Source organism: Pristiophorus japonicus, chromosome 11 (assembly GCF_044704955.1).
Source record: "Pristiophorus japonicus isolate sPriJap1 chromosome 11, sPriJap1.hap1, whole genome shotgun sequence".
Classification (NCBI taxonomy): domain Eukaryota; kingdom Metazoa; phylum Chordata; class Chondrichthyes; family Pristiophoridae; genus Pristiophorus; species Pristiophorus japonicus.
The window spans coordinates 162,806,974-162,951,152 of record NC_091987.1 but is presented as its reverse complement, the minus strand read 5'-3'; the positions used below and the strand labels follow the sequence as shown (position 1 = coordinate 162,951,152).

Sequence of the window (144,179 nt, the reverse complement as noted above, 5' to 3'; positions counted from 1 at the left end):
GACTGTCGGCTGCTGCATCCCTCAGCAATTCTTTCATAATGAAGCTTTGCTGAAGCCTCTCGACAAAATCGTCCCAGTCTTCCCCGACACAGTACCGTTCCTCTGTACCACCGGTGGCCATTCTCGTGTATCATGAATTCCTGTTTCTCGTCGCCAATGTAAAGTCATTACTCTACAGTGTGAAACCACACGAGGCACATTCTGGAGACAAGGTCAGACTGTGACCTTAAATCTTTATTCACAGGACTCCAAAGACGATGACCCTGCGTGGGACCTCCCTTTTTATACCTGGGAGGTCAGGTAAGAATTGTCTCCCACAAGTTCACCCCTTGTGATGAAGGTGTGGATCTAGATTGAGTGTATACAGTAATACAGTGGTGTTACATACATGGCAGAATGAACAGTTTGTGAAGCTGATTTGTGACTCATTTGCATGAGGTTAAAACACATGAAACATAATAGGCACGGCCAGTGACAATTATACTGTCAATAGTGGTTTCTAAGTTAATCACTATCTCCTAAGCCTAATATCCTATTGACTACCCAAACCACTAACCCCAATCCTAACAAATAACCACCAACCACAAACACTAACCCCTGAATCGATTAATTATATCAACAACATAATCAAAATCGGCAAAGACAATTACAAAGATCAGAACATTTCAAAGGCTATCACATGCAGTATGTGTGGTGGATTTGTATGAACCACATCCAAAAAGCGTTAAACCATACAAAAAATAACAGATGTCCAGTCTTTAGCAAGATAGTTCTTTCAAGGGTTGGTTGAAAGATACGTCAGATGAATGTGAAGTGAGACACTCGGATTCAGTCCATGACACCCACAAACTGTATACTCAAATTGAACAAGCTTGGGATTTAATGTGGTAGGAGATGAACCAGGTGAGAAGTGAAATATAATCTAGAGTTAGAAAAGGCCCAAAATGGAATAGTCGATACTAGAACAGAGAAAATAGGTACAGGAGTAGGCCATTCGGCCCTTCGAGCCTGCACCACCATTCAATAAGGTCATGGCTGATCATTCACCTCAGTACTCCTTTCCTGCTTTCTCTCCATACCCCTTGATCCCTTTAGACTTAAGTGCCATATCTAACTCCCTCTTGAATATATCCAACGAACTGGCATCAACAACTCTCTGCGGTAGGGAATTCCACAGGTTAATAACTCTCTGAGTGAAGAGGTTTCTCCTCATCTCAGTCCTAAATGGCTTACCCCTTATCCTTAGACTGTGTCCCCTGGTTCTGGACTTGTCCAACATCGGAACATTCTTCCTGCATCTAACCTGGCCAGCCCCGTCAGAATTTTATATGTTTCTATGAGATCCCCTCTCATCCTTCTAAACTCCAGTGAATACAGACCCAGTCGATCCAGTCTCTCCTCATATGTCAGTCCTGCCATCCAGAGAATCAGTCAGGTGAAACTTCGCTGCACTCGCTCAGAAGCAAGAATGTTTTCCCTCAGATTAGGAGACCAAAATAGAATATTGTGTTAATTAGTCTCCTCTTATCATGGAGAAAAGAAATATTTAACAAACTGTGTTTGAAACAAGGCAGATTTATCCAATATGTATACAGAATAGTAATCTCCAGCCCAGATAAAGGTGTTATTCAGATCAGCAAAAACAAACTCCAGATGCCAGAATGAACATGGTTTAGTGCTCAATGTAGTCACAGTAAATCCTTTTCTAATCGCCAATGTGGCTGTTCAATGGCAGGGTGACCCAATTCATGTCCGGACCGAGGTCAAGCAGGGCTGCGTCATCACCCCAACCCTCTTCTCAATCTCCCGCGCTGCCATGCTCCACCTCACAGTTGATAAGCTCCTCGCTGGAGTGGAACTAAACTACAGAAACAGTTGGAAGCTGTTCAACCTTCGCCATCTCCAGGCCAGGTCCAAGACCACTCCAACCTATGTCGTCGAGTTACAGTAAACAGATGATGCCTGTGTCTGTGCACGCACAGAGGGTTAACTCCATGACATAGTCGATCTATTTACCGAGGCATATGAAAGCATGGGCCTCACGCTAAACATTAGTAAAACAAATGTCCTCCACCTGCATCTCCTCGCCACACAGCACTGCCCCCAAACGTCAAGATCTACGGCGTGGCCCTGGGCAACATGGACCACTTCCCCATTCTCGGGAGCCTCCTGTCAACAAGAACAGGCATTGATGATGAGATCCAAAACTGCCTCCAGCGCGCCAGTGCAGCCTTGGGCTGCCTGAGGAAAAGAGTGTTTGACAATCAGTCCCTCAAAACTGTCACCAAGCTCATGGTCTAGAGGGCCGTAGTAATACCCGTCCTCCTTTATGGCTCAGAGACGTGGACCGTGTACAGTAGACTCCTCAAGTCACGAGAAATACCACCAGCGATGGCTCCGCAAGATCCGTAATTCCCCTGGGAGGACAGATGCACAAACATTAACCTACTCACCCAGTCCAACATCCCCAGCATTGAAGAACTGACCACACTTGATCAGCTACGCTAGGCAGGCCACATAGTTCCGGGGTTAGAATGCCCCCACCTGCGTCTGCCAACATTCTGAGGCTGAACTCCAGGATATAATCACTGTATTCAGTGAGGCATATGAAAGCATGGGGCTTATGCTTAACATCCGTAAGACAGAGATCGTCCACCAGCCTGTCCTCGCAGCACAGCACTACCCTCCAATCATCAAGAGTCATGGCGCGGCCTTGCACAACGTGGACAATTTCCCATATCTCGAAAGTCTCCTATAAATAAAGGCAGTCATTGATGTGGAGATTCAACATCACCTCCAGTGCGCCAGTGCAGCCATCGGCTGCCTGAGGAAAAGAGTGTTTGAAGATCTGGTCCTCAAACCTACCACCAAGCTTATGGTCTACAGCGCTGTAGCAATACCCGCCCTCGTGTATGGATCAGAGGCATGAAAGGCAGGTCAAGTCGCTGGAGAAATACCAGCAACAATGTCTCTGCAAGATCCGACAAATCCCTTGGGAAGATAGATGCACCAACATCTGTGTCCTCGACCGGGCTAACATCCCCAGTATTGAAGCACTGACCACACTCGATCAACTTCGCTGGGCAGGCCACATAGTTTGCATGCCAGACACGAGACTCCCTAAGCAATTGCTCTATGCGGAGCTCCTTCACGGCAAACGAGCCAAAAGTGAGCAGCGGAAGCATTACAAGGAAAGCCTCAAAGCCTCCCTGGTAACTGGGAGTCCCTGGCCGAAGACGACATGAGGTGGAGAAAGTGCATCCGGGAGGGCTTTGTCTTCTTCGAGTCTCAACGCCGAGAGCATGGAGAAATCAAGCACAGGCAGTGGAAGGAGCGCACGACAAACCTGTCCCACCCACCCCTTCCCTCGCCGAATGTCTGTCCCACCTGAACAGGGTCTGTTGCTCTCGTATTCGACTATTCAGCCTCCAAAGAACTCACTTAAGGAATGGAAGCAAGTTCTCCTCGATCCCGAGGGACTGGCATTGATGATGCTGATGATTTGTTGGATCACTGAGGGGTGAAACAGGAATTGGGGTGAGGGGGGATTGGAGGGGTGAAAGAGGAGTTGGGGTGAGGGGGGATTGGAAGGGCGAAAGAAGAGTTGGGGTGAGGGGATGTGGGGGGAAGAGGAGTTGGGGTGAGGGGATTGGAGCGATGAAAGAGGAGCTGGGGTGAGGGGGGATTGGAGGGGTGAATGAGGAGTTGCGGTGAGGGGATTGGAGGGTTGAAAGAGGAGTTGGGTTGAGAGGATTGCAGAGGTGCAAGAGGAGTTGGAGTGAGGGGGAATAAGAGGGGTGGAAGAGTAGTTGGGATGAGATGATTAGAGGGCTGAAAGAGGAGTTGGGGTGAGGGGGATTGGAGGGGTGAATGAGGAGTTGCGGTGAGGGGATTGGAGGGTTGAAAGAGGAGTTGGGTTGATAGGATTGCAGAGGTGAAAGAGGAGTTGGAGTGAGGGGTAATAAGAGGTGTACAAGAGTAGTTGGGGTGAGGGGATTGGAGGGACAAAAGAGGAGTTGGTGTGAGGGGGAATTGAAGGGGCGAATGAGAAGTTGGAGTGAGTGGATTGGAGGGGTGAAAGAGGAGATGCGATGAGGGGATTGGAGGGGTGAAAGAGGAGTTGGTAGTGAGGGGATTGGAGGGGTGAAAGAGGAGTTGGGGTGAGGGGATTGGAGAGGTGAATGAGGAGTTGGTGTGAGTGGGGATTGGAGAGGAGATAATGTAGGAAATGCATCGTGGGCCAGGATACCGGGGAGAACTCCACCTGTTCTTTCTCAGAATTATGGCCAAGGGATGTTTTACGTGTAAATTAGAAGCTAGACGGGGCATGGGTTTAATGTCTCATCTGAAAGTTGACACCTCTGACAGTGCAGCACTCCCTCTGCACTGACACCTGGTGTCTCGGCCTAGAGTATGTGGTCGGGTTGCTGGATTGGGAATTGAAACCCTTGATCCCCTAACTCGGGCGAGAGTGCTACCACTGAGCCAAGACTGACATAATCTGTTTCCTGTTCACCATGCCTGTGTTATCGCACTAACCCACCTACCCGTAATGTGTGGGCCTTCACCGTGTTATCGCACTAACCCACCCACCCATACTTCTGGTCCTTCACTGTGTTATCGCACTAACCCACCCACCCGTACTGTATGGGCCTTCATTGTGCTATCGCACAAACCCACCCAGCCGAACTGTGTGGGCCTTCACTATGTTATAGCACTAACCCACCCACGCACATTTTGTGGGCCTTCACTGTTATCGGACTAACCCATCCAACCATACTGTGCCGCCCGTCACCATGTTATCGCACTAACCCACCCACCCATACTGTGTGGGACTTCACAGTGTTAGCGCACTAACCCACCAAACCATACTGTGTGGGCCTTCACTGTTTTATTGCACTAACCCACCCACCCGTACTGTGTGGGCCTTCACTGTGTTATCGCCCTAACACCCCCACCCATAATGTATGGGCCTTTACTGTGTAATGGCACTAACCCACCTACCCATATTTTGTGTGCCTTCACCGTGTTATCGCACTAACCCACCCAACTATACTGTGTGGGCCTTCACTGTGTTATCGCACTAACCCACCCACCCGTATTGTATGGGCCTTCACTTTGTTATCGCACAAACCCTCCCAGCCTAACTGTGTGGGCCTTCACCATGTTATCGCATTAACCAACCCACTTGCATTGTGTGCGCCTTCACCGTGATACTGCACTAACCCAACCACCCGTACTGTATGGGCCTTCACTGTGTTATCATCGCACTAACCCACCCACCCCAGCCGAACTCTGTGGACCTTCACTGTGTTATTAGACATTCGGCAACGATTTGCTGCAAGAACAAAAAAACAAGAACTTACATTAAAATTCAACTCAGTGAAATGTGTTACGGCACTCACCAAGATCGATACCAATAAAAAATACGTTTTTGACACTGAGCCACAGATAAAGATATCAGGATGGATTTCCAGAGTATTGATCAAAGAGGTAGCTTTTAAAGTTAATCTTGGAAGAGAAAAGGTGGCGGTTTAGGGGGTAATTTCAGAGCTTAGGGCCTCAGCAGCTGAAGGCACGGCCGCCAATAGCCGAACGATTAAAATTGGGGATGCACAAATCCCAGAATTGGAAGAGTGCAGAGATCTCAGAAGGTTGTGGGACTGGAGGAGATTACAGAGATAGGGAGGGGTGCAGGTGCTGGAGGAGATTACAGAGAGAGGGAGGTTTGTGGGGCTGGAGGAGATTACAGAGATCATAGAAACATAGAAAATAGGTGCAAGAGCAGGCCATTCGGCTCTTCGAGCCTGCACCGCCATTCAATTGAATCATGGCTGATCATTCACCTCATTACCACTTTCCTGCTTTATCTCCATATCTCTTGATCCCTTCAGCCGTTAGGGCCATATCTCACACCCGCTTGAATATGTCCAATGAACTGGCATCAACATTCTGCGGTGGGGAATTACACAGATTAACAACTCTCTGAGTGAAGAGGTTTGTCCTCAACCCTGTCCTAAATGGCTTACCCCTTATCCTTAGACTGTGAACCCTGGTTCTGGAACTCCCCAGCAACGGGAACATTTTTCCTGCCTTTAACCTGTCCAATCCCGTCAGCATTTTATCTGTTTCTATGAGATCCCCTCTCATTCTTCTGAACTCCAGTGGATACAAGCCCAGTTGATCCAGTCTCTCCTCATATATCAGTCCTTCCATCCCGGGAATCAATCTGGTGGAACCTTCGCTGTACTCACTCAATAACAAGATTGTCCTTCCTCAGATTTGGAGACCAAAACTGAACACAATATTCCAGGTGTGGCCTCACCAAGGCTCTGTACAACTGCAGTAAGACCTCCCTGCTCCTATACTCAAATCCTCTAGCTATGAAGGTCATCATCCAATTTGGCTTCTTCAACCGCCTGCTCTACCTGCATGCCAAACTTCAATGACTGACGAACCATGACAACCAGGTACCGTTGCTCCTCTCCTTCTCCAAATCTGTCACCATTCAGATAATATTCTGTCTTCCTGTTTTTGCCACCAGAGTGGTTAACGTCAAATTTATCCACATTATACTGCAGCTGCCATGCATTTGCCCACTCACCTACCTGTCCAATCACCCTGCAGCCTCTTAGCAGCCTCCTCAGAGCTCACACTGCCACCCAGCTTAGTGTCATTGTGAATGTTTAAAAATGTATAGAGACTTTGAAGTTGAGAAAGTGGGAATTGTATAGGGACAGTATAAGCTAACAAAGAATTCGTGGAGGAATAGCCATGACATCTCAGACTCGAGACTGCGAAATGTTACAACACTAACACATATTGAAACAAAACCCACAGCTTGCAGAAAAACCTCAAGTCTTATTAAATCATGTTATTAACCTGAAACATTAACAGAAGGTCTTTGTTTAAAATCAGACCATACTTAGGTCGGCTTATGGGTGGACAAAGGGAAAGAGGGATCAAAAGGGATAGGCTGGATTAGGATGTCACTCTCGCCCTATCTTGTTATCTTTTGCCGAAAATGTATAACCGTCGTCCCTTTACAATGTAACGTCATTTTGTCCGTAGGAAGTGGGTGTGTTCTATCAGAGTTGCATTCCTTCTGTCTGATAAGGTCCCCGATCGGGATTTGCATTTTAAATAAAAGCTTTCTTTGTTTAAAGCACAAACGGTATTCGTTTCAGTAATTTTGCTGAACCAGATTGAGGTAAAAGAATCCAGAAATCAACATCATCTGCAAACTTGGAGATATTGCATTCAATTTCCTCATCTAAATCATTGATTTATATTGTAAATGGCTGGGCTCCCAGCACTGAACGCTGCACACCCCACTGGTCGCTGCCTGCCATTCTGAAAAGGACCCATTTATTCCGACCCTCTACTTCCTGTCTACCAAACAGTTCTCTATCCAGGTCAATACAACACATTACCCCCAATATCATGTGCTTTAATTTTTCACAATGATCTCTCGTGTGGGACCTTGTCAAAAGACTTTTGAAAGTCCAAATACACTAGATCCACTGGTTCTCCCTTGTTCACTCTACTAGTTCCATCCTCAAAAAATTCTGGGAGATTTGTCATTTCCCTTTCAAAAATCCGTGCTGACTAGGACCGATCCTGTCACTGATTTCCAAATGAGCTGCTATTTCACCTTTAATTATTGATTCCAATATTTTCCCCACCACCGATGTCAGGCTAACCGGTCTTTCATTCCCTGTTTTCTCTCTCCCTCCTTTTTTAAAAAGTGGTGTTACATTAGCTACCCTCCAGTCCATAGAAGCTGATCTAGATTCAATAGAATGTTGGAAAATGATCACCAATGCATCCACTATTTCAAGTATCACTTCCTTTAGTACTCTGGGATGCAGCCTATCAGGCCCTGGGCACTTATCGGCCTTCAGTCCAATCAATTTCCCTAATACAATTTCCTGATTAATAAGGATTTCCTTCAGTTCCTCCTTTTCGCTAGACCCTCTAACCCCTAGTATTTCCGGAAGGTTATTTGTGTCTTCGTTCGTGAAGACAGATCCAACGTATTTGTTCAATTGGTCGGCCATTTCTTTGCTCCCCATTATAAATTCACGCGATTCTGACTGCAAAGGACCTACGTTTTCCTTCACTAATCTTTTTCTCTTTGCATATCTCTCGAAGCTTTTGCAGTCAGTTTTTATGTTCCCTGCAAGCTTACTCTCATGCTCTATTTTCCCCATCCTAATTAACCCCTCTGTTCTCCTCTGCTGAATTCTAAATTTCTCCCAGTCCTCAGGTTTGCTGCTTTTTCTGGCCAATTTATATGCCTCTACCTTGGATTCAACACTATCCCTAATTTCCGTTGTTAGCCACGGTTGAGCTACCTTCCCCGTTTTATTTTTACTCCAGACAGGGATGTACAATTGTTGAAGTTCATCCATGTGATCTTTAAATGTCTGCCATTGCCTATTGCGAGGGTTGTGGGGCTGGAGGAGATTACAGAGATAGGGAGGGTTGTGGGGTGGGAGAAGATTGAACACATAGGGAAGGTTGTGGGACTGGAGGAAATTATAGAGATAGGGAGGGATGAGGCCATGTAGAGTTTTGAAACCATTGATGAGAATGTTAAAATCGATGCACTGCTTAACCGGAGCCAATGTAGGTCAGCGAGCACAGGGGTGGTGCATGAATGATTTATCGCAATGGGCGCCAACTTGCACACACTATTAGATGACACCCAATCTTTGTTTTGTTGCACTCGATACTGCCTGTCTTTTTACTCTCACAGTGGGCCATGCATTTGCTTTTATTATTCTGGACCCGATCTGCATTCTTATTGTATGAGACCCTGTCTCTGGAATTGTTACTCGCCTGCCGGCCTCTGCTGTTATTAGATAATAACCTGCCCCTGTTATTCCAGTTCTAGTGCACGCCTGTATTATTATAACTCGAGACCTTGTCTCTGCACTATTCAATAGAATCATTTTCTGGTATTGTCAAAGCAGACCTGGCTTCTTTTAGTGTTACACTGTCACCTTCTTCACCATCTTCAGTTATTATTGCAAAAATTATTAAAGACTTGTTTCTATTGTAAAACTAGGCCCCGTCTCAGTTATCACAGCATAATAGCCCTGTCCCCGTTTATGTTATGCCATGCCCCGTCCCTGTTCATGTTACGCTGGGCCCTGTCCCCTTTTACGTTACGCTGGACCCCGTCGCCGTGCCTATTATGCCGGGCCCCATCCCTGATTACCTTCGGACGGGCCTCGTCCCCATTTATATTACGCCGGGCCCTGTCTCCGTTTAAACTACGCCGGGCCCTGTCCCCAATTACATTATGCCGTGCCCTGTCGAATTTTACGTTACGACGGGCGGTGTCCCCGTTTATGTAACACCGGGCTATGTCCCTGTTTAAGTTACGCTGGGACATGTCCCCATTTACGTTATGCCGGGCCATGTCCCCGTTTACATTACGCTGGGCCCTGTCCCCGTTTATGTTATGCCGGGCCCTGTCCCCATTTACGTTATGCCGGGCCATGTCCCCAGTTGATCCAATCTCTCCTCATATGTCAGTCCTGCCATCCGGGAATCAATCTGGTGAACCTTCGCTGTACTCCCTCAATAGCAAGAAAGTCCTTCCTTCGATTAAGAGACCTAAATGGAACACAATATTGCAGGGATGGCCTCACCAAGGCTCTGCACAACTGCAGTAAGACCTCCTTGCTCCTATACTCAAATCCTATAGCTATGAAGGTCAACATCCAATTTGCCTTCTTCACCATCTGCTGTACATGCATGCCAAACTTCAATGACTGATGTACCATGACACCCAGGTCTCGATGCACTTCCCCTTTTCCTAATCTGTCACCATTCAGATAATATTCTGTCTTCCTGTTTTTGCCACGAAAGTGGATAACCTCACATGTATCCACATTATACTGCATCTGCCATGCATTTGCCCACTCACCTAACCTGTCCAATCACCCTGCAACCTCTTAGCATCATCCTGACAGCTCACACCGCCACTCAGCTTAGTGTCATCTGCAAACTTGGTGATATTGCATTCAATTTCTTCATCAAAATCATTGATGTATCTTGTAAATAACTGGGGTCCCAGCACTGAATCCTGCGGCACTGGCTGCCATTCTGAAATGCATCCGTTTATTCCTACTCTCTGCTTCCTGTCTGCCAATCAGTTCTCTATCCACGTCAATACATTACCCGCAATACCATATGCTTTAATTTTGCACAATAATCTCTCGTGTGGGACCTTGTCAAAAGCCTTTTGAAAGTCCAAATACACCACATCCACTGGTTCTCCCTTGTCCACTCTACTAGTTACATCCTCAAAAAATTCTTGGAGATTTGCCAAGCATGATTTCCCTTTCATAAATCCATGCTAACTTGGACCGATCCTGTCACTCGTTTCCAAATGCGCTGCTATTTCATCTTTAACAATTAATTCCAACATTTTCCCCACCACCAATGTCAGGCTAACCGGTCTATAATTCTGTGTTTTTTCTCTCCCTCCTTTTTTAAAAAGTGGTGTTACATTAGCTACCCTCCAGTCCAGAGGAACTGATCCAGAGTCAATCGAAAATTATTACCAATGCCTCCACTATTTCTAGGGCCACTTCCTTAGGTACTCTGGGATGCAGCCTATCAGGCCCTGGGGATTTATCGGCCTTCAATCCCATCAATTTCACGAACACAATTTCCTGAAAAATAAGGATTTCCTTCAGTTCCTCCTTTTCACTAGACCCTCTAACCCCTAGTATTTCCGGATGGCTATTTGTGTCTTCCTTAGTGAAGACAGAAGCAAAGTATTTTTTCAATTGGTCTGCCATTTCTTTGTTCCCCGTTATAAATTCACCTGATTCTGTCTCCAAAGGACCTACGTTGGTCTTCACTAATCATTTTCTCTCCACATATCTAAAGAAGCTTTTGCAGTCAGTTTCTATGTTACCTGCAAGCTTACTCTCATACTCTATTTTCCCTCTCCTAATTAAGCCCTTTGTCCTCCTCTGCTGAATTCTAAATTTCTCCCAGTTCTCAGGTTTGCTGCTTTTTCTGGCCAATTTATATGCCTCTTCATTGGATTCAACACTATACCTAATTTGCCTTGTTCGCCACGGTTGAGCTACCTTTACCTTTTTATTTTTACTCTCGACAGGGATGTACAATTGTTGAAGTTCATACATGTGATCTTTAAATGTCTGCCGTTGCCTATCGGGAGGGTTGTGGGTCTGGAGGAGATTACAGAGTTAGGGAGGGATGAAGCTATGGAGAGTTTTGAAACCATTGATGAGAATGTTAAAATCGAGGCATTGCTTAACCGGAGCCAATGTTGGTCAGCGAGCACAGGGGTGGTGCATGAATGAGATTATAGCAATCGGCGCCAACGTGCACACACTATTAGATGAGACCCAATCTTTGTTTTGTTGCACTCGATACTGCCTGTGTGATCACCACGCAAGATCCAGCATTGTGATCAGTATAACACTACAGTCTTCTTGTTATTATTGGATCAAGCACTGTCTTTGTTACTCTCACAGTGGGCCATGTATTTGCTATTAATACTCTGGACCCTGTCTGCATTCTTATTGTATGAGACCGTGTCTCTGGAATTGTTACTCTCGACTCAGCCTCTGCTGTTATTAGATAATAACCTGCCCCTGTTATTCCAGTTCGAGTGCACGCCTGTACTATTATAGTTCGAGACCTTGTCTCTATTGTATTCAATACAATGTGATTCTCATATTTTCAAAGCAGACCTGTCTTCTGTTAGTGTTACAATATCATCTACTTCACCGTCTTCAGTTATTATTGCAAAAATTATTAAAGACTTGTTTCTAGTGTAAAACTAGACCCCCTCTCAATTATCACAGCACCAGGCACTGTCCCCATTTATTTTCGCCGGGCCCTGTGCCCGTTTACTTCCCGCCGGGCCCTATCCGCATTTACGTTATGCCAGACCCTGTCCCCGTTTACGTTACGTGTCCCTGCCCCTGTTTACGTTATGCCGGACCCTGTCCCCGTTTACGTTACGCGGGCCCTGTCCCTGTTTATTTGAAACACGACCCAGACTAAGTTATTATTGCACTCGATGATGCCCTCAAATATTGGATGTGGTTGGGTAGGAAACACTGAATATAACAGTCATAAAAAAGAAAACTCGTAACAGAAATAGTGTAAATTTCGCTGGAAAGTTGCATTCCTTATCAAACGAAGGACATAAGAAGTCAGAGAATGACAGATTTATTAACCTGACGGTCGGTAGAGGTACAGTTTCTTTTTTACCATCACTTGCACCAATCATCACACACTGGAGGTAAATATTTCGAAAAATTTAGGACATTTAGAAAATACAGTCAAGCAGAGTCGGGATGGTTTTATGAAAGGGAAATCGTGTTTGACAAATTTGATGGAGTTCTTAAGGAGGTAACAAGCAGAATGAATAAAGGGGAACCAGTGGATGTGGTGTTTTTGGATTTCCAGAAGACGTTCGATAAATTCCACATAAAAGTTTACTGCACAAGATAAAAGTTCATGGGGTTGGGGGTAACATATTAGCATGGATAGAGGATTGGCTAACTAACAGAAAACAGAGAGTCGGGATACAAGGTTCATTCTCTGGTTGGCAATCAGTAACTAGTGGGGCGTCACAGAGACCATTGCTGGGGCCTCAACTATTTACAATTTATATTAATGACTTGGATGAAGGGACAGATTGCAATGTAGCCAAATTTGCTGATGATACAGAGATGGGTGGGAAAGCAAATTGCGAGGAGGACACAAAGAAGCTGCAAAGGGATATAGACAGGCTAAGTGAGTGGGCAAAAATTTGGCAGATGGAATATAAAGTGAGAAAATGTGAATTTATCCACTTTGGTAAGAAAAATAAAAACAAATTATTATTTAAATGGGAGAGATTACAAAATACTGCAGTACAGAAGGATCTGGGCGTCCTCGTAATTGAAACTCAAAGTTAGCATGCAAGTAAAGCAGGTAATTAGAAAAGCAAATACAATGTTGGTGTTTATTGGGGGATTGCAATGGGAAATGGCTGAGACCTTAAATAATTATTTTGCTTCGGTCTTCACAGTGGAAGACACAAAAAACCATGCCAAAAATTGCTGGTCACGGGAATGTGGGAAGGGAGCACCTTGAGACAATCACTATCACTAGGAGGGTAGTGCTGGACAGGCTAATGGGACTCAAGGTGGATAAGTCGCCTGGTCCTGATGAAATGCATCCTAGGGAATTAAAAGAGATGGCGAAAGTTAGAGCAGATGCAAAATTCTCTGGACTCTGGGAAGGTACCATCGCATTGGAATGCAGCCAATGTAACGCCTCTATGTAGAAAATGGGGCAGACAAAAGGCAGGTAAGTATAGGACGGTTAGTTACACTTCTGTAGTGGGGAAAATGCTTGAAGCTATCATTAAGGAAGAAATAGCGGGACTTCTAGATAGGAATAGAGCAATCAAGCAGACACAACATGGATTCATGAAGGGGAAATCATGTTTAACTAATTTACTGGAATTTTTTGTGTATATAATGAGCATGGTGGATAGAGGTGTATCGATGGATGTGGTGTATTTAGATTTCCAAAAGGCATTCGATAAGGTGCCACACAAAAGGTTACTGCAAAAGATAAAGGTACGCGGGGTCAGAGGAAATGTATTAGCATGGATCGAGAATAGGCTGGCTGACAGAAATCAGAGAGTCGGGATACATGGATCCTTTCCAGGTTGGAAATCGGTGGTTAGTGGTGTGCCACAGGGATCGGTGCTGGGACCACAACTGTTTACAATTTACATAGATGACCTGGAAGAGGGGACAGATTGTAGTGTCACAAAATTTGCAGATGACACAAAGATTAGTGGGAAAGCGGCTTGTGTAGAGTACACAGAGAGGCTGCAAAGTGATTTAGATAGGTTAAGCAAATGGGCTAAGGTTTGGCAGATGAAATACAATGTCAGAAAATGTGAGGTTATCCACCTTGGAAAAACAATAAAAGGGAATATTATTTGAATGGGGATAAATTACAACATGCTGCGATGCAGAGGGACCTGGGTGTCCTTGTGCATGAATCCCAAAAAGTTAGTTTGCAGGTGCAGCAGGTAATCAGGAAGGCGAATGGAATGTTGGCCTTCATCGCGAGAGGGATGGAGTAAAATCCAGGCGGGTCCTGCTGCAACTGAACAGGGCATTGGTGAGGCCGCACCTGGGGTACTGCGTGCAATTTTGGTCACCTTACTTAAGGAAGGATATACTAGCTTTGGAGGGAGTACAGAGACGATTCACTAGGCTGATTTCAGAGATGAGGGGGTTACCTTATGATGATAGATTGAGTAGACTCGGTCTTTGCTCGTTTGAGTTAAGAAGGATCAAGGGTGATCTTGCAGAAACATTTAAAATAATGAATGGGATAGACAAGATAGAGGCAGAGAGATTGTTTCCACTGGTCGGGTTGACTATAACTCGGGGACACAGCCTCAAAATACGGGGGAGCCAATTTAAAACCAGTTTGAGAAGGAATTTCTTCTCCCAGAGGGTTGTGAATCTGTCGAATTCTCAGCCCAAGGAAGCAGTTGAGGCTAGCTCACTGAATGCATTCAAATCACAGATAGATATTTAACCAGTAAAGGAATTAAAGGTTATGGGGAGTGGGCGGGTAAGTGGAGCTGAGTCCATGGCCAGACCAGCCATGATCTTGTTGAATGGCGGAGCAGGCTCGAGTGGCTAGATGGGCTTTCCTGTTCCTAATTCTTATGTTCTTATAAAAGTAGAGAAGTCCAGCTACAACTGTACAGGGCATTGGTGAGGCCACACCTGGAGTACTGCATACAATATTGATCTCTTTATTTAAGGAAGGTTATACTTGCATTGGAGGCAGTTCAGAGAAGGTTCATGAGGTTGATTCCTGAGATGAAGGGTTTGTTATATGAAGATTGGTTGAGCAGGTTGGGCCTGTACTTATTGGAGTTTAGGAGATTGAGAGGTTTTCTGATTGAAGCATATAAGATTCTGAGGGGGCTCGACAAGGTAGATGCAGAGAGCATGTTTCCACTCATGGGGGAATATAGAACTAGGGACATGGTCTGAGAATAGGGGCTCGCACATTTAAAATTGAAAAGATGAGGAATTTCTTTTCTCAAAGGGTCGTGAATCTTTGGCATTCTCTCCTCCAGAGAGGTGTGGAGGCTGGGTCTTTGAATATAATTAAGGTGGAGATAGATGAATTTTGGAGCGATAAGTGAGTAAAGGGTTATGGGAAGCTTTCAGGGAAGTGGAGTTGCGGCCAAGATCTGATCAGCCATGACCTTATTAAATGGCGAAGCAGGCTCAGGGGCCAGATGGCCTAAACCTGCTCATATTCCTTATTTTCTTCAATCTCAGGAGTTTGTGTGTGATGGTGAGTTGATCACAGGACAATAAAGCTCAGAGACTGGTGGATAACTGCTCATTATCCTCAGTGTGATTTAATCCCCTTTCTCACGGAATACTGCGGACAGACATGGTCACCTTGGTGAAGGAATGGTCAGTGTGACATCGCTTTCTAAACAAGACGCTGGGTTATCAAGAACAAGACGCTGGGTTATCAAGAAATGTTGAGGGTATTTAACGACCTGCAACTATATTTCAAATAAAAATAAATCTCTGTGGAATTTACTAGCAAACATTAAGAATGATGTGTTTTGTTTAAACATACACACACACACATAATATATATATATATATAGATATAAAGCAAACACTGTGTGTGTGCGCTTGCTGATCTGCTTAATGTGACGAGCATTACTTTCTGTGAATTTTAGGGCCCTGTAGCAGCCCCTCCGGCGGTGTTTTCTGAGTCAGGATTTAAAGAGACCGCGCGCTGTTGCTCCTCCCACTGCTTGGGGAATGGGGCAGATATTTAAAAGGGACAGGGATTCCCCTTTCTCTGATTCCTTATAGTTAAACGGTGGTCTTCTTAGGCAGTCTTCCGGAGTCGAGGATAATTTCAGAGTTTTGTTTGCCTTCCAGTATCGGAGGTCTTCTGTAACCGAGCTCCCATTAACAGTCGCTCCCTTCTGCACTGTGCAGGGATTGTAAAGCTGTATATTTCAGAGACTTGAGCCATTCTAAAATGTCTCACTGTCTTTGATGATCCATTTGACTTGCTATTTTAACTTGGAGAAACTTAAGAATTTTGCAGTGTGACGAAAGTTTTGTTTAAAGGTGGAATAACATGTGTTTCAAAATATTCTACCCTGCCCCAACCCGTCAAATTTTAGAACGTTCTGCAGTACTGACTGGAAAGGTCCTCTGTTCGATCCTTGATCTGGGCTGTTAGTTATTCTCAGCCAAGGTAGCAGTTCAGGGGCTATAATTGGCCTCAGTACCACTGGGCTAAGGAGTAAAAATCAGCCAGTATCGCTGCTCTTGATAGAATCCAGTGACCTCAACTGGGAAATACATGATGTCAATTGAGGGCAGGATTGGACTGGGCTGTGATGCGTACCAGAGTGAAAATCCTGCTGGCACTCACTCTGTAGGCTGATGGCGAGGCACGACATTTCTGCAGAAGTCACTGTTCATGATGGAAATGCAGCAGCCAATTTGCACATGGTCATCTACCACAAACAGCAGTGTGATAATGACCAGATAATCTGTTTTAGAGAAGTTGATTGAGGGATAAATATTGGCCAGGACACTAGTATGAACGACTTGCTCTTCTTCAGAAAAGTGGCATGTCATATTTTACATCTACCTCAGAGGGCAGACGGGGCCTCGGTTTAATGTCTCATCTGAAAGATGTCACCTCTGACAGTGAAGCAATCCCTCAGTACTGTACTAGAGTGTGAGCCTAGACTTTTGTGCTCAGGTCCCTGGAGTGGGACTTGAAACCACAATCTTCTGACTCAAACGAGGGTGAGGATTCAGGAAAGGGTAGATTCAAAAGCAGTAAGAGAAATGTCAGGGCTAGAGAGCAGAGTAGTGATCTGGGTAAAGTTAAGCAGAGGGGGTCAGGAAGGGACAGAAATATTAATAAAAGTAATATTGCATTAGTGACAAAAGTGACATCAGGGAAAAATAGAAAATAGTTAAAGCTGAAGGTGCTATATCTTAATGCATGAAGCATTCACAACCAAATAGATGAATTAATTAATAGTGCAGATAGAAATACATGGGTTTAATTGAACAGCCATTACAGAGACATGGTTGCAGAGTGACCAAGGTCGGAAACTAAATATTACAGGATATTTGACTTTTAGAAGAGATGGGCAAAATGGAAAAGGAGAAGGGGTTGCTCTGATAATAAAGGATGGGATAAAGGCAGTAGAGAGAAAGTATCTTAGCTTGGAAAAACAAAATTTCGTATCAATTTGCGTGGAGCTAAAAAAACAACATGGGGCAGAACACAAATCTGGAATTTGGAGATGCATGTAACAAGGTAATACAGTAATCATGGGGGTCTTTAACTTACATATAGACTGGGTAAAAGATCCCATGGCACTATTTCGAAGAAGAGCAGGGGAGTTTTCCCCGATGTCCTGGGGCCAATATTTATCCCTCAATCAACTTAACAAAAACAGTTCATCTGGTTATTATCCCATTGCTGTTTGTAGGTGTTAATTGTGCGCAAATTATGTGCTGCATTTCCTACGTTGCAACAATGACTACATTGTACATTCATTAATACAAAAGCAAAATATTGCGGATGCTGGAATCTGGAATAAAACGTGAAAATGCTGGAAATCTTAGCAGGTCAGACAGCATCTGTGGAGAGAAAGCAGAGTTAACGTTTCGGATCGATGATCCTTCATCAGAACCTGAAACGTTAATTGTGCTTCCTCTGCACAGATGCTGCCTCACCTGCTAAGATTTCCAGCATTTTCTGTTTTTATTGAACAATAGCTGTAAAGCAAAGGCGCTATATAAATGCAAGTCTTTCTGTTCACACTGCAGGAGCTCTGCGGGAGGTGCAGTGCTGGGCGGTATTGGAGCATGCACAGTATAACGGATCAGAGATGTACGGGGTCTGGGAGCAGATTGAAGCTGGAGACACACTTTTGCATCGACAGTCAATAAGCGGGGCACCGGCGGGTAAGTTTCATAAGTACCTGTTGTAGACTGCAATCCCGGACTGAGATCCTGCAGGTCCGGCGATTGCAGCTTGCGGCTTTTTCCTGGTAACAGGCCCACGTTGACGGCCACCATCTTTGCAAAGGAGCACTGAAACGCAGGACTTCACAGTCCCAGTGACCAGGAGAATGACTAATTGATTTAATTCTCAATTTGTACACAGGGGATTTCTCAGCATCTCTCATCAAGGTGCAGGTAAGAATTGTAACAGAATGCCCCAGGACAGGATGGGATGCATGCTAGGAAGTGAAGGTCGAAATTGCAAATTTCTGTCCATTATCTTCCTTCGATACTGGGGTGGTACCGGAGGGCTGGAGATGTGCAAATGTTACGTAAGCATAATTCCAGCAACTACAGAGCACAAACTATAGTCTGGAACAAAATAAACAGTTACATGGACAAGTTTGGATAACTTAAGTAAAGCTAGTATGGATTTGTGAAAGGCAAATCGTGTTTAACTAACTTGATTGAGTTTTATGACGAGCGATCAGCGATGGTTGATGAGGGAAATGTGGTTGGCGAGGTGTACATGGATTTCCAAAAGGAGTTCGACAAAGTGCCACATAGAAACATAGAAAATAGGTGTAGGAGCAGGCCATTCGGCCCTTCGAGCCTGCACCACCATTCAATGAGTTCATGGCTCAACATGTAACTTCAGTACCCCATTCCTGCTTTCTCTCCATACAACGTTATCACCCTAGTCGTCAGGACTACATCTAACTCCTTTTTGAATATATTTAGTGAATTGGCCTCAGCAACTTTCTGTGGTAGAGAATTCCACAGGTTCACCACTCAGTGGGTGAAGAAGTTTCTCCTCATTTCGGTCCTAAATGGCTTACCCCTTATACTTAGACTGTGATCCCTGGTTCTGGACTTCCCCAACATTGGAAACATTCTTCCTGCATCTAACCTGTCTAAACCCGTCAGAATTTTAAACGTTTCCATGTGGTCCCCTCTCATTCTTCTGAACTCGAGTGAATACAAGCCCAGTTGATCTAATCCTTCATAAGAACATAAGAACATAAGAATTAGGAACAGGAGTAGGCCATCTAGCCCCTCGAGTCTGCTTCACCATTCAACAAGATCATGGCTGATCTGGCCATGGACTCAGCTCCACTTACACGCCAGCTCCGCATTACCCTTAATTCCCTTATTGGTTAAAAATCTATCTAACTGTGATTTGAATATATTTAATGAGCTAGCCTCAACTGCTTCCTTGGGCAGAGAATTCCACAGATTCACAATGCTCTGGGAGAAGAAATTCCTTCTCAACTCGGTTTTAAATTGACTCCCCCGTACTTTGAGGCTGTGACCCCTAAACATAATAGGCTTGCCAGCAAAGTTGAAGGCCATGGAATAAAAGGAACAGTGGCAGCCTGGACATGGAATTGGCTCAGTGACAGGAAACAGAGGGTAGTGGTGAATGCTTGTTTTTCGGACTGGAGGAAGGTTGTTCCCTAGGAGTCGGTACTAGGACCACTGCTTTTCTAGATACATATTAATGACTTGGGCTTGGATGTACAGGGCACACTTTCAAAATTTGCATATGAAAAAACTTGGAACTATAGTGAACAGTGAGGAGGATAGTGATAGACTTCAAGATGACTAGTCAGGCTGGTGGAATGGGCCAACACGTGGCAGATTAAATCTAATGTAATAACTGCAAAATGATACATTTTGTTTTGAAGAAAGAGGAGAAGCAATATTATCTAAAAGGTACAATTGTAAAGGGGGTGCATGAACAGAGAGACCTGTGGGTACATGCGCACACATCATTGAACGGCAGGTTGAGAAAGTGGTTAAGAAAGCATATGGGATCCTGGGCTTCATAATTATAGGCATAGAATATAAATGCAAGGAAGGATGAACTTATATAAAATGCTACTCCCACCTCAACTGTAGTGCTGTGTCCAATTCTGGGCAGCGCACTTTAGGAAGGGTGTGAAGGCCTTAGAGAGGGTCAAAAATGATTTACAAGAATGGTTCCAGGGATGAGAGACTTCAGTAACGTGGATAGACTGGAGGAGCTTCTGTTGTTCTTCGAGTAGAAAAGGTTAAGAGGAGATTTGATAGGTGTTCAAAATATGAAGGATCTACTCAAGAGTAGATAGAGATCTGTTCCCATTGTGGAAGCGTCGAGAACCAGAGGACACAGAATTAAAGTGATCGGCAGATGAACCAAAAGCCACACGAGAAAAAACATTTTTACGCAACGAGTGGTTAGAATCTGGAATGCTCTGTCTGAAAGGGTGCTAGAGGCAGACTCAATGGTGGCTTTCAAAAGGAAATTGGACAGATTTTACAGGGCTAAGGGATAGGGGCGGGGGAGTGGGATTAGCTGAGGTGCTCTTGCATAGAGCCGGTACGGGCTTGATCGGCCGAATAGCCACCTTCTGTACTGTTACCATTCCATGATTCACCTTTGTTCCCTCTACCTCCCATCTCTCTCTCGCCTCCCATAAAGGCCAGCGTCTCGTGTAGGCCTTGATCAGGTGGCAGATTCCCTTCCCTGAAGAACACTGGTGAACGAGTTGGTTAATTTGACCATCTAGCAGCTTTCATGGTCACTTTTCGCTCGTGCCAGCCGCACAACTTACCAGATTCATTAATCTCAATTTCAAAACCTGCCTTTGAGTTTTTGTGGGTCCTCGCTCACCCTCCCTTTTTCATGTATGAAATTCATTTTACAGGCTATTAGAACGGGAATATTTGTAGAGTAGAAGCTCAAACCAAACATCACATCAAGATCTGACAGAGTTACTCGATTCACCGGAACCGGAATATCATCTGCCTTTGAGCATGGAAGCAAAAAGCACTGTTCATAGCGGGGAGAAACGGTACACAAGCTGTGTGGTGGGACAAGGCTTCAAGCAATCTTCTGGCTTGTCGAGACACAAGCGCAGTCACACTGGGGAGAAAGTGTGTAAATATGGAGACTGTAGGAAGCGATTCAAGTAACCATTTGAGCTAGAAGTTAATCGACGAGTTCACAACGGGGAGAGGCCGTTCACTTGCACCGTGTGTGGGAAGGGATTCACTCAGTCATCCACCCTGCTGAAACATCAGCAAGTTCACACTGATGAGAGACCTTTTAAATGTCCCGACTGCATTAGATGCTATGAAAAGCCCAGAGGGTTGAGGCACCATCAACGTGTTCACACTGGGGAGAGGCCGCTCACCTGCTCCGAGTGTGGGAAGTGATTCACTGTGTCTTCCGACCTGCTGACACACCAGCGAGTTCACACTGGGGAGAGGCCGTTCACCAGCTCAGAGTGTGGGAAGGGATTCACTATGTCATCCGACCTGCTGACACACCAGCAAGTTCACACTGGGCAGAGGCCGTTCGCCTGCTCAGAGTGTGGGAAGGGATTCTATGGGCTAGGCTTTCCACTTTCCGGCTAAGGCCGAAAAAAATGGGCATTGTTCCAGCGATGTGGGACCTATCGCCCGTGCTGATCGCCGGCCCAAGGCACAAATAATTTTTTTGCGATTTTCCACTCGGTCTTAGCCCAGAGATGTCAAATGGGCAATGTAATTTCTCGGCGATCTCCTGATCGCTCAAAGAAAACGAAAGTGAATGAAAAAAAAGCTTCCCTAGCAAAGCATTACTGCGCATGTTCAGGTTCATGTTTCTTCCCACGTTTTGAGAGGTCAAGGGTCTTCACACATGATCAGAAGCTCTGAGTCGGTCTGGGAGAGAGAGAGAGAGGGAAGAAAGGAAGCAGGTTAGAAAGTCTTGTCCAAATTAAAGGTAAATTTAAAGAATGGAGGGAGGTGCAAGAAAGAGAAGGGCCAAACCCTTCAGCGAAGAGGCAAATGAGGCCCTCTTAAATGCTGTCAGCTCCAGGTGGGAGGATCTGACACGGGATGGGCAGGGGAAACCTCCACCCCGTGCATATGGCAGGAATTGGTCCGAAATAGCCGACGTAGTCACATCGGGCTCCAATGAAATGCGCACACCGGACCAGTGCCGCAAACAGTTCAATAGCCTACCGGCAGCAGCGAGAGTAGTTGAAAGTTATATTTATGTATTATTTAATGATCTGAATAGTAACTAGAATCTGCAATGTTATTGTGTTACATTTAAACATAACTAAATTTTATGCAACCCAGCATAAAGTTAAATGTTCACTTGTTATCAATGACTTAAATTTTCCCTTTCAATTCTTTCAGATATGGTCACTTGTTAGCATGACTGAAATGGTCACTTGTTATCATCACTGAAATGGTCATTTGTTGTCATAACTAAAATGCTCACTTGTTATCATGACTGAAATTGTCACTTGTTATTATCACTGAAATGGTCACTTGTTATCATCACTGAAATGGTCACTTGTTATCATCACTGAAATGGTCACTTGTTATCATCACTGAAATGGTCACTTGTTGCCATAACTGAAATAGTCACTTGTTACATCACTGAGATGGTCACTTGTTGTCATCACTGAGATGGTCACTTGTTGTCATGAATGAAATGGTCACTTGTTGTTATGACTGAAATGGTCATTGTTATCTTAACTGAAATGGTCACTTGTTAGCGTGACTGAAATAGTCACTTGTTATCATTACTTAAATGTTAATTTCTTCTTCTTGTATCGTTTTGGGGATTTTGATTGAAGGGTGGGTTGATGCGTGGGGTGGGATTTTGGAGGGAGGGTGTTGTTCATTAGTTCTTCGCTTGTTAATAAAAAAACATTTTTGAACCTTCTCTCTTACTTACATAAGTTTTACAACGTACAGTTCTTCATGCAGATTTGTTTGTTTATTCTGTTTCCCCATGGGTTATTATTAATTAACTTCACTACGTAAAAGCTATTTAATATGTAATTCCAATATATGCATAAATAATGTTATAAAACCTATTTATATTCCCTGTCCCGAGATTCTGAGTACAATTTGCATCAATTTTACTCTCTAAATAACTCAGAACAATTCTCACCCTTCCTCAGAGGCTAAACATGGCGTCCGTAGTGCCTAGTTCCCTCTCCAATGCCCTGAAAAATCAACTATTTTTGAGCACTCTTTTGGGCCTTGCATCGGCCCAGCGAAGTGCATGCTAAGTGCTGAAACTTGCGATGAATCTTTTGTGGGCGATCATTTGGGCGATCATCTCAGCGATCAAAGTGGAAATTTGGGGGCCTATTTTTCCGGCGATATTTTGGGCCTAGTTTCCACTTGTTGCTCAAAATAGGCGATAGGCGTCCATTTTGGGCATAGATGGGCCTTAGATGGGCGATCTGAAGTGGAACGTCTAGTCCACTGTGTCATCTGACCTGCTGACACCCCAGCGAGTTCACTCTCGTGAGAGGCTGTTCACCTGCTCTGAGTGTGGGACGGGATTCACAGTGTCATCCGACCTGCTGAGACACCAGCGAGTTGACACTGGGGAGAGGCTGTGAATAAATTCCTCCTCATCTCAGTCTTAAAATGCTTATAATGGGAATAAAGGTGGTCTGGTCCGCTGGATCTGATGACATACATCCAAGGTTGTTAAAAGAAGTGGCTGCAGAGATAGTGGATGCATTGGTTGTAATCTACCAAAATTCCCTGGATTCCGAAGCGGTCCCAGCAGATTGGAAAACCGCAAATGTAACGCCACTATTATAAAAAGGTAGACAAAAAGCAGGAAAGTATAGACCAGTTAGCCTAATATCTGCCGTAGGGAAAATGCTGGAATCCATTAGAAAGGAAGCAGTAGTGGGACATTTGGAAAAGCATAATTCAATCAAGCAGCGTCAGATGGTTTTATTAAAGGGAAATCATGTTTACCAAATTTGCTGGAGTTCTTTGAGGATGTAACGAGCAAGGTGGATAAATGGGAACTAGGGGATGTGGTCTATTTGGATTTCCTGAAGGCATTCGATAAGGTGCCACATAAAAGGTTACTGCATAAGATAAAAAGTTCATGGGGTTGGGGGTAAAAATTAGCATGGGTAGAAGATTGGCTAACAACAGAAAACAGAGAGTTGTGATAAATGGCTCATTTTCTGGTTGGCAAACAGTGACTAGTGGGGTGCCGCAGGGATCAGTGCTGGCTCCTGAACTATTTACAATCCATAATAATTACTTCGATGAAGGGACAGAGTGTAATGTAGCCAAGTTTGCTGATGATACAAAGATGGCTGACAAAGCAAATTCTGAGGAGGACACAGAAAATGTGGAAAGGGATTTAGACAGACGAAGTGAGTGGGGAAAAATTTGGCAGATGCAAAATAATGTGGGCAAATGTGAGGTTATCCACTTTGGCAGAAAAAATAATAAATAAAATTATAATTTAAATGGAGGAAAATTGCAAAGTGCTGCAGTACAGAAGGACCTGGGGATCCTTGTGCATGACATACAAAAAGTTAGTATGCAGGTACAGCAATTAATCAGGAAGGCAAATGGAATGTTGGCCTTTATTGCAAGAGGGATAGAGTATAAGAGTAAGGATATCCTGCTGCAACTGTACAAGGCATTGGTGAGGCTATACCTGGAGTAGTGTGGGCAGTTTTGGTTTCCATATTTAAGGAAGGATATATTTGCATTGGAGGCTGTTCAGAGAAGGTTCACTCGGTTGATACCGGAGATGAGAGAGTTGACTTATGAAGATAGGTTGAGTAGGTTGGGCCTATACACATAGTTAGAAACTTAGAAATTTACAGCGCAGAAGGAATCCATTTCGACCCATCGTGTATGCGCCGGCCGACAACTCCCCTCAAACTTCTGCCAACCACCTTAAAAATATGCCCCTTCGTAATAGACCCCTCCACCAATGGAAATAGACCCGTGCTATCCACTATATCCAGGCCCCTCAATATTTTGTACTTCTCAATGATGTCTCCTCTCAACGACCTCTGTTACAATGAGAACAAACGCCACCTATCCAATCTGACCTCATTACAAAGATTCTCGATTCCAGGCAGCATCCGAGTAAATCTCCTCTGCACCCTCTCTCGTGCAATCACGTCCTGCCTAAAATATGGCGACCAGAACTTCACACTGTTTTCCAACTGTGGCCTAACCAAAGTTTTATGCAATTTAAGCATAACCTCCCTACTCTTATATTCTATGCCTCGGCCAATAAAGGGAAGCATTCCGTAAGCCTTCTTAACCTTATCCACCTGGCCTGCAACGTTCAGGGGATCTGTGGATCAATGGTGGAGCTTTGGAGGCGGGGCCTGATCATTTGGAGCCTGGAGCAGTGAGAGAAGGAGCTACCTGCTGTTGCTCCTGCCTGAAAGCCTTTGTGAGCCCTGTGAAACAGCCCAGGAAGAGGAGGAAGGGGCTTACTACAATTCCATTTCTTCCAGAGGGAGAGGAGGAGAGCAGAAAATTCAACAAACTTTAATACTGCTACAAAGAGTTGGAGAGAGGGGAAAAAAGAACAACAACTATCCAGTGTGGAAGGAGGGAAAGACTTCATCATCAAGAGGTGGGTGTATTTTGGTGCATTCCCCGAAAGACATTGTTGTATCGGTGGGGGGAGGAAAGAAGACCATTTCGAGGGCCGGAACATCGCGGGGGGTGTGTGTGTGTGGAAGTGTGTGTGGGGTTCTGGCCCACAACTAGGCCCCTCACACCACTGAAGCACCCCTCCCCCATTGCCTAGCCTGGGATAGCTGGAGCTACCTGGCTGAAGAACTATTAAGTACCCTATTTAACATCGTTGGGAGTGTGTGCCTGGGTGGCTCCAGTTGCCCCAGGTCAAGACATCTTCTCCTCCCACACGAAGACCATCTACAAGGACTGTGTTTTTTGCCTTTCCATGATCTGGGGAGTACACCCAAGAAACACCCACCCATCGCTGTGAGGGGAGACCTGCCCTCGCAGCTTCCCTCTTTGCCACCCCCCTCTCTCTTTCTCTGTCACTATCTGCCTCTCCCCTCTCTCTCTGAGAGCACCTTTCTCCTAATTGAAAAAACAATTAAGACAACTGAGCAGAGGGAGCAAGGCCCCTCCCCAATTGTCAACCAGGGAAGAGGTATGCCTCATTGAGAGCTCCTCTGCTCACACACTTAAACGAGGCCAATTAAGAACATTAAGGCCTGTGACTTTGGGATGGGTGTAGCCCTTAAAGGGACCCCGTGATGGCGACCCCATCCACGCCGGGGGCGGAGCCAGCAAAGACATATGCGCAGACGGCGTCCACATCCATGGCGCCTCCTGCTGACCTGCCACCTTTCAGACCAAAAACAAAGAAACACGGGGTCAAGAGCTACACTCACCCGACAATGAGCATTGAGGAGGGCGTGCGGGCGCTGGCTGAGGTAATCGGCCCCTGGGCCATTGTCGCAGCCTCCAAGACGTCTGGGAAGGCAGTGTTCTTCCTGGGGTCGGAGCGGGCGGTGTCCCTGGCCCTTGAAATGGGGCTCACGGTGGGCGGGACATTCCTGCCGGTGGACCCTCTCGAGGCCGCCGCGCAGAGGGTCATCCTTTCAAACGTCCCACCCTTTGTTCCCGCTGAGCTCCTCCTCCCTCACCTACATCAACTAGGGGAGGTAAGGTCAGGGATAAACTGCTCGGCCTCAGGGAAACAGCCTGCGCCATGTGTTCTCCTTCTGCCGCCAGCTTTTTGTCCGGCTGGCGCGGGAGGAGACGACAGAGGGTAATTTTAATGTGGTGCACGAGTGGACTGCCTACCGCATCTCTTGGACGTCGGACGGTGTGCGGTGCCATGCCTGTAGGGAAGTGGTGCACGTTCGCAAAAACTGACCCACCTCCAAGGCCGCCAAACCACCGAAGGTGGCCAAGGCTGGCGCCGCCGCCACCCCTCCCCCAGTTGCGTCCGCGTGCCGGGAGCCGTAGGTGCGCGGGCATCGTCGGGGGCCATTGTTTTCACGGCCTCCGGCGGGGGGGAGGGAGAGCGTCCGATCGGAAAGAAGGCGTGGAGGAAGGCGAAACATCTCGAGCCGGGTACCCTCAGTGCGCCAGACAATTTGATCACCGCGCTCAGCCCAACCCTGTCACCGGCGAGCGCGGGGTGCCCTGAGTCCGTGCCCGAGCCCTTGACCAATATCATAGAGGGGCTCGGGCGCGGGCAAGATAAGAAAAAGGTGGGAGTGGAACGGGAGGCCTCGGCAGACATGGAGGTCTCCCTGCCTCCGCGCCAACCAGGCACAAAAGAAGGCGACGCTCCAATGAGGCGGAGGGGGAACAACATCCCTCCGTGGAGGAGTCGGTGCCCGCCGCATGTCCCGCGTCCCCCACCAGCGCCCCCAAACTGCGCCGTAGGCGAGAGGAGTCTGTCCCCGGGGAGGGTGAGACAGTCGAGGCTGCCCAGCCTCTGCCTCCCGGGGATGGCGTGGAAGATCTGCCTGTCGTCGGGGGCGTGGGGCCAGCGGAGGAATGCGTAGCCGCCGGGTCGAGCGTCCCGGGGACTGAGGCGGGCGGGGCCGAAAAAGCCAAACCTGAGCCCGCCCAGCTATTAACCAACTTCCCCCGGATTCGCTCGACCCGGAAGAAACAAAAAATTTTAACAATTTTAATGATTCTGTGCACGCTGGGCCGGGGGGTGGCGGCGGGGAGGGGGAAGAACAACAACCCTCGCCCCCTACCTTGGAGCTGGGGTGCTTGGAGGACCTGGAGAATTTCTTTGGCCAGGTCTCTCCGTGTTCCCCGGCTCCGAGGGCGGAGGAGGAACCCCTTCCACTGGCGCTTCCTGACCCAGCACCGCTTTTAAAAGAGCCCAGTGGGGACTCCTCTGCCGACGATCCTGGGGGTGGGATCGGAGCAGAGCCAGGGCCGAATGGTGTTACCGGGCCATTTGCCGTACCTCGTGCGGTCGACAGGCCGGCTGCTGGCGGCAACCTCCCGGAGTGGGACGGGGACTCGGTGGGGGACGAGGGAGAAGATCTCGAGTCCATCGCCAGTGAGGTGGTGGATCTCCTCGTGCCCGCTGCTGAGTCCTCCCTCATTCCTGCAAAGGAACTTGGGACATTTTGGTCCAGAGCCAGGGTCGCCGCAACCGAGCCCTTCTGGCCCTGGAAAGATGGTCCAACCCGGGGCTGCTCATCGCGTCCGTCCATGCCACCACTAAAAACATGGCCGCGGGCGGGCCCTTATCAAAGGCGCAAGGCCTTGAGCTGCGCCGGCTCAAAAGATTCCTCGCTGGGCTGCTGAAGGAGTGGAGGTCAACAAACGGCTCCACTCCCCCCCACAATAGGTTAGGTAGAGGTTGCACTATGCTTTTGTCATGAAGATAACCATAGCCAGCCTCAACATCAACGGCGGCAGAGAGGCACGCCGCAGATTTAACAATTTTTCGCTCCTGCGGGAGGGGAAATATGCGGTGTGCTTACTGCAAGAAACCCACACCGTTCCGGGAGACGAAGCCACGTGGCTCCTGGAATGGCAAGGAGAGGTCCACATGAGTCACCTCACTACTACTTCTCATGGGTTGGCCATCTTGTTGGCACCGCATTTTCAGCCGGAGATCTTAGGGGTGAGGAGCCCGTGCCAGGCCGCTTGCTGCACGTCACGGTTCGCCTGGGGGACGTGCCACTCCATCTCGTGAACAGGTACGCCCCTCAGCCCGGCCTGCAGCAAACGCGCTTCTTCGAAGAGGTGTCCTCTCTTCTTGGCTCCGTTGACGTCGGCGACTGCATTGTCCTCAAGGGGGATTTTAACTGCACCCTCGAGGCGAGGGACCGCTCCGGTGCCCCGCCGAGCATGACGACGATGGAGAAGTTGAGGGACCTGGTCGGGTCCTTCGACTTGGTGGACGTCTGGCGAAATCTCCATCCCAACTCCAGCGCCTTTACTTGGGTGACGCCTGGAGTAGGATGGTCCAGAGTCGACCGCCTTTACGTATCTCGGGCGTACCTTTCCTGCCTGCGGCGGCCTCCATGCGGCTGGTGCCGTGTTCGGAACACCACCTGGTGTGGGCGGAGCTCGCTTCACTCCGCGTGAGGACGGGGTCCGCGTACTGGCATTTTAACAACCAGCTGCTGGAGGACGTGCGGTTCCCGGAATCGTTCCATCGTATCTGGGCCGATCGGAGAAGGAAGCAGAGCGGCTTCCCCTGCTTGAGGCTATGGTGGGACGTGGGTAAAGCTGACGTCCGCGTCTTCATCAAGAGTACGCGAGGGGGTCGCCCAAGAGGCGGGCAGCCAGGGTCGGGTGCCTAGAAAAAGAGGTGCTCGACCTGGTGTCCAGTCTCGGTCAAGTTGTTGAGGAATCGGCCCTGCGGATGGTGTACGAAGTGAAGAAGGCCGTGCTGAAGGGCCTGCTATTCGTCGGGTCCCGAGGCGCATTCGTGAGGTTGCGGATCCGGTTCCTGCGGGATCTGGACCGCGGCTCCCCCTTCTTCTACTCGCTGGAAAAAAGACACAGTGTCCGTAAGCAACTCTTTATGCTGCTGGCCGAATACGACTCTCTCGTCTCGGATCCGAAGGTCGCCAACAACACGGCCCATGAATATTACGGGGCTCTGTTCTCTCAGGGGCCGTCCAGCAAGGAAGCATGTAGAGTTTTGTGGGAGGACCTGCTGAAGGCTGGCCCGGAGGGCGGCGAAAATCTGGAAGCTCCGCTTAGCCTGGCGGAGCTGACCAGCGCCCTCGACTGGATCTCGAGGGGAAAAGCCCCGGGGCTGGAAGGGCAGATCGTGGAGTTCTACAGGGCGTTCTGGGACGTCCTGGGGGGTGACTACGCGCGGGTCCTGTGGGAAAGTATGGCGGCCGGGGAGATGCCCCTCTCTTGGCGCAGGGCAGTCATCGTCCTGCTGCCTAAGAAGGGTGATCTACGCCTCCTTAAGAACTGGCGCCAGGTCTCCCTCCTCAGCACGGACTACAAAATCTTCGCCAGGACGATGTCTGCTCGCCTTGGCGCCGTGCTGGACCACATGATCCACCCCGACCAGTCCTACACGGTCCCGGGCCGGACAATCCACGATAACATCCATCTGGTCTGGGACCTCATCCATCATTCCCAGGAGGCTGGTTTGTCGGTCGCCTTCCTATCTCTTGACCAAGAGAAGGCGCTCGACATGGTGGATCACGACTATCTGTTCGGAACTCTGCGTGCTTTCGGGTTCAGGACGCATTTCGTAGCCCGGATCCGACTTTTGTACGCCACCGCGGAGTGTCTGATAAAGGTTAACGGGTCCTTGACGGCGCCCTTTCGCTTTGGGATAGGTGTGTGCCAGGGATGCCCCATGTCCGGCCAGTTATATGCCATCTGCGTGGAGCCTTTCCTGCGCCTCCTGCGGGCGAGGTTGAAGAGACTTGCTCTGCCGATGACATGCTCTTCGCGGTAGAGGATCCCGCTGACCTGCGGAGGATGCTTGAGTGCCAGGAGATTTACTTGGCCGCATCCTCTGCCAGATCAACTGGGAGAAATGTTCCGGACTCCTGGTGGGTCAGTGGCGGGTGGACTCCCTGCTGCAGGAGCTCAGGCCTTTTGCCTGGAGCATGACCCATCTCCTCTATCTGGGAGTCTGCCTTAGCCCCGACGAGGTAGCCTGGCCGGCGAACTGGCAAGAGCTGGAGGCCAAGGTCGCCGCTCGCATAGGGCGCTAGACAGGACAGCTCCCAGTGCTGTCCTACAGGGGTCGAGCGCTAGTCATAATCCAGCTCGTGGCCGCCATGTTGTGGTACTGGCTGGTCACTTTGAACCCTGCCCCTGCGTTTTTCACCAAGATACAGAAGAAGCTGGTGGACTTCTTCTGGAACAACAGGAAGCACTGGGTCTCTGCCGCGGTCTTGAGTCTCCCGTTTGGGGAGGGCGGTCAGTCGTTGGTGTGGATCAGCACCCAGCTCACGACATTCCTTCTTCAGACCCTGCAGAGATACCTTTACGTCAAGCCCCCTCCTAGGTGGCGTGCTCTGGCGACGTATTTCTTCCGCCAGCAGCATGGCCTTAACTACGACACGCAGCTCCTGTTTGTGAGCTTGGGGGGCGTCAGGACCGCGTTCCAGGAGCTGCCTGTCTTTTACAAGGAACTCACCAGGGTCTGGAACAAAGTCTCCTCCAAGCGCAGCTCTCCACCGGCTGGAGTGGCGGCTGTCCTGCAGGAGCCGCTGCTCGGGAATCATTAGCTCCACGACCGAGGTTTTAGGTTGCGGTCGGACGAGAGGGCTGTGGCTGGTGAGGTGACCAGGGTCAGGGACATGCTCGATGGCGGAGGAGTGGGCTGGATAACGCAAGACACGCTGGCGCGGCTCCTAAATTCCGCCAACGTCCGCTGCACGGCCAATGCCATCGAGTCGCTAAAAACAGCTCTGGGCCCTGACTCCATTAGGTGTGTCGAGGAGGCTCAAGCACGTGGGGAAATCCTGTCCGAACTGACCCCCTTCCAGACGGAATTCCTCATCAGCGCCAAACCCCGGAACCTCCCTTGGGAGCCGGTGCCTCACAACTTGAGCCGCCTCGATGAAATCCTCTCCGTGCTTTTCAGTTCCATGCGGAGGGGTTTCCTGTACGGGCTGCTCCTGCACACTCTCAATTTTGCCATCTTCTCCTGCCGTCCGGACACGCCATGGCATACCATCTTGCCGTCCGGAGGAGGCGGGGGTCCCCGATGGAGGGCACTCTACGCGGGAGTCCTCCCACTAATTATCGGGGACTTCGCCTGGAGGGTGGTGCACGGAGCAGTGCCATGAAATAAATTTTTAAGCTGGTTCACACACTCCCAGTCCGCCTGCAAGTTCTAAGGTCTGGAAGAGTCCGTGTTCCATGTTTTTATTGAATGCACGAGGTTGCAGCCCCTGTTTTATTATTTAAAGGGGCTGCTCCTGAAATTCTGGCTGCAGTTCAGTCCCACACTTCTGATCTTTGGGAACCCTGTGCGGAGGGGAGCGGGTAGGTCCGAGGGCCTCCTCGTAGGACTGCTCCTGGGCATGGCCAAGGGTGCCATCAGCCGGTCCAGGCAGCGGGCTGTCGAGGGGGTCGTTCAGCCCGACTGACTGCCTCTCTTCCATGCGTACATCCGCGCCAGGGTGTCCTTGGAGATGGAGCACGCGTCCTTCCGCGAGAGGTGGGCAACGGAGGGACTGGAGTGCATCATCACGCCCGGCAACCAAATTTTAACTTGATTTTATGTTTTAAAGTTTAAATTGATTTAATTGCCAGTGTTTTATTGACCCCCTCCCCTTTTATAGGGGGCACTTGGAGAAAAAAAATGATTTTAGTGCCCAAAAAAACGTTAAACTAAAACAAAAAACACAAACCCCCCCCCCAAAAAAAACACACAAAAAAGGGCCTTGAAAATGTTTGGTGTACCCCCCAGATCGGGGGTACACGATTTAATGATTTAATGTTTTAGTTTCCTCCCAAAAGAGTTCTGTGGACAAGTACTCCAAGGTCCCTGTGTTCATCTACACTATTAAGTGGCCTAACGCTTCATGTGTATACCCTTTCCTTATTAGCCCTCCCAAAGTGCATCACCTTACACTTGTCTGAATTAAATTCCATTTGCCACTGCTTTACCCAGTTAACCAGTAGATTGATATCCTCCTGCAATCCTTGACTTTCCTCTACATTATCAACAACACAGCGAATTTTTGTTTTGTCTGCAAATTCTTAATCATACTCCCTATATTCAAATCTAAATCGTTGATGTATACCACAAAAAGCAAGGGTCCCAGTACTGAGTCCTGCGGAATCCCACTGGAAACATCCATCCAGTTATAAAAATATCCATCAATCATTTCCCTTTGCTTCCTTCCTCCAAGCCAATTTTGGATCCAACTTGACACTTTGTCCTGTATCACATGGGCTTTAAACTTCATGACCAGTCTACCATGTGGGACCTTATCAAAAGCTTTGCTGAAGTCCATATATATTACATCATATGCACTACCCTCATCGACCCTCTTGGTTACCTCCTCAAGAAATTAAATTCAGGTTAGTCAGACACGATCTTCCCTTAACAAATCCGCGCTGACTGCCCCTAATTAAAACTTGCCTTTCCAAATGCAGATTTATCCTGTCTTTCAGGGTTTTTTCCAAGAATTTTCTCACCACTAAGGTTAGGGGGACAGGCATGTAATTACTCGGCCTATCCCTTTCTCCCTTCTTAAACAAGGGCACTACATTAGCAATCCTCCGCGACCATGCCCAGATCCAAAGAGGACTGGAAAATGATGGTCAAGGCCTCTACTATTTCCTCTTTTACTTCGCTCAACAGCCTGGGATGCATTTCATCCGGGCCTGGGGACTTATCAGCTTTCAAAGCTGCTAAACCCCTTAATACTTCCACTCTCACTATATTTACTTCATCCACAATATCACACTCCTCTGAGATAGCAGTATCTGCAATGCCTCTTTCCTTTGTGAAGACAGATGAAAGTTCGTTAAGAACACTCCGCAACATCTTCCACCTCCACCCAAAGATTACCCTCATGGTCTCTAATAGGCTCTCCCCTTTCTTTTGTTACCCTCTTATTCTTAATATTTTTCTAGAACATCTTATGTTTTTCCTTAATTTTACTGCCCAAGAATTTCTCGTGCTCTCTCTTAGCATTCCTAATATCCTTTTTAATTTTGCCTCTTAACTTTCTATATTCATCTAAAGATTCTAAAGTATTTAGCCGCTGATATATGACACAAGCGTGCCTTTTTTTCTGCATCCTCCCTCGACATCCAGGAGGCTCTAGAATTATTTTTCCCAGTCTTTTTCTTTAGGGGCCCGAGCCTTCCGGATTTCCTCCTTAAATGCCTCCCACTGTTCCGACAAGCATTTACCCACAAGTAGCTGTTTCCTGTCCACCATGGCCAAATCACTCCTTAACTTTGTAAAATTAGCTTTTCTCCAATTTGGAACTTTTGTTCCAGGCTTATTCTTGTCCTTATATATATCCAACTTGAATCTGACTGAATTATTGTCACTGGCACCCAAGTGCTCTCCCACTAAAACCCCTTCACCTGCCCAGCTTCATTCGCCAAAACAAAATCCAAGACCATCCCCTCTCGTTTTGAGCTTGCTGCAAACTGACTAAACACGTTCTCTTGAATGAATTTCACGAATTCCGCAGCCTCTATACCCTTCACACTAAATTTGTCCCAATGAACATTTGGATTGTTAAAATCCCCTACAATTACTACCCTATGGTTTTTGGACTTCACAGCAATTTGCCTATATTTGGCTCTTGTATCTCCCTCCCACTGTTTGGGGGTCTATAATACATGCCAAGCAGTGTGATCGCCCCTTTTTTATTTTTAAATTCTATCCATAAGGCCTGATTTGATGATCCCTCTAACATATCATCCCTCCTCACGTGTAATATTTTCTTTAATCAGTACCGCAACCATCCCTCCATCCCCCATTTTGCTCCCCTCCCTACCGTGTCTAAAAGTCCTGTAGCCAGGTATATTGATCTGCCAAACCTGCGCATTTTTCAACCATGTTTCTGTAACAACTATAATGTCATATTCCCAAGTGTCGACCTGTGCTCTTACCTCATCGGCCTTATTCGCTATACTCCTTGCATTGAAGTATATACCATTCAGCACAGGAAGACCTCCGTGTTTACTACATACTAAGCTCCGTTAACTTTGTCTTATAGATTCGCTTTCGAGATTATTGCTATCCAATTTCTGCTTAACTCCTTCCCTTTTGAATTCATTCTCAGGTTCACATCCCCCTGCCAAGCTAGTTTAAAATCTTCCAACAACACTAGCAAAACTCCTCGCGAGGATATTGGTCCCAGCGCTGTTGATATGCAACCCGTTCGGTTTGTACAGGTCCCATCTCCCCCAAAAGCAGTCCCAATGCCTCAAGAATTTAAAGCCCTCCCTCCCACACCAGCTTTCCAGCTGCGTGTTCATCTTCTCTATCCTTCTATTCTTATACTCATTAACATGTGGCACCGGTAGCAACCCGGAGATTACTACCTTTGAGGTCCTACTCCTCAATTTCCTTCCTAGCTCCCTGAATTCTTCCTATAGGACTTCATCCCTTATTTTACCTATGCCGTTGGTCCGATATGGAACACATCCTCGATCTGTTTACCCTCCCCCGACCCCCAAGGATGCCCTGCATCCGCTCTGTGACATCCTTAATCCTGACACCATTCGGGACTCACGTCGACGGCCGCAGAAACGCCTGTCTGTTCCCCTAACTATAGAATCCCCCATCACTAGGGCTCTTTTGTTCTTTGTCCCTCCCTCCTGTGCAGCTGAGCCACCCGTGGTGCGTAGGAATTGGCTCTGGCTGCACTCCCCAGAGGCACCATCGTCCTTACCGATATTCAGAAGTGAACATTGGTTTGAAAGTGAGATGGACTCACGGGGGTACTCTTGCGCTACCTGCATAGCACACTTACTACGTCGGGTGGTTACCCACTTCCTCTATACCTGCACATCTTTAAGCTGCGGGGTGAACACCTCCTGAAACGTGCGATGCACGTAGTTCTCAGCTTCGCGGATGCACCTTATTGATTCCACATGCTGCTCCAGCTCCAAAATGCGGAGCTCAAGGTGATGAAGCTGTAGACATCTCCTGCATACATGGTTGTCTAGACTGCGCAAAGCATCCAGGACTTCCAACATGACACGGGATGTGCACTCCACGGGTCTGAGCTGCACTGCCATCCCTCTAGTTAGCCTAATCTAGTTTAAAATCTATGTAAAAAAAAGAGAGGAGAGAGCTACTTACCAACTCATCCTACCGACCTCTGTGGCTTCCCGAACTCACTGACCTCTGTGGCCTCCCGACCTCCGAACTCCCAACCTAAAAGAAAGAAAGAGAGAATAGAGAGCTACTTACCAACTCAGCTCACCGACCTCAGCGGCCTCCAAACCCACGGTCCCCGAGCTCCCAACTCGCTGACATCACCAGGGCCTACCGACTCCCCGAGCTCACCAGGGCGTATCGACTTGCCGACCTTACCACGGCCGACCTATTCGCCAAGCTCACCAGGGCCGACCGACTCGCCGACCTCACCAGGGCCGACCGACTCGCCGACCTCACCAGGGCCTTGTATTGGTCAGGTGGGCAGAACAGTGGCAAATGGAATTCACACCATGGACATGTGAGGTAATGCATTTGGGTAGGGCTAACAAGGAAAGGGAATAGATAATAAATGGTAGGACATGGAGAAGTGTAGAGGAACAAAGGGAACTTGGAGTGCAAATCCACTGTTCCCTGAAGGTAGCACGGCAGGTAGATAAGGTGGTTAAGAAAGCATCTGGAATACTTGCCATTATTAGTCTAGGCATAGAATACAAGAGCAGGGAGAATATGCTTGATCTGTATAAAACACTAATTGGACGATAGCTAGAGGATTGCAGGCAGTTCTGGTCACCGCATTACAGGAAAGATGTGATTGCACTACAGCGGGTACAGAGGAGATTTACGAGAATATTGCCTAGACTGAAGAATTTTGGCTGTGAGGAAAGATTGGATAAGCAGGGGTTGTTTTCTTTTTAACAGAGGAGGCTGAGGGGAGACCTGATTGAGGTGTATGAAATTATGAGGGGCCTGTATAGATTGGATAGCAAGTACATGTTCCCTTAGCAGAGGAGTAAACAACCAGGAGGCATAGAATTAAAAGTAATTGTTAGGAAGTCTATAGGGGTAGTGGGGGTCTTGAACTCACTGCTTGAATGGGTGGCAGAGGCAGAAACACTCACCACATTTAAAAGTACTTGGATGTGCAGTTGAAGTGCCATAATCTGCAAGGATACGGACCAAGAGCTGAAAAGTGGGATTAGACTGGATAGGTCTTGGTCGGTCAGCACGGACACGGCGGGCCGAATGGTCTCCTTTCGTGTTGTAAATTTTTATGATTCTATGATATGATTAAGTACATTAGCGACCTCCTAATCTACCTTTCTGCTAACCGAGCCCAGGACCCAAGCTCGGGCTGAACTGATGAGTTCAACATCTTTGCAGAACTGTTCATTCAATCTTCACCCCGATTGATAGGTTGGAGGAGTGTTCTATTAACTTGTAAGAAACAGTGGGGAGAGAGACAGAGAAAAAGAAAGATAGGAGAATAAAGCAAGAAAGGGCAAGAAATAATGAGGGGGCGAAAGAAAGAACAAAAATAAAGAAAAGAATCAAAGGAGGAAATGCAAGGATGAAAGGAGGCAATAAAAGACGAGAAGGAAAGAGGTGAAGAAAAAAAAGGGGCAGCAAATCACCAGTGAGCAAATTCAGACAAGATGCTTATCAATAAATACCACAAAAACCACGTCGAAAACATCTGGGCACAAGATACGTTTAGTTGTCCAGTTTTCAAAGCCTTTCTGGCAAAGAAGGATGTGCTTTGGAACTGCACAGGCCGAGGGGTTTTCAAAGCAGCTAGTTTAACTGGAGCAAGTGTTTGTGCTCAGTGAGGTGTGGAGTTGTGAGCCCTGTTAATGGTTTCAGATTATTTCAATATATCAGAATTTTGTTTGCACCATTTTGACTCACAGTAACCATTCTATTGATTGGGGACAGTTTTTCTTTCTGAAGCAGCACCATCTTCCTTGGGCTTTGTGATAATATGTTCTAGAGTAGCATTTTGTTTATTCGCTAGAAAATATATCCTGTTGCATTCAGGCTGCCAGCCTTAATCTTGTAAATAAACTCTGGGCCATTCAGGAATGCATGCCTATTTGTTTCGTTTTAAATTTTTAATTGTTACGCACAATTTAAAAAGTGTATCAAATTTATTTTTCTTTTTTAATAGTGAATATGATCAGTTTAAGCTTCGAACGCAGGAAGTAACTGATCACATTGCTCAAATAAATAGTGAACGTCGACAAGTTCTGACAAAAACCCAGATGTTGTCAGAAAACTGTGAGAAAGAAGTGTGTGAATATCAGGTATGTAAGAGCAATAAGAAAAGGCTATAATTTGTAATAGGTAACTACACGATAACTTTTTAATTGAAGCTTACATTAGCAATCTGAAGACCAGCAGTAATTTGTATTAACTGACCAGCTGAGTACCTCCCTAATCAAAAATTGCAACACGCCATTTGAGAGAAATATTGTAGAGTGCAGGAGGGAATTGAAGCCAATGGTATTGCCCAAAATATATGTTACTGGTGTAGAGATTGGAGTTCTGTTTTCCTTTCTTGCTTTGATAGACTGTCAAAAAAATGTGGAATATATTTTAATTTGAAAAATTATCCTTTCTCTGTCTTCCATGTCCTAGATCGAGCTGTTTAAGAGCATTTTGGTAAATGCAACTTATTAGTTAGCTTTTCAGCACTGCAAAAGGTTAACTTTCTCAAAACTCTTTTTGCCCCAGTATTTAGCTTTTTAATTGTAGCTGGGATACTCTAGTATCACAGTGGTTTAACAATTAGCTTCAATATTAATATTGAAGCCTTTCCTATTACTAAGCTAATAAATTTGCTACTGCGATCATCACTTTTAACGGAAATGAGATGTTCCTATTTAATGTTTTAATTTGAAACCCGAGTTCTAAAATTAAGGATTCATTTCAATTTTATTCATGTAGATGAGAGAGTGTAGTCATTGCAGACCAGCAGACAGACTGTAGTGCCATACAGAGTCTTTGCTGGCCTCATAAAAATGACCTTTCTCCTAATAGCCACTTGGAATATACTGATAGTATTTGTTTTTTAATGCGTTATGGGATATGGGCTTCGCTGGCAAGGCCAGCATTTATTGGTCATCACTAGTTGCCCTTGAGTAGGTGGAGGTGAGCCACCTTCTTGAACCACTGCAGTCTTTGTGGTGAAGGTATTCCCATAGTGCTGTTAAGGAGGGAGTTCTAGGATTTTGACCCAGCGACGATGAAGGAATGGCAATATATTGCCAAGTCAGAATGGTATGTAACTTGGAGGGGATGTTGCAGGTGATGGTGCTGCCATGCGCCTGCTGCCCTTGTCCTTCTAGGTTTTAGAGGTCATGGGTTTGTGAGGTGCTACCGAGGAAGCTTTGGTGAGTTACCGCAATGAATCTTGTAGATGGTACACACTGCAGCCACGATGCACTTGTCTGAGAACTACTTCATTCTCATTCACTTTCATACTCCTGCAGTAATATTATAGAGGATTGAATTCAAAAACAGACACATGTGGCTCCCTGGTGCATGCTTTGCAAATAAATCTGGAGAGGAGGGAGATGCAACATAAATCAGTTTTTGAACCAGCCTCTCCATGGGGCTTCTATCTAGAATCTGCAGCACAGAAACCGACTATTCTGCCCAACTGGTATATGCCAGTGTTTATAACCCACGCGAGCCTCCGCCCATTCCAATTACTTCTTCTCATCCTGAACTTGTATCCCTCTATTCCGTTCTCCCTTATGCATCAAGCTCCTTTTAAATGCATCAATGCTATCCATTCAACTATCTCATGTGGCAGCGAGTTCCATATTCTTGCACCATGCAGAAATAAATTACTACTAAGCTTTTTTTGACATATCAATGGTTAACTTTATTTATGCCGCCTTATTCTAGACTCGCCTAGTGGAAACCGTTTCTCCACATCAAACTCTTCATAATTTTAAAGACCTCTTTAAGGGTCCTCTTGGTGTTCTCTTTTCATTAGAAAATAGCCACCGCCTGTGCAAACTTTCCTGATAGTTGCAGCCTCTCAATTCTGATAACATCCTTGTAATTTATTCTGCACCTTCTCCCATGCTTCAATATCTTTTTTGTAGCATGGGGACCAGGACTACACTTTTCTGACTAAACATTCGACTGCAGTGTACAGGTTGTACCCTCAGTCCGGCACACACTGGTTCTTATCTGAACGCAGCACTTTAAACTGCTCGGCCATCCAAACACTTGGATCAAGTCGTCCACGTGTCTGAATTTCCCACAGGGGCCCAAAGAAGGTTTCCACTCATTCTTGTCCCCGTAATCGATGAGCGAAGGCTTAGTGGCCAAGATAAATTTCGGTTTTGTTTACTTGAGCATATGTTGCGTGTATGTAGAAGAGACTCTTCAGCCCATAGTGAGGCGTGGGTACGCATCCCACTTTTATACAGAGCTTCCAGGTATTCATAATGAATGTCCTACCCTTTATTATGAAAAAGTACAACTGAGAGTGGACAAGTTCCATCCTTGTTGGAGCAATCTGAAGCTTTAAGTCACTGATACCCTGGTTTAAAATGTTTTGCAACATGTGCTTGCATCACTCGCTATGCTACAATCGGTTCGTGCATTAAATGAAAGGTTGATGGTTAGAGGCCAGCCAGGGATGAAGACTTCAACAGTTATTCCCCTCCCCACCCGCCCCGAGAAATCAGTACCCCACAGTTTCCGGTATATATCTATTTTACACATATATATGCATCTCTTTTATAAAAGATAATCATTGAATTGAACAACATCAATTAATCCATAAAATTATTTTGTAAATCTTCAGCCATTTATTTTGCCTTGAGCATGAGAGCCACTTTTATCCCGATCTCATTGGGTTTAAGTTTTGTACAAATGAAGAACCATGGTGGGGGGTTAAGCAGAGGTTTCTGTAGTGCAGCGGTTAAAAAGTTCGCCACACACGCGAAAGGTCCCCAGTTCGAACTCTGGCAATGACATTATTTTAGAGAATATTTTTGCAGTGAAATAAATTGAACAAAAGTAGCCCCACGTTCCATGTCTTATGAGCAAGGAACATTTTAAACTAATCTCCTAAAATACAGAGTGTGTAAAGTCAGATAGGGGATAATATTTCTTCAATGATTTAAGCTCCTTAAATGATTAAAGTTCAATTATTGAAGTTTCGACAGTTCCTCAGTAACCATTCTGTAAAACAACGGTGTCGGTTAATGAATGGTGAGTCAAGCATTTAATCATGCTGCTTCCTGCATAGTTTAAGTAGTTGTATGTATTTATTTGAAAAGATTTTGAATTAAAAAGTTACTTTCCGAACTCAGGCTGCCTCTGTGAGCGCCGAACCACTAAGCAAACAGGAAACACATTAAATACTTTAATTCCAGACTTAATATTTTGTTTGCTGTTTCACAATAACCAGATCACTACTCCAAAATCTGTCTCACTGTTTGCCGGTGTCAGGCAGGGAAGCACAAGAGACCGAATCAGTGACTTTTCCTTTGAGAACTGTCTTCTGAAGCACCGCACGGTCCCACTCTGACAGTCAATGAGCTGTTGGTCCGTGAGTGTATACAGGCTGCGGGTGGCCACCCCAAGCATAGCAGAGGAGTTTCTGCATTAGTTCTGGGTGGAAACAGTAATTTCCCCTTCGCTCTTCCTCTTGTCGATATCTCTCTGCTTTGATTTCTCTGCTTATTCCCCCTGCCTCATTTTGTGATGAAAAGGGAACAAAAGATGAAGTGGGCATCACTCTGGAACAATTGCTCTCAATCAAATATATCTATATACCATTGTTTATCATTGTTTGCTAGTTTTTAAATGCTTCCAATCTTCTGTCCTCTCACTAGTTTTGGCAACTTTGTATGCCTTTGTTTTAATTGGATATCGTCCTTTATTTCTTCAGTTAGCCACGGGTTGCTATCTTTTCTTAAACTCTACCCAACAGAACGCTTCTCGCGGGGTGGAGCGGGGCGGGGGTTGCTAGTGCTGTTGGGGAGTGTTTAATCCAGCTTGGCAGGGTGAAGGGAACCTTAAAATAGAATCTGTAGGGTGGGGAGTAAAGCTGGAATTAGAATGCGAAAGTAAAGAAAGTGAGTTTGAAGGGGAGAGGAAACAAGCAGGAAAAAAGGGTAAAGCACAAATTTAAAGGCACTTTGTCTAAATGCACGTAGCATTCGTTACAAAATAGATGAGTTGACGGCGTAAATGGGTATGATCTGAGAGCCATTACAGAGACTGGTGGCAAGTTGAACAGGACTGGGAATTAAACATTCAGGGGTATTTGACAATCCAGAAGGACAGACAAAAATGAAAGGGAGGTAGGGTAACTCTATTGATAAAGGATGGACCCACTGCAATAGTGAGAAACGATATTGGCTCAAATGATCAGAATGGTGAAACAGTTTGGGTGGAGATAAGGAATAAAAAGTGTAAAAGTCACTGTGGGTGTAGTCTATAGCCCCCCCTAACAGTAGCAACTCTGTTGTTCGGAATATAAACAAGGAAATAGTGGGGGCTTGTAAAAAGGGAACAACAATAATCTAAGGTGATTTTAACCTCCATATTGACTTGAAAAATCAAACTGGTCAGGGGAGCCTTGAGGAAGAGTTTATAGAGTGCATAAGAGACAGGTTCTTTGAGCAATATGTAACAGAAGCAACCAGGTGGCAGGCTACCTTGGATCTGATCCTGTGTAATAAGACAGTATTAATAAACAATCTCCAAGTAAAGGATCCCATTGGAAAGAGTGTTAATAGCATTGTTGAATTTCAAATTCAGATGGAGGTTCAGGAAGTTGGATCTCAAACCAGCGTACAAAGCTTAAATAAAGGAAACTATGAAGCTATGAGAGCAGAGTTGGCTAACGTGGAAAAGAGAAGACCAAGAGGACACTTAAAGAGGTCTTTAAAATTATGAAGAGATTGATGTGGAGAAACGGTTCCACTTGGCGAGTCCAGAATAAAGATAACCATTGATATATCAAAAAAACTTAGTAGTAATTTATTTCTGCATAGTGCAAGAATATGGAACTCGCTGCCACATGAGATAGTTGAATGGATAGCATTGATGCATTTAAAAGGAGCTTGATGCATAAGGGAGAAAGGAATAGAGGGATACAAGTTCAGGATCGGAAGAGGTAATTGGAATGGGCGGAGGCTCGCGTGGGTTATAAACACTGGCATATACCAGTTGGGCAGAATATTCGGTTTCTGTGCTGCAGATTCTAGATAGAAGCCCCATGGAGAGGCTGGTTCAAAAACTGATTTATGTTGCATCTCCCTCCTCTCCAGATTTACTTGCAAAGCATCCACCAGTGAGCCACATGTGTCTGTTTTTGAATTCAATCCTCTATAACATTACTGCAGGAGTATGAAAGTGAATGAGAATGAAATAGTTCTCAGACAAGTGCATCGTGGCTGCAGTGTGTACCATCTACAAGATTCCCTGCGGTAACTCACCAAGGCTTCCTCGGTAGCACCTCACAAACCCATGACCTCTAAAACCTAGAAGGACAAGGGCAGCAGGCGCATGGCAGCACCATCACCTGCAACATCCCCTCCAAGTTACATACCATTCCGACTTGGAAATATATTGTTATTCCTTCATCGTCGCTGGGTCAAAATCCTAGAAATCCCTCCCTAACAGCAGTATGGGAGTAACCTCACCACAAAGAATGCAGCGGTTCAAGAAGGTGGCTCACATCCACCTTCTCAAGGGCAACTAGGGCTGACCAATAAATGCTGGCCTTGCCAGCGAAGCCCACATCCCATAAAGCATTAAAAAACAAATACTATCAGTCTGTTCCAAGTGGCTATTAGGAGAAAGGTCATTTTTATGAGGCCAGCAAAGACTCTGTATGGCACTACAGTCTGTCTGCTGGTCTGCAATGACTACACTCTCTCATCTACATGAATAAAATTGAAATGAAGCCTCAATTTTAGAACTCGGGTTTCAAATTAAAACATTAAATAGGAACATCTCATTTCCGTTAAAAGTGATGATCGCAGTAGCAAATTTATTAGCTTAGTAATAGGAAAGGCTTCAATATTAATATTGAAGCTAATTGTTAAACCACTGTGATACTAGAGTATCCCAGCTACAATTAAAAAGCTAAATCCTGGGGCCAACGGAGTTTTGAGAATGTTTACCTTTTGCAGTGCTGAAAGGCTAACTAATAAGTTGCATTTACCAAAAAGCTGTTAAACAGCTCGATCTCGAACATGGAAGACATAGAAAGGATAAGTTTTCAAATTAAAATATATTCCACATTTTTTCGACAGTCTACCAAAGCAAGAAAGAAAACACAACTCCAATCTCTACACCAGTAACATATATTTTGGGCAATACCATTGGCTTCAATTTCCTCCTGCACTGTACACTATTTCTATCAAATGGCTGGCAGCAATTTTTGATTAGGGAGGTACTCAGCTGGTCAGTTAATACAAATTACTGCTGGTCTTCAGATTGCTAATGTAAGCTTGAAAAAAAACTTACCGTGTAGTTACCTATTAGAAATTATAGCCTTTTCTTATTGCTCTTACATACCTGATATTCACACACTTCTTTCTCACAGTTTTCTGACAACATCTGGGTTTTTGTCAGAACTTGTTGACGTTCACTACTTATTTGAGCAATCTGATCAATTACTTCCTGCTTTCGAAGCTTAAACTGATCATATTCACTATTAAAAAAGAAAAATAAATTTGATACAATTTATAAAATTGTGCATAACAATATCAATTTAAAACAAAATAAATGGCATGCATTCCTGAGTGGCCCAGAGTTTATTTACAAGATTAAGGCTGGCAGCCTGAATGCAACAGGTTATTTTTTCTTGCGAATAAACAAAATGCTACTCTGGAACATTTTACCAAAAAGCCCAAGGGTGATGGTGCTGCTTCAGAAAGTCCCCAATCAATAGAATGGTTACTGTGAGTCAAAATGGTGCAAACAAAATTCTGATACATTGAAATGATCTGAAACCATTAACAGGTCTCACAACTCATCACAAGTGAAATAACTTTTCATTCAACAACTTTGGGCATATTTTGGCTTTCTGTATGGACTTGTTTTGAAAAGAGATCCCAAGATATATCCATAGTACAATTAGTTTTATTAAAACTTGTTTTATATTAAACTGCTGATAGAGATCATCTGAATTACACATTCCACTTGTGCCTCGACCCAAGAATTCTTCCATCTGTATGTTGACAAGAAATGATAAAAACATATACAGACATGAAGAATACTCGTGTAAAGTAGGCAAGCAATAGAGGTCAACACCAAGTTGTGATTCGTTTTTGGGGGGCGGGACGGGGGGGGAGCTGTCTCGAAATTGGGTAAAAAAAAACTGATAGACAAACACAAGACGACGAATAAAAAGGCAAAAAATGGAATCCATAACTGTTTTCAGTTCTGATAACTTCTACACAGATTAACAGAGCATGGTGAGAATTCTGAGCATTGTGCTTCGACCATTCTTCAACCAGTTGCAATTATGGATTCTGAAAGATGTATTATCTCTTGTTCCAAAGTAAAAACTGAAAGTCAGTAGTTAAGCTTACATACGTGGTTACTGAATCAAGATAATGCTCCCTGGTTCCTTGCTGCTTATGGCTCTGCATCAGTAGCTTATCGCGTTTTTCAAGCTTTGAGCAGAGAATACTTTTCAGCCGAGTCTCTTCTGCCTGCGTGTTCTCCAGTTTCATTTTTTTGCTGTCTAGCTCATTTTTTTCTTTCCAAATCTGTACAATGGTCATGGAAAAATCTATACCTGCATGTGTCATATGGTATCATTTGAGAGAGATAAATACACAATATCCAACAGCTATTGGATGGAAGTGGACACGATAGTTGATTGTAACAAGTTCTTAAAGAATATTAAACAAATACAATAGGAGTCATCCTCTTTCTCCATATACCAGGAACATTTTTCTTTCTAACAGCAGAGCAATCAAATTCTTGCCTGGCCCTTACATTCTCCCTGCAACCTACAAGAGTGCAGCTCTAGTTCAACTATATAAAAGCTTAGGAAGATATGAGTATTGTGGCCAATATTGGGTTTCACAGTATCGGAAGGATATTGAGACTTTAGAGCAGGTACAACGCAGATTCACGAGGACGCTGTCTGGTATGAGGAAACACAAGTAATAAGACCAGAACAATTGGGGCTTTTTTCAATTAGAATGCAGATAATGGGGCAATACGATAGAAATGTTTAAAACTATGAAATGATGGGACAGGATCGATAAAAGCCGACAGTTTCAAGTCAGATTAAGATCGAGAGGCCCTCAATACATGGGTAAATGTAAAATTTAGAACAGAGGGCGGGAGAAATGTCTTCATAGAGTTGAGGCAGAAATTGTCAGTAGGTACATGAAATGGCACATGTGCTTGGTGAGGTCTGTTGTTCCACACCGCAAAGTGCGTGTTAGAATCCAGTCCAAATAGGTAGACCAGGTGTAATGACAGTTCCACACCGCATAGTGCGTGTTGGAATGTCGTCCAGATAGGTACACCAGGTGTAAATAAAGACTACTGTGTGCTCTGCTCCGGCAGGGTTAGAGAGGGCCATTGCAGCTCCCTTTACTGTGAACAGGCCATAAAGCTGTACCTCAGACAGATCATCGCATTACATAGGATATGATGCATGCACACAGGACATTCAGCTCAACCAGGCCATGCCAGTGTTTGTGTTCCACTTGAGGTTCCTGCCGTCTTTCCTCATCTAAATCTATCAGTATGACCCTCTATTCCCTTCTCCCACATAGGCTTTTCTTGGTTCCCCTTCAATGCATCGATAATATTCGCCTCAACCCCTCCCTGTGGTCGCGCATTCCACATTCTCACCCCTCTCTGGGTAAAGATTTTACTTCTGAATTCCCTATTAGATTTCTTAGTGACTATTCTTTATTGATGGCCTCCAATTTAGAAATTGTGATTTTGATTCCAAAATCTAAATCGTTAATATCAATTATACAAGATCATCTCATTTCCCACATGCCTTGTCTTAATTTGGGATACTGCCTCCATTAAAAGGAGCGGGTCAGAACCGCCCGAGTGTTGAACCTTGTTACACTAACATTGCAAGAGGAGACCTTACTCCACCCATTTCATTTCCACTCTGCCATATTTAGCCATCAATGTGTTAATGTATGTGTGTGAAATTCCCTCATCTAATGATTTAACCCAATAATTGTGAACATTATTCAAACTGAACAGAAAAATCTGATACCAATAGACTGCCAATTAATAATTCCATTGCTGTTATTGCCAAGGAACGATTTCGACTGCACAGAAACCCTTCGATTTTTCAACCCTTGAACATGGGTTCAGTTCAAGCTGAGGTTTCAGATACGAGAGGTGAACTAAACACCAAATTGAGAGCACGCACAAGACAGTTAAACGGCTACTGTCCAGGCACAATAAGACCATGAAAAATAGGAGCAGGAGTCGGCTATTCGGCCCCCCAAATTCTGCTCCGCCATTCAATAAGATCATGGCTGATCTGATCATGGACTCAGCTCCACTTCCCCGCCCGTTCCCTTAACCCTTTACTCCCTTATTGCGCAAAAATCTATCTTCTTCCACCTTAAATATGTGCAATGATCCAGCTCTCTGGGGCGGAGAATTCCACAAATTCACGACCCTCAGCGAAGAAATTCCTCCTCATCTCAGTTTTAAATGCGAGGCCCCGTAATCTGAAACTATGCCTCCTAGTTTTAGATTCTCCCGCGAGTGGAAATATCCTCTCTGAATCTACCCTGTCGTGCCTCCTCAGAATCATATAGGTTTCAATAAGATCATCTCTCATTCTTCTGAACTCCAATGAGTATAGGCCCAACTTACTCAACCTTTCTTCATAAGACAATACTTTCATCTCAGGAATCAACCTAGTGAACCTTCCCTGAACTGCCTCGACAATACAATATCATCAGGAGACAATCTTCTTACACATGCAGCCGTTTGATATCGGTCCAGACAGCTCGCTGGTTAATGCTGAAAGCTTGTTGCGGTGGGACATATTTGATAAACACAATCACTGTTTCTCATTCTGTGCAAACTATTTGCCCTCCATCAGCACTGAAATATCCAGTGAAACGTGGCACTTATTCTTTTTTTACATCTATAAGCTGTTGCTTCAACGATGTTAACTGTAACCTTAAACAACAGCCTGTGACTCCAAATGTCAAATCACGACACAATTGGATAATGTGTTTTCACTCGGATTATAACACACCCTTAAAGCGCCTGCAACGTCCTGCCGTCTAAATGACCAAAACTCCACCCACAGAGCAACTGTCCCGAAAACTAGAATGCGGATCCCGCAGCACAGACTGAACAAATCCTAGAAGTCCAAGTAACCTCCTCATTTATTAGTTTCAGAGAATCAATTCTGTGGCGTTAAATCTTAACCCTTTACACTCCATCCAGTTAGCAGATTTCAGCAAATATTACTGGGTGTATTCTTGACTCTAAAGAATGGAGTCAGTCTCGGAGAGAGTAGATTAATTATTCTGAATAGCTCATAATTTCAGGTGAATCACACATTCGTATCTTATTGAATTCGTTAAATAACGTAAATTAAGAACATCAATATCAGACCATGAAGGAATCGAGAAGTTTGTCTTACCTGACGTCATTGTAGGCCAGGTTCCTGTGCCCCAGTAAGCAAGATAGTCTCCTCATCCCAGCAATGCAGGAACTTCACCTGCACAAATATCTCAATCTCAGGATGGGGTGAAAATAAAGCTGGTTTTATCCTAGGAACAGCAGCCTCCTGTATTTGGATCTCATAGTCCATCCTAAACCTGTTCCATGTATTCATCAATCAGGTATTTTTCCACTTTTCCCCGTCAGCGGATCGTAGCTCCTGCACATCACCGAGAAACACACTCGCGTCCTTATCACCTTTTATTTCCCCTGAAATCCATATTTTCCTCCAACAGTCCAAGTCGGCGTTGATCTATGCGAGTGTGAGAGACAGCAATGCGGAATTCGTGGGCACGGGTTGTTATGTAATCATGTGTGTATCGTCGCAGTACCTTAAATATAATGTAAGCACTATGCCACACCACAGAGGGCGCTGTGGTGGGAAACCCTGGAAGTACCTGCAACAGGCACTATATAAGGCTGACCACCACACCAGAGAGGCACTCTGGAGCTGAACAATAAAGGACGAAGGTCACAGCAGTTAGATTTACACCAGACCGTGTGGAGTCAGTGATTTGCGTGCTACATACACTACATTGGCAACGAGGAAGTGGACGAACTCCACACAACCATGGCTACTCTGGGCTCGTGAAAGGATTTTACCGTGGGCAATGATTGAGAGGCCTTTACGGAAAGGCTCAAGTAATACTTCACAGCAAATGACCTCACGGAGGACACATACGCAATGAGAGAGAAGCGTAAGGCGATATTTCTCTCCAGTGGTGGAGATGAGGTTTACTGTCTCGTCAGGGATTTGCTTGCACCTGGGAGCGCCAGGGACTAGTCATACGTCGAGCTGACTGAACTCATTCATGACCAGTTGAAACCGAAGGAGAGCATCCTCACGGCCAGATGCAAATTAATCCATCACTGCAGACCCGAGTACCAGGATGTCACCAAATATGCTGCGGACCTCAGGAGACTCGCGGCGCCATGTGATTTTGGTGCACATCTTGACGAGGCTTTGCGGGGCGTTTTCGTTATGGGGATTGGCCACGAGGGCCTCCTTCACAACCTGCTGGCCACGGAACCCACAGTCACTCTGACAAAGGCCATCACCATCAGCAGGGCATATATGACCGCGACTTGCAGCACCAAGCAAATAATCCACACAGTCTCAAACCCGGCAGGCACTGTTCCACAGGATAGCGCCCACCACGGACAAAACTGCAGAACGTGGCTCTGCCCGGGGCAGAGAGCACGGACCTCGGGATCCTGGAACTCAGAGTCCGCTGAGGGAGGCCAATCAAGCAGCACCATGCTGGCGTTGTGGCGGAAGCCACGGGGCTCACCGGTGCAGGTTTGTGGAATATACGTGCAATAACTGCCACGTTAAAGGCCACCTTCAGCGTATGTGTAAAAGAAATCAGACTCACCATGTGGCTGAGGAGAAGGGGGATGATCTACTGTTCAGCGAGGAGCAGGTAGAAGAAGATGAGGTGTTTGGACTGCACACGTGCACCGACGACTCGCCCCCAGTGATGAGGGAAGTAAAAATCAACGGAGACCCAGTGAGTAGGGAATTGGTTACGGGCTCGGGTCTGTCGTTGATGAGTCGGAGAACTTTTGATAAACTGTGGATTAGCCCAGCTCCACGACCCAAGCTGGTCCCGGTCACGGCGAAGCTGCATACCTACACCAGGGAATACCTGTTCTTGGCAGAGCGAGGGTGCAGGTATCCGACGGGGATGAGACGCATGGTTTACCTTTGTGGGTCGTTGCAGGTGATGGGCTGACACTCCTTGGCCGGAGTTGGATGGGGACGGTCCGTGGGAGCTGGGAAGACTTCATCACCCCACAGGCTGCTGCTCCCCGGGGTGCTGCCATGCCCCGGGTCCCCAGTGAGCAGCGCCGACCGAGCTGGAGCTGCAGCCTCAATCCCCCCACAGGCAAGCCCCAGGCCCGGACCTCAAGCCACAGAGATCCTGCAGCCTCAGTCCCGACAGGCAAGCAACTCTGCAGAGAGGGGCCTAGTGGAGGGGAAGGGGTGAGCCGGCGGGGTGCGAGGGATCCAGGATGGCCGGCAGATCGGAAGAGCCCCGCTGAGGAAGTTGCCGTTGGTCGGGCCCCGTCGAGGAATCTGCTGTCGGGCGGGTCCCTCCGAGGAGCTGTTAGGGTCGGGCGGCTGCAGCAGCTGGAGGTCGGCGGCCGCATGGGAGGCCGCTACGGAGGCCGCGGGGGACGCAGCAAGTGCGGCCGCAGGAGAGACCACGACGGCCGCTGAAGAGGCGGCAAGTCAGGTGGCAGCAGAGGGGAGCGGAGGCTGCGACGTCGGATGGCATCCGGAGCGGTGGAAAAGAAGGCGGCGGCGGAATCGTGCTCAGAGCAGCAGAGCATCAAAGATGGCGGCACCCAAGGAGAAGCCTCGTGGAATCCTCCTGCATCAAAGATGGCGCCTTAAACAGTAAATGCACCCGGGAGTCTTAAAAGGGCCTTATCAAGAGGTGGTCCCCATAAAGGACTTCTGTAAGACAGAGCGAGTCTAAAATGAGCTATGTTACTGTGAGATATTGAATTTTCAATAAGGATTACGTTTTTAATGCTGAATGGCCATTGTATTTGTGTAAAATAATGATGAAGTACAATTAATGATAACGGCTAAGAAGCGCGTTACCAGTCAATAACTAGTTAATGTACCAGATAATATGTACCATACTAACGCACTGTCTATGCCCACCTGCCTTCCGCTGGACAAGTGTAATGTTATGTAATGATATGTGTACCGTTGTCCTGCGTCCTGGTGGGGGGGAATGTGATGTTATGTAATGATGTGTGTATCGTCCCAGTACCTTAAATGTAATGTAAGCACTATGCCACACCACAGAGAGCGCTGTGGTGGGAAACCCTGGAAGTACCTGCAACAGGCACTATACAAGGCTGACCACCACACACGAGAGGCACCTTGGAGCTGAACAATAAAGGACGAAGGTCACAGAAGTTATTTTACACCAGGCCTTGTGAAGTCAGTGTATTGTTTGCTACATACACTACACTGACTGTGAATCAGCCGGTTATTTGTGGCCGGGAGTTTTTGTCAAGCTCTGTACTGCTGTGGGCCATATATAGTCCACAGTGCTACACGCTAGCTCAGAAACCGCCGCCATAAGTTCCAGCCCCAAACACTATGCTGGGAGAATTCCCTGGTCTAGTGGTTATCACGCTTGCCTCACATGTCTAAAGTCCCCGGTTTGAGCCTGAGCGGCGACGTTATTTTAAAGAATATTTTGGCTTTGGCATAAATTGAACAAAAGTAGCTCCTGTTTCCTTGTCTTATGAGCAATGGGCATTTTAAACCATTATTAAAGCTCCTTAAATTATTAAAGTTCAGACGTTGAAGTTTTCAATGATTTTGAATTAAAATGTCACTTTCTGAGCCCAGGCTCCCTCTGTGAGTGCCGAACCACTAATCGACCAGGTAACACTTTAACGAGTTGAATATCTTTTGTATCATTCCAGAATGACTATTTTTTTGCAGTTTGGCACTAAGCAGACCCTTGCTCAGAGCAATGTCACACTGTTTCCCCTGTGTCAGGCAGAGAAACGCCTGATGGCCTCATTTATTTCACGTGACAAGACACACAAGTTCAAAATCAACCTGCAGGTGGCGACAAGCAGCGCTAAATAGTCTGGTTGGCCGAGCGGTACAAGGCGCTGTTTTCAGGTCGTAGTTTCATCTATAGGCGTGGCTTGCAATTCCATTTCTGACAGCTCTTATTATTAAGCGGAACTCATGTGTTTTATCACCATGATGAACTCCTTCATTCAGCAGTTCACCTGCTCACTTAACATTTCCGTTTTACCAGGTGCTGAAAGTGGACACGTTTTTGCACTTCACAGCACATGTGGAAATTCCCTGGATGGAAATATTTTGGTGGAACCTTCTCCTCAGGGGCTAGTTTGTTCTCGTGAGAAGGTCATAAAAATATGAGGATGTAAGAACTGGGAGTAGGAGAAGGCCATACGACCCCTCGAGCCTGCTCCGCCATTCAATAAGATCATGGCTGATATTCGACATCAACTCTACTTTCCAGCCCCGATTCCCCATGTGTCCAAAAATCTATCGATCTCAGCATGAATATATTCAGCGACTGAGCATCCACAGCTCTTTGGGGTCAATAATTCCAAAGTAAGAGGCGGCAAACCTTTTAGATCTAACGAAGGTCAATGTCACAGGCACCGACTATTTTCAAGCAAACTCCTCAAATACAGTGTGTAAAATGAGATGAGATAAATATCAAAACAGGGAAAGTGCTGTAGTTGAACAATAAAGCTCAATACAAAATCAAAACACTGCGAATGCTGGAATCTGGAATTCCGCCCATCATGTGCATTCTGGGTGGAGAGGGTGAACAGCCAGAGATATTGTTCCATATCGGGACCAATGACGTAGGTGGAAAGAGGGATGAGGTCCTGCAGGAAGAGTTTAGGGAGCAAGGAGAGAGAAGAGAGATTAACAAGCATGACTTCAAAAGGTAGTAATCTCCAGATTACTCCTGGTGCCACGAGCTAGTGAGTACAGAAGTAGGAGGATAGAGCAGATGAATACGTGGCTGGCGAAATGGTGGAGGCAGGAGTGCTTTAATTTCCTGAGGCATTGGGACCGCTTCTGGGGGAGGTGGGACCTGTGCAAGCCGGACAGGTTGCACTTCAACAGAGCCGGGACCAATATCCTCGTGGGTGGGGTGGGGCGGGGTTGCTAGAGCTGTTGGGGAGAGTTTAACCTAGCTTGGCAGGGTGATGGGAACTTTAAAATATACTCAGTTGGGACGGGAGTAAAGCTGGAATTGGAATGCAAAAATAAAGAAAGTGAGTTTGAAGGAGAGAGGGAAAAAGCAGGAAAAAGTGTGTAAAAAAACAAATTTAATAGCACTTTGTCTAAATACACGTAGCATTCATGACAAAACAGATGAGTCGACGGCGTAAATCGGTATGATCTGTTAGCGATTGCAGAGACATGGTAGCAAGGTGACCAGCACTGGGAATTAAACATTAAAGTGTATTTGACAATCCAGAAGGACAGACAAAAAAGAAAGGGAGGTGGGGTAGCTCTATTTATAAAGGCTGGACCCACTGCAATAGTGAGAAACGATATTGGCTCAAATGTTCAGAATGGTGAAACAGTTTGGGTGGAGATAAGGAATAAAAAGTGGAAAAGTCACTGGTGGGCGTAGCCTATAGGCCCCCTAACAATAGCAACTCTGTTGTTCGGAGTATAAACCAGGAAATAGTGGAGGCTTGTAAAAAGGCAACAACAATAATCGAGGGTGATTTTAACCTCCATATTAACTTGAAAAATCAAACTGGTCAGGGAACCTCGAGGAAGAGTTTATAGAGTGCATAAGGGACAGGTTCTTTGAGCAATATGTAACAGAACCAACCAGGTGGCAGGCTACCTTGGATCTGGTCCTGTGTAATGAGACAGTATCCATCAACAATCTCCGAGTAAAGGATTCCCTTGGAATGAGTGATAATAGTATGGTTGAATTTCAAATTCAGATGGAGGGTGAGAAAGTTGGATCTCACACCAGAGAACTAAGTTTACATAAAGGAGACGATGAAGCTATGAGGGCAGAGTTGGCTAAAGTGGACTGGGAAAATAGATTAAAGTGTACGACGGTTGATGAACAGTGGCATACATTTAAGGAGATATTTCACAATTCTCAAGAAAAATATATTCCCGTGAGGACGAAATGGTATAAAGGAAAATATAGCAATCCGTGGCGAACTAAAGAAATAAAGGACGGTATCCAATTAAAACAAGGGCATACAAATTTGCCACAACTAGTGAGAAGACAGAAGATTGGAAGCATTTAAAAACGAGCAAACAATGACTAAAACAAATGATTAAGAATGGTATATAGATATATTTGAGTGAGAGAAATAGTTCCAGAGTGATGCCCACTTCATCTATTGTTCCCTTTTCAACACAAAATGAAGCAGGGGAAATAAGTAGAGAAATCAAAGCAGAGGGATATCGACAAGACGAAGAGAGAAGGGGAAAGTACTGTTTCCACCCAGAACTAATGCAGAAAATCCTCTGCTGTGCTTGAGGTGGCCACCCGCAGCCTGTATACACTCACGGCCCAGCAGCTCATTGACTGTCGGAGTGGGACCGTGCAGCGCTTCAGAAGACAGGTCGAAAAGGCAAAGTCACTGATTCTGTCTTTTGTGCTTCCCTGCCTGACACCGGCAAACAGTGAGACAGATTTTGGAGTAGTGTTCTGGTTATTGTGAAACAGCAAACAAAATATTAAGTCTGGAATTAAAATATTTAATGTGTTTCCTGCTCGCTTAGTGGTTCGGTGCTCACAGAGGCAGCCCGACTTCAGAAAGTGACTTTTTATTTGAAAATCTTTTCAAATAAATACATGTAACTAATTAAACTCTGCAGGAGGCGGCATGATTAAATGCTTTACTCACCATTTATTAACCGACACCGTTGTTTTACAGAATGGTTACTGAGGGACTGTCGAAACTTCAATAACTGAACTTTAATCATTTAAGGAGCTTTAATCATTAAATAAATTTTATTCCCTATCTTACTTTACACACTCTGTATTTTAGGAGGTTAGCTAAAAGACATGGAACGTGGGGCTACTTTTGTTCAATTTTTTTCACGACAAAAATATTCTCTAAAATGATGTCTTTGCCAGAGTTCGAACTGGAGATCTTTCGCGTGTGTGGCGAGCTTTTTAACCACTGCACTACGGAAACCTCTGCTGAACCCCCCACCATGGTTCTTAATTTGTACAAAACTTAAACCCAATGAGATCGGGATAAAAGTGGCTCACATGCTCAAGACATAATAAATGACTGAAGTTTTACAAGATAATTTTATGGATTAATTAATGATGTTCAAATCAATTATTATTTTTTAGAAAAGAGATGCATATAGATGTGTAAAATAGATATAAACCTGGAACTGTGGGGTACTGAATTCTCGGGGCGGGGGGGGGGGGCGGTGCGGAAATAACTGTTGAAGTCTTCGTCCCTGGGTGGCCTGTAACCATCAGCCTTTCATTCAATGCACGAACCGATTGTAGCACAGAGAGTGATGCAAGTACATGTTGCAAAACATCTTAAACCAGTGTATCAGCGACTTAAAGCTTCAGATTGCTCCAACAAGGATGGAACTTGTCCACACTCAGTTGTACTTTTCCAGAATAAAGGGTGGGACATTCATTATGGATAACAGGAAGCTCTGTATAAAAGTGGGATGCGTACCCACGCCTCAAGAAGGGCCGTTAGAGGCACCATGGGCTGAAGAGTCTCGTCTACATACACGCAACTTATGCTCAAGTAAACAAAACCGCATTTTATCTTGGTAACTAAGCCTTCGCTCATCAGTTACGGGGACAAGAATGAGTGAAACCTTCTTTGGGCCCCTGTGGGAAATTCACGCACGTGGAAGACTTAATCCAAGAGTTAGGATGGCCGAGCAGTTTAAGAACCAGTGTGTGCCGGACTGAAGGTATAACCTGTAATCTGCAGTCAAATGTTCAGTCAGAAAAGTGTTGTTCTGTTCGCAGAAACATAGAAAATAGGTGCAGGAATAGGTCATTCGGCCCTTCGAGCCTGCACCGCCATTCAATGAGTTCATGGCTGAACATGCAACTTCAGTACACCATTCCTGCTTTCTCGCCATGCCCTTTGATCCCCCAAGTAGTAAGGTCTACATGCAACTCCTTTTTGAAAATATTTAGTGAATTGGCCTCAACAACTTTCCACCGTTAGAAAATTCCACAGCTTCACCACTCTCTGAGTGAAGAAGTTTCTCCTCATCTCGGTCCTAAATGGCTTACCCCTTATACTTAGACTGTGACCCCTGGTTCTGGACTTCCACAACATTGCGAACATTCTTCCTGCAGCTAACCTGTCTAAACCCATCAGAATTTTAACCGTTTCTATGAGATCCCCTCTCATTCTTTTGAACTCCAGTGAATACAAGCACAGTTGATCCAATCTTGCTTGATATATCAGTCCCGCCATCCCGGGAATCAATCTGGTGAACCTTCGCTGCACTCCCTCAATAACATGAATGTCCTTCTTCAAGTTAGGAGACCAAAACTGTACACAGTACTCCAGGTGTGGCGTCACCAAGGCCCTGTCCAACTGTAGGAACACCTCCCTGCCCCTGTACTCAAATCCATCGCTATGAAGGCCATCATGCCATTTGCGCTCTTAACCGCCTGCTGTAACTGCATGCCAACCTTCAATGACTGATGTAACATGACACCCAGGTCACGCTGCACCTCCCTTTTTCCTAATCTGTCACCAATCAGATAATAGTCTGACTCTCTGTTTTTACCACCAAAGTGGATAACCTAACATTTATCCACATTATACTTCATCTGCCATGCATTTGCCCACTCACCTAACCTATCCAAGTCACTCTGCAGCCTCATAGCATCCTCCTCGCAGCTCACACTGCCACCCAACTTAGTGTCATCCGCAAATTTGGAGAGACTACACTTAACCCCCTCATCTAAATCATTAATGTACAACGTAAACAGTTGGGGCCACAGCATAGAACCTTGCGGTACGCCACTCGTCACTGCCTGCCATTTTGAAAAGTATCCATTTACTTCTACTCTTTGCTTCCCGTCTGCCAACCAGTTCTCAATCCATGTCAGCACACTACCCCCAATCCCATGTGCTTTAACTTTGCGCATTAATCTCTTGTGTGGGACCACGTCGAAAGCCTTCTGAAAGTCCAAATATACCACATCAACTGGTTCTCCCTTGTCCACTCCACTGGAAGCATCCTCAAAAAACTCTAGAAGATTTGTCAAGCATGCTTACCCTTTCGCAAATCCATGCTGACTTGTAACTATTATGTCACCACTTTCAAAATGCGCTGCTATGACATTCTTAATAATTGATTCCATCATTTTGCCCACTACCGATGTCAGGCTGACCGGTCTATAATTACCTGTTTTCTCTCTCCCTCCTTTTTTAAAAGATGGGGTTACATTGTGATGTGTGAAAATGTGCGCACCCTGTGATATGTGACAATGTGCGTGGTGTGATGTGTAACAATGTGCGTGATGTGATGTGTAACAATGTGCACGATGTGATGTGTGACAGTGTGCGCACTGAGTGATGGGTGACAGTGCGCGCGGTCTGATGAGTGACAATGTGTGCACAGTGTGACGTGTGACAATGTGTGCGGTGCAATGTCTGACAATGTGCGCGGTGTGTAATGTATGACAATGTGCGCGGTGTGTGATGTGTGAGAATGTACACGCATGTGATGTGTTACAATATGCACGTGTGATGTGTTACAATATACACAGATGTGTGATGTGCTACAATATACATGTATGTGATGTATTGCAATATACACACACGTGTGGTGTTACAATAAACATGCCGTCTAATATGTTATAGCATACACATGTGTGCTGTGTTACAATATACATGCTGTGTGATGTGTTACAATATACACACGTGCGGTGTTGTAATATACATGCTATGTGATGTGTTACAGTATACACACACATGCTGCGTTACAATATGCACGTCGTGTGATGTGTTACGATATTCACATGTGATGTGTTACAATATACACGCGTGTGATGTTTTACAATACACATACATGTGATGTGTTACAATATACCTACGCATGTGATGTGTTACAATATACACAGGTCTCCATGCTGCAAAAAAGATATTGAAGCATGGGAGAACGTGCAGAAAAAATTACAGGGATGTTATCAGATTTGAGAGGATGCAACTGTCAGGAAAGATTGCACAGGCGGTGGTTATCTTTTATGGAAAATAGAAGACCAAGAGGACCCTCAAAGAGGTCTTTAAAATTATGAAGAGGTTGATAGTGGAGAAACGGTTTCCACTTGGCGAGTCCAGAATAAGGCGGCATAAATGAAGATAACCATTGATATATCAAAAACAATTAGTAATAATTTATTTCTGAATAGTGCAAGAATATGGAACTCGCTGCCACCTGAGATAGTTGAAGTGGATAGCATTGATGCATTTAAAAGGAGCTTGATGCATAAGGGAGAAAGGAATAGAGGGATACAATTTCAGGATGGGAAGAGGTAATTAGAATGGGCGGAGGCTCGCGTGGGTTAGAAACACTGGCATATACCAGTTGTGCACAATAGTCGGTTTCTGTGCTGTAGATTCGAGGTAGAAGCCCCATGGAGAGGCTCGTTAAAAACTGATTTATGATGCATCTCCCTCCTCTCCACATTTATTTGCATGGCATGTAATCAACCAGTGAGCCATATGTGTCTGTTTTTGAAATCAAACCTCTATAACGTTACTGTAGGAGTATGAAAGTGAATGAGACTGAAATAGTTCTCAGACAACTGCATCGTGGCTGCAGTGTGTACAATCTACAAGATTCACTGCGGTAACTCACCAAGACTTCCTCGGTAGCACCTCACAAACCCGCGACCTCTGCCACCTAGAAGGACAAGGGCAGCAGGCGCATGGGAGCACCTTCACCTGCAACATCCCCTCCAAGTTACACACCATTCCGACTTGGAAATATATTGCCATTCCTTCATCGTTGCTGGGTCAAAATCCTGTTATTCCTCCCTAACAGCACTATGGAAGTACCTTCACCACAAAGACTGCAGCGGTTGAAGAACGTGGCACACCTCCACCTTCTCAAGGGGAAGTAGGGATGGCCAATACATGCTGGCCTTGCCATTGAAGCCATCATCCCATCACGAATTAAAAAACAAATACTATCAGTATGTTCCAAGTGGCCAGTCGGAGGAAGGTCATTTCGATGAGGCCAGTAAAGACTCTGTATGGCACTACAGTCTGTCTGCTGGTCTGCAATGACTACACTGTCTCATCTACATGAATAAAATTGAAATTAAGCCTGAATTTTAGAACTCGGGTTTCAAAATAAAAACATTAATTCGGACCATCTCATTTCCGTTAAAAGTGATGATCGCAGCAGCAAGTTTATTAGCTTAGTAATAGGAAAGGCTTCAATTTTAATATTGAAGTTAATTGTTAAACCACTGTGATACTAGAGCATCCAGCTACAATTAAACAGCTAAATCCTGGGGCAAATGGAGTTTTGAGAAAGTTTACCTTTTGCAGTGCTGAAAGGCTTACCAAAATTTAATTTACCAAAATGCTCTTAAATAGCTCGATCTCGGTCATGGAAGATATAGAAAGGATCATTCTTCAAAAAAAACTATATTCCACATATTTTTGACAGTCTATCAAAGCAAGAAAGAAAAGCACAACTCCAATCTCGACACGTGCAACAGATATATGGGCAATACCATTGGCTTCCAATTCCCTCCTGCACTGTATAATATTTCTCTCAAATGGCCGGTTGCAGTTTTTGATTAGGGAGGTACTCAGCAGGTCAGTTAATACAAATTACTGCTGGTCTTCAGATTGTTAATGTAAGCTTAAAAAAAAAACTTACCGTGTAGTTACCTATTACAAATTACAACATTTTTTTATTGCTCTTACATACCTGATATTCACACACTTCTTTCTCACAGTTTTCTGACAACATCTTTGTTTTTGTCAGAACTTATTGACGTTCACTATTTATTTGAGCAATCTGATCAGTTACTTCCTGCGTTCAAAGCTTAAAATGATCATATTCACTATTAAAAAAGAAAAATAAATTTGATACACTTTTTAAATTGTGCGTAACAATTTAAATTTAAAACAAAACAAATAGGCATTTATTCCTGAATGGCCCAGAGTTTATTTACCAGATTAAGGCTGGCAGCCTGAATGCAACAGGATATTTTTTCTTGCGAATAAACAAAATGCTACTCTTGAACATTACCACAAAGCCCAATGAAGATGTTGCTGCTTCAGAAAGAAAAACTGTCCCCAATCAATAGAATGGTCACTGTGAGTCAAAATGGTGCAAATAAATTCTGATACATTGAAATGATCTGAAACCATTAACAGGGCTCACAACTCAGCACAAGTGAAAAAACATTTCATTCAACAACTCTGGGCAAGTTTTGGCTTCCTGTATGGGCTTGTTTTGAAAAGAGATCCCAAGATATATCTATAGTACATTTATTTTTTTAAAACTTGATTTATATTAAACTACTGATAGAGGAGATCTGAGTTACACATTCCACTTGTGCCTCGACTGAAGAATTCTTCCATCTATATGTTGACAGGAAAGTAGAAAAACATAAAGACATGAAGAATACTCGTGTAACGTTGGCAAGCAATAGAGGTCAACATCAAGTCGTGATACTATTTTGGGGACGGGGCGGGGGGGGTGAATTGGGTTAAAAACTGATAGACAAACACAAGACGACGAATAAAAAGGCAAAAAATGGAATCCATAGCAGTTTTCAGTTCTGATAACTTCTATAAAAGAGATGGCGGAAGTTATGGCAGATACATTCGTTATAATCTGCCAAAATTCTCTGCACTCTGGGGAGGTACCAGCGGATTGGAAAACAGCTAATGTAACGCCTCTGATTAAAAAAGGGGGCAGACAAAAGGCAGGTTACTGTAGGCTGGTTAGTTTTACATCTGTAGTGGGGAAAATGCTTGAAACTATCATTAAGGAAGAAATTGCGGGTCATCTAGATAAGAATAGTGCAATCAAGCAGACGCAGCATGGATTCATGACGGGAAATCATGTTTAACTAATTTACTGGAATTCTTTGAGGACATAACGAGCATGGTGGATAGAGGTGGACCGATGGATGTGGTGTATTTAGATTTTCAAAAGGCATTCGATAAGGTGCCACACAAAAGGTTACTGCAGAAGATAAAGGTATGTGGGGTCAGTGGAAATGTATTAGCATGGATAAAGAATTGGCTGGCTAACAGAAAGCAGAGAGTCGGGATAAATTTGTCCTTTTCGGGTTGGAAATCGGTGGTTAGTGGTGTGCCACAGGGATCGGTGCTGGGACCACAACTGTTTCCAATATACATAGATGACCTGGAAGAGGGGACAGAGTGTTGTGCAACAAAATTAGCAGATGACACAAAGATTAGTGGGAAAGCAGGTTGTGTAGAGGACACAGAGAGGCTGCAAAGAGATTTAGATAGGTTAAGCGAATGGGCTAAGGTTTGGCAGATGGAATACAATGTCGGAAAGTGTGAGGTCATCCAACTTGGGAAAAAAAAAGGGAATACTATTTGAATGGGGAGAAATTACAACATGCTGCGGTGCCAAGGGACCTGGGCGTCCTTGTGCATGAATCCCAAAAAGTTAGTTTGCAGGTGCAGCAGGTAATCAGGAAGGCGAATGGAATGTTAGCCTTCATTGTGAGAGGGATGGAGTAGAATAGCAGGGAGGTCCTTCTGCAACTGTATAGGGTATTGTTGAGGCCGCACCAGGAGTACTGCGTGCAGTTTTGGTCGCCTTACATAAGGAAGGATATACAGGCTTTGGAGGGGGTACAGAGGCGATTCACTAGGTTGATTCCGGAGATGAGGGGGTTACCTTATGATGATAGATTGAGTAGACTGGGTCTTTACTCGTTGGAGTTCAGAAGGATGAGGGGTGATCTTATAGAAACATTTAAAATAATGAAAGGGATAGACAAGATAGAGGCAGAGAGGTTGTTTCCACTGGTCAGGGAGACTAGAACAAGCGGGCACAGGCTCAAAATAGAGGGCGGGGAGCCAATTTAAAACCGAGTTGAGAAGGAATTTCTTCTCCCAGAGGGTTGTGAATCTCTGGAATTCTCTGCCCAAGGAAGCAGTTGAGGCTAGCTCATTGAATGTATTGAAGTTACACATAGATAGATTTTTAACTAATATGGGAATTAACGGTGAGGTGAGTGGGCGGGTAAGTGCAGCTGAGTCCACGGCCAGATCAGCCATGATCTTGTTGAATGGCGGAGTCGGCTCGAGGGGCTAGATGGCCTACTCCTGTTCCTAATGCTTATGTTCTTATGTTCTTATACAGATTAACAGAGCATGGTTAGAATTCTGAGCATTGTGCTTAGTAGATTCTTCAACCAGTTGCCATTATAGATTCTGAAAGATGTATCATCTCTTGTCCCAAAGTAAGAACTGAAAGTCAGTAGTTAAGCTTACATACGTGGTTACTGAATCAAGATAATGCTCCCTGGCTTCTTGCTTCTTATGGCTCTGCATCAGTAGCTTATCCTGTTTTTCAAGCTTTGAGCAGAGAATCCTTTTCAACTGAGTCTCTCCTGCCTGCATGTACTCCAGTTTCATTTTTTTGCTATCGAGCTCATTTTTTTCTTTCCAAATCTGTACAATGGTCAGGGAATAATCTATACCTGCATGTATCAGATGGTATCACTTGAGAGAGATAAATACACAATATACAACAACTATTGGATGGAAGTGAACACGATAGTTGATTGTAACAAGTTCTTAAAGTATATTAAACACATACAATAGGAGGCATCCTCTTTCTCCACATACAAGGAACATTTCTTATTCTAACAGCAGAGCAATCAAATCCTTGCCTGGCCCTTACATTCTCCCTGCAACCTACAAGAGTACAGCTCTAGTTCAACTATATAAAAGCTTAGAAAGATCTGAGTACTGTGGCCAATATTGCGCTTCACAGTATATGAAGGATATTGCGACTTTAGAGCAGGTACAACGCAGATTCACTAGGAGGCTGTCTGGTATGAGGCAACACAAATAATTAGACCTGAACAATTGGGGCTTTTTTCATTAGAATGCAGATAATGGGGCAATACGATATAAATGTTTTAAACTATGAAAGGATGGGACAGGATAGATAAAAGCTGACAGTTACAAGTCAGATTAAGGTCGAGAGGCCCTCAATACATGAGTAAATGTAAAATTTAGAGTGCGGGAGAAATGTCATCACAGAGTTGAGGCAGAACTTGTCAGTAGGTACATGAAGGGAAAGGGGTTGAAGGGATGTGGGTACAGGGTGGGTTAATTTGACCAGAACTATTTGCTCACGTGGAGAGTAAACAGCAACACAGACAAGTTGGGCTGAATGGCCACATTCTGTGTTGCAAGATCTATATATTTCTATGTAATTCGAAAACTAATGTGTAAGATTTGAGGTGCAGAGTAAAAGCTCCCAGCAATTGTGCCACAACACATTAGGAATGGAACAATATTAGAGGGTGCAATGAATTCCCTCTAAATGAGAGGAAGTTTTGGAATTGATCATCCAGCAGATATTCTCCTTTACTAGTCAAACTGAAAGCTTTTGTCGTCCTGCAATCTGATAAGAGGAAACAATTATTGTAAAAACTCTTGCACAGTCATCGGTCTGTATAACAAAGTCCTGTATATAGCACAGGTCACACTAAATGCACATGAAATAACACCAAAAATATGAACACTATTTTCTGATTGCCGTATATGGCCATTATTTGTTTAGTTGACCATGCTGATTTGGTCATATAGCTGACAGGTGGGAAAAGCTATCACTACACATCACAATCAACAAACCAACACAAAACCAATCAAACCCCCTTCCCGCAGTGATTGTGGCAACCATATTTTGAAAACAACCATCTTATATACCAACAATAAAATTTAGTACATAGAAATACAGCAGAGAAACAGCCCAATCTGTCCAAATAGTCCATGGCAGTGTTTATGCTCCATTCGAGTCTCCTCCCACCCCTCTTCTAACCCTAACCATTCTATTCCTTCTGCCCGTATGTACTTATCTAGCTATGCTATTCACCTCAACTACTCCTTGTGGTTGCAACTTCCACATTCAAACCATACTCTAAGTAAAGACATTTCTCCTGAATTGCCCTTTGCATTAGTGACAATCTTATATTAACGGCCCCTAGTTTTCAACTCTCCCACACGTAGAAACATCACCTCAACATCTAACCTATTGAACCCCTTTGTAATTTTAAAGACCTCTATTAGATTACTCTTCAGTCTTTTCTAGAGAAATGAGCCCCAGCCTTTTCAGTCTTTCCTGATAGTTCTGGTATCACCCTTGTAAATCTTTTATGTGCCTTCTCCAGTGCCTCTATATCCTTTTTATATTATGGAGACCAGAACTGTGCATATCATGACATAAAATTAAGACTTGTATGTTAGTCTCTCAAACTATCCTTTGCAATTTCACCATCTACCAAGCAGGAGAGGGGTGTCGATCCAGAGGCTCCCCAGCGCGTTGTTCACATACAATTCCAATAGAATAACTTTGAAAACAATTTCTAAAGCGAAAGCTAAAGCTAAAGCTTTGCAAAATGTTACAAAGCATATATTCTTTGCGAAACATAGTGGAATTCACATACCTCAGTCTTCATGCTGTCTAAATGGTCAGAGCCAGCTTGGGCTTGTTGCAATAAACGGCAGTAAGTTCTTTGTCTTGGAAATTGGTAAAACTTGCCAACTTGTCCTGAAGTTCCAATGTTCTCTCATCTGTCTTTTGCTATTAAATATACACAAAACTGAATTACAATGGGCTATGTTGTATGTAAGCTAATTCTATGTGATGTGCATACCAGTTGGCACAGCCCTCGCGAAGTAGTTTGTGGCACTGTTTAGGGACAAGGACTGATGATGTGAAACTGCAGCACTTTCTCTACCCCAACAATCCCCAACCAGAACATTAGGGATACACAGAGTTGGACAACACACAATTTAGATCGGCCTCTTTGCACTTTGTTCCTCCTAAATAATGTGGGATATACATTTAGTTACCTTTTATGTGCACTTTTCAAGAACCTGAAGCAAATATGGCAGAAAAGCAGTTTTATGCATCAACTGTGCCCATCAGTGATCATGACAGGGCTATTACAGTGTGCACAATATTTAAAATAATTAGCAGAAGTTGGTGCTAACATAGCTTAGGAACTGTAGAGGCACTCAGTAATAACACTGCAGTGGTCGCTGCTGATTGGTGAATCAAACAACAGTCCTGCTCAGGATAAACACTCTATTTATTATATTTCAATTAGGTGCCTCAGACCCTATGCTAATATTTTTTCAATGAACACCAAGAATATTGGTTTATCAGTGATGTTACCATGCAGTCTAGGAAGCCATAGTTTCAAGCCGAGTCTGTAACCAGACTAGTTGTAATTCAATGTTACTTTTCGTTGCTAATAAAGGACAGTGCAGGTTGAACCTCCCTTATCCGGAATTAAGGGATTTTTCCAGACAAGTGATGGTCACATTAAATTGGATGGTACAGGTACCGAGCAAGGGGATATTGAGGCTGGCTGACTTGGTAGTGCGGCAGAGTGATCAGGAGGGCTGCGGGGGGGTGGATCGTGGACTCAGGCCAGCGATTGCGGAAATCGGCAGTGAGGAAGGACTTCAATTTGTTTATGTCGGAGTTCTGTACACTTACCACCTGGTGGCCGGGGTAGTTCCGGATAAGGGAGGTTCAATCTATATGATATGTGTTGCTGTTCATTCTAGGAAATTGCTAGCTAATCACTGCCAATGCCCTGATTCTATGATTTTAAAAAATGAGAAAACACAAACAGGCCTAATTCAAGACAAAATACACTTGCAATCTGTAGATACGCTAGTGATTATCTCATGTAACCGAGGGGCCGTATGAACTACTCATGTTCCTATTTCTTATATTCTTATGTAAGCTAATCCTTTACGCTTTGGCCCAATTCAACGGCAAAACTGCGACATGAAGAATAAGGAAACAAATCTTTTAGCCGGAGCAAAACAAACTGGCATCAAGGCACAGTTCCTGTGGGTTTAATAGATTGTGCCACTGTTTACCTACATCATAACATTTCCATACATATCCTAAGGATATATCATCCTCGATCCAAGGACCACTAAACATCCATAGTGAAAAGGAGATGGTTAGGCCCAGGTAACTGGTAACAGTTAAAGTGGATGTAGGTTGGAAGAGACTGGGCAAATGGAAGAAAAAAATAAGTCGAGATAGGAAGAAATAAGTTCTATGGGGCAAGAACACACAAACGATGGGTGTACCAGGGCAGTCCGTTTTGTGGAACTTGGGAAGGAAGTAGACGCACACTGTGCAAGGTGGAAGGTCATGGCAGGATGAGGGTGAGAAAGAGAAGATCTCCTGAGGAATGAGATCAGTGATAGTCTGGGAAACGATGGCTTGATGTTTGATGGTGGGGTCATGGTCCAGGGAGAGGTAGAATGAGGTGTCAGAGAGTTGGTGTTCAGCCTGTGCACGGTAGAGGTCTGCTCTCCCAGCAACAATAGTGCTGCCCTGGTCAACAGCATTAATGACAATATCAGGGATGCACCTGTGAGAACAGAGTGTTTCAAGTTCAGAGGGAGGTAGGTTGGTGCGAGTGAGAGGAGTAGAGAAATGGAGATGGCCGATGTCACACCGACAGTTCCTTGAAATAAAAAAAGGTCAAGAGAGGGCTAGAGGGCAGAGGGAGGAGTCCAGGTGGAATGAGAATGCTGAAGATGGGAGAGAGGCTCCATACCTGTCCAAATAAGTGAGCACTGCGGAATGCCGTGCTCTAAGAATGCTGATGCTTACAAACCAAATTCAATGTGTAAGCCAGAAGCAGAGATAGCAGGGAAGCATTTGATCCTTATCAATATTATTAGTGAGATTGCACAGAATACTACAATCAGTTCTAATGATCATATTTAGAAAAAGTTCAAAAGAAGAGTAGTGAATAAATGGTACAAAGGGCAATTAGAATAATTTGGTACTCGATCAGCTGCAATGACTGGTTCAGAAAACTGTGCTCAATACTTTGAACAAAATTTGCAATTTGTATGATACTGGCCTTTTGCACAAAAGCAATTCACTTCTTGATACAATTTTTTTTAAACATAAAATGCGACTGGTAAAACATCCTCAATGCTAATCTGTCTGAAATCTATCTCCAGGGTGAATAAATGTTTCATCAGCATGGAACCCTGTCTGACTCTTAACCAGCAACCCCTACACTGAAACGTTGCACGCATGAATGTTAGGCAAGGATAGAATTTGCGTAAAATGAAATGCCTCAAATAGCTCACCAAAATCCACTGTCTAAATTTATATCTTAAGTTCAAGTTACAAAACAGCTGCCAGCACCAGGAGGGCATATGCGAGCATGAGTTAACAACTTTAAGTGAAAGGAGGGTATGAGCAGGATCTTACCATCTCTTCTTTCTTCTTTTCTATTGCCTCCCTCATTCCCTATATTTCACTCTTCAGTTGTTGTGGGCATTCCACAATTAGAGATTTGAGGTTTGCTTGCCTTTCTTTTGCATTGGCCAAGGTCCAATTTTCACTGGCTCTATTATTAAATAAAACTCGATTAGGAAAAACATACATTTAGATCTGCAAACCATTTCAAACTGTCAACCAATACTCTGCTAATGCTACAAAAATTCGGATTATGGAACGGATTTTTTTACAGAAGCATCTCACTGCCATACTCCGCTTATCCATCGGCTCCCTCAGCTGGCTGTGTAATGCAATGGCACAAGACATTTTAAACAAAAGGAACCAGTTTTCGCCTCGCATTTTTAAAAAAAGTTCAAATTGCATGAAGGTCTGTTACACAAAGCTATAATGACCTCCAACTGCTTATTTACAGTCTAATTTCAGTCGTACAGTCAAATCTACTCATTTGTCTATCTGTATTGCATAGCAGTCATTCCAACCAAACTACAAACAAAACCACACCTCTGCACATCACTGTAAACTGGCAGACGATGTTACCATGGCCCGGAATTTGCAGTCAGCAGCGAAGCTAAGGCATTGAATGCTGGTCCCGAAGCAAGCTTTTCACAAGGATCTCGCGATTCCAGTGTCGAGAACTATGGGTTTTCCTACCTTCAAGTAAAATCAGCGATCTGTAGAGGGGATCGCCTTGTGCAAAAAGCTGTGAGATCAACAGGTTGTCTTAACAACCAGTCCAAATGCAGAATTCTTTCAGACAGTGAATGCTTTTACATTATTCTTTTTAAAGTATTTTTAAATAATTAGAAAGAGCAAAACAAAGATTGGGCCCCTCACATGAGAAAAAGTCAAACCTGAAATAAAGATGGACAAACTTAAAAAAAATGAAATGGAGAAGTTTCAGACTGCACAAAATTAAAATGAGTTTTCCAGACCCTTAACATTGGTTTCCCTGTAATAACACGGTCAAAACCACAGTTATACTTAGTCCCGTTGGGTCTAACCTTTAGTGAGGAATTTAACATCATACTTACTGTGGAAGAGGCAAAGTTTTCAGCAGTTTCAATGATTTGCCTGATTACACATATTGCTGGCTCGGTGGTGGTGGTGGGGCGAGTGCACAGTTAGCCTATTTCTGAGATTTCAATGACTGAATAAAACTTTGGGATCTCTGCATGCGTCTGCGCATACACCAAATCCCAAAGTTGCGGTCATTTTCAAAGGCGGAATGTCGGTGAGTGCTGCCAATTCGCCATCTCAACCATAAATTCTGGAACCTTATTCTTTAATGGGATTGTTTAATTTCTCCTACAGGTATTGGGAAAAATTTCCATTTCACTTGAAAAGCATGAAGACGTTCCTCAAGAGAGAGCTGAAACTGAAAGGCAGAATAATATGTACAAAAGGATGAAACTTTGAAGGCAAGTCAATGAGCTAAATTGAAGATTTTATCTAAAAATAACTACAAAGCTGTTAATGACTTGCTGAAAGATTTCTTAATCATATACCACATATCCACTTACAAAATATAGCTATAATTTTGAAAATAATATTACACTATCTGGTCAAAATTAAAATCTAATTAAGATATACTTACCAGCATTTTGTTTTGTTCTGTAATTTCAGCTGTCAGTTGTGTGCTTGCATCTTGAATGGACTTCTGAACAAAAATTAAAAACAGACTCTGTACGGTGTAAGGAATGGGTGTTTCCAAGACACAGTCCACAGGCCAAATGTGGCCTGTTAGCTCCACTGATCCAGCCAGTTAACTGCAGAAATCCAAATGCAACAACTTACAGCTGGGCAGGTTAAGACTGAGGACAAAGAAATGGCTAAGGCATCAAATGGAGTATATGTTTTAACTATTAAAGATGAAGATTGCCAGTGGTTACAGATGCAAGTGCACTCAACACTGAACCCTTGGAAATTAATTCAGCAATGATCTTGGTTAAGGTTAGCTCTTAAAGCTGATTGGGTTGTTAGATCTGATGACATCCCTTATTTTATTTACCACTTTGAGATGTATGTTATGTCAGTTGCTGACTCATATTTAAACAGCTCACAGAGATCTACAGTCATTCCTATGAATTGGAGGGAGTTCCAAATAGTTCCAACATTAAAGGCAATAAATCAGACCCTGGGAATTCTAGGCCAGTTACTTTGATATCAGTTGTAGGGAAGATACTGGAAGTCATAATTAGAGATATTTTCTGTGAGCACTTTTATGACAGAGAAAGTTATTTGTGCATAAAACAGGTATCAAATACGAATTTTCAATAAATACACTTTGGTCAAAGTAGCCAACTCGAGTGATTACTCAAAACACCATAGAAAACCCATTATTGATGCGAAACAGCAGTAACTTTAAAAGGTAACGAATGATTTAGAAATGATAAGTGAATTCCTTTTCAGGATTCAATGCTTTATTTGCTATTATTTTGTGTGTTAATTCGGTCATAATTGCAAGGCATTTGGTACTCCTTTTCGTCCTTCAGAATTATTTACCTTTTTATTTAGCAAAACTGATCAGCATTGGATAGAACATTTCCCAGCGAAATTTTGATCCATTGGCAAATATTAAATGGAAATAACCGCACCAAAACAGGCCATTCGGCACAACTAGACTATGCCAGTATTTATGCTCCACACGAGCCGAAACAGGATAGCACATTCTCGTAGAAGTCCGAAATATGGACAGCAACATGTGGGGGGAGGGGTGAAATTAAGTGCCGGACTGATTAAATGCAGCACATTTTTGGCTCTCTCTGCACATCCACACTCGATCCATTCCCACAGGAGCAGTACCGAATGGTACCCCACTCTTTCCTCAGCAACGTGCTGAGAAAGTCAGGGGATCTGTTGGTCGCAATGGGGGAGAGGAGGTAGAGGTGGGGTGGGGGGGGGGAATACGAGCAAATTTATTTGGTGGAGGGAGAAGGAGGAGAGCGAGAAGAGGTCGGAGGGGGAGAAAGAGAAAGAAGGTCAGGAACTTGCGAGGTGGGGAGGGAGAAGGAGACGTCAGGAACTTGTGAAAGTGAGGGGCGGTGGGGGAGGAGGTGGTCACGAATCTGGTGGATTGGGGCCGGTGGGGAGGTGGGGGAAGAGAGGTCAGGAACTTATTGGGAAGGGAAATGATCAGAAACCTGTTGTGGTGGAGGTGTCGGAGGCGGGGCTGCGGGGGGGGAAGAGAGAGAGAGAAAGAGGTCAAGTACTTGTTGGGTGGGCGCCAGAATTTTTTTGCGCGCATGGGAAGTGGGAAGGAGGTCCTAACCTGCAAGGGTTGCACTGTCTGTTCTCTGAAAACAGTAGTGTGAGCTATGTCTGGAGCCTGGCAGTCAGAATAAATGGATCAATTTACAAATTGCCAAGTAGCTGTACACTCAGATAAGCAGGATCCAATTACACATTCCAGACAAACTGCTGGGAATGTCTCGTCCTCCCAGGGGACCAATCAGAAATCTGATCTAGTCATCCAACGGGACTAATCAGAACTTTGGTATTTCAAATATACACTGCCATGAAGTCCTTCTCAAGTACAAATCAATTCAGCTGTCCATGGAAATAATGATGTTGCATCCATAGGTTTGTCGTAAGTCTGCCAGTCAGCAGACACTGCAAAATGTATTCCTCATTATTCAACTACTTTATATTACAGGTTGAACCTCCCTTACCAGGGACTCCCTTATCCAGAAGACCCCTTGTTCGGAACCATTCCTGGATGCTGGGTGGCGCATGCGCATAACATGGCTGATCAAATTCATCGAAAAATATGAAAAATATATTTACCCAACTTCGGAACCAACACCCCGGGGGCCAGACGACAACACACTGATGGAAATTCCAACAAAAATTGTTCAGAAAATACTTTCAAAATACTTACAATCTTAATATTTTGGACCACACGCATGTGCATGCGCCCACACCTTTAACAAAAATATCATTCATTTGTAACAGGCCAAGTCCCAAGGGTTGCATATAGAAACATAGAAACATAGAAACATAGAAAATAGGTGCAGGAGTAGGCCATTCGGCCCTTCTAGCCTGCACCGCCATTCAATGAGTTCATGGCTGAACATTCAACTTCAGTACCCCATTCCTGCTTTCTCGCCATACCCCTTGATCCCCCTAGAAGTAAGGACCTCATCTAACTCCTTTTTGAATATATTTAGTGAATTGGCCTCAACAACTTTCTGTGGTAGAGAATTCCACAGGTTCACCACTCTCTGGGTGAAGATGTTCCTCCGCATCTCGGTCCTAAATGGCTTACCCCTTATCCTTAGACTGTGACCCCTGGTTCTGGACTTCCCCAACATTGGGAACATTCTTCCTGCATCTAACCTGTCTAACCCCGTCAGAATTTTATATGTTTCTATGAGGTCCCCTCTCATTCTTCTGAACTCCAGTGAATACAAGCCCAGTTGATCCAGTCTTTCTTGATAGGTCAGTCCCACCATCCCGGGAATCAGTCTGGTGAACCTTCGCTGCACTCCCTCAATAGCAAGAATGTCCTTCCTCAGGTTAGGAGACCAAAACTGTACACAATACTCCAGGTGTGGCCTCACCAATGCCTTGTACAACTGTAGCAACACCTCCCTGCCCCTGTACTCAAATCCCCTTGCTATGAAGGCCAACATGCCATTTGCTTTCTTAACCGCCTGCTGCACCTGCATGCCAATCTTCAATGACTGATGTACCATGACACCCAGGTCTCTTTGCACCTCCCCTTTGCCGAATCTGTCACCATTCAGATAATAGTCTGTCTCTCTGTTTTTACCACCAAAGTGGACAACCTCACATTTATCCACATTATACTTCATCTGCCATGCATTTGCCCACTCACCTAACCTATCCAAGTCGCTCTGCAGCCTCACAGCATCCTCCTCGCAGCTCACACTGCCACCCAACTTAGTGTCATCAGCAAATTTGGAGATACTACATTTAATCCCCTCATCTAAATCATTAATGTACAGTGTAAACAGCTGGGGCCCCAGCACAGAACCTTGCGGTACCCCACTAGTCACTGCCTGCCATTCTGAAAAGTACCCATTTACTCCTACTCTTTGCTTCCTGTCTGACAACCAGTTCTCAATCCATGTCAGTACACTACCCCCAATCCCATGTGCTCTAACTTTGCACATCAATCTCTTGTGTGGGACCTTGTCGAACGCCTTCTGAAAGTCCAAATATACCACATCAACTGGTTCTCCCTTATCCACTCTACTGGAAACATCCTCAAAAAATTCCAGAAGATTTGTCAAGCATGATTTCCCTTTCACAAATCCATGCTGACTTGGACCTATCATGTCACCTCTTTCCAAATGCACTGCTATGACATCCTTAATAATTGATTCCATCATTTTACCCACTACCGATGTCAGGCTGACCGGTCTATAATTCCCTGTTTTCTCTCTCCCTCCTTTTTTAAAAAGTGGGGTTACATTGGCTACCCTCCACTCCATAGGAACTGATCCAGAGTCAATGGAATGTTGGAAAATGACTGTCAACGCATCCACTATTTCCAAGGCCACCTCCTTAAGTACTCTGGGATGCAGTCCATCAGGCCCTGGGGATTTATCGGCCTTCAATCCCATCAATTTCCCCAACACAATTTCCCGGCTAATAAGGATTTCCCTCAGTTCCTCCTCCTTACGAGACCCCCCGACCCCTTTTATAACCGGAAGGTTGTTCGTGTCCTCCTTCGTGAATACCGAATCAAAGTACTTGTTCAATTGGTCCGCCATTTCTTTGTTCCCCGTTATGACTTCCCCTGATTCTGACTGCAGGGGACCTACGTTTGTCTTTACTAACCTTTTTCTCTTTACATATCTATAGAAACTTTTGCAATCCGTCTTAATGGTCCCTGCAAGCTTCTTCTCATACTCCATTTTCCCTGCCCTAATCAAACCCTTTGTCCTCCTCTGCTGAGTTCTAAATTTCTCCCAGTCCCCAGGTTCGCTGCTATTTCTGGCCAATTTGTATGCCACTTCCTTGGCTTTAATACTATCCCTGATTTCCCTTGATAGCCACGGTTGAGCCACCTTCCCTTTTTTATTTCTATGCCAGACAGGAATGTACAATTGTTGTAGTTCATCCATGCGGTCTCTAAATGTCTGCCATTGCCCATCCACAGTCAACCCCTTAAGTATCATTCGCCAGTCCATCTCAGCCAATTCACGCCTCATACCTTCAAAGTTAGCCTTCTTTAAGTTCTGGACCATGGTCTCTGAATTAACTGTTTCATTCTCCATCCTAATGCAGAATTCCACCATATTATGGTCACTCTTCCCCAAGGGGCCTCGCACAACGAGATTGCTAATTAATCCTTTCTCATTACATAACACCCAGTCTAAGATGGCCTCCCCCCTAGTTGGTTCCTCGACATATTGGTCTAAAAAACCATCCCTTATGCACTCCAGAAAATCCTCCTCCACCGTATTGCTTCCAGTTTGGTTAGCCCAATCTATGTGCATATTAAAGTCACCCATTATAACTGCTGCACCTTTATTGCACACACCCCTAATTTCCTGTTTGATGCCCTCCCCAACATCACTACTACTGTTTGGAGGTCTGTACACAACTCCCACTAACGTTTTTTGCCCTTTGGTGTTCTGCAGCTCTACCCATATAGATTCCACATCATCCAAGCTAATGTCCTTCCTAACTAGTGCCTTAATCTCCTCCTTAACCAGCAATGCTACCCCACCTCCTTTTCCTTTTATTCTATCCTTCCTGAATGTTGAATACCCCTGGATGTTGAGTTCCCAGCCCTGCTCATCCTGGAGCCACGTCTCCGTAATCCCAATCACATCATATTTGTTAACATCTATTTGCACAGTTAATTCATCTACCTTATTGCGGATACTCCTTGCATTAAGACACAAAGCCTTTAGGCTTGTTTTTTTAACACCCTCTGTCCTTTTAGAATTTTGCTGTACAATGGCCCTTTTTGTTCTTTGCCTTGGGTTTCTCTGCCCTCCACTTTTCCTCATCTCCTTTCTGTCTTTTGTTTTTGCCTCCTTTTTGTTTCCCTCTATCTCCCTGCATTGGTTCCCATCCCCCTGCCATATTAGTTTAACTCCTCCCCAATAGCACAAGCAAACACTCCCCCGAGGACATTGGTTCCGATTCTGCCCAGGTGCAGACCGTCCGGATTGTACTGGTCCCACCTCCCCCAGAACCGGTTCCAATGCCCCAGGAATTTGAATCCCTCCCTGCTGCACCATTGCTCAAGCCACGTATTCATCTGAGCTATCCTGCGATTCCTACTCTGACTAGCACGTGGCACTGGTAGCAATCCCGAGATTACTACTTTTGAGGTCCTACTGTTTAATTTAGCTCCTAGCTCCTTAAATTCATTTCGTAGGAACTCATCCCTTTTTTTACCTATGTCATTGGTACCAACGTGCACCACGACAACTGGCTGTTCTCCCTCCCTTTTTAGAATGTCCTGCACCCGCTCCGAGACTTCCTTGACCCTTGCACCAGGGAGGCAACATACCATCCTGGAGTCTCGGTTGCGGCCGCAGAAACGCCTACCTATTCCCCTTACAATTGAATCCCCTATCACTATCGCTCGCCCACTCTTTTTCCAGCCCTCCTGTGCAACAGAGCCAGCCACGGTGCCATGAACTTGGCTGCTGCTGTCCACTCCTGATGAGTCATCCCCCTCAACAGCACTCAAAGCAGTGTATCTGTTTTGCAGTGGGATGACCACAGGGGACCCCTGCACTACCTTCCTTGCACTACTCTTCCTGCTGGTCTTCCATTCCCTCGCTGGCTGTGGACCCTTCTCCTGCGGTAAGACCAACTCGCTACACGTGATACTCACGTCATTCTCAGCATCGTGGATGCTCCAGAGTGAATCCACCTTCAGCTCCAACTCCGCAACGCGGACCGTCAGTAGCCGGAGGTGGACACACTTCCCGCACATGTAGTCGTCAGGGACACTGGTGTTGTCCCCGTGTTCCCACATGGTACAGGAGGAGCATATCACATGACCGAGCTGTCCTACCATGACTTAACCCTTAGATACACTTAAATTGCCAACAACAATGTTAAAAGTTACTGACTAATAAAGAAAAAGAAAAACTACTCACCAATCAGCAGCCAATCACTTACCACGTTGGCTGTGACGTCACCTTTTGATTTCTTTCTACTTCTTTTTGACTTCTCTCAGCTGGAGCTGCACCGGTACCCGGACTGCTGAGCCTTTTATAGGCCGCTGCCTCTCTCGACTCCCGCCTCTCTCGACGCTCCCCGGACTGCTGAGCCTTTTATAGGCCGCTGCCTCTCTCGACTCCCGCCTCTCTCGACGCTCCCCGGACTGCTGAGCCTTTTATAGGCCGCTGCCTCTCTCGACTCCCGCCTCTCTCGACGCTCCCCGGACTGCTGAGCCTTTTGTAGGCCGCTGCCTCTCTCGACTCCCGCCTCTCTCGACGCTCCCCGGACTGCTGAGCCTTTTATAGGCCGCTGCCTCTCTCGACTCCCGCCTCTCTCGACGCTCCCCGGACTGCTGAGCCTTTTATAGGCCGCTGCCTCTCTCGACTCCCGCCTCTCTCGACGCTCCCCGGACTGCTGAGCCTTTTATAGGCCGCTGCCTCTCTCGACTCCCGCCTCTCTCGACGCTCCCCGGACTGCTGAGTCTTTTATAGGCCGCTGCCTCTCTCGACTATAAGTTTGGTTACCTAGTTATATTAAAGCTCAAATTCTAAAACATAGCTTTGCTAGATCTGGCACATCATTATTGATTTTAAGAGTGCAGTGCACTGATTTCCTGCAATGACACCACCCTCAAAGTTCACACCACACATTTTCACGCCTTCCCTCCTTTTGAAGACACACAGAATTGAGATATTTTCTGCTTGTGGGAGATTGGTGTGTGCAAGCTAGTTGCTGTGTTCCCCGACATAATAACAGTAACCATTCTCTGAAAGTAATTAATTGACTGAAAAGCACTTTGGGATGTCCCAATATGTTAAAGTTCTTATCAGAGCGAGAATAGTAGAGGGAAAAGCTTGCTGCCTTTCATTTGAGGAAAATAGTCCACACATCTTTGTGAACATCAGCACACTTACTTGCTTGAGACGTTATTCCCGGTTTATGAATTGCTGCAATTCTGTAATATCTGTAGGCAGCACCTCAAATTTTGCCTGTTCCTCAGGTAGTATGGTACTGGCAAAGTAAATGGATTCTTATATAAAGTGCTTTTAGATCACTTTCTACAATTTACATATCTTTAAAAGATCATAAAAACAAATAGAGTACACATTTTAGCAGTAATACCAATCTATTCAACAGATGGCTCAACTGGCAGCACTTCAGCCTCCAGTTGAGAACCTGAGCTCATATTAAGCAGGGTTAATACTTGCCAGTACAAATATGATACCACAGAAAGCTTGATGCAGTTTTGTAATGCAGTGTTTGAAGAACCAACAGTTAATACTACATCACAAAGCATATCACAATATAAATTAACTTGCATAATTAGATGACTATAGTCAACAATAGTTATTCTATTAATCAACAATGCAGAGGCAACATTTGTAAATTGACAGATTGTCTCACAAAGGAAAATAAACAGCAGTAGTGTATTGAAATGGTGTGATATTCCAATCAATGAACATTAAAGGAGAGCCATGTTTTCAAGATATAAAAAAAATAACCTACCCCATGATAGTTTTGTAATGTTTCTCCCTAATCATACCGCATCTGTAGTTGCCTTGCTTGTTTAACACTTGGTGAACCTTTTAGAATTTTTAAAAGTAGATACATTTTCATAAAACATAAGAATTAAGGGCAGGAATAGGCCATAAGGCCCCTTGAGCGTGTTCCACCATTCAACAAGATCATGGCTGATCTTCGACCTCAACACTACTTTCCCACGTGATCTCCATATTTCTGGATTCTCCAAGAGTCCAAATATCTCACGATGTCAGCATCACAACCCTTTGGGGTAGGGAATTTCAAAGATTCACAACCCACTGAATGAAGAAATTCCTCCTCAATTCTTCCTTAAATGGCTGCACCCTTATCCTGAGACTATGCCCCCTAGTTCTAGACTCTCTAACCAGGGGAAACAATCGCTCAGCATCTACCCTGTCAATCCCCCTGAGATGATTATATGTTTCAATAGGATCACTTCTCTCTAAACTCCAGAGAGTATAGGCCCAGAGCAAAAGGTGTATTTTTTGTCTCATACATAATGCAGAACAACTGCCACCAGCCACTGGTTGTTCTGATGAGTATTAACCATGGTAATTAGTTCATTATTCTGTATGAAATATCAATATGAGGGTCCTGCAGACTTGCAATCTACCTGGTCTGCAAGCATCATCAAGATTTGGTTGTTAACACATGCCAATATTGGTACAAATGAATCATGCCTGTCGTGCATAACCTGATTATACATAAATTTCCCTTTAACAGGTTAAACCGTATTGAGATCCACATACCGAAGTATTTGGATTTTGTGTTTCATTTCTTCATTTCATGAAAACATCTGATGGATCATCTCCAGCTTTGATTTCTGTGGGGAACAAGTGCATTGGGTCACTTTTCTACTAGCCGCCTACTCCTGCAATTTGCAGTGGATGTTATTTTCCTTAAGGAACAGACTGTACTGCTCTGTTGTTAGAATCGTCATGAATATATTGCAACTGAATATGTAGTAAGATAAAGTTTGAATTGATAACATTCAAACACTATGCATTAGCTTGTTTTCAGATAGAAGACATTAGAATGAACTTGAAAACCAAATTAACAAATGTACTCATTATCATATATAATTAATAGAATCTAAAAATACTTAGAGAGTGCAGAAGTCAGTCGATGGAACATTATTGTTTCCAATCCACATAAATAGCCAAATTTGCAGCCAACACTAGAATAGGGACTGGCTCAAAAATGGCTCTCTATTTCGTTCCCTATTTTAGTGGGAAATTCAAGATTTGCACGCACTTGACAAAATAAATTGAATGCTGCTCTGATAAATGTAAAGTAGTGCATGCCAAGAGAAAAATGTGCAACATAAGTATAGAGTGAAGGGAACAGAATTTGCATTGAAACTAGAAAACAACATGTTACTTTCAATTTCTAAACAAAGGGCAGCACAATTAAAACATTTTCACTGTTACCTAGGATGCTGTTTAAGTGTATTCGTCTGAAAACACTTGGAGCACTACATTCAATTCTGGGCACCATGTTACCAAACAGTAATAGGGATGTTGGGGAGGGCATCAAACAGGAAATTAGGGGTGCATGCAATAAAGGTGTAGCAGTTATAATGGGTGACTTTAATATGCACATAGATTGGGCTAGCCAAACTGGAAGCAATACGGTGGAGGAGGATTTCCTGGAGTGCATAAGGGATGGTTTTCTAGACAAATATGCTGAGGAACCAACTAGGGGGGAGGCCATCTTAGACTGGGTGTTGTGTAATGAGAGGGGATTAATTAGCAATCTCATTGTGCGAGGCTCCTTGGGGAAGAGTGACCATAATATGGTGGAATTCTGCATTAGGATGGAGAATGAAACAGTAAATTCAGAGACCATGGTCCAGAACTTAAAGAAGGGTAACATTGAAGGTATGAGGCGTGAATTGGCAACGATAGATAGGCGAATGATACTTAGGGGGTTGACTGTGGATGGGCAATGGCAGACATTTAGAGACCGCATGGATGAATCACAACAATTGTACTTTCCTGTCTGGCATAAAAATAAAAAAGGGAAGGTGGCTCAACCGTGGCTATCTAGGGAAATCAGGGATAGTATTAAAGCCAAGGAAGTGGCATACAAATTGGCCAGAAATAGCAGCGAACCTGGGGACTGGGAGAAATTTAGAACTCAGCAGAGGAGGACAAAGGGTTTGATTAGGGCTGGGAAAATGGAGTCCGAGAAGACGCTTGCAGGGAACATTAAGGCGGATTGCAAAAGTTTCTATAGGTATGTAAAGAGAAAAAGGTTAGTAAAGACAAACGTAGGTCCCCTGCAGTCAGAATCAGGGGGAGTCATAACGGGGAACAAAGAAATGGCAGACCAATTGAACAAGTATTTTGGGTCGGTATTCACGAAGGAGGATACAAACAAACTTCCGGATATAAAAGGGGTCAGCGGGTCTCGTAAGGAGGGGGAACTGAGGGAAATCTTTATTAGTCGGGAAATTGTGTTGGGGAAATTGATGGGATTGAAGGCCGATAAATCCCCAGGGCCTGATGGAATGCATCCCAGAGTACTTAAGGAGTTGGCCTTGGAAATAGTGGATGCGTTGACAGTCATTTTCCAACATTCCATTGACTCTGGATCAGTTCCTATGGAGTGGAGGGTAGCCAATGTAACCCCACTTTTTAAAAAAGGAGGGAGAGAGAAAACAGGTAATTATAGACCGGTCAGCTTGACCTCATCAGTGGGTAAAATGATGGAATAAATTATTAAGGATGTCAAAGCAGTGCATCTGGAAAATGGTGACATGATAGGTCCAAGTCAGCATGGATTTGTGCAAGGGAAATCATGCTTGACAAATCTTCTGGAATTTTTTGAGGATGTTTACAGTAAAGTGGACAAAGGAGAACCAGTTGATGTGGTATATTTGGACTTTCAGAAGGCTTTCGACAAGGTCCCACACAAGAGATTAATGTGCAAAGTTAAAGCACATGGGATTGGGGGTAGTTAGCTGACGTGGATTGAAACTGGTTGTCAGACAGGAAGCAAAGAGTAGAAGTAAATGGGTACTTTTCAGAATGACAGGCAGTGACTAGTGGGGTACCGCAAGGTTCTGTGCTGGGGCCCCAGCTGTTTACATTGTACATTAATGATTTACACGAGGGGATTAAATGCAGTATCTCCAAATTTGCAGATGACACTAAGTTGGGTGACAGTGTGAGCTGCGAGGAGGATGCTATTAGGCTGCAGAGTGACTTGGATAGGTTAGGTGAGTGGGCAAATGCATGGCAGATGAAGTATAATGTGGATAAATGTGAGGTTATCCACTTTGGTGGTAAAAACAGAGAGACAGACTATTATCTGAATGGTGACAGATTAGGAAAAGGGAAGGTGCAACGAGACCTGGGTGTCATGGTACATCAGTCATTGAAGGTTAGCATGCAGGTACAGCAGGCGGTTAAGAAAGCAAATGGCATGTTGGCCTTCATAGCGAGGGGATTTGAATACAGGGGTAGGGAGCTGTTGCTACAGTTGTACAGGGCCTTGGTGAGGCCACACCTGGAGTATTGTGTACAGTTTGGTCTCCTAACTTGAGGAAGTACATTCTTGCTATTGAGGGAGTGCAGCGAAGATTCACCAGACTGATTCCCGGGATGGCGGGACTGACCTATCAAGAAAGACTGGATCAACTGGATTTGTATTCACTGGAGTTCAGAAGAATGAGAGGGGACCTCATGGAAATGTTTAAAATTCTGACGGGTTTAGAAAGGTTAGATGCAGGAAGAATGTTCCCAATGTTGGGGAAGTCCAGAACCAGGGGTCACAGTCTGAGGATAAGGGGTAATCCATTTAAGACCGAGATGAGGAGAAACGTCTTCACCCAGAGAGTGGTGAACCTGTGGAATTCTCTACCACAGAAAGTAGTTGAGGCCAATTCACTAAATATATTCAAAAGGGAGTTAGATGAAGTCCTTACTACTCGGGGGATCAAGGGTTATGGTGAGAAAGCAGGAAGGGGGTACTGAAGTTTCATGTTCAGCGATGAACTCATTGAATGGCGGTTCAGGCTAGAAGGGCTGAATGGCCTGCTCCTGCACCTATTTTCTATGTTTCTATGTTTCTATGTTACAAAGAGTCAAGACAGAAATAGAAAAGCACATGCGGACATTGGGCAAAGATAGGATATATAATCCCGAGGAGACCGACTGTCCAGGCTCACACAGGAATACTTGGGTAAGATATTAAAGGATGCCCAGCTTTCCATGAACCATTCTCCCTCAAGGATTCAATATCTTCACCGGGAGAGGAGTTCAGGTGTGGGGGTGCTTGGAGAAAATCGTAGAAAAAAGACAAATCGTCAAGAGCTACATGAATACATTCACAAGTTTGCATCTGGGACATTATTCAGTCTGATCTCAAATACTATCGCTGTCAGTGAAAACAAATTTAAGCAAGTCATTTTCACAGAATGAGTCACTAAAATAATGCTGATCAAATATTATGGATAAACAAAAAAAAATGGCAAAAGCCATCGTAATATTGGTTGTCGCATCATGTGATCCTACTTAAATCATTGCTGAACATATTTTTGTTGTCACATAGATAATGGGGAAAGCAAGAGAAAAAACAGTCCAATTAATGTCAGGAGTTTTAGTAAAAAAGTTTTAATATAATGATTGAAATAAAAAAACAGAATAGGAACAGGAGTACCCCATAATGAGGACAAACTGAGTAAACAGCCACAATTGAAAGCAAGCAAACACTTGTGCGTAAATCCCAATCACCAGAAAAACTATTTAAATCCTTAATTCACAAAAAGAAATGGACAGCCATACACCGAGACAAAAAACAGGTACAGAATGGAAACAAAAAATCTCATACACAATAATTACAAGTTAATACAATCCTTCCATACCTTTTGGTACAAGAACAAGCGGGAATCTTGCTACATTCTCTTTGCTATAAGCAGACCAAAGGATTATCTTGGAATTACTATTCAATAATAACAACACTTGTCTGTTGGTTCGAGTAGGTCTCAAACGTCACAATTCTGAACTGAAGAAAGTTGATGATGGCACTCAAGATGCCAATGGTATGTTTTGTTTCTTTGTTTAAAAATAAAGGTGAGTGCATCAGATGAGCGAGTGAGAAAGAGAAAGAAAAACAATGAGTGCTGGTTTTAGCTTCAGCAAGGCATATTACAAGACTATCACAGTAGTATGGAATTTAGATGTGGAAGGTCCTTGGAGAGGAGCTAAGAAAAACGACCATCACACGCAGCAGTCAAATCTAGACAACAATTCTCAGTGAACTTGTATAGAAACATAGAAAATAGTTGCAGGAGTAGGCCATTTGTCCCTTCGAGCCTGCACCGCCATTCAATAAGATCATGGCTGACCATTCCCTCAGTACCCCAGCTCTTTGATATATTAACTTGGAGATATTACACTCAATTCCTTCATCTAAATCATTAATGTATATTGTAAGGAGCTGGGGTCCCAGCATTGAGACTTGTGGCACCCCACTCGTCACTGCCTGCCATGCTGAAAAGGACACATTTATCCCGACACTCTGCTTCCTGTCGGCCAACCAGTTCTCTATCCATGTCAGTACATTACCCCCATAAAATGTGCTTTGATTTTGCACACCAATCTCTTGTGCGGGACCTTGTCAAAAGCCTTTTGAAAGTCCAAATACACTACATCCACTGGTTTTCCCAAGTCCACTCTACAAGTTACACCCTCAAAAAATTCCAGAAGATTCATCAAGCATGATTTCCCTTTCATAACTCCATGCTGACTCGGACCGATCCTCTCACTGCTTTCCAAATGTGCCGCTATTTCACCTTTAATAACTGATTAAATATTTTCCCCACTACTGATGTCAGACTAACCGGTCTTTCATTATCTGTTTTCGCTCTCCCTCCTTTTTGAAAAAGTGGTGTTACATTAGCTACACTCCACCCCATAGGAACTGATGCAGAGTCGATAGACTGTTGGAAAATGATCACCAATGCATCCACTATTTCTATGACCACTTCCTTAGGTACTCTGGGATGCAGACTTTCAGGCCTTCAATCCCATCAATTTCACGAACACAATTTCCCACCTAATAAGGATATCCTTCAGTTCCTCCTTCTCACTAGATCCTCGGTCCCCTCGTACTTCTGGTAGGTTATTTGTTTCTTCAGAATCAGGGGAAGTCATAACGGGGAACAAAGCAATGGCAAACCAATTGAACAAGTACTTTGGTTCGGTATTCACAAAGGAGGACACAAACAACCTTCCGGATATAAAAGGGGTCAGAGGGTCTATAAGGAGGAGGAACTGAGGGAAATCTTTATTAGTCGGGAAATTGTGTTGGGGAAACTGATGGGATTGAAGGCCGATAAATCCCCAGGCCCTTATGGACTGCATCCCAGAGTACTTAAGGAGGTGGCCTTGGAAATATCGGATGCATTGACAGTCATTTTCCAACATTCAATTGATTCTGCATCAGTTCCTATCGAGTGGAGGGTAGCCAATGCAACCCCACTTTTTAAAAAAGGAGGGAGAGAGAAAACAGGGAATTATAGACTGGTCAGCCTGACCTCAGTAGTGGGTAAAATGATGGAATCAATTATTAAGGATGTCATAGCAGCGCATTTGCAAAATGGTGACATGATAGGTCCAAGTCAGCATGGATTTGTGAAAGGAAAATCATGCTTGACAAATCTTCTGGAATTTTTTGAGGATGTTTCCAGTAAAGTGGACAAAGGAGAACCAGTTGATGTGGTATATTTGGACTTTCAGAAGGCTTTCGATAAGGTCCCACACAAGAGATTAATGTGCAAAGATAAAGCACATGAGTTTGGGGGTAGTGTGCTGACGTGGATTGAGAACTGGTTGTCAGACAGGAAGCAAAGAGTAGGAGTAAATGGGTACTTTTCAGAATGGCAGGCTGTGATTAGTGGGGTACCGCAAGGTTCTGTGCTGGGGCCCCAGCTGTGTACATTGTACATTAATGATTTAGACGAGGGGTTTAAATGTAGTATCTCCAAATTTGCGGATGACACTAAGTTGGGTGGCAAAGTGAGCTGCGAGGAGGATGCTATGAGGCTGCAGAGTGACCTGAATAGATTAGGTGAGTGGACAAATGAATGGCAGATGAAGTATAATGTGGATAAATGTGAGGTAATTCACTTTGGTGGTAAAAACAGAGAGACAGACTATTATCTGAATGGTGACAAATTAGGAAAAGGGAAGGTGCAACGAGACCTGGGTGTCATGGTACATCAGTCATTGAAGGTTGGCATGCAGGTACAGCAGGCGGTTAAGAAAGCAAATGACCTGTTGGCCGTCATAGCGAGGGGATTTGAGTACAGGGGCAGGGAGGTGTTGCTACAGTTGTACAGGGCCTTGGTGAGGCCACATCTGGACTATTGTGTACAGTTTTGGTCTCCTAACTTGAGGAAGGACATTCTTGCTATTGAGGGAGTGCAGCGAAGATTCACCAGACTGATTCCCGGGATGGTGGGACTGACCTATTAAGAAAGACTGGATCAACTGGGCTTGTATTCACTGGAGTTCAGAAGAATGGGAGGGGCCCTCATAGAAACGTTTAAAATTCTGACGGGTTTAGACAGGTTAGATGCAGGAAGAATGTTCCCAATGTTGCGGAAGTCCAGAACCAGGGGTCACAGTCTAAGGATAAGGGGTAAGCCATTTAGGGCCGAGATGAGGAGAAACTTCTTCACCCAGAGAGTGGTGAACCTGTGGAATTCTCTACCACAGAAAGTAGTTGAGGCCAATTCACTAAATATATTCAAAATGGATTTAGATGAAGTCCTTACTACTCGGGGGATCAAGGGGTATGGCGAGAAAGCAGGAAGGGGGTACTGAACTTTCATGTTCAGCCATGAACTCATTGAATGGCGGTGCAGGCTAGAAGGGCTGAATGGCCTGCTCCTGCACCTATTTTCTAAGTTTCTATGTTTCTATGTTTCCTTCGTGAAAAAGGAACGAAAGTATTTATTCAACTGGTCTGCCATTTCTTTGTTCCCCATTTTAAATTCACCTGTTTCTGATTCCAAGCGACCTACGTTTGTCTTCACAAATCTTTTTCTCTTCACATACCTATAGAAGCTTTTGCAGTCAGTTTTTATGTTCCCGGCAAGCTTACTCTCATACTCTATTTTCCCCCTCCGAATTAAACCCTTTGTCCTCCTCTGCTGACTTCTAATTTTCTCGAAGTCCTCAGGTTTGCTGCTTCTTCTGGCCAATTATTCGTTGGATTTAACACTATCCTTCATTTCCCTTGTTAGCCATGGTTGAGCCACCTTTCCCGTTTTATTTTTAGTCCAGACAGGGATTTACAATTGTTGAAGTTCATGTTTAAATGTTTGCCATTACCTATCCACCTTCAACCCTTGAAGTATCATTTGCCAGTCTATTCTAGCCAGTTCACGCCTCATACCATCGAAGTTACCTTTCCTTAAGTTCAAGACCCTAGTCTCTGAATTAACTGTGTCACATCCATCTGAATAAAGAATTCTTCCATTTTATGGTCACTCTTCCCCAAGGGGCCTCGCACAACAAGATTGCTAATCAGCCCTTCCTCATTACACATCACACAGTATAGGACGGCCAACCCTCTCATTGGTTCCTCGACATATTGGTCCAGAAAACTATCCCTAATACATTCCAGGAATTACTCCGCAACCGTTTTGATACCAGTTTGGTTAGCCCAATCTACATGTAGATTAACGGCACCCATGATAACTGCTGTACATTTATTGCAAGCCTCTCTAATTTCTTGTTTGATGCTATCCCCAACCTCACTACTGCTGTTTGGTGGTCTGTACACAACTCCCACTAGCCTTTTCTGCCCTTTGGTATTCTGCAGCTCCACCCATACAGATTCCGCATCATCCAAGCTAATGTCCTTCCTTACTATTGCGTCAATTTTCTCTTTAACCAGCAACGCAATCCCACTTCCTTTTCCTTTCTGTCTGTCCATCCTGAATGTTGAATATCCCTGGATGTCAAGTTCCCAGCCTTGGTCGTCCTGGAGCCATGTCTCCATGATGCCAATTATATCATATTCATTAATTGCTGCCTGTGCAGTTAATTCCTCCACTTTATTAAGAATACCCCCCGCATTGAGGCACAGAGCCTTCAGGCTTGTCTTTTTAACACACTTTGCCCTTTTGGAATTTTGCTGTAATGTGGCCCTTTTTGATTTTTGCCTTGTGTTTCTCTGCCCTCCACTTTTACTTTTCTTCTTTCTATCTTTTGCTTCTGCCCCTATTCTACTGCCCTCTGTCTCCCTACATAGGTTCCCATCCCCCTGCCATATTAGTTTAACTCCTCCCCAAAAGGAAACTCTCCCCCTAGGACATTGGTTCCTGCCCTGCCCAGGTGCAGACCGCCCGCTTTGTAGTGGTCCCATCTCGCCCAGAACCGGTTCCAATGTCCCAGAAATTTGAATCCCTCCCTTCTGTACCACTCTGTAAGCCATGTATTCATCTGAGCTATCCTGCAATTTCTACTCTGGTTGCACGTGGTACTGGTCGCAATCCTGAGACTACTACCTTTGAGGTCCGACTTTTTAATTTAACTCCTAGCTCCCTAAATTCACTATGATACACCGTTGCTTAACAAGTACTATCCAACAATATCGGATTGGGAAATGGGCAGGAAGCCATATTGCAACAAGTTCAACGTCAACCCAGCATTCTATAGAAGTTGGCTAAATATGTCCTGCTTTCCCAATGTTATCCCACCTGCAGAGCTCAATCTTTTGACACAAAAGCAAAATACTACGGATGCTGGAATTTGGAATAATAACAGAAAATGCTGGAAAACTCAGCGGGTCAGACAGCATCTGTGGAGAGAAAGCAGAGTTTACATTTCGGGTCGACGACCCTTCGATGGTTCAGAATCTCTGCTGAGATTTCAAGCATTTTCAATCTTTTGATATCTCATCAGCAGAAACAGTTGATCTCCGAATAGGATTGTGGAAAAGAACGAAAGATCACAGGCAAGACGGCCAACTTGATTAGCAAGAATACACTGCACGGATATTTAGCTCAGTGTTGCTTACATCTATCGTTCAGTGTAGACCTGCCTCAGGAATGCACAATACTGAAGGTCTCAAGTGAACAGTAACAGTAACATGCTGAGAATGTTGTGGATAGCACATTTAGTGAGTTGGTCACACCGCAGGTAAGGGTTAGGACAGATAGTGAATGGGTGACCAAGAGACCAGGCAACAGCAGGAAGGTAGTGCAGGAGTCCCCTGTGGTCATCTCCCTGAAAACAGATAAACCCTTTTGGATACTGTTGGGGGAGATGAATTACGAGGGGAAGGCACCAGCAGCCAGGTTCATGGCACCGTGGGTGACTCTGCTCCACAGAAGGGTGAGAAAAAGCGTGGGAGAGCTGTAGTGATAGGGGACTCTATTGGAAGGGGAATAGATAGGAGTTTCTGCGGCCTCAACCGAGAATCCAGGGTGGTATGTTGCCTCCCTGGTGCAAGGGTCAAGGATGTCTCGGAGCGGCTGCAGAGCATTCTGGAGAGGGAGGGTGAACAGCAAGTTGTCGTGGTACATGTACGTACCAACGATATAGGTAAGAAGCGGGAAGAGGTCCTACAAGCCGAATTTAGGGAGCTAGGAGTTAAATTAAAAAGTAGGACCTCAAAGGTAGTAATCTCTGGATTGCTACCAGTACCACATGCTAATCAGAGTAGAGGGAGCAGGATAGTTAGAATAAATACGTGGCTTGAGCAGTGGTGCAAGAGGGAGGGATTCAATTTCCAGGGACATTGGAACCAGTTCTGGGGGAAGTGGGACCTGTACAAAAGGGACGGTCTGCACTTGGGCGGGACTGGAACTGATGTCCTAGAGGTATCATGTGCTAATGCAGTTCGTGAGTGTTTGAACTAATATGGCAAGGGGATGGGAACCTATGCAGTGAGATAGGGCGTAGTAATATGGAGTCAGAAACAGATGGTAGAATGATAAAAAGCAATAGTGGAAGGCGGAGTAAACAAAGGCAAGAAACAAAAAGGGCCACACTACATCATAATTCTAAAAGGAAAAAGGGTGTTAAAGAAACAAGCCTGAAGGCTTTGTGTCTTAATGCAAGGAGTATCCGTAATAAGGTGGATGAATTAACTGTGCAAATAGATGTTAACAGATCTGATGTGATTTGGATTACAGAGACGTGGCTCTATGATGATCAGCGCTGGGAACTCAACAACCATGGGTATTTAACATTCAGGAAGGATACAATAAAAGGAAAAGGAGGTGGGATAGCATTGCTTGTTAAAGAGCAGATTAATGCAATAGCGTGGGAGGACATTAGCTTGGATGATGCGGAATCTATATGGGTAGAGGTGCAGCAAACCAAATAGCAAAAGACGTTAGTGGGAGTTGTGTACAGACCTCCAAACAGTAGTAGTGATGTTGGGGAGGGCATCAAACAGGAAATTAGGGGTGCATACAATAAAGGTGCAGCAGTTATCATGGGTGACTTTAATATGCATATAGATTGGGCTAACCAAACTGGAAGCAATACGGTGGAGGAGGATTTCCTGGAGTGCATAAGGATTGATTTTCTCGACCAATATGTCGAGGAACCAACGAGGGGTGAGGCCATCTTAGTTTGGGTGTTGTGTAATGAGAGAGAATTAATTAGCAATCTCGTTGTGCGAGGCCCCTTGGTAAGAGTGACCATAATATGGTGGAATTGTACATTAGGATGGAGAATGAAACAGTTAATTCAGAGACAATGGTCCAGAACATAAAGAAGGGTAACTATGAAGGTATGAGGCGTGAATTGGCTAGGATAGATTGGCGAATGATACTTAAGGGGTTGACTGTGGATGGGCAATGGAAGACTACAACAATTGTACATCCCTGTCTGGCGTAAAAATAAAAAAGGGAAGGTGACTCCACCGTGGCTATAAGGGGAAATCAGGGATAATATTAAAGCCAAGTAAGTGGCATACAAATTGGCCAAAAATAGCCGTGAACCCAGGGATTGGGAGAAATTTAGAACTCAGCAGAGGAGGACAAAGGGTTTGATTAAGGCAGGGAAAATAGAGTACGAGAGGAAGCTTGCAGGGAACATTAAGACGGACTGCAAAAGTTTCTATAGATATGTAAAGAGAAAAAGGTTAGTAAAGACAAACGTCGGTCAACTGCAGTCAGAATCAGGGGAAGTCATAACGGGGAACAAAGAAATGGCAGGCCAATTGAACAAGTACTTTGGTTCGGTAATCACTAAGGAGAACTCAAACAACTTCCGGATATAAAAGGGGTCAGACGGTGTAGTAAGAAGGAGGAACTGAGGGAAATCCTTATGAGTCGGGAAATTGTGTTGGGGAAATTGTTGAGATTGAAGGCCAATAAATCCCCAGGGCCTGATGGACTGCATCCCAGAGTACTTAAGGAGGTAGCCTTGGAATTAGCAGATGCATTGACAGTCATTTTCCAACATTCCATAGACTCTGGCTCAGTTCCTATGGAGTGGAGGGTAGCCAATGTATACCCACTTTTTAAAAAAGGATGGAGAGAGAAAACAAGGAATTATCGACCGGTTAGCCTGACATCGGTAGTGGGTAAAATGATGGAATCAATTGTTAAGGATGTCATATCAGCCCATTTGGAAAGAAGTGACATGATAGGTCCAAGTCAGCATGGATTTGTGAAAGGGAAATCTTGCTTGACAAATCTTCTGGAATTTTTTGAGGATGTTTCCAGTAGAACGGACAAGGGAAAACCAGTTGATGTGGTGTATTTTGACTTGCAGAAGGCTTTCGACAAGGTCCCACACAAGAGATTAATGTGCAAAGTTAAAGCACATGGGATTGGGGGTAGTGTGCTGACGTGGATTGAGAACTGGGTGTCAGATAGGAAGCAAAGAGTAGGAGTAAATGGATACTTTTCAGAATGGCAGGCAGTGACTAGTGGGGTACTGCAAGGTTCTTTGCTGGGGCACCAGCTGTTTACATTGTACATCAATGATTTAGACGAGGGGATTAAATGTACTATCTCCAAATTTGCAGATGACACTAAGTTGGGTGGCAGTGTGAACTGCGAGGAGGATGCTGTGAGGCTGCAGAGTGACTTGGATAGGGTCGGTGAGTGGGCAAATACATGACAGATGAAGTATAATGTAGATAAATGTGAGGTTATCCACTTTGGTGGTAAAAACAGAGAGACAGACTATTATCTGAATGTTGACAGATTAGGAAAAGGCGAGGTGCAACGAGACCTGAGTGTCATGGTACATCAGTCATTGAAGGTTGGCATGCAGGTACAGCAGTAGGTTAAGAAAGCAAATGGCATGTTGGCCTTCATAGCGAGGGGATTTGAGTACGGGGGCAGCGAGTTGTTACTACAATTGTACAGGGCCTTGGTGAGGCCACACCTGGAGTATTGTGTACAGTTTTGGTCTCCTAACTTGAGGAAGGACATTCTTGCTATTGAGCGAGTGCAGCGAAAGTTCACCAGACTGATTCTCGGGATGGCAGGACTGACATATCAAGAAAGATTGGATCAACTGGGCTTGTATTCACTGAATTTCAGAAGAATGAGAGCGGATCTCATAGAAACGTTTAAAATTCTGATGGGTTGAGACAGGTTAGATGCAGGAAGAATGTTCCCAATGTTGGGGAAGTCCAGAACCAGGGGTCATAGTCTAAGGATAAGGGGTAAGCCATTTAGGACCGAGATGAGGAGAAACCTCTTCACCCAGAGAGTGGTGAACCTGTGGAATTCTCTACCACGGAAAGTTATTGAGGCCAATTCACTAAATATATTCAAAAAGGAGTTCGGTGTAGTCCTTACTAATCGGGGGATCAAGGGGTATGGCGAGAAAGCAGGTATTGGGTACGGAAGTTGCACGTTCAGCCATGAACTCATTGAATGCCGGTGCAGGCTCGAAGAGCCGAATGGCCTACTCCTGCACATATTTTCTATGTTTCTATGTTTCTCTTTCTGGGAGCTGGAGCATTCTTGCTAACAACGTTGTTCACGGATGCAAATAACTGCTCAGTTCACCAAGGATCATCAGTGCATGAGATAGCATTATATGGCTCTGCGGAATCCACAGAAAAATCCTTCCACAGAAAGGGGCTAAAATAAATTAAGTGCAGCTGGTTTCAGGAGTTGGTTCAAGATTGTCCCTTTCTCCAGTTTATGGGCCTCCACGATAACAGGTTCAGCAAAGATAGGAACTTCTTGAGACAATCAGAAGAGCAGTTGGTCAGAGTAGCATTGCTTGGAAGGAGGTGGGGAGAAAACCTCAATGACCTATTAAGTAGACAAATGTGAGGGTAGTCATAAATATTTTTGAGACAGTTAGCTATTGCTGCCTTGGTTGGTTTGTTGGGAAAATATTAGGGAATATACTCCATTGGATTTAGTCCTCAACAGTGATGGTAGAATGATATCTAATATCCATGTGGGCGATAGTGATTATTATATCAACTGACTTCCAGTTGATTAGGCAAATTACTGTTGCAGATAATTTTTGAAGGAATTGAGTGTAATATCTCCAAGTTTGCGGATGATACTAAACTGGGTGGCGGTGTGAGCGGTGAGTAGGATGCCAAGAGGCTACAGGGTGACTTGGACTGGTTTGGTGAGTGGATAAATGCATGGCAGATGCAGTATATTGTGGATAAATGTGTGGCTATCCATTTTGGGGGAACAAAGACGAAGGCAGAATATTATCTGAATGGTGGCAGATTAGGAAAAGGGAAGGTACAACGAGACCTGGATGTAATGGTTCATCAGTCACTGAAAGTGGGCATGCAGGTACAGCAGGCGGCGAAGGCGGCAAATGGTATGTTGGCCTTCATAGCTACGGGATTTGAGTATAGGAGCAGGGAGGTCTTACTGCAGTGGTACAGGGCCTTCTTGAGGCCTCATCTGGAATATTGTGTTGAGTTTTGGTCTGCTAATCTGAGGAAGGACGTTCTCGCTCGTGAGGGAGTGCAGCGAAGGTTCACCAGACTGATTCAAGAGATGGCTGGACTGACATTAGGAGAGACTGGATGCACTGGGCCCTTATTCACTGGAGTTTAGAAGGACGAGAGGGGATCTCATAGAAACGTATAAGATTCTGACGGGTATGGAAAGGTTAGATGCGAGAAGAATGTTCCTGATGTTGGGGAAGTCCAGAATCAGGGGACACAGACTTAGGATGTGAGGTAGGCCATTTAGGACTGAGATGAGGAGAAAGTCTTCACTCAGAAAGTTGTTAACCTATGAAATAACCTGCCGTAGAGAGTTGTTGAAGCCAGTTCATTGGAATATTCAAGAGGGAGTTAGATATCACCCTTACCGCTAAGGGGATCAAGGGGTATGGAGAGAAAGCAGGAAATGGGTAATGAGGGAATGACCATCCATGATCTTATTGAATGGTGGTGCAGGCTCGAAGGGCCGAAGGGCCGAATGGCCTACTCCTGCATCCCAGAGTACCTAAGGAAGTGGCCCTCGAAATAGTAGATGCAGTGGTGATCATTTTACAACATTCCATGGACTCTCGATCAGATCCTTTGAATTGGAGGGAAGATAATGTAGCTTTTTAAAAAAGGAGGGAGAGAGAAAACAGGGAATTATAGACTGGTTAGCCTGACATCGGTGGTGGGGAAAATGCTGGAATATATTATTAAAGATGTAATAGCAGCGCATCTGGAAAGCAGTGACTGCATCAGTCTAAGTCAGCATGGATTTATGAAAGGGAAATCATGCTTGACAAATCTTCGACAGTTTTTAAGGATGTAACTGGTAGAGTGGACAAGGGAGAAGCAGTGGATGTGGTGTATTTGGACTTTCAAAAGGCTTTTGACAAGGTCCCACACAAGATTAGTGTGAAAAATTAAGGCACATGATATTGGGGGTAATGTATTGATATGGATAGAGAACTGGTTGGCAGGCAGAAAGCAAAGAGTGTGGATAAACGGATCCTTTTCAGAATGGCAGGCAGCGACTAGTGGGGTGCCGCAGGGTTCAGTGCTGGGACCCCAGCTATTTACAATATACATTAATAATCTAGACGAAGGAATTGAAGGTAATATCTCCCAGTTTGCAGATGACACTAAGCTGGGCAGCAGTGCGTGCTGCGAGGAGGAGGCTAAGAAGCTGCAGGTGGAATTGGACAGATTAGGTGAGTGGGCAAATGCAAGGCAGATGCAGTATAATGTGGATAAATGTGAGGTTATCCACTTTGGTGGCAACAACAGGAAGGCAGATTATTATCTGAATGGTGACAGATTAGTAAAAATGGAGGTGCAGAGACCTGGCAGTCATGGTATGTCAGTCATTGAAGGTAGGCATGCAGGTAAAGCAGGCAGTAAAGAAAGCAAATGGCATGCTGGCCTTCATAGCGAGGAGATTTGAGTATTGGAACAGGGAGGTCTTACTGCAGTTATACCGGGCATTGGTGAGATCACACCTTGAGTATTGTGTGCAGTTTTAGTCTCCTAATCTGAGGAAGGACGTGCTTGCTATTGAGGGAGTGCAGCGAAGGTTCACCAGACTGATTTCCGGGATGGAAGGACTGACATATGAGGAAAGAATGGATCGGCAAGGCTTATACTCACTGGAATTTAGGTGAATAAGAGGGGATCTCGTAGAAACTTATAAAATGATGACGGAAATGGATGGGTTAGATGCAGGTAGAATGTTCCCGATGTTGGGGAAGTCCAGAACCAGGGGTCACAGTTTAAATATAAGGGGTAAGCCATATAGGGGACCGAGATGAGGAGAAACCTTTTCACCTGGAGTTGTAAACCTATGCAGTTCTCTGCCACACAAAGTTGTTGAGCTTAGTTCGTTGGGCACATTCAAAAGGGAATTAGATGTAGCCCTTACGGCTAAAGGGATAAGGGGAAGAAGGCAGGGGTGAGGTACTGAGGTTGCATGATCAGCCATGATCATATTGAATGGCAGTGCAGGCTCGAAGGGCCGAATGGCCTTCTCCTGCACTTATTTTCTCTGTTTCTATGAGGGTAAATTGAGAATGTAGCTGGGCAGATAGAACACACAGACTATATTGGGGATAGAAACGGTAAGTTTCTGCACATCATGCCATACTCTTATGGTCATGGGTCATATGGAAAAGGATATGATAGAAATGAAGCACTTTCCCCCATGAATTTAGCCTTTTGATTCATTATTGGCTGCGTGACACTTTGGATTACAGTTAGGTACTGTGAGGGGTGTTTTCGAACTGGATCAGTTCCGACGCATTATTCCATAGGAGCTTTTCTTGGTGCTTTTCTATTCAGAAATAATTCTATTGAATTTATTCAGCTTATCACTATGACTCAATACAGACAGACAAGCTGAATGGTTTCTCTCACCTTTATTGTATGTGCCAAGTGTACTGATGTGGATGAACAACCATATAATTGACAACCTTCAAATGCTTGTTAACCTGAAGTAATTAAGAGATGAAACATAGAAACATAGAAGCATAGAAAATAGGTGCTGGAGCAGGCCATTCAGCCCTTCCAGCCTGCACCGCCATTCAATGAGTTCATAGCTGAACATGAAATTTCAGTACCCACTTCCTGCTTTCTCGCCATACCCCTTGATCCCCCGAGTAGTAAGGACTTCATCTAACTCCCTTTTGAATATATTTAGTGAATTGGTCTCAACTACTTTCTGTGGTAGAGAATTCCACAGGTTCATTACTCTCTGGGTGAAGAAGTTTCTCCTCATCTCGGTCCTAAATGGCTTACCCCTTATCCTCAGTCTGTGACCCTTGGTTCTGGACATCCCCAACATTGGAAGCATTCTTCCTGCATCAACCTGTCTAAACCCGTCAAAATGTTAATCGTTTCTATGAGGTCCCCTCTCATTCTTCTGAACTCCAGTGAATACAAGCCCAGTTGATCCAGTCTTTCTTGATAGGTCTGTCCCACCATCCCGGGAATCAGTCTGGTGAACTTTCGCTGCACTCCTTCAATAGCAAGAATGTCCTTCCTCATGTTAGGAGACCAAAACTGTACACAATACTCCAGGTGTGGCCTCATCAAGGCCCTGTACAACTGTAGCAACACCTCCCTGCCCCTGTACTCAAATCCCCTCGCCATGAAGGCCAACATGCCATTTGTTTTCTTAACCGCCTGCTGTACCTGCATGCCAACCTTCAATGACTGATGTACCATGACACCCAGGTCTCGTTGCACCTTCCCTTTTCCTAATCTGTCACCATTCAGATAATAGTCTGTCTCTCTGTTTTTACCACCAAAGTAGATAAGCTCACATTTATCAACATTATACTTCATCTGCCATTCATTTGCCAACTCACCTAACCTATCCAAGTCACTCTGCAGCCTCATAGCATCCTCCTCGCAGCTCACACTGCCACCCAACTTAGTGTCATCCGCAAATTTCGAGATACTACATTTAATCCCCTCGTCTAAATCATTAATGTACAATGTAAACAGCTGGGGCCCCAGCACAGAACCTTGCGGTACCCCACTAGTCACTGCCTGCCATTCTGAAAAGTACCCATTTACACCTACTCTTTGCTTCCTGTCTGACAACCAGTTCTCAATCCACGTCAGCACACTACCCCCAATCCCATGTGCTTTGACTTTGCACATTAATTTCTTGTGTGGGACCTTGTCGAAAGCCTTCTGAAAGTCCAAATATACCACATCAACTGGTTCTCCTTTGTCCACTTTACTGGAAACATCCTCAAAAAATTCCAGAAGATTTGTCAAGCATGATTCCCTTTCACAAATCCATGCTGACTTGGACCTATCATGTCACCATTTTCCAAATGCGCTGCTATGACATCCTTAACATTTGATTCCATCATTTTACCCACTTCTGAGGTCAGGCTGACTGGTCTATAATTTTCTGCTTTCTCTCTCCCTCCTTTTTTAAAAAGTGGGGTTACATTGGCTACCCTCCACTCGATAGGAACTGATTCAGAGTCAATGGAATGTTAGAAAATGACTGTCAATGCATCCGCTATTTCCAAGGCCACCTCCTTAAGTACTCTGGGATGCAGTCCATCAGGCCCTGGGGATTTATCGGCCTTCAATCCCATCAATTTCCCCAACACAATTTCCCGACGTATAAAGATTTCCCTCAGTTCCACCTCCTTACTGGACCCTCTGACCCCTTTTATATCCGGAAGGTTGTTTGTGTCCTCCTTAGTGAATACCGAAACAAAGTACTTGTTCAATTGATCTGCCATTTCTTTGTTCCCCGTTATGACTTCCCCTGATTCTGACTGCAGGGGACCTACGTTTGTCTTTACTAACCTTTTTCTCTTTACACACCTATAGAAACTTTTGCAATCCGCCTTCATGCTCCCTGCAAGCTTCTTCCCGTACTCTAATTCCCCTGCCCTAATCAAACCCTTTGTCCTCCTCTGTTGAGTTCTAAATTTCTCCCAGTCCCCGGGTTCGCTGCTATTTCTGGCCAATTTGTATGCCACTTGCTTGGCTTTAATACTATCCCTGATTTCCCTAGATAGCCACGGTTGAGCCACCTTCCCTTTTTTATTTTTACGGCAGACAGGAATGTACAATTGTTGTAGTTCATCCATGCGGTCTCTAAATGTCTGCCATTGCCCATACACAGTCAACACCTTAAGTATCATTCGCCAGTCTATCCTAGCCAATTCACGCCTCATACCTTCAAAGTTACCCTTCTTTAAGTTCTGGACCATGGTCTCTGAATTAACTGCTTCATTCTCCATCCTAATGCAGAATTCCACCATATTATGGTCACTCCTCCCCAAGGGGCCTCGCACAATGAGATTGCTAATTAATCCTCTCTCATTACACAACACCCAGTCTAAGATGGCCTCCCCACTAGTTGGTTCCTCGACATAATGGTCCAGAAAACCATCCCTTCTGCACTCCAGGAAATCCTCCTCCACCGTATTGCTTCCTGTTTGGTTGGCCCAATCTATGTGCATGTTAAAGTCACCCATTATAACTGCTGCACCTTTATTGCATGCACCCATAATTTCCTGTTTGATGCCCTCCCCAACATCACTGCTACTGTTTGGAGGTCTGTACACAACTCCTCTTTGATGTTCTGCAGCTCTACCCATATAGATTCCACATCATCCAAGCTAATGTCTTTCCTAACTATTGCATTAATCTCCTCTTTAACCAGCAATGCTACTCCACCTCCTTTTCCTTTTATTCTATCCTTCCTGAATGTTGAATACCCCTGAATGTTGAGTTCCCAGCCCTGATCATCCTGGAGCCACGTCTCCGTAATCCCAATCACATCATATTTGTTAACATCTATTTGCACAATTAATTCATCCATCTTATTGCGGATACTGCTTGCATTAAGACACAAAGCCTTCAGGCTTGTTTTTTTAACACCCTTTGTCCTTTTAGAATTTTGCTGTACAGTGGCCCTGTTTGTTCTTTGCCTTGGGTTTCTCTGCCCTCCACTTTTCCTCATCTCCTTTCTGTCTTTTGCTTTTGCCTCCTTTTTTTTCCTCTGTCTCCCTGCATTGGTTCCCATCCTCCTGCCATATTAGTTTAACTCCTCCCCAACAGCACAAGCAAACACTCCCCCGAGGACATTGGTTCCGGTCCTGCCCAGGTGCAGACCGTCCGGTTTGTACTGGTACCACCTCCCCCAGAACCGGTCCCAATGCCCCAGGTATTTGAATCCCTCCCTGCTGCACCACTGCTCAAGCCACGTATTCATCTGCGCTATCCTGCGATTCCTACTCTGACTATCACGTGGCACAGGTAGCAATCCCGAGATTACTACTTTTGAGGTCCTACTTTTTAATTTAGCTCCTAACTCCTTAAATTCGTTTCGTAGGACCTCATCCCTTTTTTTACTTATGTCGTTGGTACCAATGTGCACCACGGCAACTGGCTGTTCTCCCTCCCATTTCAGAATGTCCTTCACCCGCTCCGAGATACCCTTGACCCTTGCACCAGGGAGGCAACATACCATCCTGGAGTCTCGGTCGCGGCCGCAGAAACGCCTATCTATTCCCCTCACCATTGAATCCCCTATCACGATTGTTGTTCCACTCTTTTTCTTGCCCTCCTGTGCAGCAAAGCCAGCCACGGTGCCATGAACTTGGCTGCTGCTGCTCTCCCCTGATGAGTCATTCCCCTCAACAGTACTCAAAACGGTGTATCTGTTTTGCAGGGTGATGACCGCAGGGGACCCCTGCACTACCTTTCTTGCACTACTCTTCCTGCTGGTCTTCCATTCCCTATCTGGCTGTGGACCCTTTCCCTGCCGTAACACCAACTCACTACACACGATACTCACGTCACTCTCAGCATCGTGGATGCTCCAGAATGAATCCACCCTCAGCTCCAATTCCGTAACGCGGACCGTCAGGAGCTTGAGGTGGACACACTTCCCGCACACGACGTCGTCAGGGACACCGGAAGTGTCCCTGAGTTCCCACATGGTATAGGAGGAGCATAACACCCGACCGAGCTCTCCTGCCATGACTGAACCCTTAGATATACTTAAATTGGCAACAACAATGTTAAAAGTTACTGACTAATATAAGAAGAAAAAGAAAAACTACTCACCAATCACCAGCCAATCACTTACCCCCTAGGCTGTGTTTTCACCTTTGTTTCTTTCTTTGCCTTCTCCCTGTAGCTGCCCCGGCACGCCTCTCGCCGACCCGGACTCGCGCTGCTCCGAGCTCCCGCCTCTTCGACTGACTGCTCGAACTGCTCGAATCCCGCTGGCCTTTATAGGCCTCTCGCCGACCCCGGACTCGCGCTGCTCCGAGCTCCCGCCTCCTCGACTGACTACTCGAACTGCTCGACTCCCACTTGTCTTTATAGGCCTCTCGCCGACCCCGGACTGGTTTGTTTGATGTTTCAGAAAACAGTTATAAAAAAGATAATCAGGAAAGAGTACTCCTGAAATGTAAAGTCAAACAGAGAGCATTTAACGAGATATTGGGCAGTAAAGGTATTTTCCAGATCACAGGGACCACAAGGCTAGTGTCACAGAATCTCAGAGCATTCAGGGGCCAGACCCAAAATTTGTATTGCACACCCTTTCCAAAAAGATTTCCTGTAATCTAATCACAGCCATTTTCTGTGTTCAGGTTTTAGATTTCATTTAATCTAAATTCTGTTTGCTCACAAAGCAATTACATGTCTCAGACCGGGTTGCATTGGAGGTTGCACCAAAACTCTGATAGAGGTGTTTACATCATCTCTACTTATCAATTCAGTCCAACCACTGATCTAATTAAGATTAAATGCCTGCCAATTTACAGGAATTAGGTGAATCCCATACTCGTCAAAGAAAATTGAATGTGGATCAGTAAAAAATGTTTAAATGACAACTAGAGTGAATGAAGCAATAAATACATATACTAAATAAATGCTGGTAACAGAGACACTAACAGTCCACCTGTGAATCAACCAAGCTCCATAACTCCACCGTTGATCCTTATATACCCAAGATGTCTTATTCTATTACACTACTTTGATACTTACATGCAGACATGCAAATTCATTATTGGGACGAAACCTTCACAAAGTTGAGGATATAGACAATTTGCATCTTCAGGCATCTATATATAAAGCAGACAGGTTGATTTACATCTCATCAAATAGTATTTAAATATATTGAAATATATTCTGTTTCCATAACACACGTTTCACAAGCTGTTCATTTAAAGGTTATGCATTTTTTTTTATTCGTTCCTGTGATGTGGGTGTCACTGGCGAGGCCAGCATTTATTGCCCATCCCTGATCTTACTCGAGAAGGTGCTGTTGAGCCACGGCCTTAAACCGCCCTTGTGGTGAAAGTACTCGACCAGTGCTGTTCGGGAGGGAGGTTCAGGATTTTGACTAGCGACGAAGAAGGAACAGTGATATATTTCCAAGTCAGGGTGGTGTGTAACTTGGACGGGAATTTGCAGCTGATGGTGTTCCCATGTGTCTGCTGCCCTTGTCCTTCTAAGTGGTAGAGGTCGCGGGTTTAGAAGGTACTGCCGAAGAATCCTTGGCAAGCTGCTGCAGTGCATCTTGTAGATGATGCACACTGCAGCCACGGTGCGCCAGTGGCGGAGGGAGTGAATGTTGAAGGTGGTGGATGGGGTGCCAATCAAGTGGGCTGCTTTGTCCTGGATGGTGTCAAGTTTCTTGAGAGTGTTGTTGGAGCTGCACTCTTCCAGGCAAGTGGGGAGTATTCCATCACACTCCTGACATGTCCCTTGTAGATGATGGAAAGGCATTGAGAGTCGGGAGGTGAAACACTCAACACACAATACCGATCCTCTGACCTGCTCTTGTGGCTGGTCCAGTTAAGTTTCTGGTCAATGGTGACGGCCAGGATGTTGATGGTGGGGTTTCAGCAATGATAATGCTGTTGAATGTCAGGGGGCAGTATTTATAGACACTTGCTTGTTGGAGATTGAAATTGCCTGGCATTTGCGTAGCGTGCCACTTATCAACCCAAACCTGAATGTCGTCGAGGTCGTGCTGCATTCGAGCATCGACTGCTCCGTTATCTAAGGAGTTGAGAAGGAACTAAACATTGCACAATCATAAAGCGAACATCACCATTTCTGACCCAGGATCAACTGTAACAAGCCAATAGAATCAATGGCTCCTGATCCAACCATGGACATAGAGGCCAAGAAATGCATTTTGCAGAGGAGAATTAACGTATTCAAATCTATAGTTAAGTATCTGGGAAAGTAAAAAAGCCAATTTTTGTATAATTGTCAATTTTCACTTGTTATAGTGGGAAGCCCCAATACAGCTAATCCTACTAGCATACTCTAGCTGTTGTACATGCAGAAGTAGAGAATAAAAACACTATATTCATCATTTTTCCTGATACTCTCCACAAATCATTACTTACCATGTTGAAGCAATCAAGTTATGCATCAAAGATAACCTGTAGGACTTCTCATGTACAAGCGCTGTACAGCTTCCGGCTGTTAAAACAAAAATATAAACATCATTAATATGCCAGAATAGTTCAGCTCAAATACGACACTTTCAATCCAGGAAAAGATCAACATGGCTGTGATATTTCGGTAATAACCATAGTAACTGTAGCTGCTGTTTATTGCAACTTAGGTCAGTAAATTGCTTGTCAATGTCAAGTTTCAGGTAAATGCTTGGTTTTCTTCTTTCATTTCACAGAGTGTAGCACAATAGTGCTATGGTCATGTACAAGGCATATTGATATAATAATACTGTTTGAAAAATACTACTTTTTCCAGGATAGAAATTAGATATTACAAACATTTGTAAGCCCTATCCTCATCCATTGCTTGAATATGCAAGAGAATGTTTGGGCAGTTTAAAAAAAAAAGAAACTGAAGTCACCATGTGTTTATTTAGTGCTCAGCAACATACTTTTCCGACGCCAGCTTCAATCTCTTAGCTCCTATCAGGACCACTATTCTGGTTTGGTTATTATCTCAATGCGCAGACCTGATTCTGCGTTTAGAAATGCCTGCATTAAGGTATTGTCAAAATCGTTGTGACAGGAAACCAAACTGACCATTCACAGAGCATAGCTAGACTTTAACTGTGCCAAATTTTAAAGTGGCTTCTTTGTATTTTAGAATGTAACCCAAGTAGCTGCCTTTTATGCAACGGTGGCACTTGTTTATTAATCTGCACAGGCAAAAAAAACCACGTGATTTTCTCGGATCCAATCAAAAAATACTTACTTCACTCTCTCACGAACTTCTTTCCAAATATGCACGTCTCCCCAAATTCCAGCCTACAGCTAAACCACTAATCATTGCGAATCGGATAAACATATCATTTTACATGTGACAATTCAAACATCATCTTTTATTATAGATGCACAAATGTCTTAAAAAAGACAAAGGAAAATAGTCCGTCATTAAACTGCTTTGTTTTCTGACCTTAGGGACGAATCAGAAATTTATTCACAGGTCAAGTGTACAGTACCCGATAACTGACATTTGGAAGAATGAGCTTCCAATTGGCTACAGGCGCAAGTCAAAACAATTTGACTTTTTAGCGTGAAAGGAACATAACTCCACCACTGTTGCAAGAACAATGTAATGTGCCTAACATGGTTTAATACTCCTCTCCTTATAAAATAATGCATCCATGGGTGTGAGCAACACTGTGGGAGGTCAGCTTTATCAAAGTTTTTAAAATTATAGTAGTAAAGTGCTTACCTTTGATAGGTCAGCTTTTGACAAATTTTTGGCTTTTGGTCCACTTAAATTGTGTTTGCGAAATAACTCACGATATAATCCGATTTGCGAATCGGATATGTAAGTCTGTTCTCCCACTCCATGTGAGTTATCGAGAAAAGAGCAAAATTTAAAATTCACATTAGCCTTGTTTAATACCAGTCTATAACATTTGTACTGTTGCTGAGTAAGAGATCATGTGCTCTGAATTTACTGTGACAGTTGCCAATATTTAACATTTACATTTGTTATCATGTTTTTCATTCTTTTGGGCAGAGATCATCACCCACACACAAACAAATACAGCATCAGCCAAAAAGGGAAACTCTCAGAACACCAAACAGTTTCAGCATCTCAGAAGAGAGCTACACATGCCTAAGATCTTTTGAGACTATATACGAGGGCTTGTGAATTCTTCCTTATGTTCGTTGGCAGAAAGTTGAGGGGATTTAAATCGCACAAACATAAAAGGTCCAAGCACTCCAGAGAAAAAGGATCAAACCGTGCATACATAGGATATACTATATTAAAAAGAGGGAAACCACACTGAAGGTTAAGTTAACCTTTTTCCATTTATTTATCCATCATAGATTGGCATCTGGTCTCTGGAGGTTTCACCCAAAGAGTGTATTGGATTGAGCAGTGCATTCTTCCATGATAATTCCCCTACATTTCAGACAAGCTTTATTGGCGACAGCCTTGTACAGCTGCGACTGTATGCAGTGCTGGAAGTTGTGCACAGCACACAACAAAGGTACTGTGTACAATGTCAAGCATGTCATTTGTGGTTTTATCCTTTGCTACTGGGATCTCACGATTCAGCTAAAGGATTCTAATACTAAAATTGGAGTCAATTAACTTTTTCTAATCTTCCAGTTACAAAGATAATGTTATCCAAAATCACAAACCTCAAAAAGCAAAATTCGACCTCCATTTCGACAGTGGTGCCAAAAGCAGTTAGTGGGAAAATAGCACGCGAAATAATCTAGAACAAGGCATGATATGTCTTTGAGATTACTTATCTCACTCTGCTACTAAAAAGCTGCAACAGAAAAATCATGCAACCCATGATTTCCCCTGGGTATTGGCTTATTCAATTACATGGGGAAGATTAACAAATACAGGTCAGCTTAACTATTTTAACAATAGTTATATGTTGATCAAATAAGTTTCCCTTGCTGATGAACGGATGAAATGTGATCAATATCTCATGTTAAAAGATACAAGTAGTGCGTCCGAAATCCGTACACCTCGGGACCGAGGCCGTTCCAGATTACGGAACGTCTTTGACAACCCGAATCTGGAAACGCGTGGGCTGAGGTAAAAAAGAGTGGGGGGCAAGGTAGGTAGTGGGGACGGGATAGTGGTGGCTGAGGGGGTGAACCCGAGGCGGAGCCCAAATTGCCGGTGGAGAGGGCGGCGGTGGCCCGAGGCCGGGATCCAGATTCCGAACCACCCCACCACGGATGGTCCCGGGATCCACTTTCTCGATGCTGAACTTGTACCATCCTCACAATCTCACTGAACAAAAACACATCCACACTCTGGGCAATCAGTGGCCCAGCAACACCCAGGCTGCACATGCCCCTTTAGGGAAGTGCATTTGATGCAGATGTCTACAATTCAAAATATCTAGTTCAGCAACCAGTGACTGCTTAGTATTAGCAATTATATTAATCTTGAAATTGGACTGCAGAATAAATATTTCCCAACAATTAAAAGCGATCGCAACAAAAAAGACAAGACGTCTGCTTCTGCAACTAAATATGAATATATTAACATTTTATTGGTAATTCATTACCAAAATAAAAACGAATAAATAATCGCAATACCCATTGCAAATTTGGATCTTCTTTTCAGCTTTATTGTCTTTATTTTGTGGCACGCTGCTTCTACTGTACAGGGACCTGTATGTCAGAACAATTAAACAGACAAAAATGGAAACATTAAAATACGACACTTAACCAGAGAGATGAGCTTCAATGGCGTAAAATTCAATTTCTCATCTAACCCTAAAGAGATAAACGCTTCACCTTTCAAAGCATCACATACCAGTAATGTTTACCAGAAAGGACCGATGCCATCGTCTTTGACCCCCACTGCAAGATCCCTTTACTTGCCACTGATTCCACCCTCTTGCCACAGCCACGGTCGCAGGCTGAACTGGACTATTTATAACCCTTGGAGTCCAGTTTGACATGGACAAAACTTCAAACTCCATATCTGTTCCCATCACAAATAAAGCATTCTTTCACCTCCACAACACCACTAGTCTCCACCCCCTATTCAAGTCATTTTGCCACAGAACCCTTATACAGTCACACCAGTTTATTTACCTCGCTTAAATGCAATTGCTGTTTTAATGCAACCATTTCTACAGTTCCAATTCTCCCACTTTAGTTGCTGTTATGAAATATATATTTTATTGCAATTCCCACTGCTCCGTAAGTGTGCATGCAGAAATATTGCTTTCAAGGAGAATATTCACCTTTCAATTTGTTTGGCTTTATTGGGCAATTTGCCGAAAAAAAAGGTTAGATCTTGATCGCAGTCATCGCCAATGCTAGTTACTGTTGTGTGGATGTCAATTATTTTTCAAATTGTTCACCAAAAAACAGCACATTTTTCATTCATTTTTAAGATGCTATACAACCTTTTTAAAGATGTTGTAACAAATTTAGGCAAATAAAGGTTGTTGTGCACCAACCCAACCTTGACTTCTGTTGCTTCCTATTCTATTGCAATCCGCGAGGTTGTCTCGAGTGGTTGCAATTAGACGGCTTGGTCACTTGGAGACTGAACACTGTCTGTGGCAGCCTGCCATCGTCCATTAACTACAACATGTCCCAGCACTAACTAACCCATGCTGGCTCTGTATTTCTCCATCCCTCAAATTTAACATTTAAATCTGTCCAACGCCTAGCCCTGTAATCTCCTGCAGCCTTCCATCGTTGCTCAATACTCTACTGCCCACATCTCCCTTCCCAACCAAAACCGTTCTGCCTCTCCTCTCTACTTCAAAACAACAACACTTACACACAAACCTTGTATAGTTCCTTTCACATGGTAAAAATCCCAAGGGGCATCACTGGGGGTTAAACAGACAAACTTTGTATCGTGCATTTAACATGGTAAACATTCCAAGGTACATCATTGGGGGTTAAACAGACAAACTTTGTAAAGTGCCTTTAACACGGTAAACAACCCAAGGTACATCACTGGGGGTTACAGAGACAAACTTTGTATAGTGCCTTTAACTTAATAAACATCCCAAGGTACATCACTGGGGGTTAAACAGACAAACTTTGTACAGTGCTTTTAACATGGTAAGCATCCCAAGGTGCATCACTGGGGGTTAAACAGACAAAGAACCCTCAGCCGCCCAACCGCCGGCCGCTGGCGCTTCTCACCGAGGGGCGGGGCTCACTGGCGCATTCGCACTTGCTCACCCGCCCAACCGCCGCCGCCTGCTCATGCTTTCAACCATTCAATTTGGCGCCTCAAGCCCCAACTGTCCGGCGTGGTGTCCTCATCACGCTCGCCCGCCTGCCTGGCCCTTGCTGCTCCCAGCTCGGAGCGCAAGGAGGTGCTGTGTTGTCCCAGGGTCTTCCACCCAAATCCAAGGGAGCACAGCAGGAGGGACCCATTCTGCACTGGCTCTTTGACAGAGCAATCCCCTTAGTCCCATTCTACTGCTCTTTCCCCATATCCCTGCAATGATTTCTATTTCAACTATTTATCCAATTATCATAAAGATGCTGCCTGACCTGCTGAGTAATTCCAGCATTTTCTGTTTAAGTGAAATAAATATATTGGCCCTGAAATTCCAGCCTCCCCGGATCTGTACACAGTGTCTACGGCCCTGGGAAGGCATCGCAAAAGCTGCTTTTCAGCACACAATGCGCATGTGCTGAGAACATGCTTTTCTGTTTGTCACGCTGGAGCTCGACAGATCCTCCGCATCTCGGGAGCAAGGACATTTGCAAGGGAAAGATTGCAGGATTTACCCATATCTTGTCCAGCAGATGTCCTCAAAACCCTTGTACCTGAGGGCATAATAGTTTAAAAAATACAAAAATATAATAAAATTTACAAACACATTTTCAAAAACCCTGTCCACTACGTTACATTTATTTTTAACCACAATTAAAAAAACTTTTTAAAAACACGGGAAAAAAAATTCTCAAAAGCTATTTATTAATTTTAATTTTAATTACGTGAGGCGCGTTTTTTATTTTTTTATTACCTGTTTAGTGTGTTTGGGTTTTTATCTTAATAGCAATGAGAACGCGTAGATTTGGAGATCCCATTGCTCTGCTTGAGAAAGCTGTGGAATACTGCAGCTGGTCGGCTGAACAGTGAAACGTGACTACACCTTCTGCGTGGGAACCTGGAGGATGGGAGTGTGCTTCACAGCCCGGGAAGAGACGGCTTCCTCACCAGAATCTCACGCTTCTCCCAGAACACCAGGAACTTTCGTGGAAATGTTTCAGGTCAGAGGCAATTGCCCGTGGGAAGCCTCCGACCACAATTTCAGCCCCATTATGTCCCGTATCCACTGCACACTCCAGCTTCTGTTGTGCCCACCAGTCGTAGAAGGCCTCCAGCACAACGATGGGCACCACGTGCTCCTTCTGCAGGGAGGGCCACTGCTGCTCTCCATTATCTTTTCGAACAACAAGGTATCAGGAGCAGATGGAATCCCCGCCGAGGCACTAAAGTATGGTGGAGAAGCACTATTGACACGAATGCATGACCTCATCTCTCTTACCTGGAAGGAAGAGAGCATGCCAGGAGATCTCAAAGATGCCATAATCATGACCATCTTCGAAAAAGGGAACAAGTCGGACTGCGGTATCTGTAGAGGAACCTTCGAAGTGCTGGAGAAGTGCCACCAGCGCTGCCACCACAAGATCCTGCAAATCCACTGGAGGATAGACACAGCAACGTCAGGCCAACATCCCCAGCATCGAAGCACTGACCACGCTCGACCAACTCCATTGGGTGGGCTACATCATCCGCATGCCCGACACGAGACTCCTTAAGCAAGCACCCTACTCGGAACTTCGACATGGCAAGTGAGCCCCAGGTGGGGAGAAGAAACATTTCAAGGATACCCTGAAAGCCTACTTGATGAAGTGCAACATCCCCACCGGCACCTGGGAATCCCTGGCCCAAGAACGCCCAAAGTGGAGGAAAAGCATCCGTGAGGGCGTTGAGCATATTGAGTATCGTCAGCCAGAGCATGCAGAAATCAAGCGCAGACAGCGGAAGTAGCATACGGCAAACCAGACTCCCCACACACCCTTTCCTTCAACCACTGTCTGCCCCACCTGTGACAAAGACTGTAATTCCCATATTGGACGGTATAGCCACCTGAGAACTCATTTTTAGAGTGCAAGCAAGTATTCCTCGATTTCGAGGGGCTGCCTATGATGATGATGATGATGGTGATGATGAATCTTTAAAAGAAAATGTATCCGTTTATAGAGCTGTCATAACATGCGTTCTGAGTGAAAAATTCAGACATTTAAGTGTAGATCGTGGAGCCCGAGACTCTTTGATCATGGCTTAGGGTTGGGAAACATCCAAGTTTTCAGGGATTTAAAGATTTTATCTCCCGGACAACTGCTTGGAGCAACCCAGGAAAAAAATTACAGGGACATCAAATAAACTCATCTTCTTTGAACACAAGTTGATTAGTTCTAAAAATATTAGAAAAGGGGGTGGGGTGAGAGCCGGGGTTTGGGGGGTGGGGGGGAGGCTATTTGACTGGATGGAGGGTGGAGGTCATGTGATGAAACCTCAAGGATTTGATGTATTTGGATTTGCAGAAGGCATTCGATAAACTGGCTCAAAAATGGTTACTGTACAAGACAAGAGCTCACGGGGTAAGGGCATATTAGCATGGATAGAGGATTAGGTAACTAACATAAAACAGAGAGTCAGGATAAATGGGTCATTTTTCGGTTGGCAAACAGTAGGTAGTGTAGTGCCACAGGGATCGATGCTGTGGCCTCAACTATTTACAACCTGTATTAATTATTTGGGCGAAGGGACCCAGTGTAATGTAGCCAACTTTGCTAAAGATATAAAGATTTGTGGGAAAGCAAGTTGTGAGGAGGACACAACAATTCTGCGAAAGAATACAGACAGGCTAAGTGAAGGGTAAAAATTCTGCAGATGGAGTATAATGCGGGAAATTTTGAAGTTATGCACTGGCAGAAAATAAAAAGCAAATGATTATATAAATGGAGCAAAATTATCAAGTGCTGCAGTGCAGTGGGGCCTGGGGGTCCTTGTTCATGAAACACAAAAAGTGAGTATGCAGGTACAGCAAGTGATCAGGAAGGCACATGGAATGTTGCAAGGGGGTGGACAATAAAAGCAGAGAAGTTCTGCTGCAACTGTACAGGGTATTGGTGAGGCCACACCTGGATTACTGCATGCAGTTTTAGTTTACATTGTTATGAATGGATATACTTGCTTTGGAGGCAGTTCAGAGAAGGTTCACTAGGTTGATTGCTGACATGAAGGTTTGACTAACGAAGAAAGCTTGAGCAGGTTGAGCCTATACTCTGCAGTTCAGAAGAATGAGAGGTAATCTTATCATAACCTACAAGAGTGCAAGGTATCTTAGATCTGGTCCTCTGTAATCAGACATGAATAATAAACGATCCTAGTAAAAGATCCTCTTGGAATGAGTGATCACAGTATGGTTGAATTTGTAATACAGACTGAGGGTGAGGAAGTAGTGTCTCAACCAAGCGTACTATGCTTAAACAAAGGAGACTACTGTGGGATGAGGGCAGAGTTGGCTAAAATAGACTGGGAACACAGATTAAACGGTGGCACAATTGAGGAACAGTGGAGCACTTTTAAGGAGCTCTTTCATAGTGCTCAACAAACATATATTCCAGTGAAAATGAAGGGTGGTAAGAGAAGGGATAACCAGCCGTGGATAACCAAGGAAATAAAGCAGAGTATCAAATGAAAAACCAATGCGTATAAGATGGCCAAGATAAGTTGGAAACTAGAAGATTGGGAACATTTTAAATGACAGCAAAGAATGACTAAGAAAGCAATAAAGAAAGGAAAGATAGATTACGAAAGTAAACTTGCGCAAAACATAAAAACAGATAGTAAAAGCTTTTACCGATATATAAAACGGAAAAGAGTGATTAAGTAAATGTTGGTCCCTTAGAAGATGAGAAGGGGGATTTAATAATGGGAAATGTGGAAATGGCTGACACCTTACACAATTATTTTGCTTCGGTCTTTAAAGTGGAAGACACAAAAACCATGCCAAAAATTGCTGGTGACAGGAATGTGGGAAGGGAGGACCTTGAGACAATCACGATTACTAACGGGGTAGTGCTGGACAGGCTAATGGATCTCAAGGTAGAAAAGTCCCCTGATCCTGATAAAATGTAACCCAGGGTATTAAAAGTGATGGCGGAAGTTATAGCAGTGCATTCATTATAATTTACCAAAATTCTCTGGACTCTGGGGAGGTACGAGCGGATTGGAAAGCAGCAAACGTAACGCATCTGTTTAAAAAAGTGGGCAGACAAAAGGCATGTAACCATAGGCCGGTTAGTTTAACATCTGTAGTGGGGGAAAATTCTTGAAGTTATCATTAAGGAAGAAACAGCGGGACGTCTAGATAGGTGTACCGATGGATGTGGTGTATTTACATTTCCAAAAGGCATTCGATAAGGTGCCACACAAAAGTTTACTGCAGAATATAAAGGTATGCGGAGTCAGAGGAAATGTACTAGCATGGATCGAGAATTGGCTGGCAAACAGAAAGCAGAGAGTCAGGATAAATGGGTCCTTTTCGGGTTGGAAACCGGTGGTTAGTGGTGTGCCACAGGGTCAGTGCTGGGACCACAACTGTTTACAATATACATCGATGACCTGGAAGAGGGGACAGAGTGTAGTGTAACAAAATTTGCAGATGGCAGAAAGATTAGTGGGAAAACGGGTTGTGTCGAGGACACAGAGAGTTTGCAGAGAGATTTAGATAGGTTAAGCAAATGGGCTAAGGTTTGGCAGATGGAATACAATGTCGGAAAATGTGAGGTCATCCAGCTTGAAAAAAAAACAGTAAAAGGGAATATTATTTGAATGGAGAGAAAATACAACATGCTGCGGTGCAGAGGGACCTGGGAGTCCTTGTGCATCAATGCCAGAAAGTTAGTTTGCATGTGCAGCAGGTAATCATGAAGGCAAATGGAATGTTGGCCGTCATTGCGAGAGGGATGGAGTCCAAAAGCAGGGAGGTCCTGCTGCAACTGTACAGGGTATTGGTGAGGCCACACCTGGAGTACTGCGTGCAGTTTTGGTCACCTTACTTAAGGAAGGATATACTAGCTTTGGAGTGGGTACACAGATGATTCACTAGGCTGATTCCGGAGATGAGGGGGTTACCTTATGATAGATTGAGTAGATTGGGTCTTTACTCGTTGGAGTTCAGAAGGATGAGGAGTGATCTTATAGAAACATTTAAAATAATGAAAGGGATTGACAAGATAGAGGCAGAGAGGTTGTTTCCACTGGTCGGGGAGACTAGAACTAGGGGGCAGAGCCTCAAGATACATGGGAGCCAATTTAAAAACGAGTTGAGAAGGAAATTCTTCTCCCAGACGGTTGTGAATCTGTGGCATTCTCTGCCCAGAGAAGCAGTTGAGGCTAGCTCATTAAATATATTCAAATCACAGATAAATAGATTTTTAACCAAAAAGGGAATTAAGGGTTATGGGGAGCAGCGGGTAAGTGAAGCTGAGTCCACGCCAGATCAGCCATGATCTTGTTGAGTGGCGGAGCAGGCTCGATGGGCTAGATGGCCTACTCCTGTTCGTAATTCTTATGTTCTTATGTAACATGTAAGATCATGAGGGGGCTCGACAAGGTAGATGCAGAGAGGATGTTTCTACTCATGGGGTAATCTAGAATTAGGCGGCATGGTTTCAGAATAAGGGGGCGCCCATTTGAAATTGAGATGAGATGGAATTTATTCACTGATCGTGTTGCAAATCTGTGGAATTCTCTTTCCCAGGGAACTGTGGAGGCTGGGTCATTGAATATATTTAAAGCGGAGACAGACATGTTTTTGAGCGATAAGAGGAGCAAAGGGTTACATGGCGAGGGCAGAGAAGTGAAGCTGAGCCCAAGGTCAGATCAGCCATGATCTAATTCAATGCCGAAGCAGGCTTGAGAGTCCAAATGGTCTACTGCTCCTATTCCTTATGTTGTTCATCTCTTATATAGATCCCATGAAATTGTCATCCACCTTTCCACTGCAAATTTAGTTTCCACTGTCGATATGTGTATTAATATCCCCGATGATTATTGTATTACCCTGTATACATGTGCCTCTGATTTCCTGATTCATACTCTGCCCTACATCAGAACTACATATTGGGAGACTATAAATAACTTGCACCACTGTGTTCTACGGTTTGCTCTTTCTTACCTTCACCCAAACTATTTCTATTTCTTGATTTTCTGAGCAAAGATCCTTTCTCTCTATAGTATTTATCCCATTGTTTATTATCAAGGGGACCCCTCCTCCTTCTGCCTATCTCTTCTTAACGTTAAATATTCTGACATATTAAGTTCCTAACATTGTTTACTTTGCGTCCACTTGGAGCATTTGTAAGTACAGACGCATTCGGTGACTCGCCCTGTGGATTATCTGTAAATACAGACCCATTCTGAGTCCCCTTGTGGAGTATCTGTAAGTAGAGAACCACTCTGTGACTTTCCCTGTGGAACATCTGTAAGTACAGACCCATTCTGTGACTCCCCTCTTGGATTCGCTGCAAGAACAGACTCACTCTCTGACTCGACCGGTAGAGTATCTGTAAGTACAGAGCCACTGTGTGAGTCCCCTTGTGTAATCTCCCCGGTTACTGCTGGTGCCTCGTGCTAGCAAATGCAGAAATACGAGGATAGTGCAGTTGAATGCATGGTTGGAGACATTGTGCAGGTGTGAGGATGGGTTGCACCTCTACAGAGCCAGGACCAGTATCCTCACTGGAGAGTTTGCTGGTGCTGTTGTGCAGGGTTAAACCTCGCTTGGCAGAGGGATGGGAACCAGAAAGGAGATTTACAAGAATGTTGCATGGATTGCAGAATTTTGGCTATGAGGATAGATTGGCACTACTGGGTGTTTTTTAGTTGGAGGAGAGGTGGCTGAGGGGAGACATTATTGATGGATATAAAATTATGAAAGGCCAGAATAGTGTGGATGTGAATAACCTGTTTCCCTTGGGAGAGTTGTCAACAACCAGGGGACGTAGATGTTAAGTAATGGGGGGAGATTTAGAACAGATATGAGGGGTCATTTATTCACACAGGGGTGGTGGGTGTCTGTAACCCACTGCCTGAAATTGTACTCGATGCAGAAACCTCCTCCACATTTTTGACAAATGATGGTCACTTAAATTGCGTAACCTACAGGGCTCCGGACCAAGAACTAGAAAATACGATTAGGTTGGATATCTCTTGATCATCTGGCATGGACACGATGGGCCGAAATGGCCTCCTTCCTGCTGTAAATTTCTATGATTTTATGTCCACTTCCCTGCCCGCTCCTTATAATCTCTTAATCAATTATAGATTCAGAGACTGTCTATCTCTATTTTAAATTTATTCAATGTCCCAGCTTCCACAGCTTTCTGAGGCAGCAAATTGCACAGATTTACAACCCTCTGAGGGAAGAAATTCCTCCTCATCTGTTTTAAATGGGTGGCCCCTTAGTCTAAAATCATGCCCTCTAGTTCCATTCTCCCCGATCAGTGGAAACATTTTCTCTGCATCCACTTTGTCAAGCCCTCTCATAATCTTAGATGTTTCGATAAGATCACCTCTCATTTTTCTGAATTCCAATCAGAAGAGACCTAATCTACTCAATATTTCCTCTTAAGCCAACCCCCTCATCCCCAGAATCAACCTAGTGAACATTCTCTGAACTGCCTCCAAAGCAAGCATATCATTTTGTAAATATGGAAAACAAAACTGCACGCAGTATTCCAGGTGTGGCCTCACCAATACCCTGTACAGCTGGAACAAGACTTCCCTGCTTTTATACTCAATCCCCGTTGCAATAAAGGCCAACATTCCATTGGCTTTCTTGATCACTTGCTCTACCTGCTTACTATCCTTCTGTGTTTCATGCACAAGTACCCCCAGCTCCTGCTGTACTGCAGCACTTTGCAATCTTTCTCCATTTAAATAAATAACTTTTTCTTTGAGTTTTTTCTGCCAAACATTCCAACATTATACTCCATCTGCCAAAATTTGCCCACTCACTTAGCCTGATTATGTCCTTTTGCAGCTTTTTAATGTCCTCCTCACACATTGCTTTTCCTCCCATCTTTGTATCATCAGCAAACTTAGCTATGTTACAGTCAGTCCTTTCTTCCAAGTCATTAATATAGATTGTAAATAGTTGGGGTCCCAGCACTGATCCCTGCAGTACCCCACTCGTTAATGATTGCCAACCAGAGAATGAACGATTTATCTCGATTCTCTCTTTTCTGTTTGTTAGCCAATCTTCTATCCATGCTAATATATTACTCCCAACCCCGTGAACTTTTATCTTGTGCAGTAACCTTTTAAGTGGCACCTTGTCAAATGCCTTCTGGAAGTCCAAATACACCACATCCACTGGTTCCGCTTTATCCACACTGTTTGTTACATCCTCTAAGAAGTCCAGCAAATTGGTCTAACATGATTTCCATTTCATAACTCCATGCTGACTCTGCCTGACTGAATTATGTATTTCTAAATGTCCTGCTATTGCTTCTTTAATAATGGACTCCAACATTTTTGCAACCACAAATGTTAGGTTAAATGACATTTGCGAACACAGATCAGGGACCAGGCTCTTCAACGCTGCTTTGGAGGCCCTGATCTGGGCAGTGGGCAGAAGGGAGATCCTGCAACCCCTCCCCCCGGAAAGGTAAGGAGGGGGGAGATCCTGTCCTCCGGTGGAGCGAAGGAGGAGATCCTGTTCCCCCGTGGAGAGAGGACACAGACCCTGTTCTCCGGGGGAGGGCATGCAGCCCTCCAGGCATCACCAGCCCTGCTGGGAAGCGGTTGCAGCAAGAGAACAATGTCAGCACAAAGCTGCAACGCCTCGGCAGAGGTCACGGTAAGAATCTTACCTCAATCACTCTCTCCTCACACCTGCACCAACTGTAGGCTCACTACTCACCCCTTCCCCGCTTTCCTTCTCCCACCTCCTCCTCCCCTGCTACTCACATACTCTGCACCTCCAACTCTCACCACTATTTCAATCATTATTTCCCCACAACAGACAAACTAACATCAATACCTTACAAGAGTGCCACTAACAAAGCTTCAGAGAGGCACAACATGAATCAGGATGGTGTGTGAATTGAAGGAGAACAGCATTCATTTGTTCTTGTGCCAAAATCTAATGACCCTAATGTCTATTTCTGTGAGAAATACAGAGATGTGAAAGAAGGGAGGAAATGAGGATTGCGCAGGAAAGAAGATTCTTTGAATGAACAGTTTGTGAGGCTGATTTGCGACTCATTTGCATGAGGTTAAAACACATGAAATAGAATAGGCACGGCCAGTGACAATTATATTATCAATAATGGTTTTTAAGTTAATGACTATCTCCTAAGCCTAATATACGATTGACGACCCCTACCACTAACCCCAATCCTAAAAAATAAGCACCAACAACAAACACTAAACCTGAACCGATTAATTATATCAACAACATAATCAAAATCAGCAAATACAATTACAAAGATCAGAACATTTCAAAGGCTATCACATGCAGTATGTGTGGTGGAGTTGCACTAACCACATTCAAAAAGCGTTAAACAATACAAAAAATAACAGACGTCCAGTCTTTAGCAAGATAGTTCTTTCAAGCGTTAGTTGAAAGAAACGTCAGATGAATGTGGAGTGAGACACACGGATTCAGTCTGTGACATCCACAAGCCGTATACTCAAATTGAGCAAGCTTGGGATTTAAGAACATAAGAATTAGTAACAGGAGTAGGCCATCTAGCCCCTCGAGCCTGCTCCGCCACTCAACAAGATCATGGCTGATCTGGCGGTGGACTCAGCTCCACTTACCTGCCCGCTCCCTATAACCCTTAATTCCCTTATTGGTTAAAACTCTATCCATCTGCGATTTGAATACATTCAATGAGCTCGCCTCAACTGCTTCCTTGGGCAGAGAATTCCAGAGATTCACAACCCTCTGGGAGAAGAGATTCCTTCTCAACTCGGTTTTAAATTGGCTCCCCCGTATTTTGAGGCTGTTCCCTCTAGTTCTAGTCTCCACGACCAGTGGAAACAACCTCGCTGCCTCTATCTTGTCGACCCTTTCATTATTTTAAATGTTTCTATAAGATCACCCCTCCTCCTTCTGAACTCCAACGAGTATATACCCAGTCTACACAATCTATCATCATAGGATAACCCCCCTCCATCTCCGGAATCAGCCCAGTGAATCGTCTCTGTAACCCCTCCAAAGCTAGTATATCCTTCCTTGAGTAAGGTGACCGAAACTGCACGCAGTACTCCTGGTGCGGCTTCACCAATACCCTGTGTAGTTGCAGCAGGACCTCCCTACTTTTGTATTCAATCCCTCTCGCAATGAAGGTCAACATTTCATTCGCCTTCCTGATTACCTGCTGCACCTGCAAACTAACTTTGTGGGATTGATGCACAAGGACCCACAGGTCCCTCTGCACCGCAGAAGGTTGTAATTTCTCCCCCTTCAAATAATATACCCTTTTACTGTATTTTTTTCCCAAGGTGGATGACCTCACATTTTCCGACATTGTATTCCATCTGCCAAACCTTAGCCCATTCGCTTACCATATCGAAATCTCTTTGCAGACTCTCTGTGTCCTCTACACACCCCACTTTCCCACAAATCTTTGTGTCATCTGCAAATTTTGTTACAGTACACGCTGTCCCCTCTTCCAGGTCATCTATGTATGTTGTAAACAGTTGTGGTCCCAGCACCGATCCCTGTGGCACACCACGAACCACCGATTTCGAAATCGAAAAGGACCCATTTATCCTGACTCTCTACTTTCTGTTAGCCAGCCAATTCTCGATCCATGCTAGTACATTTCCTCTGACTCTGCGTACCTTTATATTCTGCAGTAACATTTTGTGTGGCACCTTATTGAATGCCTTTTGTAAACCTAAATACACCACATCCATCGGTACACCTCTATCCACCATGCTCGTTACATCCTCTAAGAATTCCAGTAAATTAGTTATACATGATTTCCCCTTCATTAATCCGTGGTCGAGATGAACCAGGTGAGAAGTGAAATAATCTAGAGTTAGAAAAGGCCCAAAATGGAATAGTCGATACTAGAACATGGAAAATAGGTGCAGGAGTAGGCGTTTTTGCCCTTCGAGCCTGCACCACAATTTAATAAGATCATGGCTGATCATTCACGTCAGTACCCTTTTCCTGCTTTCTTTCCATACCCCTTGAATCCTTTAGCTGTAAGGGCCATATCTAACTCCCTTTTGAATATTTCCAACGAACTGGCATCAACAACTCTCTGCGGTAGGGAATTCCACATGTTAGCAACTCTCTGAGTGAAGAAGTTTCTCCTCATCTCAGTCCTAAATGGCTTACTCCTTATCCTTACACTGTGTCCTCTGGATCTTGACTTCCCCAACATAGGGAACATTCTTCCTGCATCAAACCTGTCCAGTCCCGTCAGAATGTTGTTTGTTTCTATGAGATCCCATCTCATTCTTCTAAACTCCAGTGAATACAGGCACTGTCGATCCAGTCTCTCCTCATATGTCAGTCCTGCCATCCCGGGGATCATTCTGGTGAACCTTCGCTGCATTCCCTCAATAGCAAGAATGTCCTTCCTCAGATTTGGAGATCCAAATGGAATAGTGTGTTAATTAATCTCCTCTTATCATGGAGAAATGAAATATTTGACACACTGTGTTTGAAACAACGCGGATTTATCCAATATGTACACAGAATATTAATCTCCAGCCCAGATCAGCAAAAACAAACTCTAGCTGCCAGAATGAACATGGTTCAGTGCTCAATGAAGTCACAGTAAATCCAGTTCTCATTGCCAACGTGGCTGTTCAATGGCAGGGTGACCCAATTCATGTCCAGACCGGCGTCAAGCAGGGCTGCGTTATCGCTCCAACCGTCTTTTCAATCTTCCTCGCTGCCATGCTCCACCTCACAGTTGATAAGCTCTTCGCTGGAGTGGAGTAAACTACAGAACCAGTGGGAAGCTGTTCAACCTTCGCCATCTCCAGCTCAGGTCCAAGGCCACTCCAACCTGTGTCGTCGAGTTACAGTACACGGACGGTGCCTGTGTCTGTGCACTCACAGAGGGTTAACTCCAGGACATAGTCGATGTATTTACCGAGGCGTATGAAAGCATGGGCCTTACTCTAAACATTAGTAAGACAAATGTCCTCCACCAGCCTGTCCTAGCCGCACAGCACTGCCCCCAAACATCAAGTTGCACGGTGTGACCCTGGACAACATGTACCACTTCTCCTATCTCGGGAGCCTCATATCAACAAGAGTAGGCATTGATGATGAGATCCAACACCGTCTCCAGTGCGCCATTGCAGCGTTCGGCTGCCTGAGGAAGAAAGTGTTTGAAGATTAGTCCCTCAAACTTTCACCAAGCTCATGGTCTAGAGGGCTGTAGTAATACCCGTCCTCCTTTGTGGCTCAGAGACGTGGACCATTTACAGTAGACACCTCAAGTCGCTAGAAAAATACCACCAGCAATGTCTGCGCAAGATCCTGCAATTCCCCTGGGAGGACAGACGCACCAACATTATCGTCCTCGTCCAGGCCAACATCCCTAGCATTGAAGCACGGACCACACTTGATCAGCTCCGCTGGGCAGGCCACATAGTTCGCATGCCAGACACGAGACTCCCAAGCAAGCGCTCGACTCGGAACTTGTCCACGGCAAACGAGCCAAAGGCGGGCAGAGCAAACGTTACAATGACACCCTCAAAGCCTCCCTGATAAAGTGTGACATCCCCACTGACACCTACGAGTCCTTGGCCATAGACCGCCCTATGTGAAGGGAGTGAATTATGGAGCGGGCTGAGCTCCTCAACTAACATCGCCGAGAGCATGCAGAAATCAAGCACAGACAGCAGAAGGAACGTGCGGCAAACCAGTCCCATCCACCCCTTCCCTCAACGACTATCTGTCCCACCTGTTACAGGTTCTTTGCTCTCGTATCGGGCTGTTCAGTCACCAAAGAACTCACTTTAGCAAGTCGATCCTGAGGGACTGCCTATGATGGTGCTGATTGGAGCATTGAGGGGTGAATGAGAATTTGGGTTGAGGGGGGATTGGAGGGGTGAAAGAGGAGTTGGGGTGAGGGGGGTTTGGTGGTGTAAAAGCGGAGTTGGGGTGAAGGGATTGGAGGGGTGAAAGACGAGTCGGAGTGAGGGGGGATTGGAGAGGAGATGCAATGTAGGAAATGCATCAGCCAATTTGTGCACAGCAAGATAATAATGCAATGAAATGATGACAAGATAATCCGTGATGTTATTTGAGGGATACACATTGGCCAGGACACCGGAGAGCACTCCACCTGTTCTTCCTTAGAATCATAGCTGTGGGATTTTTTTTTACATCAAAATTAGAAGCGAGACGGGGCATGGGTTTAGTGTCTCATCTGAAAGTTGACACCTCTGACAGTGCAGCACTGCCTCTGCACTGGCACCTGGTGTCTCGGCCTAGTGTATGTGCTCGGGTCTTTGGATTGGGAATTGAAACCGCGATCCTCTGACTCGGGCAAGAATGCTACCTCTGAGCCAAGGATGACATAATCTGTTTCCTGTTCACCGTGCCTGTGTGATCGCAATAACCCACCCATGCATAATGTGTGGGCCTTCACTGTTTTATTGCACTAACCCACTGTCGAAATCTCGACTCTCAATTTTACTAAAATATGAAACTCTGACACAAACAGCTCGGTTAGTTGTTCCTTTAATAAGTTTTACTTGCTACAAGGAAAAGCCCTGCTAAGTCAAAGGCTCAGCAACGACTTCTCCAGAGGATCAAAATCACATTATCTTTATACAGAAGAACAAACAAAGAAATTATGGTTCCATTACGTGTTTCAGTTCTTCCTTTGTGTTCAGCAAATACAGATAAGGAGTTCTTCAATCACTTAATTAACATTACATCCTTGTTTTAATTTCCTACTTATCTATATAGCCTTTATCTAATACTTCCAAGATTTAGCACAGCGACAGTTATTTAGTAAGGAGTATAGTTCTAACAAGACAGAGAGTGTAAATTCAAGGTTCCCTCGCTCACACAGATGGCCCCTGATTTTATAAATTAGTTGGCTTATCAGTCAAGGCTGTCTGCTGCAGAGGCTTCTTGGAGGACTGAGACTCCATTTTGTTTTATTACAAAGGGTACATTTAACAGAAAATGTAACTTTAAAAGTAAATTTCCACATACCCTCCTTTTGTCCTTTATACGGACAACTTAATCCATTCTAATTTTGCACAGTATTTCTATTTCCCTTTCTTCACCAGAGCCTTCAGTAGAAGCTGCTATCATAACCCTAGCAGTCGTCTCGGTTGGTAATGTTATTTCTCCCAACCTGGCGCAGCAGCACTTAATACAAACAAAAAGGTACATGTCAAAGATTATTAGCAAGAACATGATCAAACCATGTACCAAGTATTTTCCCAGGGATTCCAGCCATCCGGATACCCAATTCCACAAGGTTGCACTTCCCTGGCCAATAGTTTGTTTGTACTCTATCCCCCGCTTCCTAATATATTCAGCTGGATTGTTGATCTCTTCTGAATTATCCGGGATGTACATACAGCATTCTTCACCAATTAACGCGCATGTCCCTTCCTCTTTGGCTCGGACATAATCTCGGACCATACGATTTTGGAAAGACACTGTTCGAATGGCTACCATTTCGGAATTTACCCTTTCGAAGGCCTGGGAAGTTGTGTTGGCTACTGATTGTACTAAAGTAGCCAGTTCCCGTAATTGCCATTCGTGAGCTGCTAATCCATAGGATGGTATCATTACTTCGACACTTTCATTTAACCATGTCAAATCCCGTTTTGGTCCATGGCTTACATCGGCATCCCTTAGAGCCGTTGTTGTCCTAATAAAGGGTATCACATATCCTCAAAATCAGGACCCTGTCCAGTTGGTTGGTAAGCATGGGTCGACTTTATGGCCACAAATAAAATAAGTGCAATTATAGGACATCAGTCTCTGGTCCTTCCGTGCCATCCATACTCAAGTGGTCTCCCTGTCCCACCTTTTACCTGAGGTTTTATTAAGGACCATAGTCCAGTTAAAGGTTGCTATCTTTCTCCCGTCAGTGTGATTTGTCATGGCTTGCCATTTCGTCATTTGGGGACACTTGCTCCGTCCCACTTCTCGTCCTTTAGTTTCATCACGTAGTAAGCATATTATACCTTCAGGATTTCCTTTCCTTGGGGTATTACTTAGGAAGAGTGGCTGACGGCTATTACTATAATTTGGCTGATACCATCCTGGAAGATTGTAAGATTATATCCTGTTGACCTCCATTCTGTTAGATCCTTCATTTCTGACACCTTAGTTAAGTTTGTCCTATTTTGCACTATTAACCATTCTGCCATTTCTGATTCATTAAAGGGGACGAATTTTAGTGGAATATCGCCTTCGGAGTGGACAGATCCATGGGGACATATCTAACAGTCAGACAAGTACCTTTCTTGAGCATACTTATGACTCAGTGCCATAAATACATTTTCCTGTAGCCCCTTTTGTTTGTGTTTCCGGACACCTGGTACTATTGATGACAGAAGGCACAACCCTGTTGAGCACAGCACTATCAGGCCCCATCGTGCATACAGTTCCTTATTCATTCCTCCTTGTCGGGTGCCCTTTTGCAATGGGACGTATGGATCCATGCTGGTCTTTTATCTTGATTGCAGTATTAGTTGACAGCAAGACCTGGTATGGTCCTTCAAATCTTGGTTGTAAGCTGCTTTTTCTTTTTAAAACTTTTGATGCAAATGAAATGTCCCAGCTCCAGATTATGACACTTCCCTTCTGCTGGTTCGACTTGGGCTTCTTTTACCTGTGAATGAAAGCTGGAAATACATTTGGTTAGTGCAATACAATAATCCAACATATTTTCCTCCGTTTTGGATGTCCATTTGTTTTGCAGTAAACGGTGCAGTAAAAGGTAGTCGTTGGGGATGTCCCATAACTATCTCATGTGGTGACAGGCCTGTTGTTCTGTTAGTTGCATATCGCATTGTCATCAAGGCTAAGGGCAGCAGTTCTCCCCATTTTAGTCCAGTGTCATTGCATCATTTCGCTAGCTTATTTTTAAGCATTCCATTATAACTTTCAACAAGTGCAGCTGATTTTGGATGATAACTGCAATGAAAACGTTGGTTGATCTCTAATGCTTTTCCACATTTCTTTTATAACAGTCGGTAAAATATGACCCATTGTCACTAGAAAGTTTTGCAGGAATTCCAATTGTGGTCCGATTTCTTTTAACAAAAAATTAGCAACAGTAGTGGCATCGGTAATTTTTTATTTAAAAATCTCTTTACTGAGCTAGAAGCTTTCACGTCAAGGCTTTACACAAATGAAAATGGAAACATACTTCCCCAGCCTGCAGCCTCGAGAGACCCCTACAGGATTTTTTAAAAAAAAGCTTTACAACTTCCCATCCCCGTTCTTTATCTCACTCATAGACTAACTATATTCTCTTTCAACCCAGTGCAATTAATGATTTCATGTTTTCTTTCAACAAGTAGGTGAGCATGTCAAATAAATTCTTTATTTTTTCAAACGCCAGGGCGATGCATTTTTTTAAATCTTCTGCTCAACAAACCTATATCCTTTGGGCATTTCCTAGCTCCGTAACTTATCATCTGAATAAATCCACTCCTGCGTTTTTAACTTAAAACTTCTGACATACAGGACAACATTATAAAGGGTTAAAAAAAACTTTCACTCTGTTTAAAAAAGTGGGTGGAGCTAATACAGCAGACAACTCCACCAGTTTCCTAAACAGGCTTTCATTCATTACGCAGTCAAACATTTTACACAAGCACTATCTCTCAAAGACAGACATTAACAAAATTCTCTCTCCACTCAACAAAGTTTATTGTTTGAATGGCTCTATTTTTGGATGCATACATCACTATCAAGTTTTTCTTTTTTTTCCATATTGATTTACTTCCTGTTATTTTTACGTGGGCTTGAAGAATCCGAACCAAGGCTTTTTAAAAAAATTACTGAACCATCTGGTGGAAATGACCTGTTTTCAGCTTTAGTCCACTTTACCCAATTTTTGGTGGTGAATTGAATACTGACCACAATTCTGGAGTCTAAAATAGGCCGGTGTGCCCTTTGGTGGTGTTTTACTAGCTCCGGCACCTATTCTGGATGATTAAGATTTTCCAGTTTCTGATCTCACAATGCTTTCGGTCAATGAGTTCTCTACACCCACTTCTACTGGCCATCACGTGGCCTGAAAAGACTCTTAATTCGAGCTCAGTCTGCGTATTTGAGATATTTTGTCACGAACCAACTGTAGCTGATCAATCAGTTACTGTTTCACTTCTCAATCAAACCTTGTTTTTCCAAATCACAATTTTCCCTTGTGACTCTTCCTGTTTCGTTAATTTCAATATCGCACAAAAGTACTGAACACAACAGTATAACAAGGACAATTAAGACAAACACCATCCACGCCGGTACACAAATCATAGCCTTAAACTCTACCAAAACATATCGTCAATTCTCAGTCTGCGTTTAACGCCACTACAGACTGAGTCCTTAACTTATCTAACATATCTCTTCCCTCGGCGCTGCACACTCTTACATCCATGCTTCGGGTCAATATTATCTAAGATATGTTTTCCCTCGGCGCTGCACACTCGTACTAACACGCTTCGGGTCAATATCTGGTCCTCTCTTTCAAGGACTCTGATCCTGCCTTTCAAGGATCCTGATCCACTCTTTCAAGGATCACCTCTTTCGATCGCCAGCGCTCTTTTACCTTATACTAATGAAGATCTCCCTGGGGCTGTTTCCGGATCAGATATTTTCAGGACCAGGTCCCTTCTGCTTACAGGCCGAGAAGGAAATAATTGTAATAATAACTTTCGCCCTTAAATTTCGAGTCTCGTAGATCGCAGTGCCACCATTGTGGACAACAGATTACATATGCGATTCAACAGTAAAGAGATCCTTTTGCGAGCAAAAGGCTCATCTTATTATAACTAGTTAAGCCATTCACTGAAGAGGCACTATGTCCGCATCCGTTTACTCACAAAATAGAGGGTAAGCGATCTCAGTGGAGCCTCCAAGAAACTGTCGAAATTCTGACTCTCAATTTTACTAAAATATGAAACTCTGACACAAACAGCTCGGTAGATGTTCCTTTTTAAAGTTTTATTTGCAACAAGGAAAAGCCCTGCTAAGTCAAAGGCTCAGCAACGACTTCTACAGAGGATCAGAATCACATTATCTTAAAACAGAAGAAACAACAAAGAAATTATGGTTCCATTACGTGCATCAGTTCTTTCCTTGCGGTCAGCAAATACAGAAAAGGAGCTCTTCAATCACTTAATTAACATTGCATCATTGTTTTAATTTCCTACTTATCTATACAGCCTTTATCTAATAATTCAAAGATTTAGCACAACGACAGATATTTAGTAGGGTGTATAGTTCTAACAAGACAGGGAGAGTAAATTCCAGGTTCCCTCGCTCACACAGATGGCCCCTGCTTTTCTCAATCAGTTGGCTTATCAGTCACCGTTAAAGTGTTTATGCAGAAACAGGCTGTCTGCTGCAGGGGCTTCTGGGAGAACTGAAACTCAATTTTGTTTTCTGACAAAAGGGGACTTTAAAAGTACATTTCCACACCCACCCACCCATACTGTGTGGGCCTTTACTGTGTTATCATCGCACTAACCCACCCACCCGTACTGTATGGGCCTTCACTGTGTTATTAGACATTCGGCAAAGGATTTGCTACAACAACAAAGAAACAAGAACTTACATTATTATTCAATGCAGTGAAATGTGTCACAACGTTCAACAAGATCGATGCCAATAAAAAATACATTTTTCAAACCGAGCCACAGATAAAGATATCAGGACGGATTACCAAAAGATTGATCAAAGAGGTAGTTTTTAAGATGAATCTTGGAAGAGGAGAGGTGACAGTTTAGGAAGGAATTCTAGTGCTTAGGGCCTCGGCAGCTGAAGGCACGCCCGCCAATGGCTGAGCGATTAAAATTGGGGATCCCAGAATTGGATGAATGCAGAGGGTTGTGGGACACGAGGAAAGTACAGACATAGGGAGGGTTGTGGGGCTGGAGGAGATTACAGAGATCATAGAAACATAGAAAATAGGTGTAGGAGTAGGCCATTCAGCCCTTCGAGCCTGCACCACCATCCAATAAGATCATGGCTGATCATTCACCTCAGTACCCCTTTCCTGCTTTCTCCCCATACCCCTTGATCCCTTTGGATGTAAGGGCCATATCGTACTCCCTCTTAAATATATCCAATGAACTGACATCAACAACTCTGTGGTAGAGAATTCCACAAGTTAACAACTCTGAGTGAAGAAGTTTCTCCTCATCTCAATCCTAAATGGCTTACCCCTTATCCTTAGACTGTAATCCCTGTTTCTGGAACTCCCCAGCAACGGGAACATTCTTCCTCCCTTTAACCTGTCCAATCCCGTCAGAATGTTATATGTTAGTATGAGATACCCTCTCATTCTTCTATACTCCAGTAGATAAAAGCCTAGTTGATCCAGTCTCTCCTCATATGTCAGTCCTGCCATCCCGGGAATCAATCTGCTGAACCTTCGCTGTACTCCCTCAATAGCAAGAAAGTCCTTCCTTAGATTAGGAGACCTAAACGGAACACAATATTCCAGGTGTGGCCTCACCAAGACTCTGTACAACTGCAATAAGACCTCCCTGCTCCTATACTCAAATCCTCTAGCTATGAAGGTCAACATCCAATTTGCCTTCTTCACCGTCTGCTGTACCTGCATGCCAAACTTCAATGAATGATGTACCATGACACCCAGGTTTCGATGCACTTCCCCTTTTCCTAATCTGTCACCATTCAGATAATATTCTGTCTTCCTGTTTTTGCCACGAAAGTGGATAACCTCACATGTATCCACATTATACAGCATCTGCCATGCATTTGCCCACTCACCCTGCAATCTCTTAGCATCCTCCTCGCAGCTCACACCGCCACCCAGCTTAGTGTCATCTGCAAACTTGGAGATATTGCATTCAATTTCTTCATCTAAATCATTGATGTATATTGCAAATAACTGGGGTCCCAGCACTGAACCCTGCGTCAATGCCTGCCATTCTGAAATGCATCCGTTTATTCCTACTCTCTGCTTCCTGTCTGCCAATCAGTTCTCTATCCACGTCAATACATTATCCCCAATATCATGTGCTTTAATTTTGCACAATAATCTCTCGTGTGGGACCTTGTCAAAAGCCTTTGGAAAGTATCAATGCACCACATCCACTGGTTCTCCCTTGTCCACTCTACTAGTTACATCCTCAAAAAATTCTTGGAGATTTGCCAAACATGATTTCCCTTTCATAAATCCATGCAGACTTTGAACGATCCTGTCACTCATTTCCAAATGCGCTGCTATTTCATCTTTAATAATTAATTCCAACATTTTCCCCACCACCGATGTCAGGCTAACCGGTCTATAATTCCATGTTTTTTCTCTCCCTCCTTTTTTAAAAAGTGGTGTTACATTAGCTACCCTCCAGTCCATAAGAACTGATCCAGAGTCAATCGAAAATTATCACCAATGAATCCACTATTTCTAAGGCAACTTCCTTAGGTACTCTGGGATGCAGCCTATCAGGCCCTGGGGATTTATCGGCCTTCAATCCCATTAATTTCAGGAACACAATTTCCTGAAAAATAAGGATTTCCTTCAGTTCCTCCTTTTCACTAGACCCTCTAACCCCTAGTATTTGCGGAAGGCTATTTGTGTCTTCCTTAGTGAAGACAGAAGCAAAGTATTTATTCAATTGGTCTGCCATTTCTTTGTTCCTCATTATGAATTCACCTGATTTTGTCTCCAAAGGATCTACGTTGGTCTTCACTAATCTTTTTCTCTCCACATATCTAAAGAAGCTTTTGCAGTCAGTTTTTATGTTCCCTGCAAGCTTAATCTCATACTCAATTTTCCCTCTCCTAATTAAACCCTTTGTCCTCCTCTGCTGAATTCTAAATTTCTCCCAGTCCTCAGGTTTGCTGCATTTTCTGGCCAATTTATATGCCTCTTCATTGGATTCAACACTGTCCCTAAATTCTCTTGTTCGCCACGGTTGAGCTACCTTTCACTTTTTATTTTTACTCTCGACAGGAATGTACAATTGTTGAAGTTCATACATGTGATCTTTAAATGTCTGCCATTGCCTAACGGGAGGGTTCTGGGTCTGGAGGAGATTACAGAGATAGGGAGGGATGAAGCTATCGAGAGTTTTGAAACCATTGATGAGAATGTTAAAATCGAAGCATTGCTAAACAGGAGCCAATGTAGGTCAGCGAGCACAGAGGTGGTGCATGAATGAGATTACAGCAATCGGCGCCAACGTTCACACACTAGTAGATGAGACCCAATCTTTGTTTTGTTGCACTCGATACTGCCTGTGCGATCACCACACAAGATCCAGCATTGTGCTCAGTTTAACAGTACAGTCTGCCTGTTATTATTGGATCAAGCACTGTCTTTGTTACTCTCATAGTGGGCCATGTATTTGCTATTAATATTCTGGACCCTGTCTGCATTCTTATTGTATGAGACCGTGTCTCTGGAATTGTTACTCTCGACTCAGCCTCTGCTGTTATTAGATAATAACCTGCCCCTGTTATTCAAGTTCTAGTGCACGCCTGTACTATTATAGCTCGAGACCTTGTCTCTATTGTATTCAATACAATGTGTTTCTCATATTGTCAAAGCAGACCAGTCTTCTGTTAGTGTTACAATATGATCTACTTCACCGTCTTCAGTTATTATTGCAAAAATTATTAAAGACTTGTTTCTAGTATAAAACTAGACCCCCTCTCAGTTATCACAGCACCAGGCACTGTCCCTGTTTATTTTACGCTGGCCCCTGAGCCCGTTTACTTCCCGCCGGGCCATATCCCTCTTTATGTTACGCCAGGTCCTGTCCCCGTTTACGTTATGCCGGACCCTGTCCCCGTTTAACTTATGCGGGCCCTGTCCCCGTTTAAGTTATGCCAGATCCTGTCCCCGTTTATTTGAAACACGACCCAGACTAAGTTATTATTGCACTCGACGATGCCCTCAAATATTGGATGTGGTTGGGTAGGAAGCACTGAATATAACAGTCAGAAAAAAGAAAACTGGAAACAGAAATAGTATCAATTTCGCTGGAAAGTTGCATTCCTTATCAAATGAAAGACATAAGATGTCAGAGAATGACAGATTTATTAGCCTGACGGTCGGTATAGGTACAGTTTCATTTTTACCATCACTTGCACCAATCATCACACACTGGAGGTAAATATTTAGAAAAATTTAGGACATTTAGAAAATCATAAAATACAGTCAAGCAGAGTCGGGAATCGTTTTATGAAAGGGAAACCGTGTTTGACAAATTTGCTGGCATTCTTCAAGGAGGCAACGAGCAGAGTGAATAAAGGGGAACCAGTGAATGTGGTGTATTTGGATTTCCTGAGGGCATTTGATAAGGTGCCGCATAAAAGGTTACTGCACAAGATAAAAGATCATGGGTTTGGGAATAACATATTAGCATGGATAGAGGATTGGCTAACTAACAGGAAACAGATAGTCGGGATAAATGGCTCATTTTGTGGTTGGCAATCAGTAACTGGTGGGTTGCCACAGAGATCAGTGCTGGGGCCTCAACTATTTACAATTTATATTAATGACTTGGATGAAAGGACAGAGTGCAATGTAGCCAAATTTGCTGTTGTTACAGAGATGGGTGGGAAAGCAAATTGTGAGGAGGACACAAATAATCTGCAAAGGGATATAGACAAGCTAAGTGAGTGGGCAAAAATTTGGCAGATGGAATATAACGTGGGGAAATGTGAATTTATCCACTTTGGTAAGAAAAATAAAAAAGAGAATTATTATTTAAATGGGAGAGATTACAAAATGCTGTGGTGCAGAGGGGTCCTTGTACATGAAACTCAAAGTTAGCATGCAGGTACAGCAGGTAATTAGAAACGCAAATGCAATGTTGGTGTTTATTGCAAGGGGCAGAGTATAAATGTAGAGATGTCCTGCTACAATTGGACAGTGCATTGGTCAGGCGACACCTGGATACTGCATGCAACTGGAGAACTGCATACAATATTGGTCTCTTTATTTAAGGAAGGATATATTTGCATTGGAGGCAGTTCAGAGAAGTTTCACGAGGTTGATTCCTGAGATGAAGGGTTTGTCATGTGAAGAAAGATTGAGCAGTTGGGCCTGTACTCATTGGAGTTTCGGAGAATGAGAGGTGTTCTTATTGAAGCATATAAGATTCTGAGGGGTCTCGATAAGGTCGATGCAGAGAGGATGTTTCCACTCATGGGGGAAACTAGAACTAGCGATATAGTCTGAGAATAGGGGATCGCACATTTAAAATGGAAATGATGAGGAATTTCTTCTCTCAAATGGTCGTGCATCTTTAGAATTTTCGACTCCAGAGAGCTGTGGAAGCTGGATCTTTGAATATAATTAAGGTGGAGTTAGATGGATTTTTGAGCGATAAGTGAGTAAAGTGTTATGAGGAGAAGGCAGGGAAATGGAGTTGAGGCCAAGATCTTATTAAATGGCGGAGCAGGCTCAAGGGGCCAGATGGCCTACTCCTGCTCCTAGTTATGTTCTTAAATCACAGGAGTTTGTGTGTGATGGTGAGGTGATCATAGGAGAATAAAGCTCAGACTGGTGGGTAATTGCTCATTATCCTCGCTGTGATTTAATCCCCTTTCCCACTGAATACTGCGGACAGACATGGTCAACTTTGTGAATACTGCGGACAGACATGGTCACCTTTGTGAAGGAATGGTCAGTGTGACATCGCTTTCTAAACAAGACGCTGGATTATCAAGAACAAGACGCTGTGTTATCAAGAAATGTTGAAGGTCTTAAACGGTCTGCAGCTACATTTAAAAGAAAAATAAATCACTGTGAAATTTACTAGCAAACATTATGATGTGTTTTGTTTACACATACACACATGTATATTTTATATATATATGTAGCAAACAGTGTGTGTGTGCACTTGTTAATTCTGCTTAAATGTGACGAGCATCATTTTCTGTGAAATTTAGGACCCTGTAGCAGCCCATCCGGCAGTGTTTTCTGAGTCAGGATTTAAAGAGACCACGCGCTGTTGCTCCTCCCACTGGCTGGGGAATGGGGCAGATATTTAAAAGGGACAGGGATTCCCCTTTCTCTGCCTATTGATAGATAAAAGTGCAGTCTTCTTCGGCAGTCTTGCGAAGTCGAGGATAATTTCAGAGTCTAGTTTGTCTTCCAGTGTCGGATGACTTCAGTAACCGAGCTCCCATTAACAGTCGCTCCCTTCTGCACTGTGCAGGGATTGTAAAGCCGTCTATTTCAGAGACTTGAGCCTTTCTAAAATGTCTCACTGACTTTGATAATCCATTTGACTTGCTTTTTTAACTTGTTTCTTTAACTTGGAGAGACTTCAGAATTTTGCATTGTGACGAAAGTTTTGTTTAAAGGTGCAATAAAATGTCTTTCAAAATATTCTACCCTGCCCCAACCCATCAAATTTTAGAACATTCTGGAGTACTGACTGGGAATGTCCGAAGTTCGATCCTTGATCTGCGCTGTTCGTTGATCTCAGCCAAGACAGCAGTTCAGGGGCTATAATTGCCCTCAGTATCACTGGGCCAATGAGTAAAAATTAGCCAGTGTCCTGCTCTTGATACCAATCCAGTGACCTCAACTGAGAAATACATGGATGTCAACTGAGGGCAGGATTGGACTGGGCTGTGATGCGTACCACAGCGAAAGTCCTGCTGGCACTCACTGTGTAGTGTAGTCTGACGGCAAGGCACAAGATGTTTGCAGAAGTCACTGTTCTAACGTAGGAAATGCAGCAGCCAATTTGCACGCGGTCATTACTACAAACAGCAGTGTGATAATGACCAGATAATCTGTTTTATAGATATTGATTGATGGATAAATATTGGCCAGGACATTGGTATGAACTATTTGCTCTTCTTCAAAATAGTGGCGTGTGATATTTTACAGCCACCTTAAAGGGCAGATGGGGCCTCGATTTAATGTCTCAACTGAAAGATGTCACCTCTGACAGTGCAGCAATCCCTCAGCATTGCACTGGAGTGTGAGCCTAGACTTTTGTGCTCAGGTCCCTGGAGTGGGACTTGAACCCACTACCTTCTGACTCAGACGAGGGTGAGGATTCAGGGATCGGTAGATTCAAAAGCAGTAAGATAAATGTCAAGGCTATAGAGCAGAGTAGTGATCTGGGTAAAGATAAGCAGAGGGGGTCAGGAAGGAACAGAAATATTAATAAAGGTAAAATTGCATTAGTGACAAAAGTGACATCAGGGAAAAATAGAAAAAAGTTAAAGCTGAAGGTGCTATATCATAATGCATGAAGCATTGACAGCAAAATAGATGAATTAATTAATAGTGCAGATAGAAATACATGGGTTTGTTTTAACAGCCATTACAGAGACATGGTTGCAGAGTGATCAAGGTCGGGAACGAAATATTACAGGATATTTGACTTTTAGAAGAAATGAGCAAATTGGAAAAGGAGAAGGGGCTGCTCTGATAATAAAGGATGGTTAAAGACAGTAAAGAGAAAGGATCTTAGCTTGGAAAAACAAAATGTAGAATCAGTTTGGTTGGAGCTAAGAAACAACATGGGGTAGAACACAAATCGGGAATTTGGAGATGCATGGAACAAGTGTAATACAGTAATCATGGGGGACTTTAACTTGCATACAGACTTGGTAAAAGATAGAATGGCATTATTTCGAAGATGAGCAGGGGATTTTTCCCCGATGTCCTGGGGACAATATTTATCCCTCAATCAACATAACAAAAATAGTTTATCTGGTCATTATCACATTGCTGCTGTGGGAGTTGATTGTGCGCAAATTATCTGCTGCATTTCCTACGTTACAACAATGACTACATTGTGCATTCATTAATACAAAAGCAAAATACTGCGGATGCTGGAATCTGGAATAAAAACATAAAATGCTGGATATCTTAGCATGTCAGACAGCATCTGTGGAGAGGAAGCAGAGTTAACGTTTCGGGTCGATGACCCTTCATCAAAACCCGAAAGGTGAACTCTGCTTCGTCTCCACAGATGCTGCCTCACCTGCTAAGATTTCCAGCATTTTCTGTTTTTATTGAACATTCATTAGCTGCAAAGCAAAGGCGCTATATAAATTCAAGTATTTTTGTTCACACTGGAGGAGGCCAGCGGCAGGTGCAGTGCCGAGCAGTATCGGAGCATGCACAGTTGATGGATCAGAGCTGTACGAGGGCTGGGAGCGGGCAGAAGTTGGAGACGCAGTTTTCCACCGACAGTCAATCAGCGGGACACAGGGAGTAACGCACCCGGCGGGTAGGCTTCATAAGTACCTGTTGTCGGCCGCAAACCCGGACTGAGATACTACAGGTCCGGCGATTGCAGCTTTTTCCCGGTATTAGGCCAATGTTAACGGCCATCACCTTTGCAAAGGAAAGATGGAAGTTTCAGTTCGCTGCCATCTTGATTCATCGAGTAGTAGAGTGCATGCGTGGCCATCTTTGTAAAGGAGCACTGAGTGGCGGGGCTTCAGTCGCAGTGACCAGGAGTGACTAATTGATTTAATTCTTACTTTGTACACAGGGGCTCTCTCAGCATCTCTCCTGAAGTTGCAAGTAAGAATTATAACAGAATGTCCAGGACCGGATGGGATGCATCCTCGGAAGTCAAGGTCGAAATTGCAACGTTTCTGTCTATTATCTTCCTTCGATAACCGGGTTCGTACTGAAGGGCTGGAGATGTGCAAATGTTACGTAAGCACTTTCCCTGCAACTACAGAGCACAAACTATAGTCTGGAACGAAATTAATAATTACTTGGATAAGGTTGGATTAATTATGTAAAGCTAGCATGGATTTGTGAGAGGCAAAGCGCGTTGAACTAACTTGATTGAGTGTTTTGATGACGTAATAGCGATGTTTGATGAGGACAATGTGGTTGGCGAGGTGCAGACAGATTTCCAAAAGGCTTTTGACAAATTGCCACATAATAGGCTTGCCAGCAAAGTTGAAGGCCATGGAACAAAAGGGACAGTGGCAGCCTGGATTTGGAATTGGCTCAGTGACAGGAAACAGAGAGTAGTGGTGAACGCATGTTTTTCGGACTGGAAGAAAGTATACTGTGGTGTTCCCCAGGGGTCGGTACTAGGACCACTGCTTTTCTGGATATATATTAATGACTTGGGCTTGGATGTACAGGGCACAATTTCAAAATTTGCAGATGATAAAAACTTGGAAGTATCGTGAACAGTGAGGAGAATAGTGACAGACTTCAACATGACATAGACAGGTTGGTGGAATGCGCGGACATGTGGCAGATTAAATCTAACGTAATGACTGCAAAATTATACATATTGATAGGAAGAAAGAGGAGAGGCAAAATTAACTAAAAAGGAACAATTCTAAAGGGGATGCATGAACAGAGAGACCTGTCAGTGTATGTACACAAATCTTTGAAGGACAGGTTGAGAAATTGGTTAAAAAAGCATACGGGATCTTGGGCTTCATAAATAGAGGCATTGAATATAAAAGCAAGGAAGGATGAACTAATATAAAACACTGCTCCCACCTCAACTGCAGTAGTGTCCAATTATGGGCAGCGCACTTTAGGAAGGATGTGAATGCCTTAGAGATGCTGCAAAAAAGATTTACAGGAATTGTTCCAGGGATGAGAGACTTCAATTACGTGGATAGACTGGAGAAGCTGCTGTTGTTCTTAGAGTAGAAAAGGTTAAGAGGAGATTTGATAGGTGTTCAAAACATGAAGGATCTACTCAAGAGTGGATAGAGACCTGTTCCCATTGGTGGAATGGTTGAGAACCAGAGCACACATATTTAAAGTGATCGGCAGATGAACCAAAGGCCACATGAGGAAAGACATTTTTATGCAATGACTGGTTAGGATCTGGAATGCACTGCCTGAAAGTGTGCTGGAGGAAGACTCAATTATGGCATCAAAAGGGAATTGGATGGATTTTACAGAGCGAGGGGGTGGCGGAGGAGTGGGATTAGCTAAGGTGCTCTTGCAGAGAGCCAGCTTGGGCTCGATGGGCCGAATGGCCTCCTTCTGTACTGAAACCATTCCATGATTCGCCTTTGTTTCCTCTACCTCCCATCTCTCTCTCTCCTCTCACAGAGGCCAGAGTCCAGTGTCGGCCCAGATCGGGTCGCAAATTCCATTCCCTGAAGGACATTGTTGAATCAGTTGAGATTTTTTGACAATCTAGTAGCTTTCATGGTCACTTTTCCCTCGTGCCAGGCCGACAAATTACCAGATTCATGAAGCTCAATTTCACAACCTGCCTTTTTGAGTTTGTGGGTTATCGTTCAACCTCCCTTTTTCCTGTTTGAAATTCATTTTACAGGCTCTTAGAAGGGGAGGATTTGTAGATTAGAAACTCAAACCAAACATCACATAAATATGTGACGGAGTTGCTCGATTCATCGGAACCGGAATATCACCGGCCTTTGAACATGGAAGCAAAACGCAATGTTCTTAGCGGGGAGAAACGGTACACATGCTTGTGTGTGTGGACAAGGCTTCAAGCAATCTTTTGGCTTGTCGAGACACAAGCGCAGTCACACTGGGGGGAAAGAGTGTAAATGTGGGTACTGTGGGAAGCGATTCAAGTAACCGTTTGAGCGAGAAGTTCATCGACGAGTTCACACTGGGGAGAAGCCATTCACTTGCACCGTGTGTGGGAAGGGATTCACTCAGTCCTCCACGCTGCTGAAACACCAGCAAGTTCACACTGATGAGTGACCTTTTAAATGCACTGACTGCATTAGATGCTATATAAACGCCAGAGGGCTGAGGCGCCATCAACGTATTGACACTGGGGAGAGGCCGTTCACCTGCTCAGAGTGTGGGAAGGGATTCACTGTTTCATCCGACCTGCTGACACACCAGCGAGTTTAACTGGGGAGAGGCAGCGAATAAATTCCTCCTCATCTCAGTCTTAAAATGTTTATAATGGGACTAAAGGTGGTCTAGTCTGTTGGATCTGATGGCATACATCCAAGGGTGTTAACAGAAGTGGCTGCAGGATTGGAAATGCGCAAATTTTACGCCACTATTAAAAAAAGATCGATAAAAAGCATGAAACTATAGATCAGGTAGCCTAAAATCTGCCGTTGGGAAAATGCTGGAGTCCATTATTAAGGAAGCAGTAGCGGGATATTTGGAAAAGCATAATTCAATCAAGCAGCGTCAGATGGTTTTATGAAAGGGAAATCATGTTTACCAAATCTGCTGGAGTTCTTGGAGGATGTAACGAACAGGGTGGATTAAGAGGAACCAGTGGATGAGGTGTACTTGGATTTCCAGAAGGCATTCGATAAAGTGCCACATAAAAGGTGACTGCACAAAATAAAATTTCATGGAGTTGGGGGTAATAGATTAGCATGGGTAGAGGATTGGCTAACGAACAGAAAACAGAGAGTTGGGATAAATGGCTCATTTTCAGATAGGCAAACAGTAACTTGTCGGGTGCCGCAGAGATCAGTGCTGGGTCCTCAACTCTTTGCAACCTATATTAATGAAATGGATGAAGGGACAGAGTGTAATGTAGCCACGTTTGCTGATGATACAAAGATAGGTTGGGAAAGCAAATTGAGAGGAGGACACAGAAAATCTGGAAAGGGATTTAGACAGACTAAGTGAGTGGGCAAAACTTTGGCAGATGGAATATAACGTGGGAAAATGTGAGGTTATCCACTTTGGCAGAAAAAATAAAAACAAATTATAATTTAAATGGAGAAAAATTGCAAAGTGCTGCAGTACAGAGGGAACTGGGGGTCCTTGTGCATGAAACACAAAAAGTTAGTATGCAGGTACAGCAAGTAATCAGGAAGGAAAATGGAATGTTGGCCTTTATTTCAAGGGGGATAGATTATAAGCGGAAGGAAATCCTGTTCCAATTGTACAAGGCATTGGTGAGGCCACACCTGGAGTAGTGTGTGCAGTTTTGGTTTCCGTATTTAAGGAAGTGTATACTTGCATTGGAGACAGTTCAGAGAAGGTTCACTCGGTTGATTCCGGAGATGAGGGAGTTGACTTATGAAGATAGGTTGAGTAGGTTGGGCCGATACACATTGGAGTTAGAAACATAGAAATTTACAGCACAGAAGGAGGGCATTTCGACCCATCGTTTTTGCGCCGGCCGACAAATCCCCTCAAATTTCCACTAACCACCTTAAAACTATGCCCCTTCATAATAGACCGCTCCACCAATGGAAATAGACCCTTGCTATCCACTATATCCAGGCCCCTCATTATTTTGTACATCTCAATGAGGTCTCCTCTCAACCTCCTCTGTTCCAATTAGATTAATACCCGCCTGTCCAATCTATCCTCATAACAACGATTCTCAATTCCAGGCAGCATCCTCATAAATCTCCTCTGCACCCTCTCTAGTGCAATCATGTCCTCCCTATAATATGGCGACCAGAACTTCACGCAGCATTCCAACTGTGGCCCAATTCAAAGTATTATGCAATTTAAGGATAACCCTCCCGACACTTATATTCTATGCCTCTGCCAATAAAGGCAAGCATTCCACATGCCTTCTGAACCACCTTATTCACCTGGCCTGCTAATTTCAGCGATCTCTGGACAAGCACTCCAAGGGCCCTGTGTTCATCTACACTATTAAGTGGCCTACCGCTCAATGTGTATACCCTTTTCTTATTACCCCTCCAAAATTGCATCACCTCACACTTCTCTGAATTAAATTCCATTTGCCACTGCTCTGCCCAGCTAACCAGTATATTGATATCCTCCTGCAACCCTTGACTTTCCTCTTCATTATCAACCACACAGCCAATGTTCATTTCGTCTGCAAACTTCTTAACCGTACACCCTATATTCAAATCTAAATCATTGATATATACCACACAAAGCAAGGATCGCAGTACTGAGTCCTGCGGAACCCCACTGGAAACATCCTTCCAGTCAGAAAAACATCCATCAATCATTAGCCTTTGCTTCCTACCTCCAAGTCAATTTTGGATCCAACTTGACACTTTATCCTGTGTGCCATGGTCTTTAAACTTCATGAGCAATCTACCGTGTGGGACCATATCAAAAGCTTTGCTACAGTCCATATATATTACATCGTATGCACTACCCTCATCGACCCTCTTGGTTACCTCCTCAAAAATTCAGATCAGGTTAGTCAGTCACGATCTTCCCTTAACAATACTGCGCTGACTGTCCCTAATTAATCTTTGCCTTCCCAAATGCAGATTTATCCTGTCTTTCAGGACATTTTCCAATAATTTGCTCACTACTGAGGCTAGGCTAACAGGCATGTAATTACTCGGCCTATCCCTTTCTCCCTTCTTAAACAAGGGCACTACATTAGCAGTTCTTCAATCTTCCGGCACCATGCCCAGATCCAAAGAGGACTTGAAAATGATGATCAAGGCCTCTGCTATTTCCTCTTTTACTTCGCTCAACACTCTGGGAGGCATTTCATCCAGGCCTGGGGAATTAGCTACTTTCAAAGCAGCTAAACCCCTTCATTCTTCCTCTCTCACTATATTTACTTCATCTATAATATCACACTCCTCTTCGATAGCAGTATCTGCAGTGCCCCTTTCCTTTCTGAAGATAGATGCAAAGTATACATTAAGAACCCTCCCAACATCTTCCGTCTCCACACAAAGATTACCATCATGGTCTCTAATAGGCCCTAACCTTTATTTAGTTACCCTCTTAATCGTAATATCTTTATAGAACATCTTATGGTTTTCCTTAATTTTACTGGCCAATAATTTCTCGTGCTCTCTCTTAGCATTCCTAATATACTTTTTAATTTTGTCTCTTAACTTTCGATATTCCTCAAAAGATTCCACAGTATTTAGCCGTTGACATATGACATAAGTGTCCCTTTTTTTCTTAATCCTCCCCTGAAGGTCCCTAGACATCCAGGGGGCTCTAAAATTATTTTTCTCAGCCTTTTTCTTTAAGGGCACATGTTTGGCTTGAGCCTTCCAGATCTCCTCCTTAAATGCCTCCCACTGTTCCGACACCCACAAGTAGCTGTTTCCAGTCCACCATGGCCAAGTCACTCCTTAACTTAGCAAAATTAGCTATTCCCCAATTTGGAAATTTTATTCCAGGCCTTTTCTTGTCCTTATCCATAGCCAACTTGAATCTGACTTAATTATGGTCACTGGCACTCATGTGCTCTCCCACTAATATCCCTTCAAACTGCCCAGCTTCATTCCCCAAAACTAAATCCAAAACCATCCCCTCTCGTATTGCGCGTGCTGCATACTGACTAAAAAAGTTCTCTTGAATGCATTTCACGAATTCCGCACCCTCTATACCCTTCACACTAAATTTGTCCCAATGAACATTTGGATAGTTAATATCCGCTACTATAACTAACCTATGGTTTTTGGACTTCACAGCAAGTTACCAATATTTTGTTCTCCTATCTCCCTCCCACTGTTTGGCGTTTATAATACATGCCCAGCAGTGTGATCGCCCCTTTTTTATTTTTCAATTCGATCCATATGGTCTCATTTGATGATCCCTCTAACGTATCACCCCTCCTCACCGCTGTAATATTTTGTTCAATCAGTACCGCAAACCTTATCCCCCATTTTACCACCCTCTCTATCTTGTTCAAAAGTCCTGTAGCCAGGAATATTGATCTGCCAAACCTGCTCCTTTTTCAGCCATGATTCTGTAATAGGAAAAATGTCAAACTCCAAAGTGTCTACATGTGCTCTTAATTCATCCGCCTTATTCGCTATACTCCTTGCATTAAAGTATATAGCATTCAGCACACGAAGACCTCCTTGTTTATTACATACTAAGCTCAGTTTCCGCTGTCTTATGGATTCGCTTTCTAGATTCTTGATCTCAAATTTTTGCTTTACTTCCTTCCCTTTTGAATTCATCCTCAGGTCCCCATCCCCCTGCCAAGCTAGTTTAAACCCTTCCCAAAAGCACGAGCAAAACTCCTCGTAAGGATATTGGTTCCGGCGCTGTGGAGGTGCAACCCATCCGGTTTGTTCAGGTCCCATCTCCCCCAGAAGCAGTTCCAATGGCTGAAGAATTTAAAGCCCTCCCTCCTACACCAACTTTCCAGCTATGTGTTCATCCTCTCTATCCTTCTATTGTTATACTCATTAGCACCTGGCACCGGTAGTAACCCGGAGATTACTACCTTTGTGCTCTTCCTCTTCAATTTTCTTCGTAGTTCCCTCAAGTCTTCCGATAGGACCTCATCCCTTATTTTACCATTGGTCCCGACATTGAACACAATCTCTAGCTGCTTACCCTCCGCCCACCCCGCACAGTGCCGTGCATCTGCTCTGTGACATCCTTGACCCTGACACCTTATATAAGAACATAAGAATTAGGAACAGAAGTAGGCCATCTATCCCCTCGAGCCTGCTCCGCCATTCATAAAGATCATGGTTGATCTGGCCGTGAACTCAGCTCCACTTACCCGCCCACTCCCCATAACCCTTAATTCCCTTATTGGTTAAAAATGTATCTCCTTTCGGGAGTCATGTCGACAGACTCAGAAACGCCTGTCCATTCCCCTAACTATAGAATCCCCCATCGCTCGGGCTCTTTTGCTCTTTGTCCCCCCGCCCCCTGTGCAGCTGAGCCACCCGTGGTGTCTCGGAATTGGCTCTGGCTACACTCCCCAGAGGCACCATCGTCCGTACCGATACACAGAAGTGAATATTGCTTTGAAAGCGAGATGGACTCACGGAGGGACACCTGCGCTACCTGCCGAGCAGACTTCCTTTCTAGCTGCACTTCTTTAAGTTGCGGGGTGACCACCTCCTGAAAGTGCTATCCATGTCGTTCTCAGCCTCGCGGTTGCACCTTATTGACTCCACCTGCTGTTCCAGCTTCAAAATGCGGAGCTCGAGCAGTTGACGCTGGAGGCCCCTCCTGCATACATGGTTGTCTTGGCTGCGCGAAGCATCCAGGACTTACAACTTGCCGCAGGATGTGCACTCCACGGGACTGAGCTGCGCTGCTATCCCTCTCATTAGCCTTATCGAGTTTCAAATCTACTTTTAAAAAAAGGGAGAGAACTACATACCAACTCATCCTACCGACTTCCGTGGCCTCCCAAACTCACTGACCTCTGTGGCCTAACGACCTCCGAACTCCCAAACTAAAAGAAGGAAAGAGAGAAAAGAGAACTACTTAACAACTCACCTCACCGATCTCGGCGTCATCCAAACACCCGGTCCCCGAACTCCCGACTCGCCGACCTCACCAGGGCCTACAAGCTCGCCGACCTCACCAGAGCCTTTTATTGGTCAGGTGAGCAGAACAGTGGCGAATGGAATTCAAACCATGGACATGTGAGGTAATGCATTTGGGGAGGGCTAAAAAGGAAAGGGAATGCACAATAAATGGTAGGACATGAAGAAGTGTAGAGGAACAATGGGACCTTGGAGTGCAGATCCACAGTTCCCTGAAGGTAGCACAACAGTTAGAAAAGGTGGTTAAGAAGGCATATGGAATACTTGCCATTATTAGTCGAGGCATAGAATAAAAAAGCCGGCAGATTATGCTTCAACTTTAGAAAACACTAGTTAGACCACAGCGAGAGTACTGCAGGCAGTTCTGGTCACCATATTACCGGAAAGATGTGATTGCACTAGAGCAGGTACAGAGGAGATTTACGAGGATGTTGCCTGGACAGAAGGATTTTGGCTATGAGGAAAGATTGGATGAGCTGGGGTTGTTTTCTTTGCAACAGCGGAGGCTGAGGGGAGACCTGATTGATGTGTATGAAATTATGAGGGGCCTGGATAGAGTGGATAGGAAGGACCTGTTCCCTTAGCAGAGGAGATAAACAACCAGGAAGCATAGAATACAAGTAATTGGTAGGTCTAGAGGGGTTGTGGGGGTCTGGAACTCACTGCCTGAAAGGGTGGCAGAGGCAGAAACACACACCACGTTTAAAAGTACTTCGATGTGCATTCGAAGTGCCGTAACCTGTCATGGACCAAGAGCTGGAAAGTGGGATCAGACTGGGTAGGTCTTGGTCGGCCAGCACGGACACGATGGGCCGAATGGTCTCTGTTCATGCTCTAAATTTTTATGATTCTATGATATGATTAACTACACTAGTGACCTCCTACTCTACCTCTCCATTAACCAAGCCCAGAACCCAAGCTCGGGCTGAAATGACGAGTTCAACATCTTTGCAGAACTGTTCATTCAATCTTCACCCCGATTGATAGGTTGGAGGACTGTTCAATTAACTTGTAAGAAACAGAGGGGAGAGAGACAGAGACAAAGGAAGATCAGGGAACAAAGCAAGAGAGGGCAAGAAATAAAGAGGGGGAGAAAGAAAGAACAAAAACAAAGAAAAGAATCAAAGGAGGAAAGGTAAGGATGAAAGAAAGCAATAAAATACAGGAAGGAAAGAAGTGAAGAAAGGAGGGGGTAGCCAATCCCCAGTGAGTAAATTCAGGCAAGATACTTTAAAATAAACGCGAAAAAAACACGTCTAAAGCATCGGGCACAAGATACGTTTGGCTGTCCAGTTTTCAAAACCTTTCTTGCAAAGAAGGATTTGCATTGGAACTGCACAGGCCGACAGGTTTTTACAAAGCATTTCATTTAACTGGAGCAAGTGTTTGTGCTCGGTGAGGTGTGTTGTTCCACAACGCACAGTGCGACTTAGCATCCAGTCCAGACAGTTACACCAGGTGTAATGGCATTTCAACACCGCACAGTGCTTTTTAGAATCCAGTCCAGATAAGTACACCAGGTGGAATGAAAGCCGACTGTGTGCTCTGCCCCAGCAGGGTTAGAGAGGGCCATTGAAGCTCCCTTTACTGTGAACAGGCCATAAAGCTGCTGCTCAAACATATCATCGCATTACATAGGATAAACGTCACGGACACAAGACATTCGGCCCAACCAGGCCATGCTGGCATTTGTGCTCCACTCGAGCCTCCTCCCATTTTCCCTCATCTAATCTATCAGCATAACGATCTATTCCCTTCTCCTCATAGGCTTGTCTTGGCTCCCCTTAAAAGCATCGATACTATTCGCCTCAACCCCTCCCTGTGGTAGCGTGTTCTACATTCTCACCACTCACTGGGTAAAGAACTCTCTTATAGAAACATAGAAACATAGAAACATAGAAAATAGATGCAGGAGTAGGCTATTCGGCCCTTCTAGCCTGCACCGCCATTCAATGAGTTCATGGCTGAACATGCAACTTCAGAACCCCATTCCTGCTTTCTCACCATACCCCTTGATTCCCCGAGTAGTAAGGAATTCATCAAACTACTTTTTGAATATATTTAGTGAATTGGCCTCAACATCATTCTGTGGTAGAGAATTCCACAGGTTCACCACTCTCTGGGTGAAGAAATTCCTCCTCATCTCAGTCCTAAATGGCTTCCCCCTTATCCTTAGACTGTGTCCCCTGGTTCTGGACTTCCCCACATTGATAACATTCTTCCTGCATCTAACCTGTCTAACCCCGTCAGAATTTTAAACGTTTCTATGAGGTCCCCTCTCATTCTTCTGAACTCCAGTGAATATAAGCCCAGTTGATCCAGTCTTTCTTCATAGGTCAGTCCCGCCATCCCGGGAATCAGTCTGGTGAACCTTCGCTGCACTCCCTTAATAGCAAGAATGTCCTTCCTCAGGTTAGGAGACCAAAACTGTACACAATACTCCAGGTGTGGCCTCACCAAGGCCCTGTACAATTGTAGCAACACGTCCCTGCCCCTGTACTCAAATCCCCTCGCTATGAAGGCCAACATGCCATTTGCTTTCTTAACCGCCTGCTGTACCTGCATGCCAACCTTCAATGACTGATGTACCATGACACCCAGGTCTCTTTGCACCTCCCCTTTTCCTAATCTGTCACCATTCAGATAATAGTCTGTCTCTCTGTTTTTACCACCAAAGTGGATAACCTCACATTTATCCACATTATACTCAATCTGCCATTCATTTGCCCACTCACCTAACCTATCCAAGTCGCTCTGCAGCCTCATAGCATCCTCCTCGCAGCTCACACTGCCACCCAACTTAGTGTCATCCGCAAATTCGGAGATACTGCATTTAATCCTCTCGTCTAAATCATTAATGTACAGTGTAAGCAGCTGGGGCCCCAGCACAGAACATTGCGGTACCCCACTAGTCACTGCCTGCCATTCTAAAAAATCCTCATTTACTCCTACTCTTTGCTTCCTGTCTGACAACCAGTTCTCAATCCATGTCAGCACACTACCACCAATCCCAGGTGCTTTAACTTTGCACATTAATCTCTTGTGTGGGACCTTGTCGAAAGTCTTCTGAAAGTCCAAATATACCACATCAACTGGTTCTCCCTTGTCCACTGTACTGGAAACATCCTCAAAAAGTTCCAGAAGGTTTGTCAAGCATGATTTCCCTTTCACAAATCCATGCTGATTTGGACCTATCATATTACCTCTTTCCAAAAGCACTGCTATGACATCCTTAACAATTGATTCCATCATTTTACCCACTACCGATGTCAGGCTGACCGGTCTATAATTCCCTGTTTTCTCTCTCCCTCCTTTTTTAAAAAGTGGGGTTACATTGGCTACCCTCCACTCCATAGGAACTGATCCAGAGTCAAGGGAATGTTGGAAAATGACTGTCAATGCATCCACTATTTCCAAGGCCACCTCCTTAAGTACTCTGGGATGCAGTCCATCAGGCCCTGGGGATTTATCGGCCTTCAATCCCATCAACTTCCCCATCACAATTTCCCGACTAATAAGGATTTCCCTCAGTTCCTCCTCCTCACTAGACCCTCCGACCCCTTTTATATCCGGAAGGTTGTTTGTGTCCTCCTCAGTGAATACCGAACCAAAGTACTTGTTCAATTTCCGCCATTTCTTTGTTCCCCGTTATGACTTCCCCTGATTCTGACTGCAGGGGACCTACGTTTGTCTTTACTAATCTTTTGCTCTTTACACATCTATAGAAACTTTAGCAATCCGTCTTAATGTTCCCTGCAAGCTTCTTCTCGTACTCCATTTTCCATGCCCTAATCAAACCCTTTGTCCTCCTCTGCTGAGTTCTAAATTTCTCCAAGTCCCCAGGTTCGCTGCTATTTCTGGCCAATTTGTATGCCACTTCCTTGGCTTTAATGCTAACGCTGATTTCCCTTGATTGCCACGGTTGAGACACCTTCCCTTTTTATTTTTACGCCAGACAGGAATGTACAATTGTTGTAGGTCATCCATGTGGTCTCTAAATGTCTGCCATTGCCCATCCACAGTCAACCCCTTCAGTATCATTCGCCAATCTATCCTAGCCAATTCACGCCTCATACCTTGAAAGTTACCCTTCTTTAAGTTCTGGACCATGGTCTCTGAATTAACTGTTTCATTCTCCATCCTAATGCATCCATATTATGGTCACTCTTCCCCATTGGATTTCTTGGTGACTGTCTTATATTGATGTCGTCCAGTTATGCCCTTCCACACAAGTGGAAACATTATTTCTGTATCCACCTGATTAAAAGCTTCCATAATTGTAAAGACCGCGATTCTGTCGCCGCTCAGCCTTCTTTTTAAGAACATAATAAGAACATAAGAATTGGGAAC

The 144,179-nt window shown here is 44.3% G+C and overlaps 1 pseudogene; it reads right to left on the bottom strand.

The window, feature by feature from the left end:
* Positions 1–30,627: 30,627 nt before the first annotated feature.
* Positions 30,628–102,273, bottom strand: LOC139275636 (kinetochore protein Nuf2-B-like; annotated as a pseudogene).
* Positions 102,274–144,179: the final 41,906 nt, after the last annotated feature.